The following is a 140,231-nucleotide window of genomic DNA, read 5'->3' on the forward strand; positions in this document are numbered from 1 at the left end:
GTCAGAATCTGGGATAAGTGTTCTCCCTTCAAATACAGCCTTGGGAACTCAGATGTTTAACCACTACAATGCAACCAAAATGCTGATACCCAAAAGTGAGCCTCCACTGACTCAAATTCACATAGAATGTATAAATGGTGTAAAACGGATGCAAAAAGAATTGGAACGTATAATTACCATTCTTTCTATATTCTTTCTGGATCAAAACTGTCTAGGCCAATGCTTATACAAAACATTTTGCTGCAAATGATTTGCCTTTTCTAAGAGTTTATTATTTTTTTTTTTTTTTTTTTCCTCTGTAAAATAGAGATGGAACCTCTCTGCTGCACAGAATTAGGAGTAACTTTCTGGCCTTCAAACACAAAGAAACACCATATAGCAATTATTGGACTGGATGTTCCTTTCTGTCTTCCTGTACATCAGCATGTTGACATTTCATCAGTGACATGAATTTTCCGTGTGACTTTTAGTTTTTAAACCTGCCTGCATATAACTGTTTCAAAGTTATCTACTTTCAGAATCATTATTATGCTTTAAAATGCTTGCAACTGTGAAAACCCATAGACAGATGTTTCCTAATGAACAGTGTGTGCCATGGCCAGTTGCACGTGAACAGCAGAAATGCAAACTTTTCAAAACAATACACATTTTGTGGTTGGGTTTCTCCAAACTAGTGAGTGTCCCCACCAAAAGCAGTTTCCTGTCAGAACGTAAGGGTACAGCAGCTGTTTGAGCAAAAATCCCCATCCCTGTTGCTGGGGTGGTTTTATATATCCTCAATAGATCTTTTTTTAAAACCACTCAAACTCGCACTGGGAATTCCCAAAGTATCATGCAGAAAAGGATCCTTCATTTACACTGGGTATGGGACACCACTGCAATCGTGGTGTCATTCATTCTGTATGTTAGGTTGCTGCTTTGGGAAGCTGAGTGAAGTTTCTTGCCTAGGAGTCAGGCACATTTATCAGGAGGGAAAGGCGCTTTTCTGGTCAATACTTCCTTAGCAGAGTAAGCTTGACTTTTGGAGAGTCTGCATATTTTCAAGTCCCATTAAATCAATTAGAAATATTGAGAAATACTGAGAATATTAGAAAACAATTAGAACTCAGCATTCCAGCTAACACTTTCTAAAAAAGCAAATCAACCAGAAGTGGTAATTTCAGTTTAACAGGCAAATTTTGTTAACAATTTGTGTTTGAGTCCTTTTAGGTACTTAAATGTCTTGACAACCATGCTAAGGCACATAGAAAATCAGGAGGTGATTGATGACAGCCAACATGGCTTCACTAAGGGCAAATTGTGCATGACAAATTTGGTGGCCTTCTATTATGAGGTTACAGTATTGGTGGATAAGGGAAGAGCAGCTGACATCGTCTACCTGGTCTTGTCCAAAGCATTTGACACTGTCCCGCACAACATCCTTGTCTCTAAACTGGAAAGACATGGATTTGACAGATGGACCACATGGTGGATAAGGAATTGGCTGGATGGTTGCACTCAAAGAGTTGTGGTCAATGGCTCAATGTCCAAGTGGAGGCCAGTGACGAGCGGTGTTCCTCAGGGGTCAGTACTGGTGCCAGTGCTGTTTAACGTCTTTGCTGGTGACATGGACAGTGGGATTGAGTGCACCCTCAGCAAGTTTGCTGATGATACTAAGGTGTGTGCTGTGGTGGACATGCTGGAGGGAAGGGATGCCATCCAGAGGGACCTTGACAGGCTGGAGAAGTGGGCATGTGAGAACCTCGTGAAGTTCAACAAGGCCAAGTGCAATGTCCTGCACGTGGGTCGGGGCAATCCCAAGCACAAATACAGGCTGGGCAGAGAATGGATTGAGAGCAGCCCTGAGGAAAAGAACTTGGGGGTGCTGGTTGATAAGAAGCTCACCATGAGCCAGCAACGTGCGCTGGCAGCCCAGAAAGCCAACCGTGTCCTGGGCTGCATCCAAAGCAGCGTCGCCAGCAGGTCGAGGGAGGTGATTCTGCCCCTCTACTCTGCTCTTGTGAGACCCCACCTGGAATACTGCATTCAGCTCTGGAGTCCCCAACACAAGAAGGACATGGAGCTGTTGGCACAAATCCAGAGGAGGGCCACGAGGATGATCCAAGGGCTGGTGCACCTCTGCTATAAAGACAGGCTGAGAGAGTTGGGGCTGTTCAGCCTGGAGAAGAGAAGGCTTTGGGGTGATCTTATAGCAGTCTTCCAGTACCTGCAGGGAGCCTACAAGAAAGCTGGAGAGGGACTTTTTACAAGGGGCAATGGATTTAAACTGAAACAGGGGAGATTTCGATTAGATATAAGGAAGAAATTCTTTACATTGAGCATAGTGAGGCACTGGAACAGGTTGCCCAGAGAAGCTGTGGATGCCCCATCCCTGGAAGTGTTCAAGGCCAGACTGGATGAGGCTTTGAGCAACCTGGTGTAGTGGAGGGTGTCCCTGCCCATGGCAGGGGGGTTGGAACTAGATGATCTTTGAGGTCCCTTCCAACACTAACTATTCCATGATTCTATGATTCTATGATTCTATGATTCTATCATTATTATTATAGAAAAAAACTTTAAAATCTATTTCACCCATCATTACTTACGGCCTCTGTTGTTTTTGTCTTAGCTTCTATATTTATCACAGAAGATTAACAAAGTATATTGGTATATTACAGGGGATGCTTCAGAATCAGGGATCATCAGAATTTTTCTGTTATTCATTAATTATTTTTTCTTATGGGAAAGAGGAGAAGGCAGTGTTAGGTTATGGTTGGATCCAATGATCTTCAGGGTCTCTTCCAACCTAAATGATTCTATGATTCTATGACTCTATGTTGGTACTATGATGTTCTAAAATGCCATCTGAAGACATTCCCTTAAACATACCAGAACTTTACACATTTCTTTGGATTCCAATTAGAACAGAGAGGCTTTGGAATTATTGTTTTTTTTTCGGAAGAACCAAAAGACACGTATTTCTTTGTCTTCTTTATTCTAGGCAGCACGTAATAAGGAAAACAGATTTAAAAAATAATCATTATGCTTCCAAACTTGTTTACTATGTATGTATTTGGATACATATTATTCACTTTCGTATTTTGTTTTATTACTTGCATCCCAGAACAAAGAAGGCAAAGAAACTCATGTAAATACAAGCCAAAGAAATAACGTGTGAGAGTGGGTCTGCATGCAATAATTTATATACTAACTTATTACATCGTAATACGAACCATCTAGCCAGCAGTTCCCCTGCTTCATTACACTGTGCACAGAAAAATTGAGCTTTATATCACAGATCTTGTTGTATTCATTGCCATCTGAATCGTTTGCCTCTTTCATTGTTCTGCTCATCTCAATTTAAACGCAGTTCCAATTTTGATCTGAGTACTATAAATCCAAAATAAGCCTAACAACTTCAAAGAAGTTTATTTCTGCTTTACATAGTTATAACTAAGATAGAAATCTGGCCCATAGGCACATTCATTTTATAGCAAGTTAAAACATGTACCCTTACTGTTGGCAAATCCTTAAGTTTAACAGGCATACATGTGCTGTTAGAATAGCAGCTACAGTGCTTTTTTTTTTTTTTTTTTTTTCACAACCAGAGCTATTTTTGGTTCCTTCCCCTTTGACACACATTCCTGGTAACAATGAAAGTGGCTCTTCTTAGTATAAAATGAAAGCTGACGGCTGAGCACTTTTTCTGTCAAATACATTTTCTGTTCAGATGATGATTATCATACATGGAATAGAAAGGTGAGGTCTGATTGTCCTTTTACTTACAGTAGTGTAAACCAGCAGGGATAGGGTGAGAGACGGATAGGAAAATGATTCTGATGATCTATTCATGTTTGATGCTTGGCTATCAAGAGAAGAATGCGATGCAGAAACAGGGACTGCTTGCGCCTTTGTGGGCTCTGAATGGTCCCTGTCTCTGCTTGTGGAAAGTCTGCTTGGAAGGAAAAGCAATGCACGAGGCCGTTTGCAGCTTTCCCCTCTCAAAGGGGCCAGAGCTAACACTGCAGCACATTGCATTAATGGGGTTTGCCTTGACCTAGGTGGGGATGAAAGACTTGCTGGAAAGGGCTGCTACTATTGTCCCTGTGAGCTGTCACAGTGGAGTTACAGGTTCCATCTCCCCTTTGACACGGCTGTTGCCCTTGCAGGTCAAGATGGACTTGGTATCTGTGCTCTGTCTGCGGACAGACTCTACTCCAAAGGTGGAAGGAGAAGTGGATGACCTTGTCCATCACAAATTCCTACAGAGGGCCTTTAATCTGCCTTAATTGCCAGGTGCTCTTACTGATGTAAACTACTAAGTGTCCCTGCAACTAGCTGATTTCCTCCTGGAACTCAGAGAAGGTGTTCCAACCTTTTTCAGTGTCAATCTCAGGAACTCGGGGCTCTCCTGTTTTCATATGACCTGGGCTAGCCAGCACTATTTCCTGGGATGGTTTTAGCCCTACTCCCCAGAGTTTCCAGGTGGCAGCAACAGAAGGTTCTTAGTGGAAATTCCCTGGAATATTGACTCATTTCCTCTTTTTTTCCATTAGGGTCCAGATTTTCTTACTTTCAGTGTGCATAACCAGGAATATTATTTAATTTAGCATTCCTCAGTCTAGGCAAAATGCCAGGAATTGATTTTATCAGTGGGTGGGGTGGGCAGATGGTGGCACGGCTATGGGCATTTGCCAGCAGTTGGCAATTTCATTTGTTTATTTTTCTTTAACTATGCACTCTGCCTACACATGACATTATCATAATGGGGGCAAATACCCATGGATAGCAATGAAGATCAACTTCTAAGATCTTCATTATGACAAAAGGATGTTAAACTCACAGCCTACAGTCATCTGCATGGGCTCCACGCAGGCTATTAACCCAGTTAAAGTTGGTTAAAGTATCAAACCAACTTAAGTAACTTAAGTTGGTTAAAGTATCAAACCCCTGCTCAGGAAAAGTTTCCCTTCAAGGGTAATATGAAGGCTTTAAGTTTAAGTCAGTGGGATTTAAGCATATACTTGTTTCCTGAAGTAGGACTTTGCTAAGTTTCATCCTTTCTAGCTAAGCCGCAGCATTGCTGTCTATTCTTCAGAAGGAAAATGCAACCAGAAAGTGTGTTTTCGCTGAGATTAGCTCTTGCACCCTGAGTCACTGAGTTTCCAAGAAGACTGCAACTGCATTTGCAAATGGCCAAAAATAGCGAGGACAAGGGTCCTGTTACCAGGGTTGTTGCTGGAATAAATGCTGACGCTGTGGTCACCAATGGATGAAGAAGACTTGCTGTCATCTCGTGATGTTTTGTCAAACACATAATTCAGTGTAAGAGCAGAGGTACAGTATAGTAAACAATATAAGAATAATGAATATGTTCCTGTAATAAAGACTAGACTAGTTGTAGGCAGCGAACGATGTGCAAAGTCTTATTCAGTATCAGTAAAGATCACACAGTTGGGCTTTAAATGCAGTATCTGGAAGGCAGAAAGTGCCATCTGCATCACACACTCTGCGTGTGTTAAACATTTTCCCTGTTGTGATATTGCCTGAAATTGTTTCAGTGCTTGCAAGCTTACGACACTCCAGGAGACCAAGGTGACACTCCAGCAGCACCCTTGGGAGCCAGGGTTGCCCAGAACACGGTGTGGCAGTTGCCTGGGATGCAAAGGACTGCAACTGATGCTCATTAAAATGCCATCAATACTTTTAGCAGGGCCACAAATAAGTAGTTAGCCGCTTCTATGTACCTTTTTGGAATAACACTTTCTTGTGCAAACTATGAAAACTTTAAAGGTATAAGCTTCATCCCAACCTTGAAAAGGCAGACTGTTTTGTGAACATTACACACATGACAGCCTGTGTTTGAATTTCCGAAACTTTAAGGTGCTCTTTTCTGAGTGTTGTAAGTGCTCTGATCATAATTTTCGTCATACTCCAGCCCATGAACAGTACTGTATGTAACCAACACTGTCTTGTGCAGCTGAACCTTGTGTTTTCCTCATGGTAATTAGTTTTCATTTTTAAGGGCCAAGCTTTCTGGTTAGGTTATACGTCTCGTTACAAGCTCTGTTCACGTGAATCCTATGATGCACAGCGTCATAGTCAGGTGATGCTGTTTTGCATCACTGGAGATGTTGTATAACCACAATGCCTGGCTGGCCCAGCCCTAAGACAGCAAGGTGCTTGGTCTAGAGCTCCTATGAAGCAATTTGCCATAGGAAGGGAAACCACTCTAGCTAACTGACTTAAAATTAAATATCTTGAGTCAATTAAACAACTCAAAATACTCTTTTTCGCAGAAAAAAAAGTATTTAAATATCATTTTCTCGTGGAAAGCAAAAGACTTTATGGGAACTGTATTTTCTGTTGGAAAGGCAGTGAGAGATCCTTGATCAGCTCTACTCGTTTAAGCAGTGTAGCTTTATGGGGTATTATTATTGACTCTGACAAATAAACAAATGTGTCCTTTGCTCCTTTATTGTACTTGCGGTGTCCTCCTTTCCCTTTCTCTGCTTCCACTAGTTTGCATTGGCCCTAAAATGCTGACTAGACAAATAGATCATCTAACCTCACCCATCTAGTCATTTTTTCAGCTAATTACTTTGTGCTCCCAACCCCCAAGCAATTTTTATGTAAACATGTTTCAGGAAATATGTTTCATTGGGGATAATTCCCTTGCCACCCTCAAGTTCAGGCAGGTGTTTTGTTTGTTTTTGTACAGGTTCTTATTCTCTATCATTAGCCTTTGTAAGTCATTATTTTTGTTTTAAGTGCTTTGATCTATTCACTAACTTCAAACTAGCCTAAGTAAGAGTTGACTTCTGTATGCTTTCATTGATTGATTTTCATGTTAAATTATTGATCCTAAACACAGCTTAGCTTCATTCAGCTTTTTGTCTGTGCTCAAATAAATGAGATTTCTGCCACAAATAGGACCCACAGACCTCTCTTTCCCACAAGAAGAAATACAGATCATCACACAGCAACAGCTGCCAGGTAAAACCCCAGCCTAAGTCTCACTGAGGATGCATGTCCTGCGTAGTGATCAACAGGAGAGCTCCTGCGGCTCCACAGGATGGCCAGCTGCGGCAGGTCATGCTGTGGAGGTCCAGGCGCTTCAGAATACCAAAGATGTCCAGAGTGGCAGCCCCCACTCCAAATGCAAACCTTCAGCTTGCACAAGGGGGAGGAATGAGCTCAGGTGAAGCAAATTTATGCCCAGAAATCTTCATTTTTACCTCCAACTTTTACCTTTCTAATCTTTCATCTCCAGCTGTGACTAAACTTGGTTTAACTTTGAAATAGGTGATGTTACTTGATGATTACATTGATGTATGTACTTATCATTCAGTATTCTCCAGAAGATGCAGTAGGTAAAGCTACTTTGGAACTACTCACAAGCAGTTCCAAAAATGACACAATCCTAGAGGAAAGGCAGGGCGTCTTGGTATACACGTCTTATGAAGAAGAACAGGTAAATATGCTGCCTAAAAATTTGAGTTTTCAGAGATCAAATCACATGACAAAATAGATTACAGGGCAGTAGTTTGTTGAGGGTGCCAGTGAACGTCAAGTCTTCTCTCTCGACCTGCTGAAAGCTGAGGTGATGTGTCAGACCATTTCTAAATTAATTGGAATTTTGTGTTTGATTTACTCGAAGTCCCTTTAAAAACAGAAAAAACCCACCTTTGTTTTTTAAAAACTGCTGAAGGGAAGGTGTCGAGCTAAAATATTGCCAAGTTTTATTGGTTTTAGTGAAGAATGTAAAGAAAGGATGCAAAATCACTGAGGGAAATAATAGTATCTATCTAAAGCCTTTCATCTCTACACCTGGTCTGGCCAGCTATACATAAACCTGTATCAATGCCATTATACTCTTTGTTCCTGACGTGAGCTAGGTGAGTTTTTCCTAGTTGTAAAAGAGAGACAGAGGAGAATGCTTAGGATAAGATTTCTCCATCATAACTGATATTGGTAACATCTTCATTGGACCTCACTGGGAAATCCATTAAATCCTTTGTAGAAATTCTGTTGGCTTCAGCTGGGAGAGGAGCAGAGACACTGTGAGTTTCCAAGACCCAGCTGTCAAGTACAGCGTGTAGAAAGCTATGATTTAGAATTTCCTCTCTTGGGTTTCCTGGTAGAGAGTCTAAATGCAGAGTGTGGCTTAGGGAACACACATTCTCCCCAGGGAGATAAAATAAACATGCCCAACAGTCAGAAAATAATCTGTTCTCATAGTATTTCCAGCTTGCTTTCAAACCAGCTGGGATTTCCATGCTGTGAAACTTGGATCCATACGAGAACGACTGTATACTACTCTGACCTTAATTTTACTTCCAAGCTTTAGAGTTTTGTCCACCTCAGGGAATAATGCAAAGTGGAATCAGGATGGACCTGGAGGAATAAACATACTTGTGCAACACGTTTGGCTTCGTGGTTAGGCTTTCTTGCTGCTAAACTCAGTCAGCAAGTCATTCATGGCTTTCATGGGAATTTTTGCTTCCTAGTGCAAAGATAAATAAATGCAAATATTTCTTCCTTCCCAGAAACAGAAATTATGTGGGCATGATTTGACTTGACAAGAAGAACAGTGCTGACCTGGCTGTGCCACCTGGGTCTAACGGGCTAACGCTTTAATTCACTAAGCTATCATGTCAGCTTGGCTTTCCCTTTCCAGCTGCTGTGAAGAGAGAACTACTCTTCTCCTAATTCCTTACGCCAGCCTGGTCGATGAACCCTTCTTACGAAACTTAGCAGACTCCAAGGTAGATTAGTACATACTTTGTTATCTCTGTCTTCAGGGCAGTTCAAAGATGGACGCATTTACCTTGTCTTCTATTTCTGAGTCTTGATGCTTTATACAGTGCGTCGGGGGATGTTCTGACCTTCTTGCTGTAGGGTGCAGGTGGGTCTTTTCCAACCCAGCATAACAACTGCCTTTTCAAGGCATAACAGAATGTATTGCCAACACTGTTCGTTAGTACAGGAGTAGTAGCAAGAACATTACTGTAGCTATGATGATTGACAGATACAAGAGGGTACTTGAGTGCCTGGAAGCTTTCCTGTGTCTTCTACCTACATCACACAAATTAATCTTTTCCTGCAATGTTTACTCCTGCTTGTTAGTAACCTTAGAGAAAACGTCCAAATAAATGCATCCATAGCTAGGATTTTAGTTTACTACCTTCCCTAGACTTCTGAAACTAATTAGAATTTAACTAATTATTAAATAAAGGATCCTTTTACTTTCCCCTCAACTTGCAGATCTGGAAGCAGAGTGGAAACAGACCTAGCTCTGTGTAATCTATAATATTACTTACTTTCATGATCTCTTTTTTCCCCTTGAAATCTAATTCCCTAGGGCTTACAAATCTGGGGCAAATTGGCTGATGATATTTTTCAATTATTTGTTGATGGAAAAGGGTGCAAACTGATCCATGTAACTGAATAAGTTTTAAAATAAGTCTTCTATGACATGCAAAGCCCTGCTTTGTCTTCACAAAATTAGCTTGTTCTTGTAAATAGGCAGTGCTTAAGGGAACACAGAGAATTTTTTTTAAAGTGTGTTTTATTAGTATTATAGTGTAGAGCTGTAAGGTCATAACAGCAGAAAGTTGCTTGAATTTACTCCAGACGTTGCTTAAAAAAAACGAAACTGATTTTTGGCAGATGTTTGAAAATAAAATATAGACCAAGATAAGCAAGAACTTTTGAAAATGCAACTCTCTGTTATAAACTTCTCATCAAGGTGCAAAGGCTCATTGAATTTATTTGGTGCAGTAGAGGAAAATTTGTGCCCCTATTGAGGATAGTTTCTATAAATAAGCTGAACTGTAATACCAGCCACTAGAAAATGCAACATGGGAGACAGAAAATGGCAATTCAGAGATGCTCTAATCAAACACGTACTACCCCTTCGCTGGAGGGAAGGGATGCCATCCAGAGGGACCTTGACAGGCTGGAGAGATGGGCCTGTGAGAACCTCATGAAGTTCAACAAGGCCAAGTGCAAGGTCCTGCACGTGGGTCAGGGCAATCCCAAGCACAAGTACAGGCTGGGCAGAGAATGGATTGAGAGCAGCCCTGAGGAAAAGGACTTGGGAGTGCTGGTGGATGAGAAGCTCAACATGAGCTGGCAATAGGCACTGGCAGCCCAGAAAGCAAATCGTATCCTGGGCTGTATAAAAAGGAGCGTGGCCAGCAGGTCGAGGGAGGTGATTCTGCCCCTCTACTCTGCTCTCGTGAGACCCCACCTGGAATACTGTGTTCAGCTCTGGAGTCCCCAACACAAGAAGGACATGGAGCTACTGGAACGAGTCCAGAGGAGGGCCACGAAGATGATCAGAGGGCTGGAGCACCTCTGCTATGAAGACAGGCTGAGAGAGTTGGGGCTGCTCAGCCTGGAGAAGAGAAGGCTCCGGGCTGATCTTATAGCAGCCTTCCAGTACTTAAAGGGGGCCTACAGGAAAGCTGGAGAGGGACTTTTAACAAGGGTGTGTAGTGATAGGACAAGGTGCAATGGCTTTAAACTGAAAGAGGGCAGATTTAGGTTAGATATAAGAAAGAAATTCTTTACATTGAGGGTGGTGAGGTACTGGAACAGGTTGCCCAGAGAAGTTGTGGCTGCCCCATCCCTGGCAGTGTTCAAGGCCAGGTTGGATGAGGCTTTGGGCAACCTGGTGTAGTGGAGGATTTCCCTGCCCATGGCAGGGGTGTTGGAACTAGATGATCTTTGAGGTCCCTTCCAACCCTAACCATTCTATGATTCTATGATTCTATGTTACAGAAGGAAATAAAATAAATCACGTCATACGGAGCCATACAAAACTGATCTTCACAGCTCCCACTGCCAACTGATCTCTTTGATTTAAATGAACTGTGTTGCATATATCACTGTTAAAATACTATTTTGATAAAAACTGCACAAAAGTAGAAGGTTTAGACTTAAGTTTAAAACAAGACAGCTGAATAGGATGCTAAAAATCTGGAACACTATTTATTCCATCTTTTATTGTTTTGGGTTTTTTTTAATTGTATGAAACCTATAGAGCACCTTGTTCTGGGCACTTCTGAGGTTGCCACTATCACTACTTTCCAAGTTTCCAATCTTCGCTCGAGGCTCTGACAGATGCCTTGCACTGAATCAATCTGTTTCGCCCCCACATCCCCCCACCAGTTGTCCACTGCACCTTTCTACCAGAGCTTATCTTCTCTGCTGCTGAGTTGCCGTGCAGCCTGAGCGCTTGTGTCAGGGCTGTTCCAGTGCACACAAATAAATAAGGCTTGAGCTAGGGCCGAGATGCATTTCAACATCCTAATTTAAAACATGTTACTTATATCCATCGGTGGATGGTGGCCACTTGCATGAAATAAACATGATTTCTCTTCTTCGTTCTCTTGCAGTGATGGTTGTGTTTGGATGAGGCAAGCCAGAGCCTGAAGCTTTTTTGTTTGCCAACTGAACGGAAACAGCTTCACCAACCTCCCTAGAAAACAAAGTTAGATCATGATTCAGAAAGTTCTCTGCTTCTCTTCTATACTCTACCTGAGTAGTGCTCAGGTGCTCAAAATGAACCCACATGCTTAAGCCAGGCGTGATCTTAAGCGTGCTACTGAATCAGCGGCATGGCTGTTGCTACAGCCAGAAGATGTGATCTCTGGGCCTTTCTCTGCTAGTGATTTTTGAATGACTGTGCACAAATCAGTCGACCTTTACCACTTTCTCTACTCTCTGAGACTCAGGTAATTATTTGTGAACTTCCTTGAGCTCCTCGGATGAAAGTTTATGTAAGGACAAATCAAAATACAGTATCATGGTGCAATTCAGTGAAAGGAAAATATTCCTTCTCCTTAGCTTTGCCTCATAAGGTCAACATTATATTTTTTCCTTTCCTTTTGAAACCAGATTTTCATCAAATGTCAGTGAGACCTCAAAGTGCCTTTTGCACTGATGTTTTTGAAACATCTTTTAGCAACAAAAATAAAGCTGCTGTTCTGCTGAAAGGATTGGTTTCAGCAAACGCTCCTCATGCTTGTAACATCTTGATAAAACAAATGAACAAGAGTCCTCTTTCTTCTCTGCTAAAATACATGTGACATTGTGATATACATGAGTCTTCTTTCTTCTCCACTAATATACGTGATACACATGTCCATCTCAACTTGTTGCATGAGAATTTGGCTGCTCAGCTGTATTAGGTTTGTGTGGCAGGGTTTTGGTAGTGGGGAAGGGGCTACGGGGATGGCTTCTTTGAGAAGCTGCTAGAAGTTTCCCCAGCTCAAAGTTGTACCCGCGATTGGCCAAGGCCGAGCTTGTCGGTGACAGTGGTAGCGCCTCTGTGGTAACATATTTAAGAAGGAGGAAAAACACCCCAAAACTGTAGGGAGGAACCTCTAGCGAAGAGAGGTAGAAGGCACAAGCCTCCCCTCTGGCCTTCCACACAGGTGGCTGGCTGAGCCTGGGAAGAAGGGAAATGTAGGGGGAAGGTGTTTTTGAGATTTGGGTTTATTTCTCATTATTCTACTCTGATTTGACTAGTAACAAATTAAATTGCCTTTTTTTTCGTTAAGTTGAGTTTGTTTTGCCCGTGATCATAGTTGGTGAGTGATCCCTGCCTGTCCTTGTCTCGATCCACGAGCCTTTCGTTATATTTTCTTCTTCCTGACCCACCAAGGGGGAAGGAGTGAGTGAGCGGCCATGTGGTACTTCGGCTGCCAGCTGGGGCTAAGCCTCAACATCAGTTTCCACTAATATGAGGAATTCCATGTATTTATTTGACAGTACAGATATTGATCTATGACAACACTGATGAAGCATTTTGGGAGAAAAAAATGGATAAAAGCCATTATCTTTCTATTTACACTTGGACCACATTCTGTCTTGCATCAAATGACAGTTAATTATATTTCACAGAATTGCTGAGCCCAGTATGACAAAATGACCTTTGAGAAAGAAATGGATGTAGACAAATGGCCAAAGATCATGAGAAATATCGAATTTGTATTATCTGCTTTGTCAAAAAATCAAATTCTCCTTTTAATTCTTCTCCTGATTCTTTTCCTTTCTTTCTCTGTAGAACAATTTTTTCCACACATTTCCAGAAATAAGGGATGTAATCCAAATGGCTATCTTGCTCACTCCTTATATACATGAGTGGGATCTTTCTGGGGATTAACTTTTACATTATCTCATTCCTTGGGATTTGGGGGACAAAGACCACCTATTAGGAAACATGGAAGTTCACGCTGCCAACAAGTAGATGTTGCAGGCTAACTGCCTGGGTATATATATAGGTATATATATATATCTATAGGTATTATTACTTGCCTCTTCAGTATCTGTGATTTTATTTATGTTCTTTGCTTTTCTACTCTTTGACATGTTGGGCTTGTTAGCCCCTTTCCCTAGAGTTTCTCCATTCCTCTATCACACTGTCCCTGGCAGTCAGAATACCCTCCTGCAGCGAACGCCTCTCCCTCGAGCCTCCCATTCCTTCTCTAAAACACATGAAAGTTGCAAGGCCACTACCAGCTCCAATGTACTGCTAACTGAAACTGAACAATCCTGCCGCCTTCTTTGGACATGTCCACCCTCAGGAAAACATGATTTCTCCACCGCAATGTTAGGCAGGTGCTTGCAGTTTGGTGGTTATCTTGGTCTAGTTAGAAGATGAGCTCCTTGAGGCACCGGGTTAACCTTGGGCTATTGTCTGTATCAGTCCAAGTACACCACTGGCACATAGCTCCGAGTAATAAATGTAACACCAGTCCACAAAAATCAAGAACTATTATGCTGTTAAAATCTTTCCAAGGGGCAGGATTCGAAAGTAAAGTGCTTAAGGAGTTGTGAGTCATATTGAAGGAAGAGGAATGTCAAGTTTAAAGGATTAACAACACGTATGGAGAAAATATTTAAAAAATTAGAATAAGTTCACCTGGCTCCTCAAAGTTGAGTACAGATCGAATATATATCACTTGCTCTGATTGACTTATTGGAACACTTTGGCTGCCTCAAGTTCTTTCTTTTTCCTTCCCACGGGTGTGTAAATAGCCAGATATTTGGACAAATAAAAACAGATCAATCCTTTTGCAGACTTCTGGATAAGCTAAACACATCAGAACTGCACAAGAACTGTCTAGTGAGAGATGCTGTCACTTATATAAACCTCCTAAAAAAGACCTGCCAAGCCATTGCTGAAGCCACCAAGAAGACTGAGGTGATTATTGCCACCTTCTGTTTTAAGCAAACTCTGTAGTAGTTAAAACCACCAAAGCAATACATTACTTGCAAAATAAAACCAAAATCTCAATAGATTCAGAAGCTTTTAATATCAGTTATTAGCCAGTTATCAGAAGATGAAGGAGTTAAAGGGGGAAGATCAATAGGTGGGAAATCTGTGAAGATAATTAATGAATGATAGCTAAAGAGGGATGTTTCCCGGAAGCTTCAGAGGCTCCATCTAGTTCAGATGATAAACTCCTAATAACTTGGTTATTTATCTATAACTACCTTTTGGAGTGCAGAACACTGAATCTAATTTTATTTGTACTGAAGTCAGTGAGAGATCATTCATTGATTTCTTGTACAAAACATTCTTCTGCGTCAACAGAATATCCTTACTTGAGCTTTTGAAAAACAGAGATGTACACAATGTCACAAATTGTGACAGCAAATTTCATAGTCAGTACTTAAAACTTTGATTGAGTTTCAGCAGACTATGGCAAAGAACAAGACCAATATGGGATATCTGAGATATTAGCACCAAGTGTGGGTTAGTTCATTTTAAAAGACCCAAATAAGACCATTGTTCTTTAGAAACAGTAGTGGCTTAGTATTTTAACAAGGGTCTGTATACCCTGAAGAGTTCACAAAGAAACTGCCATGAACCACGCATGTGATATCTCAAAACTGTCTGTATAAGCACAAGACCACTGCAAGTTTTAAGAAACTATGGGAAAATTAAATGCAGTGGTATGTATCCAGGGGAAGATTAATCTGAGGCCTAGTCTTATTTCTATTGGATTGAACAGCTAAATACGTCAACAAGAAGTCATTCAAAGGTTTCAAATATCCTAAAGACCTCATTCCTTCATTTCTAAGCAAATCTTCTGAAGCATGATTTTAAAAGATAAAATAATAAAGAACTCATGATGGGAAAAAAAAAAAAAAAAATCTTATCATTCTGCTGCCATAAAAAAATGGATAAATGAAATGCAAAATCCCACTAGCTCCATGAATGCATTTCTGTACTTTTTTTTTTTTTTTACAGAGATCTGTGAAAAATAGCCCTAAACTGCAGCCATTTAGAGACTTTTGTTTACTTGGCAGAGAAAAACAGTATTACTTAAACACAGAACTCTTGTTGTTGTTGTTGTTCTGCACTTTTTGTTCCTGCAGCTACACTGTTTGGAAGAGCTACCTGTTGTAAATGACATTCACAAAAAAATACATGAAATTAGAAAGAGCTGAGAATGCACTACCTGTTTTTTTTCTGAGATATTTTGTGGAGAAAAACAAATACTAAAAGTAAAATGCCCACTTGAGCCTTATCAATTTTGTAAATATTCTCAACTGCAGTGCTAAGAATTCTTTACATAAGTTGTGCCAGCTGCTTTATGGTTAAAGGCTTTACCTTTCTTCACATTGAAGCAGCAGGGAAGGAGACACATAGAGGAGGAAACTGCAATTAGGAGCAACATAATTGATCATCCAAAGACCATCTGGAAAATTCGCCTGCCGATGGACAAACTGCTGATGAAGGTTTCAGGATGCTTAACACCTAACACCCAACACTACACTATGCTCATAGAATTTATGGACTTAGGGGTAAACTATCTGGCACCAGTACTTTCTGCTTGGCCTACTGCATTACTTAAACCCATCAACTTCTATTTTCAGAATTGTTTCTTCACTTTAAGTTAGCTAAATGCATTGATCAGCTATGTTTTGCATTAGAGAGATTTTTCCTTAAGAAGTGAACAAAGCATCTCTCATTTACATTGACTGATTTTTGTGGCCGCTTATGAGGTTGAATCCTCTTAAATCACATATTAATAATATTACTGAGGTTTGTGCTTCCAGACTTACAGTGGTATAGTCAACTAAGAGAAGGTCATCTTTGGAATTTTAATAAAAGCAGCTATTGGATGACTTACCAGGAAGTGGGAATATTTTTTCACATTTATGATTTTTTCCCTTAAATGAGTCATCTCAGCTTAGCCCACAGCATTAAGGTTTGATTCCACAAAGCACTTAAACACAAATGTAACTTTAAACATATGACTAGTGGTACTGTTTCAAAAATAGCCCCATTGGTCATGCCCCTAAATTTCCAAATGCTGAAAGACCGTGTTGAATCAGCAGCTTCAGCAAAATTGGAAAACTTGCGTTGCTCTGGATTACATTTAGTTGCCTTGTTTGTTATTCTTTTTTTTTAAGCATAGGCTTTCAAAACAAGAAAACCAATGGGAAAAGCCCATGATCCAATTGACAGTAAACACAGGACATAGTGATAATATCCAAACATACAGTACTGTGAAACTGTGCCTGTTAGTAGATAATCACACACGAAGATAGAATAAGATTCAAGCCTCACCAGGCAAGTAGTTCATTTCTAAATCTATTTTGTTCAAACATATACCAGCAGCCTTAACTACATATTGAGTTACCAAACATGTAGTAGTGCAATAAAACCCCAGCAATTGATCACAATAAAGCTAGAATTTTGTCAAAAGATAGTAAAATATTGCTATATAAAAGAATTTTCCAGTACTGTAACACTGAATGAAAAGGCAGTTGTGAAGCCTTTGGGATACATATTTTATTTTTCCATTGAATTTGGCTCCTTTCAGAACATAAACAAAGGGTGCACTGTGCTGCCTGGCTCCCCCTGCTTCTTCAGGAAAAAGGTTTCTGTTTATCGCTGTTGTGTGCACCTTTCCACTTCTGGTGTTAAAATCTTGTAGCATCTTTTTCAATCATGATTAAAATTACCTTCGATTTGGTCCCATGGTACCTGAAGGTGCTCAGCTTTGAGATATCTGCCCACTCTTTCCCTCTGCAGGCAAAATAAACACCAGAGCTTAGAGAAACCCCAGTTTCTCTTTCTTCTTGAACAAATTTGAGCAAAACCTCCTTAGTGCTCCCTTGAAATCATCAGAAAATGTCTCAAATCAAGCTGTAAATTAAAGATAAATATTTCAAGATTGCTGGAAGGTCTTAAATGATCAAATCTTGCTACTGGTTGATGGGAACTTTGCATGTCAATCAGTGGAGGAGGAGTTTGTCCCACCCCTTTCCCAGCTGAACACATTTACCCTCTGGTGATCTCTCCCTGTGGGTACAGAAAGGGAGGGGAGCCACTAAGCAAGGCTGACCATAGGGGAAGTCAGTCTTTCTCTTGGACTTATTTTGAATTCTGACACTCAAATGCTTACACAGGATGTGGTATTAAAACGAGCATCTCTGAGTGGCTGGACCAATTCCCCTCTGGGTTTCTTGGAAAGGTAAGTTGTTTAGGGAAAACACAAGCGTATATCCTTACAAATAGATGTCCATATACAGCAGGGCTGTGGTGCTTTGGGAAGGCTGCATAGGAAAAATGTTTGCTGTGAGCCTGATACAAAGGCCACTGCTGCAGATGTGCTCAGTGCACCGTACCTTTCTGTGCCTTGCTCTGTTAGAGCTTCTGGTCTCTACGTCCTCCCATGACCATGAAAATCACTTCAAAATTGAAGAACAAATGCCAAAAATATACAGTGCCATAAACTAAACCAAAACCACAATAAAAAATGTAGGCCCCAAACTAATAAGTTGCAAATACAGCTCTGTCTGTGTGGGAGGGCCGGATAATTGAGGGCCGAATGAGGATTCTGAACTTGCACTGGAGCCTTGCGGTGCTCCTTCTCTTTCAAAGGAGCATGTGAGAGGTGCCAGCCTTCCAACAAAACACTAAATATTTAAAAACAACCACCCTACTCATCCGGTGGCTGAGTTTGAAAGAACAAACATCAGTCCATTGTCTGGCTTCTGCCGTCATTGTGTACACACAGAAAGCCAAAGACTCCAAATAATTTTGTGGCCTCAGGCATCAACAATAAACAATGTATATTTGAACTGTTGGCCTAATTTCTGCCCACTGAATCTCTCGCTTTCAAGCTGTTTCCATGTCTTTTTCTTTGTTATGTTCAAGTCTTTATATGCCCTGTGATCTTTTTTTGTACTGTTCTCAAGTCTTCCAGTTTCATGCTTAGGATGCTGTTACTGAGGAAGAGGTGACCAAAGTGCTCTTTTACACTAAAAGACCACTGTAGACGTGCTTCTTGCAGAAACTTGCAATTCCAGTCTGGTGAATCCTTGCCTGTTGCTACACTTTCTAATTACATTATCAAATTTTGGGGAAAAAGTCCTGAAAGCACAGGAAAAGAAACATAACTATCCTTGCAGTGGAGACAAAGAATAATTACTGAACGTGGTTTCCAAAGTTTTTTTGCCAGACTTCTGCTATGAAAATTATCATCCAGAATGGAGGCTGTAAACCTATTTTTGAAGCTCAGTTTGTTTCAAGAAGGACTGTTGTACTTCTGATAATTGCTTTAAGCTTTCTTATACGATTTATGAGGTCTTCCAACACTTGTGGTATGAACATTTGTTTGTGACTTTTATTGCTCTCAGAGCAGTCACTGATTCAAATGACAGACCTAGTCTTTGGTCTCCGCAAAGCTGTATTTTCAGAGGATGAAATGACCCCTTTTTCCTCTCCATTACTCCGAGCTCCTCTCCTCCGGGGCTCCGCTTTGCATCCCAAGCTCAACACAACCAATGAGTCAATTCGTTGCAGAAGCAAGAGTAATATACAGCCTAAAGAAGCATTATACATAACATAGTAATTTATTAAAGGAAAAAGCTTGTGATGAGTGTACAGGAAATATTTCAATGCTGCTCCTTGATGAAGGTATAAACTTCTCAGCAATGATGATAAAAAACTGTAATGTACAAAGCAAACTTTTGAGTGCGATTTATCATTTCATTTTCAAGCAGTGTTTGTACTAGCGGTACTTTGCCGGTACCAACAGCCCTTGCCGCAAGGACAAGTGCCACAGAGCTGAGGCATTTGCTTTCTCCTCAGATTACATAGGCAGCACGTGAGAAGAGCTGACCACATAAAGGCTGTAAGCCACGAAATCTAAAAAGCTTTGAAAGAACTATCCAAATCAGTCCACTAAGAAACATGCTCGGGCTAAACTGGGGAGGTGAAACTTATAGCTAGAAACAGCCCTGGGAAGCAAACCGAAATCCTGTGAGGCAGAGGAGGGAAGCTGAACTGAGATGCCCCAGAGCCTGGGTGAGGCTGTGGCTTGCCCAGCTGGTGGATGGAGCCCCAGTGTTTTCACCCAACTGGTTTGATCAGACCTACTTGAATATGCCTATTAATTCAGGATCCCCACGTGCCACAGGGAAGTGAACAAAGTTAGCACATGAACCCAGAAAAGGCCTTGGTCAAGAGAGAGTCATTGCTCTGTAGAGCTTGGCCAAGCTTGGACCAAGGGCTTGGGCAGACGTGCGCCAAGACAGCTGCAGCAGTAGTTAAAACAGCCATGTTTTAAGATATTATTGCACTCCCTCCTACCCTTGCTCTGCTCCTTCCAGCAGACTGTCACAGAACTTCCTTCTGGAAGGGGAGTGCGTGGGATCATTTTTGGAAGCTCCTCAGGTGCTCCAATCGACAGTCGGAGGTGAGGCTGTTAGTAGCTGCAAGAGGTTTGTTTGGACTTTGAACCCAAAAGTCCCCTTAAATCCCCTTAATCTGAAAACATATAAGCACATTCTTCCCACTGAATTTAACAGAATTACTCTCATGACTAAATTTAAAGCACTTCAGGATCAGAGTTTGTCTTAGTCTTGCATGAGCTGGCTGTGACAGAGCAAGGCTTTGAACCTCTTTCTTTTGAAATTGATTGGGCTGTCTTAACCACAAGACCACAGGTATTTTGTGAGGCTGCTCATTAATGTTTGCAGCATGTTTTAAGATCTGAAGATTTGAGAATGCTATAGAAGATACTACAACAGTAGCTTGCTTTCCAGCATTCTAGAGAAACTGCTGCTAAAGATAATGGGGTCTTTGATTCCTGATTAGGTTGATTTTCTTGGCTGCAGCAACCAGTTGTGATACTGCTGCCAATTCTACTTAAAACATTTAAATACATGACAACTAGTGAAAAAAAAATAAAAATCAAACCTTCTGCTGAGATTTTAGGCATTATTTTTAAGGCTAAGCAAATATTAAAATAGTTTATTTCCTTCTACTCTTTTCCCCTTCCAAAAAAAAAAGACTTCTATTTGCAAGTAAGGCTCTAGCAGGAAGAGTTAATGCACCTTTCTTACATTTTAGAGTTTGCAGATAAATTTAGGCTAGGAAGAAAAATGACTGAATTAAAATACTTGCATATCTAACATCCTTTAAAAAGAAGTAGCAAGAGGAAGGCTGCAAAAGAGAGCAAGAAATTATGTCTTCTTTTTAAGGCCTTACAGCTTTTCAAAAAGCCTGTTTCCAGCTCACCATTCCACTGCTGCATGTGCCCAGAGACCCAGATTCAGCCAGCCTGGCTTTAAATCCCTTTGGCTGTTGTTTCCTGATGTCTGAAGACTTAAATAAGAGAGGGAGGAGGAGTTAGAGTGATTTAGGCAGAACATAGGCTTCTTGAATCAGGTTCTTTACATACAATATAAAAAGGATGCTCCATGCAGGAATAGCTCTGGTTTTCCATCAGTAAATTTGTTATCTCTTAGACCTTATTTTGAGCAAATTTCCAGACAAATGTGGGACAGGGTGTGCTGGCACCATCTCTGATATATGAGAGATGGTCTTCCCTGCTTTGGCCCACATGCCCCCCTTTAGCAGGAGGAGGTTTCCACCATCTGCGTGTGGCTTTGGGGTGGTGGGGACATCCCATCTACTCTGGTGACCCTTCTCCTCTGCACGACCTGCTGTCGCAGCCTCTCTCCCCATGCTTCCTCAGCCCGGAGCAGCGTGGTGCTCACAGGGAGCCAAACTGTACTTCTGTCTCCTCCTCTGCTCTTGTACCGGGGGCTCGGCTGTGCCATGTTCGCTTCACCCGCCAGGGGTACAGCACCGCACCACACCTCACCCTCTCTGCCCCTCCCAGCATCAGGCAGGATTGGGTCCGGGTCTGCCTCTGTGTGCCTTTGACAAAGGACTGCTGGACAAACATCCGCAGCAGATGGGGCAGACACTGCTCCCGCTAATTTTGTAAAGTGCTTTCCCTGCTCTACCAGCATAACCTTCTCTTTGCTAGTGTTAAACTCCCAGCAGTTGTTTTCCATTTGGAAACATAATTCTTCTGTATCCAATCAAATTGACTGATGGATCGCATCAAGACAAATTTTTCTTCCTGTGTGCCATTTGGGCAGGGAAACAAGGACCAGGTAAAATCACCATCCTACTTCTGTATACAAAAACGCTGCCATTTGACTTTAAGTTTCTCTTTAAGCATTGATATTGGTGAGTTTTGTAATTTTACACAAATCACTTTTGTGCTCTGTTTACCTGAGACTCAGATAGTTTCATAGTCAGGTAAAGGGACCAGAGGTGGGCCAAAAAAAAAATGATAATCCAATTTCTATTAACTATAAAACATATTTATAATAAATTTATTGTTTGCAAAACAAGTTTGTGATCCTCTTCTAAAATATGCAACCTCGGCACAAGGTGCAGTGGAGGAAGTGATTTCTGTGCAGTGATTTGAGACTCACTTAATAAAATCACCTAATAGATTAAAAACTTATATGGCAATTCAGGTCCTATTTCTGCACTTTTGAAGGAAAAAAAAAACAACTCGATAAAGTTTAGAGGATTTTGCTTTGAGTAAAAACTTCAGAAGAACTTTCTTACTACTTAGCTCAGTTTAGCACAGTGTCATCACTGTACATATAGACACACATATATTTGTATGTAGACATATATATACACCTATAGCAGCAGGCAGTGGCAACTTTCACCTAACTAGGAACTTTGTGTAGGTTGTTTTAAAGTCAAATGGAAGAAAATAGGGACAATACAAGTATAGAATCCAATACAGCTCTATCTTTAGGAAATAAGTAGTGCAGGAACCTTATAATAGAAAAAAAAAAAAAGAAATCTACAAGAAGTCTGATAGAACCATTGATATATGTTAGTTTTCCTAACTTAACTTTGGTTACTGATAAATGAGCCATAACCATAGCCCTCATTATTCAAGATGTAGTGTATTATGGCCAACTGTAGATACACATAAAATTAAATTAATTTAGCAAAATCATTAGAATGACTTCACACCCTTCTTTTTATCTAACTATTTATTTCTCACTCCTTTGTACCTGGAAACATTTCAAGGCTTAGAAATCTTTCTATTAACTGGTGTTTACAATTTCTTTTTATTTCTAAAGATATTTCAATTATTTAGAAAGGAAAGAATATACCAGGGTATTTTTTACCAATGTGAGATTATTAACGTCTGAGTGGTGAGCAGATGGAAATACAGAGATTAAATTATTTGATCCAGGTCACTAAGGGAACTGGCGTGAAGACTGGTGCCAGAATTCATACCTTTCTGATGTCTTCTTTTCTTGGCAACCAGTATTTAATTTAAGGCAAGACTTTTTATATAGTTGGTCTGATTTGAAATGACTAGTTTTGTCTTACTGAAAATTTAACTCCTTTATCAAAATCATTCTGAATTCTTGACAACACTACATGAAATGACAGTACACCTTGGTCAGTCGGCTCTCTCTAGGGCACAGGAAAGGCATGGCCAGGACATTGTTATTCTGAAGTAAGTGCCCAAGCCAGGAAGACCCTCAGGCTACCCTCCTTACCCCATCCAGCTGAAAAAGACTCTCTTTGAATACATTGTATTCAAAAAAGGACTCGGCAGACCTATTTCTCTCCACAGGCTAAGCCAAGATCTCCCACACTGTCATGTATAGAAGAGATCCATCATTAACAATTCCAGTATCAAGGTGAGAAGTAGAATGTAGATTCTTGTGCAACAACAGTTTCCCATTAGTGTGAACTTTTTTAATTACATGCTTATAGAACCAAACCCAGTTCTGAACCTGACTCACTCTGACTCAGTTAATTTACCTGTTGCAATTTCCAGATGAACTCTAAATACGCACCAACCTTACCAGGAAGCTCTAAATTCTAGTCAGGTAGGGTAAAATTCTCTTGCTATTGTGCAAAAAATCCTATTGACTTCTGCGGACCATACGTGAGTAAGGTATTGCTTGGAAAATTATACATAAATCCTATTATTTCTGTAGTGACAGTAGTGGTGATGGACCATGAAACATTATGAATGACAAAAGGTCAGGGAATTACTATTCTCTAATGATCATCTGTGGACTGTCAATAGAGGCAAACTGGATTTTCTATCCATATACTGGTTTTGCTCATGATATTTTAAATTTGTCAATTTTCACAGCTTTCAACTGTGAGTATTAAATAAGTAAATCTATAAGCCTTTCACAAATCATGTGCTGAAATACAGTGCAATCTTCTTGGACAACGCTTTGCCAAACAGGACAAACAACCCTTCCACTCAAAGATACAAATTGCAATATGCTGACCCCTCTAAAAATTTTGAATCAGTAAGAAAAGTAACTTTTTGTGGCCCTGAACAGAAACCACACTTTTTAAACTTGATAAGTGACCTTTGGCTAAACACTTGTTTATTCACCCCTCTAGAGATGAGTAACAGCCGTTACCTCTCTTTGAGAAAGGGGCTTAAGACTCAAGCCTGCATCCCTGCAGGCAAGGAGCTCTGCAGCTGTGCAGAGCGGCTGCTGCTGCTCTCTGTGCAGATTCGCATTATCCAGAGGGACCTGCTGCGTAGCTCTGGTAGCTGGTAGCAAGTCTGGTAAGGGGCAGACTGCGATGCAGCAGTCGGGGGACATGAGCAGCTACATGTACAGCCGCATGATGTAAAGTGATAACCGGTCCAAAGTCACTAAATTCTACACTGTTCAATGAGTTTTGGTGAGTTCTCTCTGTACCGGCAGGTCTTTGTGCTAGATCAGCTGTTGCCTGTCCCTCTGAGGCCAGCTTAAAATTTCAGTACAATCCTTGCTGTACATCTCAGCTGCTTTGTCAGAATTGTGGTCATCTAGCTGCCACACATGACTCAGATCTAAGCTGGTGACCTGGGAGCACACAGATTGGGTATTAAAAACTACAGCCTAAGAGTCAGGGTCAGTCAGACTGTGTTTAGACAAAATGGTAAGTCCAGTGTTGAACCAAACTAGAGCCAACATAGCTGCTGAAGTGATGCTAAGCCTTTCCAATGATTCAAATATACTTTTTTTTTTTAAAGGATGAGTTTTTCCCAGCAGACTTTCTGTTATAAAGAATTGCCTGCTCTCCTTCTGCTGACCAGCTGTCAGTATAGAAACCTGAAGGTGAGAAACACTGTGTAGATCCCTCTGCCAATTTGACAGGGGTGTGGCTGTGGGTTTATGACTGTTTTGTAAATCCTTGCTGCAAGGTTATAGGAGAGTGCACGGTGCTGCATGCATGACTATGGAATGATGATCCTGGTCCACACTGAGCTGCGTGTTGCCAGACTGCCCATGTAAACCAACCTGATGTCCCTTCGAGAACCTGGTCTGCAAGGGGAAATAAAAAGAAAGAAAATAAAGCAAGCAAGAAATCAGCAATTGGTTTGAATCTCCTTCTTAAACAAAATCACTTTTATCACCGAAAAATTACAACAAATGAAAAAATGTGCACTTCTGGAGAGCTGCTAGTCTGGTCCTTGCCACAGCAACGAACTCCGGACAGGGCTGCAAGCAGGGAAAGGAAACTCATATCTTTCCTAATACTCCATACTGACACAAAACTCATAAACTAACCCACAGAACACCTGAGGACATGCAAAAGGCCAGCGTTATTTTTCGATTTGGCATAACTGGAAATCAGACAGATTTGGAGTTTTTTTAAATTTCTTTCGGCAATGAGGATTTTTTGAACAAAAATACCTTATTTTACAAACAGGACTTCTAATTGGATCATGCAAATTGACTACTAGTTAAGCTCATCTCAAATAAAGACGTGATTGAGATGATGCAATCATGAGAAAAATCGGCTCAAAAGAATGGTTGCAATCAGGGCTTGGAAAGAGTAGCACAAGTAAGCAACTCGTCTATGAATCCCTTTGAGAAACTGGAGACATGCTGCTTTCCCCAGTCAGCCCCATTTCATTTGTCCAGAGCAGGCTGTAAAGCAGTTGGTGTTGAGGGACTTAATGTAATAAAAGAACATAGAGACACTGCAATATTGTCCTCCTTAAAAAAAAAAAAAAAAATTCAGTTTGCAAATTACAAAAAATACTATCAATGCATAATGTGTTTATCAAATGGGCAATCTGCTAGCAAGTGACCAGATCTGCATGCCTTACTCTCAAAATACGGTGCTCCTCTTATCCACACCAGACACAGGGACTGGCCCAAGATGTGTGACAGAGAAGGATGGCAGCAGATGACTGTTCCAAACACCAGGAGGGAGAGACATTTGCTTTCCTGCCTGCAACCTTGGGAAGCATCTGTGTAGTTAAGACAGAAGCACTGTGACATTAACCCTTGTGAAACCATTAGGAGGGCACATAGCATGGCCCATCTGTTTATTCAGGCCTCTTCGAGGGGGTAGAGCTGCTGTTTTGTCCATCTTTAAGTGTGAGAGACACACGATTTAATGGGGAATCAAGAAACTCTTGGTTGTTGCACCAATATTAAAGCTGCGGTGAACTGCATTTTAATTTTTCAAACAGGCAGAGAGGTTAACTGTCAGGCTTAATATTTCACCTCTAAAAAGCAAATAAATAAATTAGCTATAATGAATTGATCTTATAATCAAGAACTAGAAATACACCTTCAACCACTATATAACAAAAAGAATGAGCAAATTACTAGTTTTTAGGTACACATGCAAAGAGACCTTTTTTTCACTACTGCTTCCCAAAACTAGAACTTGTGAAGTGTCGCTTCTTGACCCGGTGGCAGGGGTATGCAGCAGGGCCTGCTCTTGCCTGCCTGCAGGCAGGCAGCTGTTTGTGCTGCGGTGGGAGAGCTGGGCACTGCACATCTGGGCGCTGCACAGCTGGACACAGCACAGGCACACACAGAGCTGGCAGCCCCTGTCCCAGGGAATCTACATTTCTAGTACAGGACTAGGGATAACAGATGGCTGGAGATGGGAGCTGGTGGAAACAGTGGGGTATCAAACAGTCTGAAATCCCAGCTGCTTACCCGCTTTCTAATGTTGCCAAGTTAAAATTTCACAGTCTGATTGTCACAGCAGAGTTCACTCTGCTCTTCCTCAATGAGGAAGAGGAGCAGTGAGACTTTCATGCATGTTAAAAAAGGGCGTTGCGCTGCAATTTGTTGCTGAGCCAGATCCCCTAAGTGACATGTGCAATAAAAATAGACAGTTTCTCCACATCTCCTTGCTGCTTTGCCAATGGAAAAGTGGTTGTAACCTGAGTTATGTGTTCGGTAGCAAGGAATGGTGGAGTTCAGTATGCTGGGCACACAGTTTTGGAGGTCAGTGCTTAAATCTCTGAGTAGAGGCTGAGACTCATTAGGGGCTTACATGGGCATCAGGAGGTGGCCAGGACACAGCGACACATTTTCTCCAAGGAAAGCCAGCCTGAGGCACACTGGATGGCTTAACGAAGGTCCCAGTTGAGAGCAGGAAAACAGAAGTAATCCATTATGGTGAAACAGCCTCCACACCCATGGACTCTTTTAAGTGCAGGATTCAGAAATAAAAACCTCAAATGCCAATATTGGGAAAAGCACTGTTGGTTGAAGGCAGTCTGCAGTTGCTGCTGAAATTGCCATCCAGGCCATGACTCACGCAGAGCCACTGCTGAAGCTGGACGAAGAGCCCGGCCGCCGTTCCACCCTGTGGGCAGGTCACCACTCCTGCAGCAAGATGCCGGGTAACTCCCGAATCGCCACCTCTCTGCCTGCCAGGCCACCTCTGTCCGAACTGCATTGAGGGCAAATGTCCCATACATCCGATGCTTTTTCACTTTCCCCACCGCAGCATCACCAGACACAGCCCCTCGGCAGTGGCCATCCCTGCCTTGTGTACATGGGAATCCTGAGCCTCCAAAATATGTTTGTTTAAAAAAAAAATTGCACTAATCACTGAGTACAAATTAGGCAATGTTAATATTGACAGTAGGGATGATATGACTAGTGGCAATTCCTGTTTCTGGTAACGATTACTGTCTCTGTTCACCTGCTGCCTGGATTCTTTAAATTTTCCAGGCTGGTCTTCACATGTAGGAGAGCTAAAGCAGCACCTTGCTTTAAAGAAAAGTGGGATTTGTGTCATCGCACACTCCCAAGAGTGGTGGTTTTCAGACATGACACATTTGAGGGGTCTGGTCTCAGCTACCACACCGCTTCAGAGTGTCCTTTCTGTGCAGATTTACACCCGATGAAGTCAAAGCCAGACGTGGCTTATAGACGGTAATGAAATTCAGGCGAAGTGTCAGGTTATTTCACGGTTTTTCGACTTTCTTACTTTATGGGCTATCAGCTGGGGCGCGGGGGGGGGCGGGGCAGAGCCTGAAAGGTAATGAGTTTAAAAACATGATCCCCTAACGCCTTCCTCTTCCCTTCCCGGGAGAGGCCGCAGAAACTCCAGGAAGTCTCGGCTCAGCGCCTCAGCGGGGGCGGAGCCTCAGCGGGGGCGGGGCCCGGTGGGAGGAGCCTCGCGGAGTTGGGGGCGGCCCGGAGCGGTGCTGCCGGGATGGGCGCTTGAGAGGGGACGAGTCCGCGTCCGGAGGAGCGGGGCTGCGGTCTCCTGAGGGGGCTGGTGCTGGCGGGGTCGAGCCCGCCATGGAGCCGGTGACCAAGTGGAGCCCGAAGCAAGTGGTGGACTGGACTAAGGGTGAGAGGGTGCCGGCCCGGCCGGTTTTGCGCCGCGCGAACCTTCCGGTGTCGGGCTTGGGGGGGACCCGCCGCGGCTTCTCCCCCCGGAGCCGGGCTCCCCGGCCGGGCGGCCGCATGGCGAGCGGGGCCGGCGCCGGGCGCCTCTGTCAGCGCCGCGGCGCGACGGTGCCAGCCCCAGCTCCGAGTCCTGGCTCCGCGGCCGCCCCGCCGGCTCGGCCCCGGGACTGCCGGGACGCGGTGCCCGGCAGTGGGCGGTTTGCCGCTCCCTCCTGACTTGTCTCCTTGCCCGTTAGTGCACTTGTGCGTGCTTCGCGTTGTGCGTTTTAGGGGGTTTTATTTTGGGCTCGAGGATGGGGGTGAGGTGAGCTTTGCACTGGGCTGTGTGAGAGCAGCTGGCTCGGGGAGCCGGTGTTTGCAGTGGGGTCTCCCCAGGGCTCGATCCCCTTCTTCTGTGGTCGTGCTGGCCAGTCTGCTTGCACAGAGACAGTGAGTGTTCTCCCTCAGGCAGATACAATAAGTTAACTTCCAGCTTTTCAAGCACAAGTCGCTCTCTGGCCGAAAAAAACTTCAGTTTTGTGAGTTAAGCAAAAACTTTATAAACTGGCTCAAGTAAGCAAGAACTCTTAATCCTGCTTAACGGCGATGGGATTAAAACGCTGGGCTCCCGCTCGGAGAGTCGAATAGCGGCCCCTCCATCCGTCCGTCCATCCCTTCCTCCCACCCCTCATCCCTGGTGCGTGCGTTTGTTCCTCGCCCTCCCCCGCCTGTGGAAGCTTCCTGCTCCGCTGCGAGGTTTGGTTACGATGTTGACAGAGCTGCGGAAAGCCTCGGCCATGTGTGAAGGAGGCTTTTGGGAAGCCAGCCCCTGCGTCCAGCTCTTTGGTGGGAGAGGGAAGGTGGGGACGAAGCGGGCGCTGGGTCGTGGGCTGCGCCCGCGGGGTGCCCCGTTCCTGCCCCCTGGAATCTGCGGTGCTGGGTGTCTTCGGGCTTTTCTTCGAAGGCAGGTGGAACCTCGGTTTTGTCAAATCGGTTTGGACCCTGCGAGCGCTTTCTTAATACCCATCGTATATGGCTGTCGCAGATCCCGCTCCACAGGGAATCAATCAAAGGGGAAATAGCTATGAATTAGACGAGGGATTTAAGATTTAGGCAACGTACTTCTGTTTTCTTGTAGGACTACGTTTCAGCGTGATCATCTTTTGTTACATAAAGTGTTTTCACAGGCTTTGTTGGAGTTGGCGTGAAGTTAGGAATGCTTTCAGAGGTGAAAGCGTCCCTGGATTAGAAGCGGCACGCACTTAGAGCAGCCCTCACTCCTCCGTCTCAGCACCGTGGTGCTGATGAGGCTGCGTGTCTGTGGTCAGCACTTGGCAGTAGCTGGGTCAGGACTGAGGCAGATTTGGAAAGCAGGCTTATGTTTTCCTGTAGGGCCAGATGGATGCTCCCAGCCAGCCCTCCTGAGCATGAACGTGTGCATCAAGGGGCCGGTGCCAGTGAGGGACCGTCCAAGCAGCCTTTGTGAGAGGAGGATTCCATACAAACGTGCTGTGAAGTTATGCGTTAACATATAAATAACTTCCACAGAAAGATCTTTTTTTTTTTTTCCCCCCCCTCTCATTGGTATTGGTTTAAACAGGAGTGCATTGTTCCAATGAAATAAGCCTTTTGCTTTGGCATGTGGAATATTTGTATAATGCTTTTCCTTCATTGTGTTTTTTCTCTTGGGTGCTGAAAGTTTGTTACCTTGCCAGATTAAAGAGTAAACCTGCTAATCATTTAAAAAGGCTTTATTATACTTAAGCATGCTTGGCTTGCTTTCTTGCATAATTTATTTTACTCGCAGGTTCCTTGAGCAGGTAACTCTTTAGCTGGACCCTCAATTAGTGTTATGCAGAATAATTTGAGGGCTGGCTGTACTTGGGAGGTGGATCTTCTGACTAATGCATACACGTGTCCTTTGAAATGTGAAGGAATAAATTAAAGACTGCTGGTACTTTTGTTTCTGCTGTTGTTTTTCAGTTTCTAGGTGAGCTTTCAACCTCTTTGGTGCACAGCGTCATCTTATGTCACTGCCTGCATGACAAGACTGTAATAAAGAAACGAGATGTGGAAAATTTTTCTTTATGGTTACGCTTTCATCTCTGGACATTAACATTGAGACTTTAATAGCCGGCTAACAGCTTTATTAGCACAATGTTTCATAGTTTATTTTTAACCTGAAATGGTTATTTACTGTGTAGTTCACAACCACCAGATTTTATGTTTGACCGAAGACCAATATTCTGTGTTTTACATTATGAATATTATATTTAATTCTCAATGTTACTTTTATAAAACAAGTGATTGGAGGGGAGCTTATGCCATTTGTTTTCCTACATGTGCCATGATCATCTCTGAACTGGTCAAGCTCTGGGATAAAGTATTTGGCTGGTGATATCTGCTGCCTGTAGTTAGTACTCTGATGCCTTGGAGATGTATTCGAGAAGAATGACGTAAATAACTGGTGGGAGATGCCAGCTCTCGGTGGGCAGATTGGTTTTTCAGATAATGATGCATGCCTGTTGTACAACAATAAAAACATCTTCGAAAAATGTAGAGTATGGCAGAAATAAGTGGTCTGAATTAGTCCATTTTAATGTTCAATGTAAAACCGAGACTTTTTCTTCAGGAACCTTTTTTTTTTTTCTTTCAATCAAACACCTAAAAATTTTTTTGTTTTGTTTTTTTTTAGAAATAACTTTTTCAAATCAAAAGAAGTACGGAAACTTACCTCCGTTCGATGAAACAAACCCCAAAAAACAAAGTCCAGAAGTTAGCTGTTTGACCACTGCCAGACAGTTAGCTTATTTGCTTTTGGTGAACTTGCCTTTTTTTTTTTTTAAAGCGGCTTTTGAACTGACTTTTTTTAGCAAGGTAATTCTTGTCTTCAAGAGTTCTGTTCTGTGATGATTTTTGAGCTGTTCACTCCTAGGTAAATACTGTAAATAGCATTTATCTAGAATTTAAAATGGAACATATGAAGAATTAGTAAGCCAAACATTAATATTTTTATTTTTTTTGTAGTCAGGTCTTAAATAAAAAGTGCCCTGTTCATTGTTACCAACAATGGCTAATGCAAAATGCAGTTGCTTGTCTTCTCTTGCTAATTCAGACTAGAATGATGCTATTTTTTGTGAACAAGGGTGTTTTTTTCTGGCAGAGTGTGCTGTACTGACAGTAGTGGGCTACGTAGCTAATAAGAGTGGGTCTAGTTAAACTGGAGCTGCTGAGGAAGTGTTGCACTTTTACTCACTAGCGATTTTCTGCGTAGTTGAAAGCATTTCTCAAGCTTTGACCAAGGATACGATAACTTTTTAGCTACAGCATCAGTGTTTCAAAACTATCTGATATTTTTATAAGCACCTCCTGAATTTCTGTCTGGAAGAAGTGATGGTGTAGTTACAGGTTTCTGTTAGTGTGACACAAATTCAGATAGTATTTGGGGGCCATATTCAGCAATGGAGAGGTATTTCTTTGGGTAAGATGCTGTGTTGATTTGACTTGTGGCTGGGTTGACATGGAGTTTACGGTCTTTGATACAGCTTGCAATGTTTTGCTGACTATATTGAGATGATGTGTGGTGTTTTTTCTTTTTTCTTTGTTTTGGGTTTTTTTTTTGGTTGATCCTTGTTGGGGTATAAACATCTAGAAGGTGTTGCGATTGACCTGTGGTCTTGCTTCTGTGCAGGCTAAGATGCTTATGGGCTCAAAGTCCTCACCTGGATCTCACAGCACTCCTTTTTGTGCCTGTGAGACTGAATTCCCCTAGAGCTCCTTGCCAGGGATTCCTGGAGTTATTCAGGTTATTATGGGACAAGTGTATGGCCATGGAAATTGGAGCACATCTGCAGTGCTAACTGCTGGTGTTTGACTGCAGGCTTGTAGTTTTCTGGGGTATCCTGGGTGTGGAAACCTGAAAGAACCTGTTTAGTTCCATAGGGCTATGCACATGGAGAAATCTCCAGCACAAAAGGAACTTAATTTTACTGGCATAGCAACAGTTTGAAGGAAACAGTGATCTAACCATGTGGGGAAGCTTTCTCTGGTCCCAGAAGCCCCTGGCTACTGAAAACCCCACAGCTAAAGTCATTCCTCAAAAGATGAGAGAGGAAGGAAAGTTGCGTGTGTGATAGAGCCTCCTGTGTGAGAAACGTCACCTCATCTTAGTGAACATCGAGATGCCTCCTGCTCTTTGTTTGCTGTAGCCTGATCTGTCTCTTCCCCCTGCCCCCAGGCCTCACATACTTATGTGAGTTGTGACTTCAAGCCAAATTTTACACGGTAAAGACAGTTTGACGCGCTTGTGGTTAGATGGCTCCGTTGTTGTGAGGCTCCGTTACAATCAGGCCTTTGTTGCTGTAGCCGTAGACTCAGCGGACTGGGGATTGCGTCTGCTTTGGTCTGTGTTGCATTCCAGGTTTGGTTATTCCCTTCCTCAGTAGTTTGTGGCTGTCACTTATTCCTGCCCCTGTTATATCATGAAATACTCTGATTTCCATTCCTGGTAAAGCTTTCGGGCAACTATATTTATTTATAGGTATGCCTGGGAGAGGAGGAGAAATACGCTTATTTATTAATAGTTAGCAATTAGTCGTGAGGGTCTGGTGTTCCTTTTTTAGAGCTATCTTACTTACCCAGGGAGATTTCAACAAGGTCAGTCATGTTAACTGTGTGCTGGGAGCTGCCAACCGTAGCTGGATTTTAGGAACAATTATGGGTAATGCATAGCACTGGAGTTATTTTTTAGCCTTCCTTTTTTCTTTTTAGGCACTCTTAAGTGAAAGCTGTTGTGTTCAATTATTTGGGAAAATCTAACACTAAGGAACCCCTGGTTATTTTTGAAGACGGAGTATTTTTGCCTTCAGTGAAGAAGAATAGAGAGCTGCCTGCAACTGGGGCTGCGGAATATCTTTCCTCTGTTTACTTGGTTACATAAAAACATTTATATAGAGTATTTGTTAAATAGATCAGAAAATGACATCGAATAACTACTCTTTGCAGATCTCAGCTGAAATTCTGAATATAGCTGACCCATACTGTTTTACTAGCAAAAGGTGAATACGCTAAATATATTTGTTTATATTTATTCGTGGGTTGAAACAAAGTAAACAGTTGGATAATGAGTTCGTGCTTCTGCAGTCTTAAAATTATTCATTCGTTGTTGCTAAGATCAGTGAATGTACATGAAAAAAAAAAAACAAAGTTGGCCTCTGTGTTCATGTATTTACATCGTGTTTTCATGGGTTTTGCTGTGTTGCACTTTCTTGAGCTGCTTGTGCATTCTGTGATTTTTAGAACATTTTTTCTCCCCTGATCTTTTCGTGTTCACAGTCAGCTCTGTTTATTTGCCATTAAGTTGCTGTTCAAACTATTTTAACCAGACATCAGAAAGTCTAAAAGTTGAATACTGTCATTATAATATTTGGAAAAGCAACATTTTAAATGCTAAAATCACAAGGGGCATTAGTGAAAAGTTGATTGTAACATTTGTAGAGGAATGTGATGAAACTGACAATTTTAGGCATGCAAGATATATTTAGGTAGTACCTGAACATAGGTAGTAGTGTCAAGAGTGAAGATGCTTACTCAGTATTAACCAATTAGAGATGTAAAGTGAAATACCTATTCAGAGAAATTTCTTCTAACTGCTCAGTAGAATGCGTAGAGATTGACCAGTGGCTTGGTTGCTTTTTTCTTTGAGTGACAGGAAGTCATTTGTATCTGTTGTTGGAGACTTCTGTAGGAAAAGCCTTATTTTTGATGAAATGTGATGTGTGTGTATGTCAGGTTTTCTTTTTTGTTGTTGTTGTTATTTGTTCATTCCTTGCACTTCTGCCTGGGAGCCCATGTTTTCAGCATGTAAACCCTCTTGGCTGAGGATCCACGCCTCCCTCTATCTGTACGCTGTCTAGCGCACTGCAAGAGCTAAGGGAAGACAAAGTACAGGGCACTGGATAAAACATTATGACAAATTTCAACATTCATTTTATTGTCTTAAGTAAAAGACCCTGACAAAAGGCTGTTATCCAACACATGCTACTAAATGAATTGCAGTTTTGAGTGATGTATGCATACAGCCTGTCAGCAAGTATTCAAAAGTATGTGGGGTTTTTTTTTGGGTGGTGTTTGTTCTTTGCTTTTGATTTCTTAAATCTAAACTTCTGGATTGCCTGGTTTAAGTCATGGTTTAACAGCTGAGCTCCTTCCAGGCATGTCAAATGGGCAACTAGTGACAGGGACTGCAGAAGAGGTGTCGAGACTGCTCAGTTTTCAGTTTGCTGCATCGTTTCGGAACAAGATTTTCACTTACAGAGAAGCTTCACACAGAAAGTATTTTAATGAATAAGTCCAAACAGTGCCTCTGTGAATTAAGTGGAAAAAGTTGATTACCATTGCGTTTTTTTCCATAAAACTGATGATGTTGGTCTGTGAAGACAGGCTGAGAGAGTTGGGGTTTTTCAGCCTGGAGAGTGGAGACTCTGGGGAGACTTTCTAGCATCATTCCAGTACCTAAAGAGGGCCTGCAAGAAAGCTGGAGAGGGGCTTTGGACAAGGGTGTGTAGTGATAGGACAAGGGGGTAACAGCTTCAAACTGAAAGAGGGTAGATTTTGATTAGAGATAAGGAAGAAATTCTTCACTGTGAGGGTGGTGAGGCACTGGAACCGGTTGCCCAGAGAAGCTGTGGATGCCCCATCCCTGGAGGTCTTCAAGGCCAGGTTGGATGAGGCTTTGAGCAACCTGATCTGGTAGAGGGTGTCTCTGCCCATGGCAGGGGGATTGGAACTGGATGATCTTTAAGGTCCCTCCCAACCCAAACTATTATCCAATTCTAATTTGTGCCGTGCATTTTCCTAACAATGTCACACAGTCAGGTCCCACCTCCCTAGAGGAATGGTGTTACCACGGTGTCTCCTTGCTCCATCTTCCACATACCACTGATAAATAAGTCATGTGAAAAGGAGGAGGTAATGAGGTACTGATATTTTCAAGGCCAACTTAGAGAGAGGAAAGGAAGGGTGAACAGGAGTTAATGAAGCTGGGGCTTCTATAGCAATCTCTCACGTATTCATGGTAGTTCTTCAGGACCCAGCTTCTTGTGGTTGTGGGATTACTCACAGATTTTAGTGTGTTTGTCCACAGGGCTGCAGTAAGAGATAGGAAATTCAAGTAAAAATGCTGTTTGACTGTGCATCTCCATCTGATGTTAGGCAGGGTATACAGTCTTTTTTTCATTGGACTCTCATTACCAGAGTGAGGTGACTTTGGAGTCTGAGGCTCTTTCTCGCATCCCTGGGCCACGCTTCCTTTGCATGAGGAGATTGCCTGCAGGTTGCCATATGCCTGCCCCCATCTTTTCAGAGTACAAGCAATAACATTTCACAGCTTGGAGGATCTGCGGGAGGTACCCTGAATCAGCCTGATCTGTTTCGCTGGCTTTAAACATTCATTACCTACTGAAATAGATATTTAGGATATTATGAAATGTAGCTAATTTTCATCAAACGTCACACGTGCTGGACAGAACCAAGCCATCTGTGTTTGATTTGGTGGGATCAAATCACTGACCTCTGTAACTTTGGCCTACAGACGCGTGTTCAGTATCTGGCTGAATTATGTTATAATATTGCATCAGTGCTGAGTTCATGCAGTTTCTCGTATGTGCTTCTCTGATACTCTGTTACATGAAGACAGTTCTTTGTTACTGTAGTGACAAAATCTCTTTAGTTTTTTGAACTGTTTCTTATACTAGTAGGTAGGTGTAGGTAAGCAGCACGTCTGGTGTGCTGTTGCAATCAAAGTTCTGTGGCATAAGTGTGATCTTATCTTGCTCCTTGATCAAAGGAAAGAACTCCATTTAAAACTTAATTGGTGCTCATCAAGGGCTAAGGCTTCTGCTAAAGCAAGTGTTGGTACACACTTCTAGCTTAGTGATCCTGATGTCTCTTGCGTGTAGGAAATGAATGTTGCTTAGGTTGCCATCCTTTTATCATTAATATTGTTCCTTATCTGAGAGACTTGCGTTGCTGGAATGAAGTTTGCTGGGTGAATGCTTTATGAAGAGCTCTTTCATGTGCCCGTTTTGTCATTGAATAAGATATCTTGTCTGATACAGATGCTTTCCTCACCAGAACAGAAGGGAAGGGCTCAAGCTCCTTTAGATATAGTATGAGTCTAGTGGGCCAGTGAGGCAGACTGGTAAAGGGCTTCTGTTGGGCTTTCTAGCTGTTGTAGCTTCTAAAAGACCCTTATCTAATAAGAGAGGACTTCTGCCTTCTGTTGTGATATTACTGCTACTGCCAGTTCCAAAGATGCTTCTGAGCTGCAGGTCTTGGCAGGACTTTTTCCCTCCCGCTGAACTAGCATTGTGAAAGAGCTGTGTCCTTGCTGTGCTGGCCAAAAGGCAACCCTTTGGTGACAGGTGGACATGTGAATAGAATTATAAAAATCTCCCAGTCATTGGGACAGCAGTATCAGAACTTCAGTGCCTTGAAAATTTAATTTTGAGTTGGCTGCTGTCCCACTACTGCAGGAGGCAGAATGCTGTACCTGTGCAGGTACTTTAGCGCTGCGCTGCTGAGAAGAAGTATGCTTGGCTGTGGGAGTGGGGAGGGAGAAGGGAACAATAATGGATGAAGTTATTATTCCCCCCCCACCCCCCATGTAAGACTTCCCCTGAGGAAGGAGGGCTATGAGAACAAGTTCAGACATGCCTGAAGAATGTGGACTGAAAAACATGTGCATGGACCAGGGGATGGAGCTGTGCCCAGAGAGCCTCATAGAACAAAGATGGGAATCTGGTGACATGCAGATACCTACTCTGACATGAGTGATTCTTTTTTTTTTTTTCTTTTGTTTTTCTCCTCCAATAGTTCTAATGGTAATGCGTATTCACTGCTTCACTCGCCCATCCTTTGCGAGGTGCAGAGTTCTTGCTGTTTGTTTTGTTAGCTTCACCGAACAGAATTTTAAAAGGATTATGGCAAAATGAAAAACTTCTTAATTGTTGGCATTCCTAACACAAGCTGTAATGGAAACTGTAGAAGAAAGTGGAGACAGAAGATAAATATGCTATAAACTCTGTGTGCTTGTATTTTTTTTTTTCTTCAAAATTTATAGCATTCCATGTAGTATTTGGTCTTAGACTGTAGTCACCAGACAGTGTAATATTACACCTCTTGTGAAATATAATCCCTGTGTAAACATAAAAGCATCGTAGTTATTTCCTTGTATTTAACAACAGTCCTTAATCTTTTATCTAACTATACATACTTCATGCTATTTCTATTTTTATGATTGCTCTTATGATAGTTTCATGCTTTTTAAATGTTTTGCTGCTTACTACTGTATTAGAGTATGTGGACCAGACTGATGCTGGCTGGAAGGATTCTGACTAGTTGTGGTACTTTTATTCAGATTTTAAAATTATCGAGAGAAGATGACTGGAGTAGAGTCTTGAGAAATAAAGTCTCTGGGGGCTAATGAAGTGTTCGCTTGTGCCTTGTGCAATTCTTATCTTGATCTAACCTTAACGCATCATTATCATGGTGTCCCTGGTACTTTGCAGTCTTTATTTTATTCTTTCAGCACCCTCTCAGTAGGAATTTGCTGTTATTTTCATTTTAAAGGTAGGGAGTGAACAATTCGGGGTGTGCCTACCTTACACCTTGCAGGTCCAACTAACCTGAAGTGGGTTATCTATGTAGTAGAAACATCATTAGCATGATTGTCTTGGCTGTTTTCATCTCCTAATGCTGTTGCATTGCCTATAAAATCCTGAAACGTTTGTTTGGGCTACTTCAGGTGTCCGTTTATGGCTCTGCGTTGTGGAACATATGGCGAAAGAAAGTGATTTGCCTCTGGTCATGCAGTGGGTGGCATTCAAATCAGGATTAAGACATGATTAATTTAGATGTCTATACTCCTGTTACAGTCACTGGAGCCTAGAGAGTGGCTCAGCAGATCTTGTGCTCTGTGTCTGTTTCAGGGTGAGCTGAATCATGCTCTGGGCTCGATCAAGTACGGAGTAGGTTTCCGTTGAGTATCCTGGGAGTTTAAGCATGTCGATCTCCAACTGGCTTCATCCCATGATGTCTGCAGCAGAGGAAGGAAACTTGCAGGCCTTGGTTGAACACCGTAGATACTGAATCCTCCTTCATTCTCCATTGATCACCTGAGAACTGCCAGGGTGCAGGAAGTCACAACTACAAATGAGGAAGCATGCTCATTTGAAAATTATATGTCCACTTGCTGAAGAAAATAGAGCACGGCTGCACTTAGGGTTGTGGGAGTACTACTTAGTGAGGAGGCATCTGACGTACAAAAGAGTTGTTGAATGTAATCAGTGTGATCTCTATATGGGAGAGCTGTAATTATACCTTGTGCTGTTCAGCATCTGATGAAATATTTGAACACAGAGTTCTTAAAATGTTGCATGTGAGAGTAATAACTGATCCAAGTTGATCATAACTGACCTCTTCTGTCCTTCCTACTTTGTCTAGCTCCAGTGCAGTATCTTTAATCGATGACCTACCTTGTAAAGCTACGTAGAACGGTGAGCAGTGCCACAAGTTATTGCATGAAAAGGCAGCATCTAACAATTGTAATTGAATTGAGGTAGCTGATACTTTTTAGATCTTTGTGGTATAATTAGAAACACTTGAGAGCAGCCTTCTGGTACTTTTGGATTCTATTTACAGCAAAAACCTCCTATCTTATGGTGCTAGCCATGATGGGAAACCAGTTGGAAAATGATGTTTTCCATTGATGTTACTGGAAGTAAGCCTTTGGTGAAGTAGCTAGTCTTAAATATTTTGGTTGGGGAGCTGTTTAATATTTTATCTTTTTAGACCACATCATAGTGCCTAGATTCCAAGCTATTGAGCATCTTTGGTGTATAAAATTGTCTCTTGAAACAAGGCACTTGACAATTGGACACTGGGATGTGGCCATAGTACCACTAGCAACACTGTATGCCAGCTTTTAGTGTAGTAAGATTAGTACTGGCTCCTCAGGGCAGTATACTTGGAGAGGAGTTCCAGCTCCCAGTAGAGTCAGTCCCGTGCTAGGCATGCCTGGAGACTTTTGTTGAGCTGTCATTCACAGAAGTGCTCATTTCCCAGATTGCCAGCCTGTATGCACACTTACAGGTTTTGGCCAAAATTAACGTGGCTTGGTTGCTGCAGGATACTGAATGGGCTCTGTGGTTTCTAACCTATGTATAGTTGAGCATAATGCATGTGACCTTATTGTCCAGTGTCAGCCTCAATTTTGCAAGGATTAAGACTGTGTTGAAATGATAGTTGGAAACTTAGTTAATTATCTCATGTGGCTTCAGAGTTATATTTTGCTCTTTAATATTCCCCTCTGTCATTGGATGTTCTCAAAAATCTGTTACCTTTTGAAAACTGTTTTTCTATTAAGATTTAAACTCTTTCCGTTCCAACTGCAGCATCACTCTAGCAGCTTTGTTAGCCATAAATGTGAGGGCCCTCTCTAGAGATGCTTCTGGCACCTAGGAATCATGTACTCCCTGGAAGCTGCACCAATAAAGTTGTATTCTGTAACAGATCTTTCAAAAAAACCCCACCAACAACAAAACAAAAACAAACCACCAACCAAAAAAACTGTCAAAATACTAACCCCAAACCCCCACAAAATACCAACCCCAAAAAACCCCCAATTTAGATGAAATGCTGTGAGAAAGAAGCAAGTAGCCATTTGACTTCTCTACAAATACCATCATGATTCTTTACTCTGCCTTAAAAGTATCAGGAAGACTTGTTTGAAGCTTCAGCAGAGGGTCAGAAATACCTTGTCACCACCTTACTAAGAGGGTGGAATATCTGCTCATGCTCTTGCCTCGTCATAATCACAAAAAATATTGTATGAGGATGTCAGATGGAGTGGCTGAGGTAGATGCAGGGCTCTTTCCTGCCCTCCTCCGCTCCACTTTACATCGGGGAAGGAGGTAGGACTCCTGGTCCAGTTAGTGGTATATTTGACTTGCGAATGATTCAGACAGAGCCCTCAATTAGCTCTGCCACCATTGATCTTAGATGCCTTTGGCTCTCTTACAGTTACATCTTACAGTTGGGGTGTTGCACTTGAACTCTGGTGAGGTCTCTGCTCTTTTAGGAAGTAGCATCATCACTGCACACCTAACTAAGGCTGAAAGATGATGTGGAGTAATAAAAATGTGTCAGGCAGCTAATTGTTTGAAGCAATTGCTTTAGATGTTTAAAGCAATTATAAAAATATGGGGAAGCTGAGAGATTTGGTGATTGACTGCTCAATTGATATATCTTGCTTTTTGACACAGTCTATTCAAAGGAAGCTGAGATGCTTCAGCGATATTCTTTAAAATGCCTATTGTACTGGGTGCCTCAAGGCAGGTCTCTCCTGTCACTGGGACAACGTTATAGGCATGTTTTGCTGCTGCAAAGTGGTTTTTTTTCTTTTGTGTGTGTGATTTTTTTCTTTTTTTTTTTTTTCTGTCTAGCTAGGTGTGCTAACCGTATCAGTCTTCCCCCCCCCCCCTCTGCTGCTGCCTTTATTGCTTCAAATGCATGTTGGCTGCCTTTGCTCTCAGATCTTTGTGGCTGAGCCTTTTTCTAACCTTGCTCTGCACATCTTCCATCAGCCATTGCTGGGATCCCAACAGCTACTTTACTTTTCCGATCCTTTTTGCATTGCTGCAGAGCTCTCCTGAAATCTGTCATCAACCTTCTCAGCCCTTTGCAGGTGAAGGGCGATGGCTAGCCCAGTGAAGTGGTCTCCTGTCCAGAGAGGTGGAGTGTCATTCCTTGTCTTATGTGCTTCTCTGTTTCAAGCTCCCTTTGGATATTGGTTGGGATTTTTGTTCTTTCGTCTTGAGGTTCCTTGTGTGTCCTGGCTCATGGCAGGGACTCTGGTGTGCTATATGAAATAATATAAACGATAACTTTTAGGAAGCTAGAATTCCTGAAGTAAGCGTTGTGAGGATTTTTAACATGAAGTAATGTATACATCCAAGTAATGACAGTGTCTCCTAGGAGAATCCAATAGTGACTCCTGGGGATCTGTCCGTGATGGAAAGAGATGTGCACCATCAGCATTTTTCTGTTCATGTCATTCAGCTTGCTATGACATATTAATGTGATTAGCAGGTGCTGATGGCTGGTGATTCTCATGTGCCTGTGCTTATGCCTCCTTGGTGACCGTGAGATTGTAAGGTGCTAGTCATAAATGTTTCATAACACTGTAGGAGGCTGTAATCTAAAAGGCTGGCTACCTGGCAGCCACATCAGCTGTTGCCTTACAGCAAACTGCTCCCTGACTAGCTCATGGGTGTAACAGTAATCACAGTGTTCCGAAGGGTGCATACAGAAAGGAGAGGCAGGTGTGAGTGATGGACCTTGCTGCAATCAGCCAAAACAGTTCCACATGGAGGTGCGAGAAGGTGGCCAAACCAAATTAAAGGGATCACCCCATTTCTTCCCGGGAGCCAGGAGGCAGTCAGTTTTGCAATATTCCCTCTTGTTTCCACTGTGGGAACAGGCATCAGAGTGTTAATTACCAGAGTTCAAGAAAAGGAGCTCTTGTGACTAATGAACTACTCCTTCAACCACAAAACCCTTGCAACTTCTCAAAGGCAAGCTCTAGATGGCAGGTTTGAGATGAAGGCCCTGGGGCGGGGGGTTGTGTGCCCGATGAACCACGTAAAGCTGTCGGGCACTTCACGCGCTAGAGACACAAACACGTAACGTAGAGTTACTGCTTTTAGAAAATGAAAAGACTTTTGGGCTTGACCTGGTGAAGGATAGTATTTATTTTTAGGGCCAGCAGAGGCCTTTTTTGTACTCGATAAGGAGTGCAAAAGTTACTCTTACTGCAAAGATGTTGACCTATTTTCCCCGTGGAAGGGGCCCAACCTATTAAAGTTGACAAGCCGTGGAGGCAGCCACCTTAGGAAGTATGCTTCAAAGGGGACAGGGCTTTTGTGTTACTTATAGTCAGTGTATAATTACTGTGATTAGTAATACTGTGTGTGATTGAATTCTGTTCGCATACTTATTTCCATTTCATTCCTTTCGGGGGGGGGTGGTTTATCCATGATGTTATGAAGAAATTGTTAGAGTAGTAAACCAGATGGGCAGAGGCTTGGTGATGGGATGTATGGGTGTGTGGAAGTCCAGCTCTGGTTAAAGTGGGCTGAAGTTTTTATTTTCGTCTCCGAGGGGAATGGGTTGGTTGTTTTTTAAGATGGCTTGTTACTTTGCCAGGGAGTTTTGCTATGTAGTTTTCCCTAAAGGCTTCCATTGCTGGAGGTTTCAGCATGGAGAGGGAGGGTGTGGCTGGATGGGGGGTCTGGCCTGTCCCCTCTGTTCCAAAGCTCCCCTGACTGGCCACTTCTCCTTCTAGGAAGAGGATGTGAGCTGTTGCTGTCTGCTCTGGTCAGCAAGTAAATGCATGGTTTTGGTTTCTATGGCTTTCATTCCAGCATCTTTCACCAGGATTAGTGTGTGTGCGTGAGAGGGGGAAACAGTAGTTGAAACATAGTGCCTGCAGATCAAGAGGCTGATGACAGTTTTATATCTATTAGAATCAAAAACGTAGGAGTTAAAAGAAATGTCTTTTTTTCTTGTGAGAGGGATGGCATGTCATGTCTAGAGAGAATAACTTGGGGACTTCTATGTTACCCTGTTTTTTATATGCTCATAATTCTTTTCCGTGGATTGCTTGCTTTTGAGATATTGCTATTTCTGTCAATTTGAAATAAAGACTAAGATAGGAAAATAATGTAAAAAAAATTGTATGTGCATTGTAGCTGGAGCAGTGTGACTGTTGAAAGGTCAGTTAAATGGCCTCTGTTGGGTGAATTTCTCAAATGGAATCTTTCAATAGTAATTTTTCCTCATCTTTTCTCTTGTGGCTGTTTCCCTGGTATTTTCCTGTTACTTGATCTTCTTTCCTGGGTGGTATTTTGTCACGTTGGTGTTACTTGGGTAGGAGCAACCTCACTGTCTTCTGACTGTTTTATAACAGTTTTCAGAGGATTTGGGACTTTTTTCTCCAGTAAAGAAGGTGCTTATAGAAGTGACATAGAGCAGAAAATGTTTTGATGAATTGCATTAGTCCTTGGGTGGAGAGCCCACATTCTTTTCTGGCTGATGGTAAGTAGAAGACAGGAGTGCCTGGTAGCCTCTGTGGTGATAGTTTGAAAATAAGTTGGTACTTCACAGCTTTCCCCTTACAGATCTCCATTACCTATGGAGAAAGCACCGCAGGAGTTGGTGGGTTTGCTGGAAGTTTTGGTACAGAGCACATGGGCACGGTGCCATCCTCTCAGTAGCAGTCTTGCTTTGGCAAGCATTCTTGGTTTGGGAATGTGAAGCCAAGTCTGCACAAAGAAGGAATATCTGTGTGAGAGACACTTTTGCTGCTGTTTCAATAACTTTTAAAAATCACTCATGCCTTTAGTTTAGAAAAGAAACCCTCCTTTCCCTCTCCACCCCTTACCTTCCCCCACTGTTCCCCACCCTCTGTAAGACCTAATGATTAACTTGGGTGTAAATAAGGCCACTACAGTGCCTGTAAGTGAAGAACAAAGATGAAGAATGATCAAACAGACTTCCATGAATCACTGCCTTAGAAGTCCATCGCTGTACAGTTAACACATAGGAGTATTCTCAGGGGTTGAAGAGGATCCACTGGTTGCATTTTCTCTCTCCCCTTATAATGTAGAACGCTGAAGTATTACTTCTGAATTTACGTTTCCAAATACCTCCTTGGGCACAGTGAGCAGTTTCTCATGATTTGAAAGTTTGAAAATTTGATCACTAGCTGGAAATTGCTGCACAGTACTAACCGTGCAGCAGATGAACTTGCAGAAGTCCAAGCTCTAGCTTGAAGAGGGTATTTGACCTCTTCAGTTTGGAAATAAGGCTCTGTAATACTAGAGATAAAATGTACATCCAGGAGAGAGGCTGCTCAGGCAACTCTCAAGTTGTCGAAACAAACAAATAACTGTATATGAATAAAACTTAACGATATTTCTGGATCAAATGTAGTATCTTTTGCTTAGTGGGCAAGCTGCTACTCCTGTTTCCATACCTTTCAGTTTTATACAGTCTCTATACCTATCAGATGGCACTTTGACAAAAATGGTGCAACTTTTAAAGATGGGAAAGGGAGAGGGGGCAGAGGAAAAAAAATTGTAATTTTTGAAGGAATTTTGAAACCTTTTACATATTTTTGAATTAATAGCTCTAAGTCTATTCTGTGGTCAAGGTGATTCTAACTCTTTCGAAAGATCAGGAGAAGAAAAGAGCATATAATATTTCAGTTTTACTGTGGAAAATTATGGTGAAGACAAGGTAAGTATTTGTTAGAAGAAAGTGGCTACGTTTCTTCCAAATCTGTATTTCAAGGACCAGCAAGGCTTTGAGAATTTTACAGTGCTTGTGAAATATAACTTGATTCTTCTTTCTACCCTGTTCTTCTCTTCAAGTATGTTAGTCACGGAGCTACATAAGGCACTCAGTTTCACATGAAACCTTCCATTTACTGCTTCTCATTATTTTGACTCCTCGTACTGATTTGCAAAAAACACTGAAATTTGTAATAGCTGGTAGTGGACAGCATAAAACCTCTGAGCACCAACAGGATGCTTCATTATTATTTTTTTTTTAAAAAAACACAACTTAATACTACTCGAAAGGTAAATAGAAGAGCAGCAAGTAGAAGAAAAATGAGAAGTGAATGTCTAGATGACACTAGGAATAGAAATTGAGGAGGAGAGCATATTGAATTTAAAAAAACAGGTGCAAAAATGATTGCACCCACTGTTTTTACGACAGTATTTGCATCCTTTTGTTTCTAGCCTGTTTTCTGCCTGTTTCAGAGACTTCTGGATTGAGTTAGTTTTTTGTGATTAACTACTGTGTTAAGAATAAGTGCAGTCTTCCCTCCCCTGCTCTTACAGTTTCTCTTGCATGTCTTCATGACCCAGGCTAGGGACGTTATATTGAAGAGTTTTGTCTGTATGGTTTTACTGTTAATACATCTCTTATGTCGTTAGTGTCCAATTAAGTAGCCATATCCTTGTGATTTTGTGCTTGGGGTAGCTAAAGGAGGGTCTACATTCAGGAAACTGCGGTGTCCTCTGAGTCATCAACGTAAGTGTACAAGAAATATCTGAGGAGTTTGCTTATTTATTTATTTTATAAAAAGAGCAACCAAGAAGAGTGAGGAAGAGCAACTGGATTTGATGTGAAGCAGGAATGCAAACCTGTCATAGTGGTACGAAGGCTAATAGGTGACATTTTGATCACTGCTTTTAAAACAGCAGCAGAATTGTAGGTTATTTTTGGTGCTTAACGTAACGTTACCGGTTCAGGATCAGGGCCTCATTGTAAAAGATTGCATGCAATCTCTGACATACACACACGTACACACGTAGTGCGCTCCCCAAGGACTAAATTGTGTCAAACATTAAGAATGCAAACCATTTAGGGGATTTTCATCCCTTCACGCATCTGTTTTGCAAGTACAGAACTGGAAGCCTTAAGGGGAGATTGTCCACTTGATACTCTTTTAGAAGTAGGGCTGTTAAATGGTTAGTTTATCACTTTCACAAATGTTAATTATTTAGTCTTATTTAAAATCCAATTTAGAGAGTCCTCCCCTTTGGTTAGTGTACAGCTGTAGACGTGGATGATCTGAAGCTTGATGTAACTGAAGTTGGGAGCAGTAGTATTTGGGATGAGGGAGAAGTATGGTCCTTACAAGGTGGATCAGCCGGTGGGTTAATAGACATTTTCTGCATGGGTGACTTGTCAGCTTTTACAAGATATGCCTGTTTTTGCCTCTTGCAGGGGCTGCTGTTCTCTAACAGTTCCTGTCCTTTCAGCTGTTGGATTTGCACTTAACTGAGACAGGCGTAGGAATAGCGATTTTTTTTTTTTTATTCATTATTGATTAGATTGTTTTGTATGAAAGCCAACCCTAATTTAAAAAGTCAACATACAAAAAAAAAATTATGCTAAAACAAGCTTTGAAAGTAACATTGTTCTCTCTTTAAAAAGAGCGGATAATGGCATAGGAAAAACTCATTATGAGGAAAAATTGACTCTGCATAAGAAATCAGTGAAGCCATGCAGACAAAGAGAATTGTTAAATGCATGAAAATAATGAACTGAAGCATTACTTCGAAGTGTCAGTGGGCAAAAGGTGATATAGGTGGAAATATAGGTGGCTGTATTTTACTGAGGTTAACTCTCTGTGAAGGAGAAACATTTCCTTGTTCAGACAGCTTTGAATTTTTGACACCTTCAGGTTTTGTGTTGTGATGGTGCTGATGTAAACTGCATATTACCGTGAACGCATTCACAGTAAAATTGAAATTACAAGACTTTATAAGAGGAATGGCTCATTAAGTTGCCCAGGAGTGCTCCCATGTCTGATGCTGTTGTGAAAATTGTTTTTAAATTTGCTTGTGAATTACTTTTAAGTATAGTAATAACGACATTGGGTGAGCTGGAAAAGTACAGTGGTAGGGAACTGCCCCTTGGTAAGTTTAACTTCATATGTCTGCTTCTTGGAAAACTGGAGCGAGGACACATCTTGAAGGATGGGGTGAAACCTGCTGAAGGACATACCCCTTGATAAGACGTGAAATGTTGCTTCACTCAAGTGATATTATACAAAATAACTGATGGCAGTAACATCTGGGTCCATGAAGACCAGTCTGAGCAGGAACCTGGGTCACTGGTGTGACACAGCATAGCTAGTTTTGAACACTTAGGCAGTAAGTATTCTTGGTGTGTCTTGAGTATTTTGTATCTGGGGATATGGTGAGAAGTGTCATGCAGGAGAGACTTTATTGTTGTTCTGTCAAGTATCAACAGTGCAGAGACCCTCTCTGCATCCTATCTTCTCCTTCTCCTCCCCCTTGATCAAAATACTTAGCTGACAATGCTGTTTGCCTCTCTGTACCTTGTAGGAGCATGTAATAACATGCTAGGCTAGCTGTGCAACCCTCCATCTCACACCACACTGTGCTACTCACTGTCCCCTGCATTTTGTGACATTCACTGCCTCTTGTCCAACATGCCGTCAGTCATTAAAGTGGCTTTTTACATTCCTTAAGTCCATGGTGCTGAATACGGTTCTGCAACATCTCTCTGGTTCCTCCTATATGGCGCCTGTGTAGTGTATTTCCCAAAACCTGTGCCTTGCATGGTGTCATTCATTACCAGGCTGTGCACTAGTGTCTTGGGGATGGTGCATGTGGGTCCACAACACAGAGTTTGTCCAGCCTGCTGTTCTCTGTCTTTCTCTGGTGCACCAGCCTGCCTTCCCAAAGATGCTCAGGCACAGCCAGAGTGCTCAATGGGGCCACTCCTCACCTCTAGTTTGGCCCTCTGTCACCACTTCTGCTGTGGATAGGATATGGAAGGTTTTCTGGCAAGGCAGTGAGAGTGTGGTGCAGGTGAGAAAGAAGGGGATCAGGCATGTTGGAGGAAGGAGTGGAATGGATGATGGGAAGAATTAGACTAGTGAGGTGGTCTTCAGCCATACAACATGACTTACAGACTGTGTCCTAGTTCCGTAATTTCCACAGCTTCCAGAGTTTTTTTGCCTCTGAGGACCTAAATGATTCTATATTTCTGCTGTGGATTAAGCTACAATATGTATTTTGCTAGAACAATAAAATGAAATTAAATTGTTTCCATTTGAAAAACAAACAAACAAACTGGTTCCCGTAATCTTGTGGATGACTCCACAGCTAGCGATGAGACTATTTTAGGTTCAGTGCTATTATACTTCTGTAAGCGAAATGGTAAAGTATTTGAAAGGCTTGTTTTGAGTAAAAGTTCTCCTCTAAAACATGCATGTTAGAATAGTGGTGTAAAAAGAAACCACCCAACAAATTCAGCATGGTTATGTGAGCTGGAAAATTCTGGGAAATGTATTTCTCTGTGGTTGCATTGATTTTTAGTGAAAACATCTGTATCTGTTAGTAGCAGAAATACAATTTCTTTGGAGCTGTTAGTGAGTGTGAGGAAGTGCACCTCTCTGTAAGTGGAGTCTGCAGCCGGTCCAGTGCGGAGTGGCGTGGGGGGTCTCATCAAGGCAGGTCTCTGGCAGATGAGCTCTGCTGAGCATAGCTGTGCTGCTTTCTGCTGTTTATCCTCCCTCCCCTTGTAACTTTTTGCCCTTGTCCTCCGCAGTAATTCCACAGCAAAGCTGGCAAACCAGATTGTGTCCTCCTGCATCTTTTCCCAATTTACAGCTCGTTGTACTAGCTAAAGCTGCTGCTGATGTTGAGCTTGTAAAGGTCGTGTTGCAGTGGCTGAGGCACAGGCATCCGTGCAGCTTGCCTTCTCCTGTGGAAATGTTGATGTTAAGTGGCTGGGACAAATCCATCTCCGGGCAGCTTTAACTCAGTTTTGGTTAAAAGTGAGTTGGCAGTAATCAGCTAGACATCTTTTTGTGCCATCTGGGATCTGATGAAGTGAATCTTCTGAAGTCACATTGTCCTCCTGCGTATAGCCTCCTTACTGAGTGAGTCAGGGTGTTGGACCAGCCTGAAGATGAAATGGCAATTAGTCTCCTACCTCAGTTCTTGTTGCCACCTAGCTGTGGAAGAGGCAAATGCTGTGGTATGGCGGGTGGTTTACTTCTGAGATAGTCATCTCATGTCCTGTACAGAAGAGGACAGGTAGTGAAGTAGATTGATTCCCTATAAAGCCTAGCATTGCACACAGGAAGGGATGAAGGTCTTGTTTGTAGCTTCTTCTCAATTGCAGCTTTCAGTGACTGGATACCACTCTGCTTTCATTCCTGCCAAAACCCTGCTGCGCCCAGGCAAAGCTGTTGTGTGCATCAATAGAATGAAAATTAATTTTTCATTGAGAGAGAAAAACAGACCTACCTTGACTACAGAAGTTGCAAATTTCTGTTTGAGTGTAATTTAAGACGTATTGGCCAGCATGTCTTAAAGTGTACTTAGTATGAAGAAAAAGCAAACCGGAAACAGTCTGTAGTGGGGTGAGAAAAAGGAATGCTGGAATTGTCTGTTTTTCTCCAGTTCTTTCTTTTGATTTTACAACTTGCTTCTGTTTCCTGCTGGGGAAAGACTTAGTAGTTCTTTGAACCCATGTGCATTGGGAAACAAATTCTGAGGATCCAAGAAGAGTAAGGTTTTCAAGCCCAGGGTAGAACAGAGTCCCCACATTTAAACTTTGCTGAAAGTTTCATGGTCAAGAGTTTTGACACAATGTGTGAGGATCATGCTTTATGTCACTGGTAGCCTGTAGGACACATTCACGTATCCTGATGTACATGGAACAGTTCTACACTCACTGCTTGAGTGGAATTAATGAAGCCACTCGAAGTAAGTAACTAACTTCTGTTGATGCCTTTCGATTAGTCATGGACATCAGTTGCAAGGAACAAAAAAAGATAGAAGAGAATTTTCTAGGACGTAGGAAGGAGCTGGCAGTGATTTTAGACCTTTTAAATCCTATTGCATTTCTCTCTCACCACAGCCATTTAGTTGTCTTTCTTGCCTCCCCTATGCATGCTTGTGACTTGAAAGTCACACTGAGTCATTATTCTTTTACCATGCTAAAAGCTTTGTATTTGCTGACACTGTCAATCACATCTTCACCAGCAAAATTGTTTTATTAGGGGTTGTAATGAACACTAGAATATGTTCACTGGACACGATGGCTGTTGAAAGAGTTTGAATTAATTAGTTCAAGGACAATCTTTTTTTATTAACAATTAAAGCGAATTTTCCTGCTATTGCAGTAGTCTACTACAGTATGCAGTGCCAAGATCTGTGGGTTTAAAATTGTTTTTGAGGTGTGGGGGATAAGTTGATTGCTAGATATAATCATAAAAAATTAGGGTGAAAAGTAAAATAGTAATATCTGGGTCATACTTGCTGGAAGTGTTTCTGTCGGTGGAGAGGCATTCTAAACCCATTTAAATTGCAGCTATTTTAAATGCAATCGACTGACAAATAGCCACACCTTTGTACATATTAGTATATTGGGCAAAGAGATGTTTCCTTGTTTCAGTTTGGAGTTTATAGTAGTTCTTAGGTGCTACTTGAGCAATAAATATTGATTAAATAAAGGTGCCTCATTACAGCTACAATATACTGCCGTTTTGTTTGGTTCCTGTTGCCTTGCGCATGCTGCAGTATACCTAGGGGATGAATGCGAGTTGCCTCTTGCCACAAGTAGGATATTGTTCTTACTGTGAAGTTGGGGAGTATGTTGTCAGCAGTGTCCCTGAAGACATCTCATGGTGTTGGCTAGGAAGCTATTTGGGCTCGTCTGCCCAGGGCAGGTGTGTTCTCTGTTTTAACATATATTGCATGCATTAGCTGAACGCTGGCTCTCATTGCATGTTTTGTTGAAAGTTAGAGTGCCAGGTCTATCTGCAGAGAACATATGGATATGCTCTGCTTCCATCTCATTTATTTAGTTTGCCAAACAAAATCTGTTAAAGCACAGAAAGGTTGCTTTTGCCAAGTGTAGCTGGTCAGTGAGTGATGCAGTTGATTCTTGAAAGAGAAAAACAAATCATAGTGTTGCATTGTGTGAAGTTACTTCATCGCATGGAGCTTAATCCTTGATCCAGACAGAGAATGTACACCAAAGTCGGCAGGAAAAAATGACGTGCATGAGTTTTCTTCTTTGTTTTCATCCTCCATCTTTCTCTGGTCAGCAGTCCTGTTCTGGTGGTGGCTGGGATTAGTGAAGAGTTACAGCTGAAATGCTGCCAGCAAGATATTGTGCTGCCAGATGTTTGAGGTCTTGAATATGAGTCCTTGTTTGTGGTTCCTATTCTTCCTTCTTGGAAACTCATTTTCCTAAGATGAGTGTTTGGGGTGGCACTGCAGAGTCTGGCTGCCTGGGGCTGAGTGGTAAGTCCTGAACAAGGGTATCTCTCGTCTCTTCCTTCTTCTTTCCAGGTGAGTCAAAATTTCAACCCTAGAAGCCAAATGATACTTAATGGCCTAATGTTCAGAGGTGGAGTCACTCATGTTCTCTCAGGAAAGTGGGTGATGTTAGCGAGTGTGGTGGCAGCAAAGCCCCACTAGGTTATGGCCTAGTACATGCAGTTGTGCACAGATGTTCAGTCCAGCTCTGCTGGTGAAAAACACAACTACATGCATATTCTGACCCACCTGCCTTCAAATGGGTAGGAATGGAATACAATAGATTTGTTTGGTTCTGTTTCCTGATGTACTCTACTTTTTCGTGTCAAGAGGGAGTACCCTGTCAAATTGAAAAAGGCTTTAATTTCTTTCTCTCTGTGGTTGTGGCACAGCGGTCTCTTTTTTTCAGTGTAGTAAAGCATGATTTGCCTATGTCTTCATGCTTGTATCTTTTATATAGAGAGATTTTTCTGGTTAAACCTGTATTTCATTATGCTGTGTCCTGGTTTTTTTTCCTCCTTTTTTTTTTTTCAGAAATGTGGCATGCCAGAAAAATTCACTTTTCAATTTCTAGAGCATTACGCTTTAATTTTGCCTTTAATTTGAAGCTTTAAAGCTGTGTCATAATAAGAAACTCCCTATGGAAAATAGTAGAAATAGGTTTCTCTTCCCCCACCTCAATTTTTTTCATCAGTTCTCTGAAAAACAGCTATTAAAAGAAAGAAAATTCTGCTTTGAATTTTAGCTGAAATTCTTTTGGAATTAAATATCATTAACTTTTCTTTATTATAGCATTGCTTTTATCTCAGTTTATTGCATGCTACCTTTCACTCATGGCACATGTATTTTTGCAGTCCTAATGCAAATTCACTCATTGTCAACTGAAGGTGCAATTTCTGAATTTATTCACTCTTGCAATTTCCCACTCACTGTTAGTGTCTCAAGCTGGATTACAACTTGTGAGAGCAGCTGTGGGATTCACTGTAATCTATTTCCTAGTATTACTAGGGTCTATTTTTGTTGTGGTGGTTTGTGGTTTTTTGTTGTGTTTTTCTTTTTTTTTTATCAGTCTGTAAAAGCTTTGGGTGTATCTTTGGCTTAAATTGATATCACAATTCAGTATTAGTGTTTAGCCTTTTCCTCCACTTCCCCCCTCCCCCCTGCCCCCCAACCGTCCCACCTTCTGTTTCTCTGTGTAGAGTTTTTGCATTTTTGGGAAAATCTGGTGTCGCTATTAAAGTAAATACTAACCAATACTAGCTTTTATTAGTGAAGAGATAACACTGTTCTTAAGTCTTAGGATAACAGTAATTAGAAGGAAGCTGCCATCTACCTTTGGTGCTGTGTATGGCACAGCTGTGGAAGGCCTGTGTCCTGTGCCGTCTAGCTCAGTATCCCATCCTGAATGTTTGCCTAAAAGGGATGCATTAAAAAGGTTCATAGGAAAGATGACATATTGTGTGTTTCCTTCTGTAGGCTTCCTCAAGCCTTCAGCCATTTCTGTTTAAGTTTTTGAGTCAGACATGACTTCTGTGGCATTTTCTTTCATGAACCTGTTCAACTTCTCCTGAACCCGTATGGATGTTGAACATTCATTGCATACTGTTGTGTGAAGAATCACTCTTTTATTGCTTGTTTGGACCTGTTACATGCTAGCTTCATTGGCTCTCCCTAATTCTGGTATTGGAAGAAATGAAATATCATCAGTGTTCTTTCCATTTTTCTGTGCCGCTTCTGGCTTTATGGGTCTTTATTGTGTCCTTCCTCTCTCTACAATATTTTCTTCTGTAAAGACTCTTCTCTTACTTCATGTCTGCTTAGTTTCCTGAAATTTTTTTGTGAGGGAAATCTGAGTGGATTTTCTGGCTTTTGTAGAGAGAGGTCTAGCTTTGCAAACCTGCTGGAGTTCTTGGAAGGGTTCAACGAGTGTAGCAAGGACAAAGGCTATTTTGACTCTTCCTTGATATACTTCATGATTTAACCAGTGAAGTGTTGAAGCTTATAGTTGTCCTCAAATTTACAGTCTGGAGCATAATAATAGGTACTGCTGGAATGGTCTCAATCAATGGCTTTGTGGGGAAGACTGGTAAAAAGTGTAGCACGGTTGAAGGCCTGCCAGTCTGAGATTGCATCTATATGGAGTGACTAAAGGTTAAACACAGTCTCCATAGCCGTTCTTGTCAGGATGGTTTACAACCCAAATTTACCCACCAGTTCTTTTATTACAAGGCTAAGCTTATAATTTTACATTCAAAAGAAGCTAAGGGATTTATGGATGGATTGGAATGGAATGAATGGATTTATTTTGAGGTAGTGTGAACTCGTGTGTATGTAGTCTGTTTTTCCAGTCTAAATACGTTAGTTGGAAATACTGAAAATAAGAACATGTTGCAAAAGGCTTTCTGTGCAACTGCCAGTCAGGGTGGATTACAGAGGGGACAGTAACGCATTCATTATCAAAGCTGAAGGCTTTGCCCTTTGCCTGCGTCCTGCTGTGACCTTCATGAGTGCTGTTTTCTGTGTCCCTCTGGTAGGCAGTGGCAAGCAATTTGTCTGGTCCCACCCCTGCATGAAGCTGGGGGACAGACAAGAAACTTCTGTACCATTCTGGCTGTTCTAGGCACTGCTTGTCCTCAGCAAAGTTAGACCTAATGCCTGGTGAGGCATTAGGCCGTGCCTGCTTGGTTAGGATGCAGATGATTAAACGGAAATCATAGAATTAAAGAATGGTTTGAGTTGGAAGCGATGTTAAAGATCATCTAGTTCCAACATCCCTGCCATGGGCAGGGACACCTTTTGCTAGATCAGGTTGCTCAATACCTCATCCAACCTGGCCTTGAACATGTCCAGGGATGGCGCATCTACCACTCCTCTGGGCAACCTGTTCCAGTGCCTCACCACCCTCACAGTGAAGAATTTCTTTCTTATATCTAACTGAAATCTCCCCTCTCTCAGTTTAAAGCCATTGCCCCTTGTCCTATCACTACGTACCTTTGTAAAAAGTCCCTCTCCAGCTCTCTTGTAGGCCCCCTTCAGGTACTGGAAGGCTGCTAGAAGGTCTCCCTGGAGCCTTCTCTTCTCCAGGCTGAACAACCCCAACTCTCTCAGCCTGTCTTCATAAGAGAGGTGTGCCAGCCCTTGGATCATCTTTATGGCCTCCTCTGGACCCGCTCCAACACGTCCATGCCCAGGTTGTGGGCCCCAGAGCTGAATGCAGTATTCCAGGTAGGGTCTCTGCTGAGAGCAGAGTAGAGGTGCAGAATCCCCTCCCTTGACCTGCTGGCCATGCTTCTTTGGATGCAGCCTAGGATAGAGTTGGCTTTCTATCTAGGCTGCCAGCGTACCTTGCTGGTTCATCAATCAACACCCCCAAGTCCTTCTCCTCAGGTCTGCTCTCAATCCATTGTTCACCTAGCCTGTATTTGTGCTTGGGATTGCCATGACCAAGTGCAAGGTTCTGCACATGGGCCTTGTTGAACTTCATGAGGTTTGCATGGGCCCACCTCTCAAACCTGTCAAAAAGTCCCTCTGGATGGCATTCCTTCCCTCTAGTGTGTTGACAACACCACACAGCTTGGTGTCATCAACAAACTTACTGAGGGTGCACTTGATCCCACTGTCCATGTTGCCAACAAAGACGTTTAACAGTGCCAGCCCCAATACTGATTGCTGAGGAGTGCCACTTGTTGCTGGTCTCCACTTGGACCTAGAGGTGTTGACTGCAACTCTTTGAGTATGACCATCCAGCCAATTCTTTATCCACTGAGCGGTCTGTCCGTCAAATCCCTTTCTCTCCAATTTAGAGACAAAGGTGTCACGTGGGACAGTGTCAAATGCCACCAAATTTGTGAGGCATGGTTTGCCCTTAGTGAAGCCATGTCTTTTTTTCTATGTGCCTTAGCATACTTTCCAGGGTGATCTGCTCCACAATCTTGCCAGGCACAGAGGTGAGAGTGACTGGTCTGTAGTTCCTTTTCCTTTTTTCCCTTTTTAAAAATGGTGGTTATGTTTCCCCTTTTGTGGAAGAGTTGCTTACAATTGTCTACATGATGAGAACTTATTTTATAAACGAACTGCTTTATTCAGGAGACGTTTTTTGATGCTGATAATAAACAGCTGTTGCTGTTCAATTCTGGTGTGTGTTTTTGTTTATTTTTAGTGACTGATACTTCAGATGGTGGCAGTGTTATGAGTGACTGTAACTACTTGGATTAAAAAAATTGATCAAGGAAGTTTTTATCTGTGTTCACTAGACAGTAATTCAAAGATCTCTTGAAGGCTTTTATTTTTTCTTGGCAAAGTAAGGCCTTTGAGCTTTTTTTCTGGCCCCTATAAGTGATTTGCACCAAATGGTAACTAAACATTTTGTTTTGAAAACTTATAGAACGATAAATGCTAAAACAATCAGGCATGTGGGTCCTAGAAAGTAATTTCATACCTAGGCTTAAATTATTACTGAATGAAGTTTCTACTGACTGCTCTACATTTATTTTTATCATCCTTTTAAAGAACCTTGAATTTCTTTGTTAGTCATCCCTGGATATGTTTGTCTGTAATATTGCAGGAGAAGAATGGCATGCGTGATGTTACAGTGGAACAACCTTCCCACTGTATCAAACAATTCTATATTAAAGAAAACTTGTTTTCTTTCTCCTTGAACTTTTCAGTTTGTTCCTTTTCACCCTGTACCTGTCTTACTGAGCTGCTTCAGCTTTTCACAGCTGTCTTGTGGACCATTTTTCCCTACTTTCATCCACCTTCTCAGGTGCTGGTTCGCCTGCTTATGAAGTAATTTTCTCTTTCTAGTGTTGCTTTGCTGCCTTGAGTCCCTCCTGCTTTTTCATTTATTAATTTCTTCCAGTCCTGGAAATAGATGGAGGAAATGAAGGGAGGAAGCTATCACAATAACAGTTATAAAATGATGTGGAATGTAAATGATAATATAATGACATGTACCATGGAGTATGACAAAGATTCTCCCAGAACTGATGATCTTTCAAAGCTTGGGAGGATAGATCAAAGTTGGTGTGTGCAAGGAGTCTTTGGAGACTAGAAGTGGCAAATAGATAGACTCTAAAGGGGAGACCAGAAGAAGAGTGACTTTGTTAGGTGGGAAGATCAGATTCTTACAACATTTGAATGTGTGTTTCTTAAGGTGATGAGACAAAGAAGACTTTGGCCGTCCCAACTAGCCAGCTACCCAAGGTCTAAGAGAGTCCCTTGGCCGGCTGAGGGTTGTAGCTGAGCCTTAGTGCTACTCAGAGACACCAAGTGCTGCCAGTTTGTTAACGAGTCACCCAACAGAGAAGAAACTGAGTTCATTATAATAAGGCGATATTTCCTTGAGACAGTGAGCAACACTCCCCATGGTGGTGCTGTGTGAAGGAGTAGGTCTTACAAGTTCTTCCTCTGTTCATTGGCTTGTTCTCCCACTTCCTTGTGTCAGCTTTGGCATTTTATGAGCTATCCTGAGAATCTGTTCAAGTTCTGGAACTAACAGAAGATGATCCCCATCACCTTCCAGTTCCCTCTCCCTGTTCCTTCTTCAGTTTCTTGCCTTATCTCCTCTTCCCTGCTTCCTTCTCTGCCATGTTGGACTAACTAGACTCTGGTCTCACAAGAGAAGAGAGTGAGAAAGAGTGGGATGGTGGGAGGAAAGGAGAGGTGGCGAGTCGGCTGGTTTTGGACGCGTGGCTGTAATACGTTAATTAACTGTTTTTATTGCTTTACCAAATAATTTAACTACCATAATGTTCAGCACAGAGGTTGAGCAAAAAACGTGAAACTACTTAATGACTACTTGTAAAACACGAGTCTCTTGTACTTTGGGAGTCAGGTAAGTCATTGCTGAATGGCTGACATCTATCAACAGTAGAAATGTTAATTCTCTCTGAATAGTAAACTAATAGTTACGGCTTAGACCCAAGCCTCCCCCTTAGCCCCCTCAAAGTTGTTGTTTTCCCCTCAATTCTTATTCAAAATAACTTTCTTAGTCTTGGAAACAGGCTGAGATTGGTATCAGTGCAAATCTGTAAGTGTAAGCCCTGTCCCACTGTCTTTGCATGAATGCAAGGTATTGAATGTCTTCTGGGGTGCTTTGTGTGGTGGTGGAAGGTTATTTTAGACGGAAAAGTCTAGACAGTTCTTAGGATCTTTTGCACATCTCTACACCTGCCAAAATTTGGGAGGAAGTTTTGTTCAAGTTACACTGAAGTTCCTCAGAAGGGTTTTCACGATACGAATAACACTAACTGGTCTCTCTCCCTTCCCAAAAAAATCACTGCTACTATTGTTGTAAAACTTGGGTAACTTTCTGCAGTTGTTAGTTCTAACAGTTATGTAAGTAGGAAGGATGTTATCTTTTGTGCATGGTTTTGATGTATGTGCAGGGAATAATATATAAAAATTTCTCACATGCAATTGAGACGCATGGTTTTTAAATACACTTTGAGAATAAAATGAATAGATTAGACTTCAGAAGGGCTCTTAAATGGGTGAAGGAGATAAATATAGATGTCTTCCAATGTCTAGAGTCTTGAATTTTTTTTTTTCAAAAATAGAGAAAACTATTTTCTTGCTTGATCTTGCTAATATTGCACTGTTGAAAATGATCTGGCATGTAAGAAAATGTCTTTCTGAGTAGTACAGGTTGCTTTTTACAGTTTTTAATTCATTCAAGTTTCTCAAAAATATCCAAACTTTGCTAAAGAGCAATTCCAAGTCTACATGAGGCTCTGAAGTTCATGGAGAAAATTACACGGAAAGAACAGAGATATTTGGAAGAAGCTAAAAATGAGCAGTTCATTTAGATTACCACTGGCATTTGACTGTTGTCTTTTTAAACTTTACATAAATATTATTTAGCTTATTTTATTGAACTGATTTATGAGTCCTTTTTTGTCTCTAAGAGGGAAAGGAGAAGGGAGCATAGGAATTTTTTGGTTTGCATATGATGTTTAAACATTTCATTCATATGATGGAAAATGAAACAATAGGCTATAAATGCGTTTGCAATCTTAATTAAAATGTTTAAGACTTTTCCATATGTTTCTTAGTAAAAATAATAACAACACTAATGTTAGTAAGCTCATCTTAAACCATTAGTGAATGCTTGCCATGAGTGTGTGGGTCTCTCTTCACTTCCTGCTTTGCATAGTTTTGGTCATTTAATCTTAAATAAATTTCTAGCTGAGTGACTGTGCCTCTGTTAAATGTTTTGAATTTACATTTGTGTGATTTTTGTAATTTTACTTTACAAAATACAGCCTTATTGTATGATCATACAAGTATTGTTTTTAAGGAGTCTTATTAAAAAATTATTTTAGAGGTAGCTGTTCAAGTTGTAATACACCTTCAAGAACAGGCAAGCATGAACTAAAAATAAATAAAAAAAAATCACAGGCAAGCTGAAAGCCATAGTTGTGTTTCTTGGTGGGGGTTATATATGTTTGTGAGTCGTATTTTAGCACAGAATGAGGATCTAGAAAGTTGAGTCAACACACAGAAAGGATAGTAGGCAAATGTAAGACTGTGTGCAAGAAACTTGAAAGTTAAAAAATCTTTGCATGCTGAATAAAGTATTTTGTTTGAGGTGTTTGTGCAATTTGTGATGGAAACTATGGGCTTATGATGGCAAATGATGGGAAAGAGTGGTCTGCAAGACAGCATTAAAAATTTGGAATGCCAAATATGCGCACTGTATGTCAGCATCGGTTGAGAATTTGTTTTGAAAAAATAAATTGTTAAACAATGAAGGCCAGATCTTTTTATTATTTTTCCTGGGAAGAGAGTTTGTATAGCCTAAGGGAGAATTTGGTGCCTGTGGGAAAGAGAGCACTGGGCTCAGTTTTCAAAATTTATGCGGCCTTGCCAAGACAGATGGGAAGAAACAAGAGTGCACCCCAAACAACTGTAGCCCTGGGAGACTCCGCTCATCCTACATGTGGGCTTTCCCATTCATAATTACGCTTGAAAATCAAGCTGTGTGCACTCGTAGCTCTGCACGTGGCGCAGTCAGGCTCGTTCAGCCGGGCTTTGATGTACTGCCGTGACGGAACTTGCCCCAGCTGTGCGAAGGGGGCGACTGCCATGTCGCAGGGTGTCTGTCTGTCCTTACTACTTTTTGAGCGAGTGCTACAAAGACAGGTGGTGTGTGAGGAGAGTCCGTCATCTACAGATCCGCTGTGACCAGGCAGTGACTGCTCGTGCCGCTGTCACGAAGCGAACATGTTTCAGGTGACACCTAGGAAACCCCCCATTGTGATTTGTCTCCAATGTTTTCTTGGCAGTAGCGTGTGCGGGGAGTGCTTGTTTTCCAGGCTGCTGCTGTGGCTCGTGAGAGGAACCGAGCACTGGTCTGCTGGCTCTCGTTTCCTTGTAGTTCAGGATGCTGTTCGTGTTTCTCATCTGCAGCATCCGACATCCTGTCCATCTCAACGGCTTCATTTGGAGCCAGCCGAGTGGATAAACATCCTTTATACAGCTAAAGGTTCAGTTTTTTAAAACTGAGTGGTCAAACAATGTAGCTCTTGTGGATGCTACAAAGTAAATGTAAATTCTGTAATCTGATTTTTTTTTCTCCTGTCAGCTGTTTTCAGTGAATGTGATGTATTTCTGCAAAACAGATCTAATTGAATCTGTTCCTTTTCTTCTGGCTAATATGTTGAAGTGGAACACAGCATCATCTTTGAAATGACATATACAACCAAATATTTTCCCCAGATTGTTGCTGCATACAGGATCTTTAAGAACACAGGAAATAAGTGGAATACGTAAGAAGACAGATTAACACACAAAGCTTAGTTAAATAAATAAAAACCAGAAATCCTTTCTCTATTCAGTGGGGGGAAAATGATGTAGAAAATGAGATCATAGAAACACAATTTAAAGTGAGGATATTTGGGATGAAATACTCTAAACTACATACTTCTATACTTCATAGATACAAAAGTGAATTAGATTTCTTATTGGTTTGTGCCGTTAATCCTTAGTGAGGCGAAGGAATGTCTGATTCAGGATGCTGCAGGGTCTCATAAATCAAGGGAATAATGAGACTTGAGCCAAATGTAATTTTGATTGCTTTGCCTTTGATTGTTCCATTTTCTTGTCATCATTCATTCAGTCCTTTTATGTAAAAGTAGATGAGTAGCTGTGGGGTTTTGTGCCTTTGTTTGCTTGTTTAACTAGACTTTGGGCAAGATCTTTGTTCTTGTCTTGCCTTGTATATTTTTTTTTTTGGACACTTTTTTTTTGTTGTTGTTGCTTTGGCTGCCGTTCAGGGTTTTGGGTTACCCTGATAGCTGAATATAGCTTTGCTTATGCAGACACCAAAGGGACATCCTTATCTGCTGAGCTTCATCCACAAGGAGCAGATGGGTCATGCATTGACTTAGGCGACCCAAAAATCCGCACAACCTGTGTGCTCTGTTTCTACGCCCCTGTGCTACAGCTTAAGTTGCACTGCAAGTTTCTTTCATAGTTTGCCATCACATATTGTATGAACTTGCAATTTGTGCCTCTTGCAGGGTTTGTTTGTTTGTTTGTTTTGTTGAGTGGTTTTTTTTTTTTTTGAGTTGTGGGGAGTTTGGGGTTTGGTGGGTTTTTTCTTTTTTTCTTTTTTTTTTTTTTAGTTGGGGGAAGGGTAAGGAAAGACAAATCTGTACTCTCATCCCCTTTTCTCCTTTTCTCTCTTCTGTGTTTCGGTAGGCCTGGACGATTGCCTGCAGCAGTATGTCCATAAATTTGAACGGGAGAAGATAAATGGTGAACAGCTGCTACAGATTTCTCACCAGGACCTTGAAGAATTGGGTATCTCACGGATCGGACACCAGGAACTGGTTCTAGAGGCTGTGGATCTCCTGTGTGCACTGGTTAGTTAAGTGGCGAACAATAACGCAAAGAATTTCTTGAAGTGCTTTTGGGTGAATAACTAAAGCGAGTCTAATCAAACCAGAATACCTGTGTCCCTTGCTTTCTGTTACACATCACAGTAAAAGAAAACAGTAAGAATTTGTTTAATTCTCTCAAGCTTTGTGTTCTCTTTTTCCTGACAAGATTTCCTTTCCTAAGTCGTTTGGTTGCGCTTCTAAAGAAAGAAGTTATCTGAGTAGCACTGTTAGATCTTGTGGCCGCTGTTAGTGAACCAGGTGATTAAAATTGCTACTGAGTGAATTTGTCGTATAAGATAGAAATCATACTGTTGAAATGACAGCTGCTAATGGTTCCTTACATCAATTGAAATGGAGTTTGAGTGATTCTGCAGTCTACCTACAAAGTGAAGAAAACGTTCTTGAAATGAGGGATGTTTTGATAACTCAGTTACAGTCACGTTCAACTCTCATTGGATTCGGAACTCAAGCTATTTCTCTATCTTACTCCTGCTATATAATAACTGCACAGATACTTTTAAAACAAACACAATCTGAAAAGAATAAATATATTTAAGATTGCTTTGCTAGCGCAGGCTTTATTTAAAAGCTGTAGTTTGGACACAGTCTTGAAGATGTTTTTGATGTAACACAGCAAATGAGTGCCAGAGGTATGTATGATTACATCAGGGAGAAGGGTGGGAAAGGCTGCCTGATGATTCCTTGGCCAGCACTGACCCGCCTGCCCTTCATTAGGCAGAGCTTGTGGCACCAAGCATACTCTTCTGAAAATGGCGAGTCTTTATTGCCTGCATGATACATGCTTTATTTGCTGCAGAGAGTTGCTACAGGGATCATTCGTACTCCATAACCAGAAACAAATCGGGTAGTCTATACTGAAAGAAGTGTATTTCATGAAATCACTTCATACAGTCTGAAATATTTCCCAAAGAGTTGGTCTTATATTTGAAAAACGTTTATTTCCTCTTCAGTATCTATCAAAAATTTGTAACATATTACTTAAAAAATCTCATAGAAGAATGGAATTAGCCTGAAATGCAGTTCATGTTGTGGGAAGGGGTAATCTGTCCAGTGAGTGAAGAGGTCTGGTGAGTTAGTAAATGTATGATGTGCTGTATACAGTCATGACTGAAGTAAGGAATGTGGCAGCCCCCAAAGGCACTTTTTTCTTCTTTTTAAAATATTAGAATAAAATGAACAAAGCTGGATGACCGCCAGAACCTAAAGCTGTGTTTTATCTCCTACAATTTCCTTCTAATTTCCTTTGTAGACAAAAGTTTTGACCTCAGACTCATTTCTGGAAATCCTTTGTGAAATGCAGCTCAAGTTAATGCATTAGACAGAGTTCACATATTGCAGTTGAAATGTCCTTGTTGCCTTTTAAGAGCTGGAGGAAGAATTCCCATATTTTAGGTATGCCCTTTGTCACCTTCTTGATGTCCCTTCCCTTGAGTTTTTGGGATTGTTGTATAAAATCACCATTGATTTTGTTCCTGAGGACATGGTGTGTTTTAAGTTCTAGTGACAGCCAATTTTTTTTTTTTTATTTTGCTGTCTCTTCTTTTTGTATGAGAGAATAAAGGTTTCCCCATTCCACCTGTATGAGTTCTTTGAAAGTGGGTCTGTATATTGATATAATTCAGTGGATGGTTTCTTTTTTTGTGTATGTGTATATATGGTGACGTTTCCCTAACTTCTGGAGCCTTGAATTAAAAAGAAAAGGAACTATCTTGAGGATTTTTTTTTTTTCCTCTCTTCCTCCCCTGCCCTCATTCCCACTATGCTTTTAGCTCACACTGTGGAAATGTGGCATTGTCTGGGCCAGCCTGAGGTCATGCTTTGAAAGTTGTTCTTGAGGGGAGCAAGGAAGGGCTGAGAGGGGGTTTTGGTCGTTTCCCAGTCCTGGAGTTCTCAAGAAGAATTTTCCTTTTTGTAGTTTCACCTTGGCAGTTTTCTGGCTGAGCTTCCTTCAGATCAGTGCTTTGGTTTCCTCATGCTGCAGGAACACTTGCAGCTCTAAAGGCAGTGAAGCAGCTGTCTTTGAAGCATCTTTCTTCTGCAGTAATTCTCTTCAAGCATTGACCATACAGACCTTTTTTCCAGCCTCAGTAGATCAGTCATAAAAACACAGTGTGGAGATAGTCTGTTCCTTGAGGACACCTTCCCCCCTGACCCAGGTTTTATAGGGATAGAGCCCTCTTTGGCAGCTACACTGCCAAGCTGAAAACATGTCTTCAAGTTATGGTGTTTGCTGCCACAGTAAGTGAACTCTAGAACCAGTATAGCTGAAAGAGAAATGACTGCATCTTTCTCAGCCGCTTTGGTGATGAGGCCGCATTTCCTCATCTCCTGTGATGCACAGTGGCCACATGTGCGACAAAGCTGCAGCTCAGCAGGAGAGAGTGTGGATAGGGATAAGAAGTGAAGGTTTCCTGTGAGCACACATTTCTCTTGCTCTCCAGATGGTCTAATAGACTTTTCTGAACAGGTGTTGAAGACAGACTTAAGGAATTTAGGGGACAGGTCAAAGAAACTGAATCTCCCAGAGGGGAAAAGAACATCAACTTGAGTGCCTCCATCTTTTCATCAACAACTGTATTTGCCTGGGGGAGAAAAGGGATGAGAGGAAGACATTTCTTAGTTGACTGAAGTATTTGGTGGATGGAGGAAGAAACATACATAAATATGCTTTATAAACCCATGCAAAACCACAAAAGCCGGGGCAGGGGTCCAGAAAATAAGCTTTCTTGGCCAAATAATTGGGACAGAAAGCATATAGAGTGGTGGTGAAAACTGAATGCTTACTTATCGTTCCCTAATGGGTAGACTTGCTTGTTTGGGTTTAATATAAAACAATGCAAGCATTAATGGGAAACTATATGCAAATATTTTCACTTTTAATGTGTTCTTTGGATTAGATTTCTGAATCTTGAACTACACTGTATGATAGGAGAGTTTGGAAGCAAAAACACAGCTGATTTTTCTTGAAGTTACAGTGTAGAGATACTGGTTTTAAGCAATCTTAAAACAAAACCAAAAACAAACCCACCACAAAAACAAACCAAAAACCAAACCGCAAAATGAAAATAACATAGTTTTTAGCATTGTGCCTTTGATAATTTCACTGGTAGTAATGTTCTGCCAGCATACTTGCAGTGCAGCAAAATATAACATCATAACATAAAATAGAACTTGTATACTTGAAGATGCATCCTTTGTGGCTAATCCTTGTCAAAAGCACCACATCTATGCACCACCTCATAAGGTTTTAGCTTTCTAGGTGTCTCAGCTTAAGCTTAGTGCTGTTTATTAGGAAATTTGGGACTCTAGCGAATTCTTTAGGATGCATTTTTGTTAAGAGAGAGCAAGAATAGGTGACTGTGACAGTACCTTGTGTTAACTCTAGTGTTTACGTAGGCATGCAGTGAGTTGGATCAGCTTTTGAACAGGCATTCAGTCTGGTTTTATTTTGTACTTTTTTTTTTCTCCACAGCTGGTTTTCAGTTGGATCAGCCAGCAGATCCAGCTGATTGCACTGCAGCAGGTGAACATGGCTGTGAAGGGACAGGCGGTGCTGCCCCTGGGCGGCCCAAGTCAGCTCTGACACAACCGCTGCGCTCTTTTGACTTCGGTTAGCCATGCTTTTTCTTTTTTTCTTTTAATTTCACGTTAGCTGTCTGACCTTGAGCAGTTATTTGGTCAGTGCACTTTTTCTCATGAAGCGCGATGGAGTTGGGAAAGAGCGCGCTCTCGCGCACGTGTGTGTGCCTGCCGCCTCTCGCCCCGGCTCTGCCTGCGGCTCCACAGGTTAATGAGGAACAACCTGGGAGTGTTTGACGTGGGCTGCTCTTGACCGCTGGCTTCAACCTGTGTTTTGATGGAAGCAACTTCGATGTTTTAAATCGGGAGCAATAGGAAACCGTACCATGTTTTTTGGTTCATAGGCAACAGCGAAAACCTTTTTGGTTGCTTAAATAATAACCTGTTAAATATTAGGGCCTCAGTTCTGTAGAAGTATTTCAAGAAAGCCTGCCAAGCCTTGCACTTCGACTGCGTCGCTGCTAAGGCTGTTTGCTGTGCTGCCACGCTATCGACATTCCTATCTGTCCTGAATTGGGGCTACAGCTCCATGACAAGTTAGATTAATCCAAGTCAGCTGCCACCTCCACCCCCTCCCTGTCCTCCGAGTGATCTTTTGTGCTTGCACTCGCCTGACCCGGAGGTGAGCTACTTCAGGATGCTAATCCAGCTGAGAGCACACTACAGTAAAAAAGGGAATAGATTTTTTTTGAATGGTTTAGTTTCCCAAACCAGCCGTCCCAATGGACTGGACACTGCAAGAAAAATAGCAGAAGTAAGTGGTTGTCTGTGAGGTGATCAAGGTACTGTCAGCTTGGATAGAAGCGTTGCTGTGTCTGGCGAAGGGGCATAATGTTTTCTGTGTATTAGAGCAAACAAGCGAGGAGACTGGTTTGCCTCTGGAGCAGAGGTGGTTTCGGTCATGATGACCCTTCGTTCTGAGGAAGTTCATCCCTCGGGGCTGATCCGTAGTTAGAGAATTCCGTTGCCTGTACTGGAGAGCTGCATGCTTCCTGTTGTGCTGGATAGGCATAGCGCTTAGCCAGGGCTTTTCCTAGAGCACAAACCGCTGGTTTAGATATCTCAGGTGCGCGCTGTCGGGTCTCTGGGGGAAGCCATAAGAAAGCTTAGTACGCAGATACTGGAGAGCTTGGCTGTGATGTGCTCTTGATAGGCTGTTGGGGAGACCAGTTGCAGTTACAAGCTGGAGCCCCTGTGTCTCCAGAGGCAACACCTGTGTTGAAGTCCACCTCAAAAGTGAGGACTGCTTGATAGAATTATTTAAAAACTAGCTAACCTGGAAAAGTCACACTGGACTGACTCACTGTATAAATAAGAATAAGATGAAAGAGGTGTGATAATGAGCATGTGAATATTTTGGGGCCAAAGCTGAAATCTGGCCTGGTGTATTAACATGTGTCCTCTTAAGTGCTGGGGCCATCTCTAATCAGACACTCACATACGGTAGGTACAATTTCTGCACCCGAATGACAGAAAGAAAGACCTGGAGATAGCTAAATATATGAAGACTCTCTCAAGTTCTGACCAGAATGTTTAGGTGGTTATACCACTATGGAAAAAAAAAAACCTTTTGTGTTTTATATCCCTTTACAGAAGGAGAAGGGTCAGTGTCCTCTAATTCCCCTGTTAAAGGGGGGGATTTCTGGCACATGGCCACTTTCAAATTCTTGTGATCATGGGAACTTATTTCACATCCAGACCTGCTGGTGAAAAAGTATTCCTCTAAAAATAGACTAATACTCATGTCCTGTGAGGAGGAGAAAACTAACAGCAAGAAATATATATGAATGGTGCTCAAGTGTGGTGTGCTTTTTTTGTTGTTGTTGTTGGTTTTGTTTTTGTTTTTTTTTTTTTTTTAAATTAAAAGATACTTATACACATGACAGTGTATAAGTACCTTAACACTGTTTAGTGATCCAAATCTTTCCCTCTCTGTGATCCTGGAAAATTTAAGGATATCCTTTGCTGTTGCAACAGTGGCATTTTTTCAATTGGATATATCCTCTCAATCCCTACTCCTGGCTGCACTTTAAGGGTACTTCCTTGCCAAGAGCCCTCAGGGAGAGGAGGGATGTACTGGTGTAACTTACACCCACTGGGATCTTATCCATAGGATATGGTAGGTGTTTTAAAGATAGCTGAGTACCTGAAACCTCTCCTTGTACTGGTGGGTTTCTTTGGGGCAAAGGTTCTGTTTTGTCTTTTGCAGATGACTTAATCTTAGATATTCCAGCCTGTTTTATGGATGCTTGACTGTGGAAAGAACGGAGCTGCAGTGTGCCCTGGCAGCAAAGCAGCCAGCAGCATCCTGGCCTACTTTAATGGGAGCATGACCAGGAGAAGGACGGAAGTGATTGTAGCCCTTTCCTTGGCACTCGTTAGTCTACATATTCTGTCCCCAAGTACAGGAAAGATGTGGACGAACCAGAGTAAGCTCAGTGGAGGGCTACCAGGTTGGTCAGGGCTGGAGGACTCACTCATGGGGAGAGGCTGAGGGACTGGGACTCCTTAAGCCTGGGGAAGAGGTGGCTTCAGGGATGCCTGATATCAGATCCCCAGCACCTGCCATGGGGGGGACACAGTTGGCAGGATGACAGAGCTGTGCTCTTCATGGTGGTGTGGCGGGAGGATGAGAGACTATGGGCAGAAGTTGAAGGAAGAGGTTCAGGCTGGGCTTCAGGAAGCACTTTCTCACCCCAAGGGCAGGCAGATGGTGGATCTGGTTGTCCAGAAAGGTTGTGCAGTCTCTGTCCTTGGAGATTTACAAGACCTGAATAAGCTGGTCTAAGCTAACAACGGAGCCTGGTGTGAGCAGGAGGTTGGACTGAGAATCTGCAGCAGCAAAAGAATTGAGAAAGGCAGTTTAGTTCCATTTATTTATTTATTTATCTTTTTTTTTTTTTTTGAGTGGGTTTGGTGGGTTTTTGTTTGCTTGGTACTTGGTGGTTGGTTGGTGGGATTTTTTTGTTGTGTTGAGATTTTTTGTTTTTTTTTTTTTTTTTTGTTCATTTTTATTTTCAAGTAAAGTAGGAATTTTCACTCTAAAAGAGCCAAGCATTGCCTGCAACGTAACTTTCAGAAGATGCCTACAGAGATTTTTGCAAGGTGGGGTAACTCAAAAGCAAAGATACTCAGCAAACATATTGCTCTATAATTCTTACGTTTGCACACTGACAGCAAAAAGAAAATCTTGATTACAAAGTTGAGTTGCCTTCAGAACAGATATAGTATAGCACTTCTGACCTGTTTGCAATGAGTTGATCAATGTGTTGCTTGAAACAATTGAGTTTTAATCTTATGGAGCATGGTTTGGTTGTGTTTGAATTTATAAAGTTGAAGTTACAGGCAGGACTTACAGATTTTTTAAAATTTTTTTTTAGGCTTCAAAAATTTTTATAAAGATACCGTTGAATGAAAAATACTATGTCTAAGAATGGTTTTAATTACTATATATAGTGTTAATGCAGTCCTCAAACTTGCAAATAATTGCACTGCTGTAATCAAGGAGCAGTTACTGAAAACGCGCGATCTAAATATTTAATTCAGCTTTTGATTATGAAACTACATTTGCTTCCCGTTGATGTTTTTATCTCTTGCCAGATTAAACTTATCTTTAGTTGTGAATGAAATGTTACTTTAGTGTTCATGTACCACAGCACAGAAAACATTTTAAGAAAAACATTTGCCTTCCTTTAACAAAAACAACACAATCCTCTTACTCCGACTACATTTTAAAGGTAAATGACATCTGATAGGACATTGGGACTTCGTTCTGATTGTAAAATGTCCTCAAATCTCATTAATCTCAGAAACTGAGAGAGTTTGGCACCCACAAAAGTATTCTTTAGTGGTTGTAGTGTAGAACAAATCTTTGAAGACATTTTTGCCAAAAACCAGAAAATAAAAAAAAAAAAGGGCAAATCCTCAGACCTTTCATCCCATATAAGTTTATAACTTGTGCTGTAATAAATAGGAAGACTCAACAGGGAGATTTATCAGGCTTAATATATTCATTGCAGAACTATGGCCTTGAAACAGACAATATGAAGAACCTGGTTCTCAAGTTGCGAGCATCATCCAACAATCTGCAGAATTACATCAGCAGCCGTAGGAAAAGTTCAAATTATGACGGAAATACTTCTCGCAAGCCCCCCAATGAATTCCTTACTTCTGTGGTAGAGCTTATTGGTGCTGCTAAAGCCTTGCTTGCGTGGTTGGACAGGTAAGAATAAAATCTTTATATTTTAATTTACTGCTGTAATGAATTGCTTCTCCTTGTAGGGCAATTTCTAGATGCATGAGTATAAAGATCTTGATCTCCCTCACCCCTTTTTTTGGTGTTGCCAGAAGGCCTCTAGTAGACAAATTTAATTTAGGGTATCTACTCTTGCTCTTCCACTCTTGCTAAAACCAGTGAAACTGTTAACATTGCATCCAAACTGGTACTTATAAAAGTAGGAGTCTTCCTGTTCAGGTCAGTTTCTCATACATGTGACTTCCTCTTCTCCTCTTCCTGCCTTCAAAATTATTTGTCATTAGCATGTCCCTTTCTAAAAGAATTTTTAATGTTCTGCTGAAATCGTGGCCTTAGCTCTGTGATTTGAAAACTGAGCAGTAGGAGAGACTCTCTCTCTGCTTTTTTTTTGTGTTTTTTTTTTTAATTTGCTTGTTTTGTTGTTTTCTTTTCTTTTTTTTTTTTTTTTTTTTTTTTTAAATTCTCTCTCTTTAATTCTTTTTTTCCTGGCAAGAACCAGAGTTGTTTTGTGACAGCTGCAGCGGAAGCAAATAAGCAACAGAGCCGGTTGGATGCTGGCAGGAATGCTGTCCATGATAACAGATGAATGTAAATTCTCAAGCTCATTGCAAGCTTTCCTGAGAGGGAAGGTTAAGAGCAGAGCTGCACAGGGACCGATAGCCAGAAGGGTTTTCATCCTTCGACATCCCTGCTCTCCAGCAAGAAGCCAGTTCTATGTCCAGGCAACGATGTGAACAGCTTGTGCCTCTCACCTGGTCATCTCCTCTCACCCTATTGCTGGCAGTTTGCCCTAAATTTCTTCTGCAGCTCGCCGTCAGCAAGATGGCTGGGTTGTCCATTTCCAAACCTGCTGGGGTTGCTTCTGAACCCCCTTCTGGCCCTTCCACCTCAGACCCTCCAGACAGCTGAGACACTATAAGCTCTAAAGCTTCCTTACCTATAATGATCCTTTTCTAAGATTAAGCCTCACTGCACCTGTGTGTAAAATGTGAAAATCTTTTTTTCTTCTTGTAGAGAGGTTTTTTTTCTTCCAGTCAGAGTTTAGTAGTCAAAGACTTGGAAGGTGGAAATCTACTCACTGGCAAACCCAAGAGTGTGATTTTTTTTTTTTTTTTTTTTTTTTACAACACAGTCAGCATGATCTGACTGGAGCATGAGCTGAGAGAACTGTAGTTTGGAAAATTGACTTTCTTCTGGTTTTGCTCTCTGAACTTGTTTACCACAGGGCTAGACATTCATCAGTTTTGGCACAAGGATGGAATGAGACTATGCAGCATGGAATATTTATATTGTAAAACTGTGTCCTCACACTTGTGTGGAGGTTAGAGTTACAACTCTCGCTCTCACATGCTCTTCCTCACTGACAGGTAGGATGGGAGAAGACTGGTCCGTCCCTTTGATTTAAGAGGAACTTTCTCTTGTTGCAGGACCCCATTTACAGGTATTGCTGACTTTTCATCAATGAAGAACAGAATCATTCAGCTCTGCTTGGATCTCACTACTACTGTTCAGAAGGTCAGCTGATTTCTTTTCCTCTTTGCTTTCCAAAGGGAAGGAAGGGGGAGTGTTTGGGGAAGTAATGTGCTTGCTGTGTGCAGAGTGCTAATTGGAAGGCAAATCTGGAAATGAGAGCTTAGTTCAAACTTTGAAGGTCCATGAAGGTCAGTTTCTGTTGTCCATTTTGCTGAGTTGAATGTTTTTTTTCCCCATTTAATTTCCAGTTTTGCTGTTGCTGGCTGTATCTTAAGTGACTGTGGTTTAAAGGCTACTCATGTTTCCCTGAGCTTTAATGGAGAGAGAGTTGGTTTTTGAAATAGTTGGTTTGCTGCATTTGAAGATTTTTAAGTTCCAAACAATGTGTGGAAAAACAGTTATTAGTGCTAACTCTAAACAAAAATATGACTCCATTGGTTGTTATACCGATGCTTGCAGACTCCTTAGGTCTTGTCCCAGACAGAGTGTTTGACCCATCAGATGGGAAATGCTGCATGTAACGGAACGAGCTGCCACCTTTATGATACAAATCCCATTAGCCAGGCTGCTTCTGCTCATAACGTGAGACCACAGTGTTTTGTTTTGAAACTTTCCATTTATTGGCTGTGTGATGAGCACTTGTGTTGGTAACAGCTAAAAGAACACGTAACAACTGGGGCAGTCTTGGCAAACGATGTCATTTTACTCTCTGAATAGTACTACATGTCTTTGAAACCATTCTGACGGTGTGCCACGGCTTTGGCTGCGAAACACGATGGCAGGCTTCAGCTCCTGCCCAACTTGCTTGTAGCCATTAATCCGTGGCTGTATGCTGTCTGAACTCTGAAGAGCCCTGTCCTGTGACATGAGTGATTCTCTCCCTGTTTTAGAGGGATGATGTCAAAGGGCAGAAACATCCTGTGAGTTGTCAAGCTATGATGACACCCAGTTATATCAGTTGGATTGTTCTGAAAGGATAGTGTCTGGATACTATAAGTTCATAAGGCACAGAAGTTTGGTGCCTCATTGCTGCTGAATGCCCTTCTTGTTTGGGTGCTGCGTGTGCAATTGCAGAAAGTTAGTGATTTACAGCTACAGATTTAGAGATTGTGAAGTCAAACAGTAAGCGTTTCTAGCAGCAGATGGTGTTCACCCAAGAGTGCTACAGGAACTGAGATATGAGATTACTGAACTTTATTAATAAAACTGCTAAAAATGTTGTCTAATCTATCAGTTAAATCAGCCTTTGCTGGCAGGGAAATGGGAGTTGGCGAATATAACCTTAGCCTTTTAAAAAATGTCAGAGTACTTCTCTGCCAATTTGATGTGAGCTATAATGAAGAATGGGGTTGGTGCATATGAGAAAAAGCATTAATGGGGGAAGAGTCAATGCTGTTTTGTACTAGAACACTGCAGATACATTAGAAGGGTCTGAAGGAGTCCACTAAGGTGGAAGAGAGATACAACTGAAAAATCTTTAGGTGAGTTTTTAGACTTCAAAAGTATTTCTTCTTAGAGAATAGAGTGTAGGAATAAATGGTTGGTTGTCATAGTGGAGAACAGACCAGTGCAGTTCTTGTGGAGTTAATGCTGCTCTGCATAATCTTAAATGATGTGCAAAAGTGGGTAAATAATAAAGCAAGATGGGAATGCAGTAAGATTCCATTTGACTTTAATGACAGCTGTATAGATACAAGGAACAGAGTTTACTCCGCTGTTTCTTAAAAGTTTTATGACAAACTTTAAGGTTAAAATAATAATCAGTGTAAATAGAAATGAAGAAGAGCAGAAGGACTTTGCAATCTTGAGCAACTGGGCTGCATGATGATAGGTGACATTGACTATTGATTCATGGAGATACATTTAGCAGAGAAAAATTATGCCGATGCACAACGATGGAGTCTAAACTTTGTAGTTGTGTTCAGGAAAGATCCTGAAGCTTTTGGTGACAATGTAAGTGTGACCTCAGTCCTTGGCAGTCATTACAACAGTGAACAGTGTGTTAAGATTTAGTATGAAAACATGAAAGAGAACATAGCTGAGCTGTTTTATATATGCCTGGTATGCCCATATCTGGAGGATTGTGTGGTTATTTTGGTCTGTTCTGTATTTAAAAGCACAGAATAGAGCTAGGAAGGAACAGAAGAAGTCTTGATGATGATTAGAAGTATGGAACAGCTTCAGTTCACAGCTCCTGGATGCATCTCTCAGACACTGTGTGGTAGTCATGGAGGTTGAGATGTCAATGGCAAATATCTTGGAATTTAAGCTTGTTTAAATGCTTGGGGTTTGTTTTTTTTTTCTCCTTTATAGATATTGTAAATCTTGTTTCATTACTTACTTGCTATTTTAACTATTTAATCTGAGAATCTAATACCATTCTCTAGTTCAGTTGTTCTTGCGGAAAACAATGGCTACTTCTGTAGTCTGTTACATGAACTTGTTTCAGTTAAAAGACTTTTGTACCTGGGCTGTGTAAATAATGCTTTGTATGCAGTCCTCTGGCCTGCAAGAATGTCATTGATATCATATTTTTAAAATTCACTTTTTGTGCTATTTTTAACAATATGCTTTAGATGCATTTTGATGCTTGGGACAGAGGAGTGCCTCAGTCGGGGTTTATCGGTGTAAGGCAAGCTTGTGTGCCTGGCCTTCTGAAAGTCTAGTTCTATTGTGCAGCGTTCTGCTTTTCCAGAATAATCTGCTGCTGTAATTGAATCCCATGTTCTCTTAGTTTTCAAGGTTTGTTATTGCTTTCCACCAGGGCCAGAAAATAGTTGCTTAACAGTACATTTGACCCCTACTGGGTGAAACTAATCTGATTAATCCCTGCAGCATGAATAACTCTATTTCAGTTTGAGGTTCAAGTGGCAGTTCTGCAGCATTTTCAGAGATGATGCGTTTACATATTTATTGCTTAACGTAGGGCTTCTGTTCTTGTTTTTAGGACTGCACTGTGGCTGACATGGAAGATAAAGTTCAGATTGTAGTAAGTACATGTTTCTGTTGAAACTCAGCTGCCTTCATTCACATTTATTTCGTCGGCTTCTATGCGGACTGTACTGACAACAGCTTTCAATCCCACACATACAAGCATATCGTGCAAGTAAACATTATTACGGGCTATTTTGTGAATATTCTTTGCTGTGGAGGAAATAAATGAAATTTGAACAGACAGGTAGTGTATATTATGTAATAGCACGGAGTCAAGTATTCCTTGAAGTTTCATTGCACAGCTATTTTTTTCAAGAGAATTTAAACCTCAGATTTTCAAGGGAGGGTTAGTATTCTGGAATGGTCATAGGCTAAATAAGCCAATTATGCCTGTGATGTACATTTAGTGCCTTAATAAGCAGACATTATGCCTTATTAAGCTGCTTCATGTAAAAGAGCTGTCCTGCCACAGAACTCAAGTTCTGTCTCTGATTGTACTTGAGCTTGAAAGAGCTGAGTTTTCAGAGTTGTTGGAAGCAGCCTTGTGACCAAAGGAGGAGAGTAATGGAATGCTTTTTATATTTTGTAACAGTTAATCATCACTTCCTGCTTTTGACATAAACCAGGCTGTGCTCTTTGATAAGGTCTTCCGCTAGCTCATAGATGCTTAGGAATTTAGTAGCGCAATAACTAAAAATAAATTTGTCTCTAAATAATGAGACCACGTAAAAGGGAGTTTTTTTGCATCTTTCTTTTTCCATTTGTGCACACCCACTCTGGAAGTAGGTATTGTTGTTTGGAGTTCCCTTGTTTGAGCAGTTCCTCGCATTCACACTTGAACATTGTTTTGATGTATTTTATTGCTGCTCTATAAATCTGATGTAAAACAAAACAGAACAAAAACCATTTGGAACTATTGTTTCCAGGGACCATTGTAATCCAAACCAATGTCTTCCTACAAGACAACTCCCCTGGCCCTGTAATTACGTATGCCTACTTTGAAGGTGAAAGGTGGCTTACCTTGCTGGTTCCTGGACTGTGTATCACTAACTACTGTGCTATGTGCTAATCCTTCCTCCCCTCTCCTTGAAGCTTTGTAACCTACTTTGAATTTCAGCATGGCTTCAGTTAGTGTCAAGACTCAGAACACACTGTGGGTGTTAGTGAAATTTGTGAGTGTAGGGACAGCACAATTTTTTTTGACTATGATTTTTTTTTTCCTTCTGATTAATTAGCTATTCTGCTAGTCAAAAGTTCTAAAAGACAAAGCCATTCTGCCTCTGACTTTAGTGACACCTACACACACACACACAGAAGGTCAGAATTCGCCTTTATTTATAATGTTGGCTTAGGATCAGTTATGTTTTGGTCAAAAGGAAATATGAACCTTGCCTGCATAAGCATTCCAGAAGAGGTCAGCTCAGAGGCACAGTGGAGATAAGTTATGCTGAAACATTTAAGTGCTAGATGTCCTACCTTACACTGTAAAGCTTTGTGCAGATAAGTCAGTGGCCAGTATCTCTTTTTTTAATGACACACAGACGATTTTGTTCTCACAGCAGAAATAAAGAGCAACATGAAAAACTGTCGATTGGTACCACAAAGAATCATCAAAATATTTTAATGGGTTGTATTTTGGTTAAAGCAAACAAACCCCAACCTTTTTTTTTTGCTATGTTTTTTGTATTCTGTGTGGGTTTTTTTTGTGGTGTGTTTTTTTTTTTTTAAATGGAGGATGTGTTGGCATCTGTCAGTGATGATAAGGTGGCACTAATGGAAACAGGTAGTCTGTACTAGATTACAGTAAGAAGATAGACATGCTGTAGAATAGATCTGTACAAGTGAATCTTCTGTTTTGGTGATTCTTAACTATGCTTTTTTAGTGGACCAAGTTTGAGAACTCATTTCCTTTCTGTTTTTGAAAACTGAAAGAGGAAGAAGTCAGGAGAGAAATTTTGTAACTGTTTTTTTGTATGTTCTCATTGTAGGCAAAAACTTTAAATGGTATTTGTGATAAAGCCATCCGGTCAACTACAGATCCATTGATGAGCCAATGTGCGTGTCTGGAGGAGGTTCATTTAACAAACATTAAACCTGGGGAAGGCCTGGTAAGAACTGATTCTGGAGTGTCCTGATGTTCCCTGTGTTTAATAGGTAGTCTGGTGAGCCACTGCGTGTGTGTGTGTGTCTAGCAGGGTATTTCAAAACCATAAATATGCTGTGGGGAGAAGAAAGAGGCATTGGGAAGAACTCTGAAAGTTGATTGTCAGGTAGTGTGTTGGAGTGGCTGCTGGAGATGGTAGGCATGTTACTAGGTTTGATTCCAAGTGTAGTTTTGGATGGTGAAGTATTGCAGATTTGTGTCTTAACCAGGACATTGGAGAGTTTACAGATGCTTGTGAAAGCAGTCATTTTATTTTTGCAGATTACCTCAACCAACTGTTTTCTGGGGATAGGGCAGAGGGCATTTATCAGAGTGATGAGAAATGGCGTTTGTGTTTTTTGAAAGACATGTTTTTACGTGTGTTTATAGCAAGATTGTGAAGAATATGAGGATTTTTGAGGTTTGCTGTTAACTAGAATATAAAAAATCCTTTTAAATGTTCAGTGGCCATGTAACATTACTGACTTTAGTTTGTTCAGTGGATACTACTTAGCTGAGTGCTGGGAAACTGCGTTTGAAATCTTGGTGGATTTTCTGGCTGGAGAACAAACGTGTTAGAATGAGTTGGAGGGAATTTAAATTCTCAAGTGCATTTGTATTCCCCACCCTGGGCCCTGAAGGCAGAAGAGATGAACATTATTAGAGGAAGCTTTACAGTCTTACTGTGTTATATAGTTTTACCTAGGCCACTGGATTTGGCAGAATCAGTCATGCATTCTTGAATTTATGGGGACCTCTTTGTTAATGCATAAGCTACAACAAAGAGTCAGCCTAGCTTGGACTAAGTAAGAAACGAAGAAGGTAGGTGCACATGATTGGATACCGACAGGCAAACTGGGAAGGGAATTGCCCGAAGAGAAAGGAGGAAAAAATATTGTATTTTTCCTGGTACTTCTAAGCAAGTGTGGTAACTTCAGGCAGATAAGCTGCCTATGACACCTGAATAACATCCAGTTCTGTACAGCTCGGCGTGAGTGGTTCTAACAGACGTAGGTAGGAAAAGTAGAGATGTATTTGTTCATAAATGATGAAACCAATATACTGATCACCTCTTTTGGGGAAATCTAGGCAATTATTAGTTAATAGCCTGTTGGAGATTTTTAATTTGGTGCTCATATGGTCAACACCCACTTCATCTGTGTTTGCCCTTGCATTCACACTCAGCATTAGCATATACAGCCACAAATACTTGGTTCTGCCAGAGCTTTTATTACTTATGGCAGCACTGTGGTCACAAGGCAGTCTGTATATTGACTTGCCAAGAGAAATTGTAGAAGAACATGTAGGCAATATTTGTAGCCCACTTGTGTAAGTGTACTTTGTATGGAGAGAGCTGGCAGCCATCTGGTAAAAGCTGTAATTCTCTGGTGCAGACAGGGCAGTAAGGAAAAAAGTTTTGTTCAAGGCCAAAGACCGACAAGGCAGCAAAACCAGCAGTGTCTGGTATTACCAACCAGACAGTGTTTCTAAATTGCATTCCATGTATTAGTTTTTTTAAGTCATTATAAGTATTATAATTAATTACAGTAAAAATGATCTGTAAAGAGGTTTAGAATGTTGTAATATTAGACCACACACTTTTGTAGGGAAAACGTGTGAATTGTTAAATGTTTTTAATAATGTTTTGAGTCTGTTGCCAACAGTTGTTTAATCAGATAAGTTACGTGGTTTTTTGCCTTTAAACTTTTTTTTTCATTTTCTGCTTACATTTAGGGAATGTACATCAAATCAACTTATGATGGATTACATGTAATTACTGGAACTACAGAAAACGTAAGTGAAGTAAACGTAGATTAACTCAGGCTATCTGACAGTAGCTTTGATCGAGTTCATTTGACTTTTTTAACTACTTTTTCCTGGTGTACATCTGACTTTCATGATATTACTGCTTAAATACTGTGTGATTCATCATTTGTTTATCCACAATTTGTAAATATTTTGTGTCTGCATGTTTCACTGTTAGTCTAATTAAACCAGCTTCTGCAAGTACATGAGTTAGTTCAAGCGCTTGATGTTCAAATAATTGCTTTAATAAGTTACTGTATCTGCTGTTCTGAGTGTTTATGGTATCTTGCTTAACAAAGTCTTGAACGTATTTGCTCTCTGCTGGCAAAGGCAATCTCCCCTAATGGAAACGTTTAGATGGTAGTGTGCTAAATTCAGAAATGAGTAATGAAATCAATGAGCTGTCCAGTGACAAAATTACCTTGCAAAGTAGAAATACTGTGGAAAAGCAAGACTTCAAGAGTGGTCCGCTGGAAGGAAATGGTTGGCATGATAGGCCACTGTATTTTTTTTTTTTTTTTTTTCCCCTGCAGATGGTTACTTGTTTTAGTCCTACATTGTGAGTTCTCTGCAGCTGAGACTTCATTAAAGGCTTCTGGGCAGTCATTGCAGTGGACCTCTGGCCAGCAGCTGAGGCTGGCAGGTGATACTGTGATGTTGTCAGACATGCCACTCTACAGGACCAGTGGCTGAAAGAAAAAAATGAAAGAAAAAAGAGTGGAGGAACTTGGCTTTTGCAGTGATGCTTTTTTTTTTTTTTTTTTGTGAATAGGAAAGACTCAGTGGTTCTAGTTGTACCTCTGCCAAGTCCAGGAGGCAGGGAGGAATGGGTGGAAATCTGTGCTTGCAGTTCAGAGTGAAAACTGAAAGCTTACTGAAAGCTTTTATGGCTTTTATGCTATTGCCCTGATATAACTCTGTATAGGGTCTGAAACAAGGGCAGAGGCCACTTTGACAGCAATTTCAACATCCGATAAATATGAAAGATGTAACGTTGACTGCTGCCAAGCTCCCTGTGCGTATAGATTTTACTTTGGAGGCCAGGAGTTGGGCTATATTGCTTCTGTAGCTTTGAGTGTTGACCTAAACTTCCACTTTTTAATGAACACAAGTTCTTCCTTTGGGAGAGTTCTTTCTTTTGGAGCAACAAAGCTTAAGAAGTAACAGAGAGCTGCAAACAGCTAGTATCTTTCTGGTGGCATAGGATCAGGCTGGATCTTAGCTCAATTTTCTTGATAGGTTTGGAATGGTATTTCAGTAGCTATCCCCAGAAGCCAGTGTGTTGGAATGCAGTGGAACTGCACCCCCGAATTTAACAGTACTGTACATTAGAAGGACTGAGAAAGTCCATGCATTTGATACCAGTCATCCAAGAGTTGAATTCCTGAGTTGTGCTGTCCTACTTGTGAATTCCTGAGTCACGTTGGCCTAGATCTAAACTTTGCTCTTTCCTCTGTTCTCACAATGCAATTGCAGTGTCTGCTGTGCTAGCTGGCACTTGTTGTAGGAGTCCTCTGTGCAAGGGTCCCCTGCCCTCCTCCAGACGAGCTTTTGATCGCTCAAAGGACAGCTTGAAATGAGCTTTGTTTTTCACAAGTTTGACTTTGGCCCAGCGTTTTGTCATGATCTCAGTTGACTCATATATACGCAGCCTTCCATGGAGGCATTTCCTCTCAGAGGAAGACAGAAGACAATGAAGAAATGGGGTTACTCATGATAGCTGGAACCTCCCACAAATTACCCCATGTTGTCTTCCCTTGTTGCATTGTTTATTCCTACAGTTCCTTTTAATAAAAAAGTTACTTGAGCTCCAACGGTGTGATGACAAGGAGAAGGGAGTCCTTGATTCAAGTGCTTAGTTCTGGAGTTGCTAGGAAGAGCTGGCCTTCTGCTACGTGGTTACTCATGGGGTGGGGGGAATGAGAGGAGAAGTTGTTCCGTGACCGGAGTGCAATACACCAAAGTACTACTTCAGGCCGATCAGAGTTGGTGTGTTAGTGCAGCGAGGCTATTTTTAATAACTGCAGCGATAGTTGGTACATGGCACCAACTGCAGATAAATCTAAATAAATATTGACACATTTAGCTGTTCCTGGCTAATGGCTCCCCAGAGCTTGGTGTTTGTTCCAAGAAAATTGTCTTTTAAGGTGTATTATTATTATTAGATAGGTACTTGAAAAATACCTGTCTAAGCACACTTGATATGTGCAAGCATATGTTTTATCTGTTGACCTTGATAATGCAGGCAGATAATTTCACATTAAAGTTGGTAGCTCTTATTTTCATAAGGAAACAAAGAGAAAATGAAATGGGTCTGTTTTGTGAGTTGAAGGGGTTTTGGTCCTTTGTTCTGTACGTTCAAAATCTTTATCTTTTTAAAAAAAAAATCAATACACATTTACTTGAAAGCTAAGTTTAAGATAGTTGCTGTGTTAGGACAGAAAATCATAGGTTGAATTCGTTTGCGTTTTCCAAGTCATCAACGGCTGTAATAGCACAGCGATCTAGCTGTGTGAAAATTTTCAGCAACGCTCTTCATTGTAGACACAACCTTTGACTTAGCTTGGTGAGGGTCATTATGAGAAGGGAGAAAACCTGCTGAAGCACGTGCCTCTTGTTTTCCTCTTTGTAGTCCCCTGCTGATCGGTCTCAGAAGATTCATGCTGGTGATGAAGTGATCCAGGTTAATCGTCAGACTGTGGTTAGTAACAAACAGCCTTACCCAGTCTTCCCTGATGCTTGCTCTTAAGCTTGCACACCACGGGTTCGGAATGGATGGGGTCAGGAGACCGCTCTAGTGTTTTCCTGTTGAAATCTTTGAGGCTTTTTAACATTTTGCTTTCAAGACAAATTTTACTTAAAATTAATTCTTTGTGATATTTTGATGAAATAAATGTGCAGTATTTTTTGATTAAGTGCTTTATGCACCGTATTAAAAGATTTCATGTTGTATTTAAGGCCTGCTTTAAAATGCATTGTTACAATCTACTGGAATGCAGATAAGCCTGCTTTTAAAAAAACCCAAGTATTTATCAAATCATTTGCATCTGGAAACTTTGATGAAAAGATTATGTTTTTATTTAGCACAGGTAGGCAATGCCTTTCAATGTGAGAAATGCTTAATTTGAGCACATTCATGCATCCTTTTAGGACTGGAGCTGTGGTATGAAGAGCATTGCTCGATACCTCAGTGTTTAATTTACAGTTTAAGTAGAGGTCTTTGAAACAAAACAAAGATGATCCTTCCAAAAAAGGAGCTTTCCAATTTTTTTTCTTCATTCTGGCTTTTTTGGGTATCTTTTCTCTCCTTAGGTTCATGTTAAAATGGACAGTTTCATAGAATCATAGAATGGTTTGGGTTGGAAGGGACCTCAAAGATCATTTAGTTCGAACCCCCCCTGCCATGGGCAGGGAAACCCTCCACTACACCAGGTTGCCCAAAGCCTCACCCAACCTGGCCTTAAGTTTGATTTGGGGGATTTGCTTTTTTCTTGTTTGATCACTTTCAGAAAAGCAATACCAAATAAAAGATGTCTTTATTCTTTTCCAGGTTGGATGGCAACTGAAAAATCTGGTAGCAAAGTTGCGAGAGAATCCTGCTGGAGTTAGGCTGCTGCTTAAGAAACGTCCTACTGGCTCTTTCCATTTCACTCCTGCTCCACTAAAGAACCTGCGCTGGAAACCACCCTTGGTGCAGGTGAGAGGCTTTGGCTCAGCTGTAACATTGAGATGGGAATGCCTTGGTTACAACTTAAAAAAGAAAAATACCAGAAACGCTCCCAGGTACTCATGTTTAAGTATAGGTCACAGAGGGTTAGGTGAAATGGCTGTCCTCTTCTGGTTCCTAGATGAAAGGGAAAAATGTTCTTGCAGTTTTTTTTTTTTCTTAACTCAGATAATGTCCTCTTGATACACAAAAGGAACTAGGTGTGTTGAGCATTTTAATCAGTCGGCATGCCACTGGGAGAACTTACCTGAGGCAAAACTGCTGAAACTGCTGATACGTATGGAATTCATCAGCATGGAGTAACAAATGCTTCCTTCATTTATCAGAGTAATAAGTTTTTGCCAAAATAGCTTAGATTAGTGCGTGTATTTGTCCTCTTTTTAGTCTGGTGAAGGGTGGGAAATAGTGAGTGTTTTTCAAGAAGTTATTTAAACTACATGTTTAAATAAGATTTGATTGTTGAGCATTTCACAGATTGGGTAATGAGCAGACAGAGAAAGTGCAGTTAATAACTTAAGTAACCATGTTGAAGAGTGACATGTAGTAGGAAACTTAGAGCTTACAGGAGGAAATAACCTACTTGAATCTAAACTGATTACATGAAATATAGAAAACCAGGGAGAGTTCCCACTCCTACTCCTGTTCTGACAGAAGTCTCTCTACATTTGTGAGGATAATTTATCAACCTGCAGCATTTTGGGGGAATGGGTGATTGGAGAAGCCTGTTGACAGTTCTGGGCTCCAATGTACTGACTGGTAAAAGGCAGGTGCTTGTGCAGAGGTGCCATTAACTGAGTAGCCTGGAAAAATCCTTGACGAAAAGGGGAGAGTGCAGTCCTCTTGCCTGACAAAGGTGAAAGGGTCCTTCAAGCCTTTACTCTCTGAGACAGACAGGAACCTGGCAAGATGCTGGGAACACAGAAGTGAGCCACAAAGAACAAAATGGCAAACTTACTCAGATCAGCAATACCAAACATATTTTTCCTTTGCTTCTCTCACCGTAGTTATATCACTTGATGCAATTTGTGGTGAACTTTACCATGTTCCTGCCTGTGCCCCAGGCACTGGACTGTATGGAATAAGGCTAGCGTGAGCTGGCTTTGTAAATGTTGCAGATCGTATCTGTATTCAGCAAATTGCATTCTTCTAATGGATCTAAAAATAGAAGGGGTTTTGTCTCTGTTGCTTTTTCTGTCTATGGAATTTGCAGGACAAATAGAACTGGAAAGAGAAAATATTCTTAAGCAATGTATTACCTGTGATAGGATATCTGTAGGAGGGACTGCAAAGCTAGCCAAAACTGTGAGTGGAGGAAAATGTAAATGCTAAGAGTTTTTAGCATGTTGATTAAGCATGGAAGTCGTTCCTTAGGGAAGGAAATGGTAGTATTCATTATTGAATTCTATTTTTGTGAATCATAAATTAATGCTCAGGTGTTTAATAGCTGTGTAACATTTCAGACCAGTCCTCCGCCAACTTCAACCCAGTCATCAGAAAGCACCATGGATATCTCACTGAAAAAAGAGAAGCCAGCCATTTTGGATCTGTACATACCACCTCCACCAGCTGTTCCATATTCTCCTCGGTATGCAAATAAACATGCACTACTGAACAAAAAACTCCTTTATTATGCTTGTTTCTGAGCTGGCTTGCTGTTAGAGCTCTGTGCACGTTAGCTTGAGGAAATTGCAGATCTAACAAGCTTTCTTCTAGTTGCCTAAATACGTAAGATTGCTTAACTTATGCTTAAATGCATAAACTACCAGGATTTTAATAGACTTTATTATTAGAAGATTATTTTGTGCCACATAGATCAGACTTGTTCCCAAAACATGAACGGATATTGTTGTTGGTTTTGTTGTGGGGTTATGTTTTTGATTTTGTTTAAATCCAACTGTACATAGAAAGAAGTCATTTTTGTCTGTAACTTTTTCCACTATTATTTTTGTTGTGTTTTTTTTTTTTTTTAATAAGTTAAGTAACTGTTGTGGAAGTTAGGATAGAAAAGAACTTGTTTTAAATTGTTAACTTTTAAGCTGTATAAAACAGGAATGTTCTCACTGAAGGGAAGGGAGAAGTTCATTCAACTTTATTTTTTTTCCCTTGTGGTGTAAGCTATAAAAATGCAGACCTGTGTACATAAAAGGAGGGGAGGAGGGGTGTGGGGGAAGAGTATGGTATGGCTAGCTTTTGTTTGTTCTCAAGTCCATGTTGATTGTGCCAGAACCCTGCCAGCTGACCTGGGAAGGTGATTTTCAGGCAAGGCATACTTTCTGGCCTGACACTTTGGGTTACGTAGAGCCCAGCACAGAAACTCTGACCTTTTGCAGCAGGACAGCCTGCCTCCTGTCGTGTAAGGCCTGATACACAGACAGCGAATTGTGTTACTGCAGTCTTCAGGGCAGTACCGGGGTGAGGTGAGAAGGTTTCTCCAATATGGGGTCTCTCTACTGAAGTTGGACCCACCTTGACCTGCTGTCTCCTTGTTTTTATGTTTATGCGTGCTCAGTTCTTACGACTTTTTTTTTTTGGTAAGAAATGATAATGAAATTTCTTGACATAAAAACAAGTGTGTAGATTTAACAGCTGAGTTTAGAATACCTTAGTCTTTTCTTTGAGTTGTTTCATTTCAAGCACATTGGTGAATTATTTGCATGTGCTCAGTTTATCTATCTCTTTTTTCCTAAAAAGTCACAAAATCATATCTAGCTTCAGATGCCTTTAGACCTGAATCTCTGACAAGCAAAGAAGTAGCAATATGAGCTATAAAACTTTTCATGGATGATGTGTGGAAAAGGGAAGGCTTCTTAAATTTGTCTTTTAAAGAAAGCAAATGTGGGCAGCTGTGGCAGCCAGGAAGAGGAGAAGGGGCAGTTCTCTTGCCTTCTTGTTTGGCTGTTTAATTTCACCTCTGCATATTTGGATCTTTTCTTGAAGCTGTGGTGCCTTTGTGTGGGTGTTTCTCCTCCTGTCCCGCTGCCCTCCATCATCCTGTTGTCTTCCCTTCCTGGCCTGCACCTTCTCTGGCCCCTATTGGGGATGCAGAGAGTGGTGGCTGGTTTCCCTCCCCATGGCATAGTTTCCACATGGTGATGTTGTAGGAGAGTTCTCCGCATACATACAGTTATCGTGTAACACTGTGCAATTTTTGGTCTCTGAATCTGCATAAAAAGCTCCCTCCCAGTCACTGAGCTCTAGCATTGTTCTTGATGGAGAACTGGAAAAAGTGGGATGTGCTGGCTGGGGGGCTGTTGTGAATACTGGGGTATGTATATGCTTAGACAGTCAGCTGTGCATTTTTATGCCTGACTTGACTGATGGTTGCTTCAAGTAATGAGATTATAGCATGCACAGGGAAGTGGAAAAAATAACCCCAGACAAATCTTAACTTGGAGGGAAGCTTTTGGGTTGGAAGGGACCTCAAAGATCATAATTTTCTTCCAAAAGTACTCACAAGGACTAGTTCTAAAAATGACTGTTCCTGGCCTTTGGAATAAAGGATTGCTCTGGGAGGAGAGTTCCTGCAGAAATTGCTCAAAATCATATGTGTATACACTGTGAATTTATTACTGAAACTCTCAAGGGGGTCTCACTTTTGAATGGAGAGAGAAGGTGATGAATATCTTGTGGCAGTTATTGGGCTCTTAGAGTGACTGAAAAGCATAGTCCCTCGCATGGAGGCAATAGGTGTTGCCCTTACACAGAGATGGATAAATCTATGTATGCACTCCTCTGTCACAACTGTGTACTGAACAGGCAGGAGCTTTGATATCCTCAGGGCAAAAAGGTCTCATTTCTCAAAAGCTTTTTCAGTAGTGGTACCTCTAAACTTCTCTGTGTTAAATTACTGGCTCATTAAGGGTGAATTAGCATGAAGGGGATAGCTTTCTTTTCTCCTTGTTAAATATGTTTATAATGAAGTCTTCCATCACCTGACTTGTTTTTTTTTTTTCCCAGCTTATTTGCAGCACAATGCCACTTGTCAGGAGCATGACTCGTGGCTAGAGGTACCTTTCAAACCCACTCATGTCTGTAGTGTGAAACTCTTTTAAGCTACTAACTGAAGTGAAATGTCCTTTCAGAGATGAAAAGGGGAGTTTTGTATATGGAGGAGGCAACAAACTCAGTCAGCCACTACCTGGGTCCAAGGGCGCCGAGTCTCCCAATTCTTTTCTGGATCAGGAGAGTCGAAGGCGAAGGTTTACTATTGCTGATTCAGATCAGTTGCCTGGGTATCCCATAGAAGCAAATATCCTGCCAGCCAAGATGAGAGAAAAAACGCAGTCCTATGGTGAGTTCATTCCTCTTTTGTTATTGCTGTTATGATAAACGCTTTGGTCAGTTTGAAATAACTTGCGTTAGAAAACTGCTCGTTAGACTTCATGGATATTAAGGGCAGCCTGTGCAAATTCTGAATGAAATTCCACATCCGAAATAATTTTACTTAAATGCTGTTACTTCTTTAATGAACGTCATTCAGCTAAGCTTTACTATTATGGTTGGCTATTTCCATGAGTGTTTTGGTTATAACTTTGGGTCATTATGACCACTTGCTGTAAATGAGCAAGAGTGTGGCTGTTCAATCTCAGTGCATTGCTTTCTTGTATTTCACCAGTCCAAGTATCTTGAAATATTTTTTTCCTCTGATTTTTAACTGCTTATTGCTCTATCTCTCCCTTTGCTCAATTGTGAAAAGTATCAATTTAAAAACTGGTTTCCAAATTTAGTGTAATTCCTCGTAACCTTCTCTGTTGCCTTCAGGAAAACCTCGTCCTTTGTCAATGCCTGCTGATGGGAGCTGGATAGGAGCTGCAGAACCTTTCTCCAGGCCACGAGCACCAGGGAGAAAAGGCAAGGGTTTAGGTCTTGTCTCTCTTTCTCTTCTCTTCCTTTCCAAAATTTCCTTGCGGTGAACTGGATGGAGGTATCTGATTTAGGAATAAAGGAGTAGTGTTTATGTGTTGCTGAACCGATCCAAGATGATGATTGTTGGTTTTAGCAGGAATGCCAGATGGTAGTTGTGAAATTTATGAGGCTTTTCAGTGCTGGGACTCAAACTTTTGTTGTTCCATCTGAGAATTCTTTTGAGTGTTAAAAGTAGGCTAGAATGACTAGGCTAGATCTGTACTTGTCTCTTTAGAGCACAGGTTTACCATTTTGCTCTTATACACTGCGCCTTCCCTGTTGTATTTAATATTGATTATAAAACTGCCTGTTTAGCTCACTGTGGAGGCTGTTGTAGAAGCAAGCTTGTTCTCAAAAGTAAAATGTAGGGCCTTCTAGGACTTACTTTTTGCTGTGACTTCTGTTAGAAAACAACATATTCTCCAGATGTCACAGAATGGGAGCAAGACAGAAGCTGATAATGTTGCATTAGGTTCGGTCGCTTTTTTTAATTCCCCATCCGCCCCTCTCTCCTTCCTTCCTTTTGCATCCAAAAAGCTATGAGTCCTGTTAGAGTGGGAAATAAAAAAGGGTGACTATTCAGTTTATTTTTGCAATCAGTTATGAAAGCTGATTTTAGAGAAAATAGAATCAGAATTCTATGATTTTAATGGAAAAATAGAAGCGGATAACAAGAAGCGGCAACCTGGATGTATATTAGAAAAGGGCTAAGTAACAAGTCTAACTGAACGATCACCAGGTGGCAGGGCTGGTTTTTGTGTGCATGATTTTTTGTTTGGTTTTGCTTTTGGTTTTGTGTTGGCTTTTTTTAACACTTGAAAGGTACTTAAGTGCTGCAGGCTTGTATGTAAGCTGTATTGGGTCAGAACAAAGGCCTGTCTAGCCCAGTAGGATGTCTCTAGCAGTATCCATGGTCAGGTGTCTAGGGAAGAGTGAAAACAGAAAGCATCAAAAATTGATCAGCAAAACCAGACAGTGTTTATATCTTTATCTGCAAAATTAATTTCTGTTGTCTACTGTAGTATTTGTAGTTTTAAAGTTAGGCATGAGTTATTTTCAGGTAAACATCGATTCAGCTCTGGTCTGTTGGCATTTTGAATGACACGTTACGAGAAGGTTTGTTAGGTTTTGCTTATGATTATGATTCGCATGAAGGTAGTCTGTACTGGCAGTTTTGGGGTATGCGAATCTGGAGTTTAACAGTCAAATGGTATCCTGTCTGTGTGTGAATTTCTTTTGTTGTTCTGTGTGTTGCTTAAAAAAAAATAATAAAGATGCAAAAAGCCATAGATCTATCGACAGCTGCTTATGTTCAGATGTGTTATGAAAGATAACCAAAGTCTGGGTAATTTGAAATGTAACTAGAATCTTTTATAAAAATAGAAAACATGAATGGAGGGTTTTGAAGTCAGCAATAATTAGTTTTCCTCCTCCTGTTTGCACAGGTGAAGATGTCCTCTGCAGGTACTTCAGTAATGAAAGAATACCCCCAATCATTGAAGAAAGCCCCTCCACACAACACCCCCTCTCAAGGCCAGTGTCTGACAAGCAGTTAGTGAGAGGAACGGATTATATTCGAGGCAGCAGGTGTTTTATGAATACAGACCTCCACAACAGTGCAACAATTCCTTTTCAAGAGGAAGGTGCTAAAAAATCCTCTATTACATCGTCCACAAAATCTTCCTCCGCAGAGCCCTCGCTGCTGGTCAGTTGGATCACGAGACTGAAATTGTTGACTCATTGACTATTGTTCACAGGACTGTTACCAAGTGCCTTTGCTCATCGGTCAGACTTCTCTACTTTTCAGCTTAACTGATGCATAGTGACTAATGCGGTGTTCTTTGGAGAATCTTACATTTTTCCTTTTTGTTTGTAATTTTCAGTGGAGCAGAGAGTTTCATAGTGCAAGGAGGGAAGAGAGATAAAGACCAAGTTCCTCTTTCAGGCCAAAAGCTGAGGGCATTTATTCCCCTGGAAATGAGTAAAATTTCCGTGATGTAGAGGCCGTTCGTGACCTGAAATATGCATAATGACTCAGAGGAAATAATTGCATTACTGTAAAGTCCAGTGGCACTTCAGTTGTCTGAATGCTCAGAGGCTAGTGTGACTGACAGGGTGTCAGAGTATGTAGAGCTCAGCACAAGTTGTGTAACTCTCCTGACCAGGAAAGATAAGCAGGGAAATAATGGTTTCATGCAACTCAGTGATGCTGTTGCAAGTACTGCATGAGGTCAGCCTTGTGAGGAAGAAGTAGCGTTGCTGTTCTTTCTCTGATATCCAGAGATCTTAGGAAGTCTTAGGAAGAGAGTTCTCTTATTCAGAAAACTTAGGAAGTTGAACTAATTTAAATATAAATCAATCCAACGTGATATATAATCCATTTTATTGAAATCACAGTAGAAATAAAGAGTGCTGAAGAACTACAGTGCTCATCTGTAAAGATATATGGATTGCTACAACATGCCAAGGAAATGCATCTGTACAGGTGGTAAAAGAATGTATATTTTTTTCCTTAATTGTTTAAGAATGATTTGCTGTTAACCAAAGTAAGCTTTTAAAGACAGTCCTGTTGGACTTATGAGAACTTTTACAGTGGTTCAGTTTTTGAATGGTGTGTTGTTTTTATGAAAAATACGTGCTATGATACATTACAATTGTAAGACATCTTGCTATTTTCTATATAGCTTGAATTTTTCCCCCTCCGGAATTTTAAAGTAGCATTGGGTATTTTGGGAGGAAAATAAAACTTGTTTAACGAAAGAAAAGATATTAAAGAGGTATTGTTTAAAACTGAATGTACATAAGATTGTTAGTATGCAAACAGTTGTGTTTAATTTAAATGTTAAATATAGTTGTATATATTTTTTTACACTTAAACAGATACAATTTGTACCGTCTTGTCTGTGGTACTGGACACAGATTAGTCAAATGAAAAGAAAAAAGAAGTCTCTTGTATTCCCTGCTAATTTTAAGACTAACTATTTTCATAGATCATACGTTGCCAACAGCCTTTACTCCTTTGGTCTTGCTGAAAAGAAGAATTTCTATTTTATTATTGATGGGGAAAAAAGAGTGCTAGTTTGCACTTTGGACTGGGGCAGAAATTGTATGTGATAATACCATAACTCTGGTTGTGAAGGTGTGACTCTTCTGCAGCAACAAGCTTATGAAGTTGTGCTGCAGGTATGCAGGGACAGGGTGTTAAATTTGGTTATCGATTACGTTCTGTTGTGACTCACTGGTCATTTAGGTGGGGGCTGGTTTGGACCCTTGTGATCAAAGCAGATTACAATGTGTCTGTTTTCTGGCACTCTTCTCTCTCCCACCCCAAGATGGCAGTCTGTACTAGAGATGTGGTCAAATGCAGCTGCAGTGCAGTTGAACCCTGGAGCAGTTTGGTCCTGCCTCCAAGAAGAAAGCTGAAACTGCCATGTTGTAGGCACTGTGGTGTAGTATAGTCCAGCCCCAAACTGACTGAACTGTTTTAAATTAAATCACAGTTACTGAGCTAGATTAAAGCCAGAGATGCTGTCTAAACAAGACTTTAACTTGGAACTTTTGCTCATCTTTAATGTCCTGTTTTTCGTGGTTTAAAAATGAATGGGGAAGCATCATGCATATTGATGTGGAAGAAACTATGGATGTACTCGGTCTCTTTGGTTTGCACCTGGGCATGCTTTTAAGACACTGAAAAGTTTGCTTCCTTTGTTCAGTTAGGTTTTCTTGAAGTTTGATCTGCAAGTAGTGAAATAAGCTTCCTCTAATTTAACAGGTAGCTTTAAATCACTGCAGCTATGAGGAAAGAGGAATTTGTAAGCATTAGGCAGAATGAAACTTTCAAAATCTGCCTTCTTGCCTACAAGCTAACCCTCCCCCCAAAAAAAACCCCCAAAAACCAAACAGCCAACCCAACCAACCAATGTCCTCTCCATGTTTATCCTCTCCATGCTCTAGTGTCCTAACAATGGTGACTTAAGGTACTGAATTTTACCTTTCGTCAGTCAGTCAAAAGGATGTCCAGTAGCTGATTGTCCAGGGAAGGGGTTGCCTGACTCGTATGAACAGGGGAAACAAGTATTTTTCTGGAAATTACCAGGAGTGTTATTGCAATTTCTCAGAATCACAGAATGGTTGAGTTTGGAAGGGATTTCTGGAGGTCATCTAGTCCGACCCTGCTGCTCAGGCAGTGCCAGTTGTCCAGGAACATGTCTATAGAGTTTTTTAATATTTCCAAGGATGGAAACTGCACAACCTCCCTGGGCAACCTGTGCCAGTACCCAGTCACCCTCACAGTAAAAAAGTATTTCCTCATGTTCAGAGGGATCCTCCTGTGTTTCAGTTTGTGCTCATTGCCTCTGGTTCTGTCTCTGGGCACCACTGAAAAAAGCCTGGCTCCATCTTCCTTGCACCTTCCCTTCAGGCATTTAATACAAGTTGACAAGATCCTGATGAGCCTTCTCTTCTCCAAGCTGAACCAACTCTCTGAGAGTCCCAGCTCTCTCAGTTTTTCCTCAAAGGAGAGGTGCTCCAGTCCCTTCATCATCTTGGTGTCTCTTTGTTGGAGATTCTGCAGTAGGTCCATGTCTGTCTTGTACTGGGAAGCCCAGATCTGGACATAGTACCCCAGGTGTGTGGTTTCATGAGTACTGAATAGAGGGAAAGGATCACTTCTCTCAACTTGCTGGCAGAACTTTGTCTAGTGCAGCTGAGTTTCCACTGTAAATTAGCCAAGATCGTTGAAAACATTCATTCATGGTTTCTCAATCAAAAAGCCAAATAACATTGGCTTTTTTGCCCCTCTTGAGCTTTATCCATCATTTGCAGATGACACCAAGTTGGGCAGGAGTGTTGATCAGCTTGAAGGTAGGAACGCTCTACCAGAGGGATACAGACAGGCTGGATAGATGGGCTGAGGCCCAATTGTATGAGATTCAACAAGGCTAAGGGCCAGGTCCTGCACTTAGATCTCAAAAACCCTGTGGAATGCTATAGGCTTGGGGAAGAGTGAATGGAAAGCCGCCTGGTGGAAAAGGACCTAGTGATGTTAGTTGACAGGCAGATGAATATGAGCTGGCAGTGTGGCCAGGAAGGCCAACAGCATTGTGGCTTGTATCAGAAATAGTGTGGCCAGCAGGACTAGGGAAGTGATTGTCCCCCTGTACTCAGCACTGGTGAGGCCACACCTCAAATACTGTGTTCAGTTTTGGGCTCCTTGCTACAAGACAGACATTGAATTGCTGGAATGTGTCCAAAGAAGGGCAATGAAGCTGGTAAAGGGTTTAGAGCACAAGCCTTATGAGGGAGCTGGGTTTGTTTAGCCTGGAAAAAAGGAGGCTGAGGGGAGGCCTTATCACTTTCTACAACTACCTGAAAGGAGGTTGTAGTGAGCTGAGTGTCAGTCTCTTTTCCGAAGTAACAAGTGATAGGACGAGGAAACAACCTCAAGTTGACCAGAGGAGGTTTAGATTGGATCTTAGGAACAATTTCTTCACCAAAAGGTTTATCAAGCATTAGAACAGGCTGCCCAGGGAAGTGGTGGAGTCACCATCCCTGGAGGTATTTAAAAGACTTACAGATGTGGTGCTAACAGACATGGTTTAGTGGTGGACTTGACAGTGTTAGGTTAATGGTTGGACTCAAAGATTTTAAAGGCCTTATCCAACCTAAATGGTTCTCTGATTCTTGATGGACTTTTGGCCATTGTAGTATATGTATGCAGAATAAGTATAGCAGAACACGATATATCTGTTTTTGTTGCAAAAGCCGTATGCTTACTGCTGTGAACTTACTGTGTGCTCAAGTAAGCTACCTTGGTTTCTTGATACTCTTGTCTGCAAGTACTGTTTACTGTGTTGTAAACCTTGTTATGTAATGTATGATGTGTAGGAGTCTTTCTCTGGGAAGCTGACATTTTATTGGCCTTGGCAGACAGGTGGTTTTTCCCCCCTTTCTTTGATTATCAGATGGAAAAGCTCCAATAGCTGTTCTCGATAGTAATAGATAGGCTATTTTGAGTTGCAGTGTGAATTGTAGATATTGGACGCATGTGCTCTTCCCCTGTCTCTCTACCTCTCGTGACTTCTTAATGCAGTGACTTCGCTTATGGAAACATGCAGTTTAACACAGTGACCTAAAATGTGGCCATATCTCTGTTTTTTTGAAACATGAGGACATAAGTGCAATTGAAAGACTTGTGAGAGCAGACTCTACTCTTTCTAATATCTATAAACTAGAGCTTTTTGCTTTTTATGCTGGTAAAATTGATTACCAAAAAGCAAATGCATCAAGAAAACTTAACAATAAAGTAGATAGCTGTAACTTCAAGCACTTGATAAGGTGAATTAAACACCAAACTCCTTTTCCCTTTGCCTGTATAGCTCTCTAACATGTGTAATTTGATCTTCTTCCAAATGTCTGCATCTTTTTAAAGACCTGATCTGATCTTGCTACATAGATTAAGGTATTGGCTGCAAGAATCTCCTCAAATATAAATTTTATCAACTGTTGTTGGGCTTAATGGTTATCATCATTCACTCTAGAAATCTTGATTCAAGGTGCAAATGAGTTTTAATTGACCCATTTTGTCCCTTTTCCTTAGAGAAAGGAAGGAAAAGAAAATTATCTATGAGAGACACATATTCAAAAATTATGTCAGATTCAAGGGGAAGTAACAGTCCCCTCTCTTCCTGCATGGAGCAGGGAGGAGGTCTGAAGAACTTGGGGAAGGCTGTAAATCCATAGCCACCTGCAGCCCAGGAATTTCAAGGGAGGACTACTGCTCCATAGCCCTCCTCTGATCAAGATTATTCTTAACCAGTATGGCTAGCCCTAGGAGAAGGAGCCTCACTTATCTCTTTGAGGACTTTCTGGCAGCTGCTTTGCCTATGCGTATGTCGTACCAAAGCTTCTCTCCTCCATCCTGTGAAGCCTCTTGCTATGTGAAGAGGTTGTATGTGGCTCTGAGACAACTGCTAAGCAAGGATGTTTCTTGGCTCAGGTATGCACAAATTACGTCCAAATGATCTCTCTACCAAAGAAGGAAGCATGGACTTGTTTCCTTTCCTTTATATTTGTTACAAAACATTAATAATACTAGAAAGATCTCTCCAAGAGAACTGATGGAGTAGATGGTAGTAGTCAGGCTCTGATCTGGAGAAAGGCTCTGTGTTGCCTAACAAACAAACGTGCTGCTGCTGCTGGATGATAATGTAATTGGTTGAATAAGCTGCTGCAGATGTGTAGTGGTAGCTAATAAAGTCCTACATCTTGTTTCAAAGAAACAATGAAGTCCCTCACTGCGTGAACACCAAATGAGAGGGGAAAATAACAAGTACCAGTGTAGGAGGAGAAATGAAGTTGCAAGGAGCTGGTAGGAAGCAGATCTTTAAGAGCAGCTTTTGCACTGTTCTGTGAGAAGCACTTGGACTTTAGATGATCTGCTTCCCTATATGACCTCTGTTTCCTAGCAAGGAATAGAGATTAAAAACTCTAGCTTTGTCTATGTCTGTGCACAATGTGTAATATTAACCAGCTGATGTTTAGCAACTAGCAACATGGCACAGATCATTTACCTCTATCATTACTGTTTGGGAGAAATGCTGCTCTTGGTTTGGGAAAATGGTTTAAAATGCAGGAAAGAAACCCATAGCAGTGCATGTTACAGTATTCCTGACTGTGGCTATTTTTCTTCTTTACAGTAACAACTTCTGTTAGAAGTTCTAGTGCATGGAGAAGTGTTAAAAAGAATTGTATGAAAAAAGTTGAATTTTTGCATTTTAATCTCATTTAGAGAGGGCAAAATCTGTTCTATGTTTGGGGAATAATTTCTCCTACCCGTCCCTTCTGCTATTCCTCTTTGTACTATATTAATTGAAAAACAAAGGGAAACATCTGAAAAGTCTGAACTCCCAAAGACTAGTGCACTTTCTTTGTCCAAGAGGTTAAATTTGAAACATGTTGATCATTTAACTTCTTGCTGTGTATAGTGAATATAGAATCATAGAATGGTTAGGGTTGGAAGGGATCTCAAAGATGATCTAGTTTCAACCCCCCTGCTATGGGCAGGGACACCTTCCACTACACCAGGTTGCTCAAAGCCTCATCCAACCTGGCCTTGAACACTTCCAGGGATGGGGCAGACACAACTTCTCTGGGCAACCTGTTCCACTGCCTCACCACCCTCAATGTAAAAAATTTCTTCCTTACATCTAATCGAAATCTCCCCTCTCTCAGTTTAAAAGCCATTGCCCTGTGTCCTGTCACTACATGCCCTTGTCCAAAGCCCCTCTCCAGCTTTCTTGTATCCCCTTTAGGTACTGGAAGGCTGCTAGAAGATCTCCCCAGAGCCTTCTCTTCTCCAGGCTGAACAACCCCAACTCTCTCAGCCCGTCTCCAGAGGAGAGGTGCTTCAGCCCTCGCATCATCTTCATGGCCTCCTCTGGACTCGCTCCAACAGCTCCATGTCCTTCTGGTGTTGAGGAACCCAGAGCTGAACGCAGCACTGCAGGGGGGGTCTCATGAGAGCAGAGTAGAGGGGCCGAATCCTCTCCCTCGACCTGCTGCCCACGCTGCTTTGGATGCAGCCCAGGATACAGTTGGCTTTCTGGGCTGCCAGCGCGCATTGCTGGCTCATGTTGAGCTTCTCATCCACCAGCACTCCCAAGTCCTTTTCCTCTGTGCTGCTCTCAATCCATTAAAGGGTACTCCATTAAAGGTAGTATATAGAGGATATTCTATAGTTTGGGGATAAAAACCAACCAACCAACCAACCAAACACAGATCTAGGAATAAATCCCGGACAGTATCTTTCTGGCTTAATCTGAGAAAAATGTAGGTAACAAGTTAGAAACTGCTATTATGCAGAAACTTGGCTCGTCTCTTGGTATTGAAGGTACGTGTGTCTTTTATAATGAAAACTATGCCTAAATTGACTTCCCTAATGAGTACAACACACGTATCCAGATATCTTGCCATGGTGCAGTACTGCACTATACTCTGAATACTCTGTCACGGTGGCAAAACAACACAGTTAATTGGAGAAGACTTGTAAAACCCACAAAAATGAAAAAGAATGTTTGGTACTCTTGCATGTATGTATAGTGAGGTTTCAGGGACGTGCACTTACAGAAGTACTGAGCAGGCTTCTATTTTAGTCTGTAGGGTATTTGCAAGCCAATACCTTGCGTGTTCCCTTACATAACCATTGCGAGAAAATACTGTTCTAGATGGTAATATGCAAGAGGAAATAAGATATAAAAATGAATACTACTAATGGCTTGTAGAGACAGAGTTCAGGGCAATTTTTCAAGCAATGTGTTTCCTCTAATATTATAGATAGTTAAATTAATCAGTGTTTGAATTCTGGATGACCGACAGAGTACTATACTAATTTTATACTAATCAAGGAATTGATAACCTTTTCTTCCTTCTAAGCAGGGCTTGTTTTAAAAATGGCATACTCCATAAACTGAGTGCTCATTGAACAGAAAGAGGGAAAAATAATAAAAATATAAAACTTAGCCACATCAACAGATGGTGAAGACTAGCTCTATAGTTGGAGAAGATAAAGAATTTTCTTTTTACAGAAATATTTTTTTGTCCAAATCTTATGTTCTGTTTTATTATGTTGCCAACAAGCAGTCTTCACAAACTGCTCTATACCTGCAGCCACATCCTGAATAGACCAAATTAAACCCCTTATCAAGCTTTAACTTGAGACCTTGATGACAAATTCAGCTCAAACCGTTTTTGCGGGTTTTACTTCATTGGGAGATTTTCTGCATTCATCAGTCAATTTTTGGAATCTCTTATGCATGATCTGAGTAGAAAGACTCTTGTGTGCATGTGTTCTCAGAACTGCCTTTGCCAGCAGGATTGATATCTTGGAGGAGATTGTGTGTTGGGTTGTGCTTGTGGTTTCTGCACTTAAATACTTCTTTCCCTGACTTCCCCTGCATGTCCTAGTGGACCATCTTGGAGTGTGAGTTAGAAATGCCCATGCCCAATTGGAAAGAAGTGTTGGGTCCTTTGGAGTGAACTGACTTTGTCCTGCTGTACAACTCTGGCTTCTTTTTTCTCTTTAGTCTGAGTTTTCCTTTGCACATGCTGTGGTTGTGGAGCACGTGCTCTTTGTGGCCATCACATAGAGATGTTTTTGTCATCTTGCAGGCTGTAAGGTTTTGTAATGGGCAAGAGCTCTCAAGAAAGCCATCGACTTGAACAAAAATGTAGGAAGAGCACTCCGAAAAGACTCTGTTTGGAGAATTAAGAAAGGGGGGCTGGGCTAAGCTGTGTTGTGTCGAACACTGTTTCAGCTGTGTAGCAGTAACTCCACAGAGTAAACAACCCACGCCAAGTGCTATGTGCTCATTTGTTTCAACGGCTACATTTGTGTGGTGCTGGAGTGTGAAACAAGAGCAGTCACTCAAAGTAGTTATATATAGTTCCATATATACATTCGCACAGTACTTGAACTGTAAGATGCATGACAAAACCAGTCAAGAGCTGCTGTCAATATATAACTTCACCAAATTCCACTGCCTACGCTGCTGCGGCATCAGTTTAAAATAGTAATCCCTCTTTATCCTGTTGCCCACATAATGCGAACTCAGCTCTCTGGCAAGTGCATAACCATCCGTTTTGCCTTCCTTTGTGATAGTCGGTAACTGCTGGTGAGATTGTGTCATTCTCACGGTGCCTCACACAGTGATCCAAAAGCTTGGTTAGTTTGGGTTACTCTGAACTCAGTCCAGAAGTGGAAAGTGAAATTTAAAAACAATGTTGCTGGGCCAATGTCACTTAAAGTTGAGATTTTTTTTTTTTTTATACATACTAAATATGAAACAGGCAGGAGTTGTCTGTTGCATATACTTTGCCAGGAGGAAGAAAAATGAGGATTACATATTTGGTGGAGGAAAAAACCCCAGACCTTTGGGTGTCCTCCAGTTCCTGACAGTGGAAGAAATGTGTTTGTTTTAGCATGACATAGAATGTATGTAAACATGTCTTTTTAAATCTCCCTGTGTGGCCACCTCAGTTGTTCAGGATGATGTAAGCCACTGACTTTCCCCCTGAAGTGGTTATGGAGTTAACCCAATATATTTTTGGGGAAGAGGGCAAAGATAGTTTTTTTTTTTTTTTTTTAGGTGATTACATGATTTGTTAACTCAGTAAGGAGATGGAGGAATTAACCATAAAACAAATGCTGGACAGTGCTGATTTGCAGGGACAACCTTTGGGTTCAATTTGTGACTGTGATTTCTGTTTGTTTCCTGGGCCCTGCTGAGGATAAAAGTTCACTCTGCATGGTGGCAGCCAGGTAGCAACCAAAGAATCAGAGGACAACCAATTCCCCTTTACAGTGCCACTTTCAGCAAAGTGGATTAGTTGCTGTTTGTTATTTTTTCTTTTCCTTTTTTTTTTTTCTTCTGTAAGCATAGAGTAGGACCTGTTGGAATGGACACATGGAGCAAACCCGATGAAGCAGCTGACTGTGCTTGCTGCCACGTGTTTTAGTGTACGCTGGGAGTGCCTTTGCAGGTAAATGAGCCTCGGATCCTCTTGACCTGCACTTAGAGGCTTTTTTGTTTGGGAAATATTTGCTGAGAGCCATAGAAAATGCTACAGTCTAAGCTGATAATGTGTATTTGTTTTTTCCAAGTAATTGCAGGCTTCAGTGCTACTTATTAAGGTGTTTACCTCTTCCATCCCCCATTAGCTGTTTCCAGTGCAAATGCTTCTAATGAAATCCTCACATATTTACAGTGAAAATGTTAATAACGCCAAGTTGTCACAAATAGGCCATAAAGTTTTATCTGTAAACTATAAAACAAACAAACAAAAAAACCCAAACCTCACAAAACACAACAAACAGCACTTTTTCTACCTTATGAATAATAACTTCATGAATGATAATAATAATGAAACTAAGGATTTTCACCCAGGTGAAACGATCAGCCAAACTTTAGTGACTGCATCCTGGGTGATTTATTTGATTTTTATTACATGATAGTATGAAGCAAGGGCAGTAGTTCAGGTATTGTTGATTCTTCTGGAGCAACTGTGGTTAAATTTGTCTCCACAGAACTTGAACAAAGGTTTTCTTAAGCATATGCAGCTCTAGCTGAGACTATCTTCCCCAAGCCCACTGAATGTATCATTGAACACCCAGAAGTCTTTAGTATTTTCTGACACAGCTCTTGACCATTTGTTTCTGGTGGGAATTCTGGTATAAGTTGCTATAAGTGAGTAGGATGAGAACAAAATAAATGATCTCCAAAATGAATTATTTCCTTTTCCCTACTTCCGTCTTTCTCTCTGACCTTCTCCTCCCTACATTAAGGCCAAGGGACTTTCCAGGAATTTCTTGTGCAAACAAACAGCTATAAAGCTTTTAATATTTATAGCATAATCTGGTTTGTTTTGTTGTCCGAGATAGTTTTGGCCAGAGCCTTCCAGTAAAAATAGTGCTGCCGGCAAGACAGTATTTCCAAGCTCTTTAATCGCATAAGAATTCCTCTCTGCTAAGTAAACTGTCAGCTTAGACTCTGCTTTGAAGCTGCTTAGACCACCCCAAGCAGTCCTTGGCCCTTTAGCTCCAAACACGTCAGCTTCTCATCATTGGGGAGAAGGAAAGGTCTGCTTTTTCTCCTCACTTTGCATTTGTAACTCTGGATTTGCAGGTCCTGTTGGAGAGAGGTGTGTGGACCTCCTGTCCTCTCCTGCCTGCCCCTCTCCTCTCTGTGCTTTTGCTTGGCAGGATGGAGGGATGAAGGTGAGGAGTGCAGCACCCAAAACAGCAGTCCTTCTCTCTTCCTCCTCCTGCCTCAGAGCTGAGTGATGGGCCTCTGGTTCAGCTCTCAAAATACTAATTTGTAAAGTTTTTGGTTGCAGAAGAGATGAGTAATTGTTCAGGTATTTTTAAGAAGTAATAAATGCAAAGACAGGAGGTACAAACATTCAGGATGGAGAGCACTGGAAGGCTTGCCAGGGATGCTGCCAATGAAGCAGCAGGCTACTGGTGAGCTCCGTGGCCCTCTTTTCTGCTGTCAAGCAGAGGCTGCTCTGTGGCTTTTTTTCCGGGGATGGGCTGGATTTTTACTAACAGAATCCACACCAACAGCTTCCTACTGCCCCATGGTTCCTTTCTCCCTCAGTGTGGCTTTTTCATGAGCTGGGAGCCAGGTGAAGCTCAGTCCTGTGTGCAGGGAGAGAGGGAAGAAGCTGGTGTGGTACACTGGGTGCGTGGTGTCCTGTGTTGAACCACCTGTGCTTGATCGCAGTGACTGTGGTCTCAGTGAGCTGCAGGTCAGAACTAGATCACGAGTATGGCTGAATAGCAAATGAATCTGGGAATAGAAAAACTAAAAATAAAAGGCTAATGTGATAGATGTGAGTTATTCTTTGATTTGCAAAGTTTGCTTTCCTGTGGAAGTGCAGCATCAGTTTGGAGGGATGATGTGTCCAGCGGCACAGTGTTAACACAGAGGTAATGCGAGAGAGCCGTTATTTAAAAAAACAAAAAAGTTTTGGCGTCGTACGAGGTCCTCGTAGGGCATGGGCACAGTTCGCCTGGTTCTGTATAGATGGGCCTTTACAGATGCGAAGGGGACAACAGAGCTGGAGTTGCCTGGGAGAGCCCGTGTGGCACTGGGGCAGGCGCCGGGGGTGCTCACGTGTGGGAGAGCCTGGCTGCCAGGGATGCTTGTGGCTTGGTGCTGACCGGAGCTTGCTGTTGTGCTCGAGATGGACACGGTCTGTGTGGGGGATCTAGCAGGATGTGGAAGAGGCTCAGGTTTCAGTATCATGACTCGTTTTCTCAGTGGTTGACCAAAGACAAAGAGGGGGAGTGAGACGGGAAGCCCTGATGAGAAGTACTCCTGTTGCTATCAAGAAATGGCAGGGAATGAAAAAACCATCACCAGAAATTTGAAATTCAAAAAACCTAAACCACCCCCAATAACCAAAGCACGACATCTACACCTGACTCCTGCAGATATGGATTTTTCGTTGAGCTTCCAGTGAAGTACTGGACGCGTTTTCAAAATGCGGAAGATTTCAGGCACCCTCTGGTCTCACACAGCGTGTGCTGCTTTATGTAGTGATCAAAGGCATCTTGGCGAGGGCAGGTGAGTCTGACAGTGTTGACTTGGGGCAGGAGCTGCAAGGTGAGAGTTGCACCTGACTGTTTTGACACAAGCTCTTTGGATTGGGCATACATAACATGTCTACATTTTAAAATGAAGTGAAAGTCAGTTATAAAAACACAAAAACAACCAAAAGCCATTAGTGGAAGAAGAAGTGCTGCCAAAGCATGGTTCTCTGGTTGCTTTCTAGTGCTCTTGCCTACCTTGCTCCCCTAAGATAAAAATCCTATGTCGTGCCCTAATGGAAAGGGGCACACTAGGTGACCCCAAAGGCTTCCTTCTGTTGATCAAAGCATCAGACCAAGCAACGTTGCTGCTATGTTTTTTTAGATCTTGAGCAACTTCCAGTGATGACCAGCCTATTCCGTCTGTTTCCACCTTCTCCCTTTGCCCAAGCAAGGTGGCCTGTGGTGGCACGGGTGCTGCTGCTCGTGCATTTGGGCACCAGTTGTGTGCTCCTCTAGATGGCTCCAGTTTGGCTGCCCTCGCTGAGCACCTTGGGCAGGTTCTGCGCTGTCACACTTGTGTGCCTGCAGAAGGCAGTGTTGGGTTCGACATGCTTGTGCTGCCTTTGTTCTCTAGGATAAATAAGCATTTCTCCTGCTAAGTAAAGAGGGCTTGTCTGGCAAGAGGCTCTGTCCAAGGCAGCGCTAGGTCTGATTTTTCTTTTTACTTTATGTGTCAAATCTGTTTGGTTTATTAGAGCCATTTCTGATTTATGGCTGCAGGGGTGAAATGAAAATAGGATCTTGTTGATGAAGAGGATTCTAGTGAATGTTTGAACAAACAAGAAAAGGCCAAGGAAATTAGAGAAGTAAAACCAGGCACTATTTCTTAATCTTTGAGCAGTGCTAAACCGAAAATACACCAAGTAAACATGTATGTGTCTTGCATTTGTGTGGTGTTTTTTTTTTTCTCCGTCTGCTGTCTGGAAACTTTAATATTAATTCTCCTGGAAGTTTCTAGACAATGAGAATATCTTGAACTTTCGAAACGCGCTGCAGGTAACTTTGTAGGACATTTACCATCAAGCTGCTGCTTATTGTGCTGTTGTATCCGGGAGAGCAGGCTGCTTGCAACATCTGTCTTTTCTGTTCCTTCCCAGCCCTCCCACTCTAAAACCAATTCACGTCGCATCAGGTGGCTTTCAAAATGATGAGCTCGTCACTAGATCCTCTTTTGACTGCCCTGTTTGGTGCAACTTTTGAGAACAATAGAGAATGGATTTTTAAAGGCCGGAGATACTGCAGTATATAAGCACAGGTATATCTAATTATTAATAGGTTTGAGAACTGGAGCTGTTGTAAGGTAATAGATACACTGCTGCTTTTTAGATGAAAAGTTGTTCTTCAAATAGAAATTGTGTTGATACGTACTTGGACTATTAATTGCGCGCTTGATTCAGAAATGCACAAAGCACCATTTGTGTGCAACTTCAGTAAAGTTCACGTGGAAAAGCTGAATCATCCAAGCCATCTGAATGATGCACACGATTTGGTGGTTGCTTTCTTCAGCAGGCAGCTGGTGATCTCTCTTCCTGTATTCGGGGCGGAGGGGGGAAAGAAAAGGAAGACGGGAAGGAGTCTCCGAGGGGGGGGAGCCCTCTTGGTTCATATGTGCAAACTTTATGATTTTCCTGAGAGATCTCTAGATTTTTTGGTAAGTTAAAACTACATTCACGGAATTGAAGAGGCGATAGACATTACAAGTAGGTTATAAAGCATTTTTATTTTAAAGTAATAATGCTTTCTACGCTTTTCAGGCATGATTTGCTTAGTTGTAAGTTATATTTCAAGCAGTGCTTCATGGGGAGGACATGGGAGTTGTGCTAGGGCTGGGGATCCTTCAGATGGCGTGGCTTCTGTCTCCTGCTCCCCTCTCAAAATCAGGTGAACTGTGAGATTTGGTGCCTCTCAGCCACCAGCCGGAAAATGGTAACTCAGCTTACCTCTTGTGGTGCCTATTTTGTTAACTTAATACTTAATTTACGTATTTACTTACCTAAGCTCAATGGTAGCGAAGGGCTGTTTAATGCTGGAAAAACTCCCAACTAAGGGTGAAAGGGTTGGAGGAGAAGCACAAACACTACAGAGCTACATCTTTAGTTTACCACATATAGGATGTGTCTAGTTTTCTGTGGGATATTTTGTTTACATTGACATTGGCAAACAAATTAACTGTTTATTATGCTATATCCCTTTATTACAATCTGCCTTATCTATTTAGATCGTAAGGTTTTTGGTGTTGTGTTTTGGTTCTTTTTTTTTTTTTTTGTAGCAAGCCATGTCTTACAGTTGTAACTTCCTCAGTATGCTGGATTGGTGATTTAATTGGCCTCTAGGCACTTTCATACTAAATGGTAATAATACAGTTCGAAAGGCCTAAAGAGCAACAGAATGAAAAAAGCAATGTGAAGAAGCTTTGCTCAGAGATCTTCTCGTTGGCTCAGTTTTTCTTTTCTTTTTTTCCCAAACACAACCAGCAGGCATTCAGATATTCGTTTGAGTCTATACCAGAGTCTGTGACTGTGTCAATATGAATAATAATCTGCCTGGGAAATGGTGGTAAATTGCTTGTATTTCTAACCAACACAAACAGAAAAAAGGGTCGGGGCTCTTGTTCTCAGCAGGTTCTTCAAGAGAGTGTCTCATTGACTGTGCTAGAGGAGCCCTTCCATTCCTTTTGGTGACTCATTTTAGGGCTGGCAGTGCCTGTCACATAACCTGAAGTAGTCACCACACCAGGTAGTGAGGGGGCAACGGCCCTCTTGTAGGGTTCTTTGCTTAGAAAACATTGGCCTTTGATGAAATAATAAATAAAATGATATAGCATAGTCTTAAGAAGTGATTGAATCGGTGTCATAAGAACAAACATGATAGATTTATATAAGAAATTTGTAGGGCAGATTTTTATAGGACAAGAAACAGTAGGCTAAATTACAGCATGGAGCTTGAAGCTGATGGAAAAACCTGATGTCAAGGAGAGTTAAGCACTGGTTTAGGCTGCCGAAGGAAGCTGGGGCACCTCCATTATTTGATGTCTTTAAGAACAGGTTAGGCAGCCTCTGTCGGGAATAGCCTAAGTTGATCCTGCTGAGAGAGACAGACTTAATGATCTCTTGATGTCTCTTTCCAATCTGATGAATCTGCAGAGATGCAAGTAGGATGTCTATAATTGCATCCTGGTAGAGTTCATCAAGTGCTTTCAGGTTGTTCTGGATAAAAGCCACCATACACCCTTCATATCACTATAACCGTAGTGAAATTTTGAGGTTTAAAGGAGCCTGAAGCAATTGAGTGAATGCATGAGAAGATTCATTTCAGTGGCACCATACAGGAAAAAAGGACAGAGAGCACAAAATCAATACTTCTGCAGTTTTCTAGTAATCTAGAATAAAATCATTATCTTCAGCAATTACCATTGTCATTCCTTCAGTCGAGGCACTCGCAAAACATTGGAAAAATACAGCTATTTATTTTGAAGAACTATGAGTTTTTTCCCCTTAAGAAAAGGAAAGTATTAGGGATGGTGCTACCCTTCAGAGTCTTCAAGGGAAAGTATATTGATAGCTCTAAAAGGTATTTTAGTCTTTGAAAATAAAAACAGCAGATGTAAAAATCTACTGTTTTATACTGCTTCCTTTGATACAATAGAGTTAAAAGACCTTCGCTGCTCCCCTTCCTCCCCCCATCCTTTTCCTATTGTAATCATTAATTTTTAAAAAGGAAAATAACTTGTGGACTGGCATGGTAGCTCAGTGCTTACAGAAGCTGTGAAGCAAAAAAGTATTCACCCTCATCTTATTTCAAGCAATGGGTGGCCCAGGGATAAGAGTTTGTGGGTAGACACAGTGATGACATTATACTGAGAAATTAACTTCCCATCCAGTGAAAGTCATCAGTGGCCAGAGCTTCCAGAAAGCATAACCAGATGCCCTGAATATTTTGGCATGCAAGTCTGTAGAAAGCTCCAGAGAGGAGGAAGTGAAAGAACGGTGGCAAGTCTCTTGCAAGCAATGTTAGAGATGAGGGACTTCATTTGCACATGAGTACAACAGCCTTCTTCAGCAACAAAGCATTGCAGGATGTCGGAGACACCATGTCTTTTCTACCACTCAAAGAACTGAGCCATCTGCTTTTCCATGTCATCACTGAACACTGTCTTTATCTCTTCTATGGACTATTCATTCCTTCCATAAGTAACACATATGCTTCTTCAGGCCTGTCACTATTACTCTCGATACGATTCAATGCACATGTAAAGGCAGTAGTTATTTTGGGAAGCAATAGCTGAGTCTGTGCATCAGATTCCAAGATATGTTCTTGGGCAAGTCTTCAGATAATCAGTTTATATGCAATTAAAGTGCTTTGAAGATATAAAGTGCCGTGTTACTGATAAATACTGATTAGTCATGCAAATAAATGGAAATATTTTAATTAGGGCAATTTCAACATGACTTGTACTGTGGAAAAGAGCCTATATAAACATATTAAATAGGTAATTTATTAGTGGGAACAACCTATGATTAAGGGCATTGTGTTGTGGGGTTTTTTTTGGGGAGGGAGGGGAGTAACATACATAGCAAAGTAGCAATGCAAGAGAATAACAATCTGATAAGCTACAAACCAATACTAATAACCTCAGTTTTTCAAAGCATGCAGAAAGCTACAAATGAGGTATTTGTCTGTCTCTTCGTCTCCGCTTGAGCCGCAGTATAACTCTGAGTAGGCTGGGGATGCTCAGATATGTACGACCTGAAATGTGGCAGCTTTGCCATCTGGTCGCTATTTGAGTCTACCTGCATTCTGCTATAGTAGTTTTGTTCTAGGATTTGCCATCACTTTTCTGCCAGGACCCTTCTTTCTTGAGAAGTCTTTTTTTTTTTTTTTTTGGGTGATCTGCCAGCAGCCTGACTGGGAGCAGCAAGTGGCTGGAACATTTGCCACGAGGCCTTCTGGTGTTATGTAGGAGAAGCGTGTCAAATGTTGCTAGGCCATTTTGTATCTACTTCCTAGTCACTTTTGCATGTGTATACAATTATGTGTAAGGTAAGTAGAGGTGGAGGGCCAGGATCAAGGTATTGTCTTATGCTGTACATGTTCAGGAAGGCTTCAAAGAGTTAGAGCCGGATCTTTCACGTTCTTGAATGTGGTTGCACCCTACGCTTTTGCTGCCTTTGGAAAGCAGGATCAGGTACCTCTGTGATGGCGAACAGAGCAGAATATCAGACTATTGTTATGTGTGTGTTTATCACCTTCAACAGTATATCTGGCAATGTAAATGATGAATATTTGATGGCTGCGGGAATACATTAATGAAATTATTCCTTGTCTTTTTGTTTTCAGTGCCAGGACTTGTTTATAGTAGAGTGCCCCAAAGTTCAATTAACCTCCAGTTAAAAATCAGGAGAAGCAACAGTTTACCTCATGGTAAACACTGTGTAGTGCCTCAATTTACTGTCTGCCAGTTAGTCACCGCACTCACAGTCTATTTAATTTATGAATAAAATGCAAAGGTTTAATGTAAAGTGAATCTTCCAGTCTGGCTTCCCAGTTTCGGTGGAATTTGCCTGAGCTTTAGATGAGTGCATTTACATGCATGTAAATACATATCTGTGGGTATACGTGTATATACCCATGTATTTTTGAATCCTGCCTGAATAAAGTCTGTAATCTTTATCAGAGATGGAACTACAGGACTTGTCAGCTCTGTCTTTCAGAGTCACTCTTTCACCTTTGCTGCAACCTTTCCCAAAGACCTTAGACTTCTAAACTACAGTCAAAGCACACTGGTCTGCCGGTTGTCACATTTCTTTGACTCCACAGCAAGTGCCCTTACCTAGAAAGGGGGTAAAACCAGGCTCAAGTGAAAGCATTCGTGATGCAGCTTGTGTGTAACTTGCGACTTTGTGCCTATAAGAGAGAGGCATATTTCTCTTGCTCTTTTTTTTTTCTTTAAATTAAGAATATACAACGTAAAATTTTCCAGTCACTGATGTTGTGATGCCTACTGAGTAGGTATTTTTTTTATGGCAGTCTACACAAAGTTCTGTGCAAAAAGTCTCGTTAATCATTGCTATTCTCTTTCTAACATGAGTTACACTCCAAGTGCAACTGTGTCTGTCTGCCTTTAAAAGGAGGTCAAATTGACATTTGGAGTTGTGCTTTGAAAAAACTGCTGTGACTTCATGACCTTTCTAAAACTGGTATTCTCTGCCTTTTAAATAGGGACTTTCAGTTGAAGGAATTTACAACAGATTTTCCTCTCAATCCTTCACGCTTAGATCCTGGCTTCGTTCCAGATCGTACAAACTAGATTTGTAATTGCCTTATTTACAAGGTAGGGTTTCCCTCCCCTTGTTTGCTTAACTTGACAGATTGTAGACTATCAGGCGCCACTTAACCTTTTTTTTTAAAAAATGTTTTATTTCAATTCCTTTTGTCTTAAATCTCCATTTATTCTCTCAAGAAACCCTCATCAGAATGAATAGAAAAAGTGATCTGTTCTGGATTAAATTTATAATACCAAAGACTATGTCAAATTGTGAGTTTACCAGAATAGAAGAAACTAGATTAAAGTTGTTCTCAGTTTTATTAGTAGAGAATTTGACTTAAAAATTCCTGTTTTATTTCTCCTGTGAATTTGCAGATTTGGATAAAATTTGGATAAAACAGTGATCTGAATTTCCATTCCAAGCTTAAAACAAGACTCAAACATGATAAATGTTTTGGGGAACAAAATCCTCACCCCAAATGGCTTCTAGCTTGAGCCGGTGGGTTATTTATTTATTTTTACCTTCGGTCTCTGCCTCTTTGGTATCTGAATGGCATGAGGAGCCTGAAGCACAGCTGGGAGGGACACACAGCCAGCTCAGGGACACTCGTCGAGAATACTTGTGCATTCAGGATATGCTCAAGCCTTTCTCTCCCAAATGTGCCACCATGTGCCCTTCTGCCTCCTTGCTGCCCAAAACAGCTCCTCGTCAATTCCTTCTTCCCAGTGACTCTACCAGCAGGTTCTGGGCCCAGCATTTTCTTTAGAAAGGGATAGTTGATGAGTGAGAGAGTGTGTAATCCAGAGTCCGTTTTGGGACTAAGAAAACTCCTGAGTGGGACGATTGTCCTCCCAGTGTCTGTGGTTTTCCACTGGACTCCTCCCACTGCAGGTAAGGGCTGCAGCAGCACCAGGTCCTGCTCACGAGGGTGGAGGAGGAATGATGCTTTCTCTTTGCCGTGGTAGGGACTGGATCATGGCTGGAGGAGCCGGGATGTCTGTCTGATTATCTTGTTGTGCCGGGAGCACTGGGTGTTGCTGGAGATCCCTGAGGAGGATCGTAGATTAGAGCAAAGAGGAGGACACCCTGCACCAAAGTATGTTTGATGTCTGCAGAGTGCATCCATGCAGCACTGTCATCTCGCGAGGTGAAAGCGGGTGCAGTGGTACCACCACTGAACCTCGCACTTTCTCGCTCCTCCGAGACTGGCACCAAGTGACTTCCCAGCACCGTGGCCTGAGGTACTCATGCCTGTGGCACTGGTCAGGAGGTCTGCCTGAGAAAAATTTTTCTCTTGGGTGCGATACTCTCTGGTGCTTGTCTGCTGAAGCCTTCTCACCCTGCCCCCTTCACAGAGCACACGAGGACATGACAGGTACAGTGGGGGAGATCTGGTGTTTTTCTGCAAACTGCAGCATCTCGCGTCGGTAACCCTGGCAGACCCTCCATCAGTCCCTGCTGGTTTTGGCCGAGATGGGAACTTCTGTGTGAGTGTGCAGACAGTGACTACCAAAATGTGTATTATTTATACAGTATATTCTCATATAACTTGCCATAGATTTATTTCAAAAGGATCTTTGCAAAAGGCTTATCTGGAATTTCTGACATTTTGTTGCTGTGTTATTTAACATTTTTTCAAATATCACTGTGTGAGCAGATGGGGTTTGCAGCCTGACTGGTTGGGCAGTCAGGCTTTTATCTGTATGACTCTGCTGTAGGAGAGCACAACAGAAACTCTTCAGCTCGCTGGGCTACTGAGGAGTTGTCAGCAGTGACTAGTGCTGGTTGGATTTTTCTGGTCCGCTCAGCCCTCTCTCTTGTTTTATCTCAAATAGATTGTGGAAATATTCTGAATCGTACAAATTGACTTGTTTGTGACAGCGTGACAAGCAGCTTATGCGCAACAGCCTGTTGTACGAGTCTTTCGGAAAGTGTTTGCTTCCGTGGTTTCCTGTTTGTTATTCGTGGTGTTTGACTGCCTGGACAAGCTGTGTGGGTCTCTTTGCTCCCTGAAAAACTTTTGCAGAGAAAGATGTTTTTTTGTCCTTGGTGGATAAATATGGGTATTCATACAAAGCACAGACTGTCCAGTCATGCACATGAATAAAAATCCATTTAAGATAACGATGATGAAAAAGCAGCATAACGTAAGTTGAATAGATTGTCTTCTGTAAATCCAGATAATAGTGAGGTCTGTAGAATCGGCTTAATTTAGGCCGTGGCCCTGCAAGCATTTATCAGTGTGTGAATACATTTATGTAGCGCTATTGACTTCCTGACGACTGCTTGAGTTTATAAGATTAGTCCAAAAGCTGTGGAATACCCAGAGTAATTTTGTTAAATCTCATCTATTTTAATATGTTTGCGTCTTCAGGCTGTGGTCATGTGTGTTTCATAGGCAGGGGAAGGCTATCCTAGAGGTGAATAGATGTTAACTGGGAAATTGCAAGTTGTGAGCGTGGGTCACAGGGCTGCTGCAGCCTGCCTGCTTCTTGCGTCTCAGCGGTAGGAAAAGGAAGGTCATGGTAGAGAAAGAAATGTTTAACTCTCATGTTTAAAAGTCTTATGAGAGTGAACACTTTCAAAACTGTGAGGCAATCATGAACTATCCATGGCTTTTTATATTTCCTGTTTGGGGTCAACAGGGTGACTCCCATTTGATAGAGCATGTAGCTTATTGCAAGTTTCGGATGTGATACTTATGAAGAAATACCTTTAGGTTTGCCATCATAAATAAAAACAACTTGTTTGGCCTCATCCACAAGCTAAAACAACCAAAGAGAAAGAGCTTTGGAGCTAAATGACTGTTTAAAACTAGTCTGGTAGACAAGATTGAATTTATTAGATTGCCACTCCCCCCACCCCCCTCCCCGAAGAAAAGAGATTTAAAGCATGTATATGTTAAACATGATGACAACAAAAGTTGATAGTAATTTATAACTATACTCCTTTTTGATAGATTGAAGATCTATAAGCTGTGGTCTCTCAGTAGACACTGAGTGGGAGAACGATGCTTGCTCCTGCACCGTCGCTGTTGTTGAACTGACGGAAATGTTAAAGTCCAGATGCCTCTTTAGAGGATAGTCTCATGCTTTATCATGTACATGTGTATTATCAGAATTAATGTTTGAATTGATTCCATGCCAGTAAAAAGTAATGTATAGCTGAGTGGTAATGGAAACCTGGATACAGTGAATAACAAGAGAAGAACTTGAAGGGAAAGAATGAGAACAGGAAGTCTAATCTTCAGCTTTTCTATATATAGAAAACACCTCAAGGGTAAGCACATACTGTTTTGTATAAATAAATTTAAAATGTGTTTTGTAGGCACATATTTTCAATGTGTTGTCATGATCAGAAACACATGTAGACTCTGAAAAATTATGTGAAGCATGCAGAGCCCTTGCCCATGCACATAAGTAAAAGCTATGTGCAGTGTATACGTGTGTAAATATTTAGCTGGAGGAACAGCCACATGAGAACTACTTTAGAACAATCCTCAAGTCAGGAAGCCACAAATTATAGGTCTGAAATTTACCACACTGGCATGTCTACATAAATAAAACCAACTGGAAAGATAGGAGGGAGAAAAAATGCGTTTACAAATAGTATGAGATTAGAGAAGACAAAAAATTCTAAACCCTTTTCTTAACTCTAATCAGAATGCAGGATGATTATTACAGGCAGGAGCTTGCAGACTTCAGCCAAACAACTTCCCGGCTCCGAGTTTTTGAGTCTTGATTTTAATTTACCTGTATGCATACAATCAAGGCTTTAAACATAGTCATTATTCTGACAGGGGCCAAGAGGAGGCATGGTTGGATTTGTTTTTCCCCTTTCCAGGAACACTGCCATCATCCTACTCCCTCTTTATCTTTGTCAGCTCTTTGGGATGGGATGATGTCATCATCTTTATCTACCTAGTATCTACCATGATGAGGCCTTGATCCTGACCAAGGGTGTTGGCTGTTTCATGAATGCTGAATTGGGAAGCAGCAATAGAAAACCTGAATTTCTATTGCAGACGGCCACACTCCGGCTAGAGTAAATGCAACTAATACTTGTAAAATGACCGAGACAACTGCTAGTTGTCACAAGGCCTTATGCAGACATTGGTACGTCAGTCCTCTTCCAGTCTTCCCACCCTTAGCCTGTGCCAGAGCAAACTCTCAGAGCTTCCCTCCCCACTTGATTGTCACACTTGCAACTTGAACTCAGCTGCAGCTGCACTGCTGGAGGCTTGAAAAAGTAACTGTTCCGAATGACTGATTGCTTCTCAGATCCAGGTGTTTCTGGAGCTGGAGGAAGGACTGCAGGTAAAATTCAATCCTTTGACCTGGAGAGCAGGAAAAGGGGATGTTGCTAGGTCTGAAGAGAGAAAGCAAAGCAACTGTGTATGTTTGTCTGGAGTTGTCTTTTCCTTCTGTTTCTCTGAAGAGAATCGCTGAGCAGGGGTGTAATTGTGTCTGATGTGGAGCATCCCCACGTGGTAGAGGAAGTCCAGCGCTCGCCTCCTCTCTTGGTTGAGTTTGGGAGGTCTGTAGCATGCCTGGTGAGAATGTAGCAAGGATCACTGCTCTTCATGCAGACTTCTTGGGGCTTCGTCCACGTCCTTGGCTTCACCAGCTTGGAGGATGTAAGGAGGAGAAGGGAAAACATTATGTAAGTTGGGGAAACTCCCCTATTATCTAGCAACATCTGAAACTTTTAAATGGAGGTGGAGGGGGGAAGCAAGCATTTTCTTGAGACAGTCTGTTGTGAAACTGGAATTGGACACACAGGTTCAGCTCAGTCACCTGCCTTCTCTATAAAGGAAGTATGAGGAGTTTATTCTGGAAGTGCCTGGAAGCTGGAAGCTTGCTGTAGGGAACTCTCTTGCTCCAGAAGAAGAAGCAGTGGGTTTAGAAAGTTTAATTCTATCCTCAGGCTCTGCTATCAGAGATTGTAAGTGGACACTACATAGAACCCTAAGGAAAACTACTGTCAAGAATGAATCGGTGTTGATGTTACTACGTGGCAGCTCCTGGGAACTGGAGCCCTGGTAGCACCTGGACCACAGATGTTTCTGTGAGAGGATGCTTCCTGTTCTAGCACTAAGACCTGATGTCGTGGGTTAGGCTGAACCTCCCCACACAGCCGGTCACTCCCCCTCCCCCACCCCGAGGAATGAGGGAGAGAATTAAAGGATTAACGGGAAACCCGTGGGTTGAGATAAGAACAATTTAATACAGATGATTTAATACACAGGGTAGATGCTCACCACCCCCTCTTATCCGCAGCCCGTCTCGTCCTGAAGCTGCAATCCCGGACGAACGCGAGGCCCCGAAATAGAGAGGGGCAGAGAGAGAGAGAGAGAGTACTCCGAGAGTGGGAGTACTGGGAGAGAGAGAAAAAGGAAAGCAATAGAGCAAAAGCGCAGCAAGCGCAAAAGAGCAAAAGCGGCGAAAGAGCCAAAGCACAAAAGCCCTTCTCTCCGGCTGACCCTCACTTTTATACTGGGCATGACGCTGCGTGATATGGAATATTAATTGGCCAGTTTGGCCCTCAATCTTAAGTTCCACCACAAATCACAAGGGGAATCGTGTCCCCCTTGTCCCAACTATGCTCCCCCCTTATCCCTCCGTGCTTCTGCACTCTGGCACACTGAAAAGTCCTTGGAGTTTCACTCCAACCACAAACATCAGCATGCTATCAGCATTCTTTTCAGAGCGAGCCTCTGAGTAAAACCAAAACACGGAGCTCTTCTAGCTGCTTAGAAGAAGAGCTAACCCGGTCCCAGCTAAAACCAGGACACCTGACTTCTGTGTCACTGTAGCTATGGTGTTGTCATCAGCTTTATTAACTTAAAATCATGAGAGTCTTGTCAGCAATTAGCAGTCTCTGCATCTTTTTAGTTCCCCTGGTTGAAAGGTTAACTGGCTGCTATTAATGAGGTAGACTGATCTTGATTGGTGTATAATAACAAATACTTGTTTTGGGTGGTACCTGAGGACTTCAGTCCCCACAGCTGAGGAGCTGAAGTTCCCTACAACATTTAGTGGATATATGTCTGCTCTTCACAACACATCCATCTACAGGAGAGAAGAGCCGTTACTTTCATTGGGTGTTTTGGGGAACTGAGACAGAGGTAAGCCAAGTTTGCTCAGCACTGCAAAGCAAATGTGGGAATGGAAAGCCCTTGAATAGTAAACTAGTGCTCTTCTACAGCTGGGCATCTTCCCTACTGCCAGTCTCTTAACTATTCAGTGGCTGTGGATCATTCAGTAGTTTGTGGTAGTAGTCCCTACCAGTTATTTAGTCCTTAAAATGACCTTTGCTTGATGGAGTTCCTGTGCCTGCAGAGAATTCATCAGAATTGTATTTGAGGAAGAACACTGAGAAATTAAGACTATAGATTAGCACTGAGAAAGACATCCAGCTGGATATTTCTCTGTCCAGATCGAGGTTTAATTTTCTGTGAAGATTTTTCTGAAGTCACCACTTTGATCTGTTTGGGGTGGTTCCACCTTCTTTTTGCAGTAACAGAAATGGCCAGAGTTTAACTCTTATTTCTGTTTAGTTTTCCTGGATTAGAAAGCGCCCAGTTCTCCTTTACTGGAGGAGGGGGAAGGAAATGGTTTGAGCTGTGGTACAGAAAAGTTGTGTCAAGAGAGGCTCAAGGTTTGTGGTTTGTAATATTTCCACTGCCCGCTCCGTTGCCCGCGTATAGAGCGTGGTCTCTCTGGGGACAAGATATGTGTGCTGTTGTCACCTTCTGCAGCAAAACGCTGAGTAGACAGCAGCAGGAGGGGGAGTCTCTGCTGGGTTGTAATCATTGGAACAAAGCTGTTATCTTCTACAGGTTTTGGTAGAGTCAGATTTATACATGGTACTTCTTTCAGATTCTCTTCCTACATATTTCACGAAAGCTTTTTAGCTGTATGTAATGTTCCTTTTGAATTTCCCTATATGTGATGGGGCAGGATTGAGAAAAGACACTTAAATATTTAATCTGACTGCCATTCATGGCATTAAAAATTAGTTATAACTAGTGCTTTCTTGAATACCTTGTATAACTAATCTCTAATATTAGTTTTACACAACTGAATACTGTTCCAGCATAACCAGCTTCTACTATGCTTCAGTTAGGTAGAGCTGATGGAGTTGTACACAGAAACTAGATGTCTTATTAGACTCTCCTTGTCTCAGAGCATAAGCGGTCCAAGGAAGCCTCCCACTGAAACCTGAGGTCTCCACAGGGCAAGCTCTGGATGTGAACCTAGGTTCCTGCTTACCTCTCTGCTGGAGGAGGTCACTCCACCAGCTGTCACATTCTACTGTTTAAACCAGGGCTTCATCCAGCTGCAACACAGTGGCTGGACCAGGAATTGTGATGCTGATACAATCTTCGACGGTCCAATGAGTGTTTAATAGTTAAATGCTCTACGGCTGGTGGAGGCTGGGTCATACGCTGGTTCAAATTTTTTATGTAGGGTTAGACTATAGAAGAACCTTGAACTGCTTCAGTTGAGTGTTTCTGGCAGACAGCCTAAGGGATGGGATAGAGAAGCTTTTGTAAATACACTGCTGTACAAATGTATGATTAATGTTTGCACGCATATGTAGTATTTATTAAACAAGTAGCATTGCAGAAGAGGCGAGCAGCTGTTCTGCATATGGCTGGGCCATGGTGCTGCTTTCCAGCAGAGCGCAGCCCCTGCCCTCTCCTGCCAGGAGCAGCTATCCGGTGCCTTCTCCTGCCAGAGACCATGCGCCCCAGAGCTCATTGGTGGCAGCAGCACCCTGCAGCCTAGTGCAGCCTTCCTGACTGCCTGGGGCTGTGTTGCGGCTGCAGGGGTGAGCAGTGTCCCCCCAAGCCCTGGCTATGGGGTGAAATTGTTGTTAGTTTTATTCTTATTAATCTTCCAGCTCAGGATTTCTGAGAAAGTGGACATCAGCATTTCATCTATAGAGATTTTCCTTCTGAGGGTGGACAAATGCTCTCAATTATAAAGATTGTTTAGTAGGAAGTGCTCATTGAGAAGAAAGAAAACATCCTGGATAAAATTTTAATTCCAGATGTCAGCAACAAAAGAGAAGGTGGTTAGGGGGAATGCCAAAGAAAGCATTGCATCTCTCATCTTCATTAGGTTAAACAAGTGTAGCTCCATTACTGTTGATACCATAAATTACTCCTTCCTCAAATGATTAATAAGGCAAACCATAAGATAAGAGTTTTCAGGTGAGCTTGAGCAATGCACAGTAACCTGGTGTTAGACATAAGAACCAGTTTTCAGTAGGAACCACTGTGATTTCAAGTTCCGCATCAGTCTGGTAGTTAAAAAACAAAATAATGTAACTTTAAAAGGTGGACCTAAATAATCACAGAATCATAGAATGGCATAGTCTGGAAGGAACCTTAGAGATCATCCAATCCAACCTCCCTGTCACGGGCAGGGATGCCTCTCAACTAGATCAGGCTACTCAAGGCTCCGTCCAACCTGGCCTTGAACACCTCCAGGGAGGGGGCATCCACAACCTCTCTGGGCAATCTATTCCAAAGTCTCACCACTCTCGTACTGAAGAATTTCTTCCTAAGATCTAATCTAAATCTGTTCTCCTTCAACTTAAACCCATTTCCCCTTGTCCTATCAGTGGACACTCTTGTAAAAAGTCCCTCCCCAGCCTTTCTGTAGGTTCCCTTCAGGTATTTGAAGGCAGCTATTAGGTCCCCCCAAAGTCTTCTCTTTTCAAGGCTGAACAATCCCAGCTCCTGTAACCTGTCCTCCTAGCAGAGGCGCTCCAGCCCCTGGATCATCTTTGTGGCCCTCCTCTGAACATGCTCCAACAAATCTATGTTTCTCTTATGGTGGGGACACCAGAACTGGACGCAGTATTCGAGGTGGGGTCTCACGAGAGCAGAGTAAAGGGGTAGAATCACCTCTCTTGACCTACTGACCACGCTTCTCTTGATACATCCCAGGATGCGGCTGACCTTCTGGGCCGTATGAGCGCGTTGCCGGCTCATGTTGAGCTTCCCATCTATAAACACCCCCAAATCCTTCTCTTCAGGGCTACTCTCAACCCACTCTGTGCCCAGTTTGTATTTGTGCCTAGGATTGGCCTGACACACAACTTGGTGTCATCGGCAGGCTTACTGAGGATGCACTCAATGGCGTCATCCATGTCACTGACAAAGATGTTGAACAGCACTGGACCCAGAACAGACCCCTGAGGAACACCGCTTGACACTGGTCTCCATGTAGATATTGAACCATTGACCACAACTCTTTGAATGTGACCATCCAGCCAGTTCTTTATCCACTGAGTGGTCCATCTGTCAAATCCGTGTCTCTCCATTTTAGAAACAAGGATGTCACGTGGGACAGTGAGAACCTGAGTTGAGAGAAAAATAAGCGAAGCAGCTAAAAAGATAAACTGTTTGCAATGACATCAAGACTGCCTAAATGTGCCGTTACTAGAAGCTAAAAGTAAATGTTTATCACCTGTCAAGGAAGATTTAAAAATTAACAACAATAAAGTGAATGTGTAAACAGTGAATTACAAGAGTCTATCAGAAATAAAAAGATGTTTTTCAAAAAACGGAAATCACATTCAATAGAGTAAAATGGAAAAGACCATAAGTTCTTGCAAATAGCTGTTAGTCTTTTTGGTTGCTAAAGTTGTAAAAAATGAGGGACACTGAAATCCTTTCAGATCATTAGAAACAGAAAGCAGAGAAAGATTTTGATAAAGTTTGAGTTGTAAAAGAAGTGGGAAAAGATGACAAGACCATAAGAAACAGTGTTAAATGAGTCCTTGTACTAAATGTTTCTAGAGGAAAGCCTTTTTCTGTGAAAGAAATCTAAGGAGCTGTCTCAAACTGAAATACTCTAAGGATACCTTTTAAAACAAGTAAATAATAAAGCCTGATAGGTCTCCAACCTTTGGCAACTGGCAGTATTGATGCAGAATTCTAAAACAACTGGGAAAAGGAAATGCTAAATTGTATACTATGATATGTAATTTATCAGCTGAATTAGTTACAGGACACCAAACGAACAGAAAATGGCAAATTACTAACCAGATGGATTCACCAAGTGTCAAGTGAAGGTAATCCTAACTTTGGGGTTTCTGGGGTAAAGATAATCTTTTTCACAAACCCAGAGTTTTTTAGATTATTGAGCAAACCTGAAACGAAGGTGCATCCAGTTGATAGAGGATGTGGTGCCGTAGGTGGGTCAATTCAGATCAGGAGTACACTTCTGAAGCAAATCTCCAGATTATCCCCACTTACCTTGCTGAGTTCACACAGTGGACTGATCTCACATTATACAAAATGAGTACAATATTAAACCAGATGTGTTCCAGGAGTGCACTACTAATCAGTCTGTGAGACTAGACTATGGCTACTCATTTGCAACACTTGTGTGCGTGTCAGATACTTGGCACCACCTATTTTGCTCTACGAATTCATTCTTGTTGGCCCACTGCACTACTTGTCCAGGTTCGTATCAGTGCAGTGGACTTGGATTTCCAGAAATCTTTTGGCAGGTCTATTGCCAAAGGCTTGTGACAGCTAAGTAGCTATGGGTCTTTTGTGGGTTAGCAAATAATTAAAAGATGGGAAGTGAAGGTCAGAAACAAGGTACGGAAAAGGAGAACTAGCATTTCAGCACATTGGGGCTTCTCATCTTGAAAAAGAGCATTGAGAAGTAATGCAATAATGGTCTGCCGGCTAAAGCAGTTACAGGGTGGCAGTGAATACTCATTTTTTTAATAGGAAAATTAATATGCACCATTTATTAAAAAAAAAACAACAAAGATTAAAAAAAACAAACCAGCACCAAAAAGCCCCAAACAAACAAACAAAAAACCCAACAAACCTGACAGTAAATTCGAGCAAAAAGAAAGTACTTTTCCACACACCACACAATTCCGTTGTGGGAGTTGGTGCAGATTTTGTTTTGCTGAATGAAAAGTTTACAGAAGGAGGGGCTTTTGAGAGTTGTTGCATACAACGAAGCTGTGTAAATCTTCCTCCAGATGTGCCCAGACTTTGGAATGGCAGAAGTCCCCATGGAGGCCTCACTTGACATTGTCTCCATTCCTGTGCTCTCTGTTTTGCTATCTGCTATTGGTCATTGCCAGAGATAGAGTCTGGGATTACCTTTACTCTGATTCTGTTCAGAGCATTAAATAAAAATTTCACTTTTACTTTTTTTTTTTCTCAAACCTGACATGTAAGGAATTCAGAAAAAAAAAAATCTATGAGATTGATTTTCTTCAGCTTGTTATTGAAGGTACCAGTGCTTCACCTCTGTATCCCCTTGGGACACCCATATTATCCATGCTTCCTTTTATATAGTAGCCTTGGGCCCATGCACTCCAGAAAGTGTCAGGGATAAAATCTACACAAGTATTTCCTACTTGAACAGCATTGCATTACCTTGCAATGGCCGAGGAAGCTTGTTTTAATTCTGGAGATCCTGCTGGTGCTGTGAAGACTTGCCCAGGGCCTCTCAGTCTTGTGCACCAGTTGTAACCTCTCTTCCTGGTGGGATGCAGGGTAGGCAGAGGGGGGCTTTGTCAAGGACTAAGACAAGCAAGAATGCCCATAGGGTACTTTGGTATTTTTCTGACTGTGGGGAGCACCAGGGTCGTTACAGCTGTGGTTACAACTGTTGTTGCAGGCTGTACCACAGGAAGGGAACTGTTTTAAAGTGATGACACTGGGGAAAACATGTAGAGCTCCTTAGTGAGCTGAAATTGGAAGACCAGGTGGGTGGGTGTCCTGGCAAGCACAAACTGCCTGAGAGGTTATGGAGAGCTCTTCAAAAGATATTGAGCTCTTCTAAGTTACAAAGTTCCTTTGAACTCTTCAGCAAAGAACTGGTGCGGGTTCTTGGAGAAGAGGTGTGTGGCAAAGCAAGAATCTGTACCATTGGATTGTCTAATCACATCTTCTTTCTTGCCTTCCCACTTCCCCTGTTTCACTCTTTCCGTAACCATTCACTTTTGTTCCCCTTTGTCTCCTTTTTGGATAGACAAGGAATTCCTATGCAACAGGAACTTAAAACATTTGTTGAAGTGCTGTTATGCCCAAACCCTTGCATGATGAGTTATTTGGGTCTCAGCAGCTGTTTATAGCAGTGGAACAACTCTGTAGGAGTAGTGGTGGAGTGGAGGAGCTCTGAGCCCTGCTTGAAGTGTTGGAGGACGGCATGTGACAATGCCACTGAGTCACGCTGTCCATGGGGATGGTGAGCAGTGGAAGGGCTCTTCATCTGCTTCATTTCCAACGGCCTGAATCTTGCTGCTTTCAGAGGAGTTTTGCTCAAAGACTGGTCATTTCCAGTATAAAAGGAAAATAAATTTCTGTTAGTTGGGGATGAGCTTGAAAATTAGAGTTGATGATACCATAGATAACATTGTCTTTTTAATCAAGAAATATTCGGAAGGCTTTTCTGAGAACTGGTTAAGCAGTTGCTCCCTTATGACAAAGCAGCAACCAGTGAGATGTCCTCAGTGTGCCTGTATGGGAAGGTTTCAGTGCTTTTAAAGAGAATTGCTGTCATTGGCAAAGTAAAAGTGTCGATAGAGGTGTCACACAAGTTCTTAGGGTTTTGTTTGTTTTTGTTTAATCAGAGTACAATCTAATCCTAACGTTTTCACTTTCCTCATCTGTACAATAGGCTTAGATGAGCTGTCTTCCTTAACATGTTCAGAGATGTCCAGACTTAAGTCTTTACCAAGGTGAAGTGCCCTGTTGAGGCACATGTGAACCTAGAAGAAAAATGACTTGGTAAAAAAGGAACAGCGAGTCTCAAATACATTTCTTGAAGCCTAGTGCTTAGGTACTACCACAGGAGCCTATTCAAAATAGAGAGAGATATTTTAACCACTAGACCACGATGACTCAAACATTTACTGAGACGTATCACAAAACGCTTTTATTCCCTTCTTTTGCCTTGTTATGACTGACTGTTGATGATGAAAAATGCAAATAAGCTGGGGGAGTGGAGAAAGGGTAAAAATCATAACTGGGCAGAAAGAGTGACTGGGGAGCATCCTTCACCCTCCTCATCCTGGTAGGCCCGTTGCTGTGCTGGGGACAAGCACTGTGGGGGAGGAAGAGAGAGAAAGAGGAAGCAGCGATCACAGACGCTTTGCAACCTCAGCAGAAAATAGTGATCAGAAACAAACACGCAGCTGATGCTGGTGCTCTTTCTGATGAACGTGTCAGCATTGCTGCATGACACCCTTTGCTCCTTGGAGGTGTGGGAGCTCAGCAGTCATCTTCCCTCAGCCCAACAACGAGCATGAAGGAAATAAGCTGGGAGGGAATTTGATTTGGGGAAATTCAACTAATCCAAACAAATACAGGTGATGTGTATATACCCGATCATAGTATCATTTGAAAAGCCACTACTTGATGAATAGATGTGCAAACAAAAAGACCATGGTATGTCAGCCTTTTCTTACTGATGTTTCAAAAATTGACCTTTTGCAAGTTAAAGATTTTTGAAGGCAGTGATCAGGCTCTGCATTTCAGATGGCTGTATCGTGACAGTATTTGAATTTAAATGCAGCTCAAGGGACCCAAAAGTATGACTGAATTCAATGCATCCTCAGTGACTGATATACAAAGTGATTAAAGTTTATTGATGAATTGTTGAATTTGATGACACAAAGTCAATGGCTGCATCGTTTTTTTTATCTATCTTACAGCTGGAATGGGACTTCACTTTCTTAGATTCTTTACAAGTGATTAGATGGGCTAGCCTTAGGAAGCTTAGAGTACAAATCTAGAGTTATTTGAAAAAATAAACTTGAGATGTTAAAATAAGAATTTTTTTTTTCAGAAGACTTTCAAATTCTTTAAAATATTTTCATTTTCAAGGAATATACTATATTTTTTTTCTTTTTAATTTTAGCTTTTGCAAAAATGACCCTGTGTTTGGAATAGAAATGGTTGAGCAAGACTGCAAAATGTGTGTGTGTGGTGTTGGTTTATTTTTCCTTTTTAACTATTTTTTTTTCTTCTCAAGAAAAGCGTTACATCCAGCAACTACTCTCTTCTCAAATATTTTTTAAAATATTAAATAGCTCTATAAAGGTCATATTCCTTTTTCTGTCTGTGGAAAAACATGCTTTAAACCTTTTAAGTTTGCATAACTTGGCAGAACAGCTGAAATGTATGAATGAAGGAGAAGGATGTGTTGGTTAGTGAGAAAATAAGACTTCTAAAGGAGTGTATTTTTGAAGGTGTATAGTCTCAGTTCATTACCATAGCCCTACCAGTGATATTTTGTGGTTGGATTTCAGCATAGATTTTTACAGATATGCGCAAGTACACAGGTTCTCCTAAACTTGTGCTTTTATTCATACATACTCTGCTCTTGGAAAATACATGTATCTTTCTACTTCTGGGAAGGCTTTTAAATATCTTCACTGCAAGTTTGTGGATGATCTGCTAGTCAGAAGTAGGTTTGGATCTAACAGGGAATGACAGGCTCATTGCACCATCCAGTCTGGAGGGGAGCTCAGGAGGTCTCAGTCCAACCTCCTGCTCAGCGGTGAGCTCAGACCAGCTCAGTCAGGGCTTTATCCTGCTGAGGGTGGAAAACCTCTAAGGACAGACTGAACAAACTCTCTGAGAGACCGGTCCCACTGCCCTCATGGGGAAAGAGGTTTTCTTTGTACCCAGTCTGAAGCTCTCCTGTTTCTTCTTACATCTGTTGTGTCTCATCCTCTGCCATGAGCCACAGGGAAGAGCCTATCTGTTGACCCTCTCATAGGCAGTGAGGGCTGCGGTTAGATGGCCTCTGAAGCTGTCCCTTCTCCAAGCTGGAAATGCCTCAGTCCCTCAGCTTTTCCTCGCAGAGTTAGTGCACCAGCTCTAACCATCTTGGTGTCCCTTGCTGAGCTTTTTCCGTTTTGTCACCATCTTTCCTATATTGGGGGAGTCCCAAGCTGGATACAGTGTTTAGATGTGTTTCCAACCAAGTAAAGGGGATAATTATGTCCCTGGCTATGCTCCCATCAATATAGCCCAGGATGCTACTAGCCTCCTTGCAAGCCCACCACACTCCCAGTGTACCTGTAACACCCAGTTCCTGTCACAGGGTTAGTGATGAAATTGTCCATGTGGATATTTACAATGGGAAGCTGTTGCAGGGTCTCTGTCAGGTCAATACATTTTGAACATGTACAGTCACAACAAGCAGCGGTAGTGTTAATATGACTGGAACTGCTGAAGGCTTCTTATTAGAGATGAAAGGAAAGCAGAGGCATAAGGTTGTACAAAAAATGACTTTGAAGCAGAGAGTGGGATTTAGGATTCTGTACATATGTAAAACTCCTTGATTATTATAGTGCTGCAATAAAACCAGTGTCTAATGTTTAACTTTGGCAACCATTTGTTTTCAAGACATTTCAGCAATTTTATGGTCACTTTGAAGATATTCTGTTTTTCTTTTCTGATAATGCTGTCATTATAAAGATAGCTAATATATTGCCTTCCTGTGGAACATTTAATCTGAGGAACTCCAACTATTCTTAGAGGTGTTAATTAGCAAGTTTTCATAACATTCCTCCAATGCAGATAATTACTTTATACCTCCTTTAGAAGTGAGAAGGTAAAGCTGTGGAAGCGATCGGTTCAAAGTCAAGTGGTGAGTGAGTGCCAGAGTAGAGGCTGGAGCCTCCGAGTGCTTGTTCCCTGCTCAAAGGCTGCCAGTCCCATGTCATCCATCAGCATTTTATTCTCAAAGTCTCACACTGGGATTTAGCCAAGTGGTAGAGGTAAACATACAGCTGATTTCCTCCTCTTTGATTTTGCAAATAATGCTCCTACAAGGTTGACTTGATCTGAGGGAGAGAGAAATACAAAATTGAAGTATTGTGTATAAAACCCTGTGGATACTAAAAGGCTAGAAGCAGAAATTTTCCAGCTACTGCAGCATCCTGTGAAAGTTCTTTCCCCCATGCAGGCTAGCTGAGAAACAGTTTGAGGTTTTTGTAAACTAAGACTTTATCTTGCACCTGTAGCTTGTTATGCAGTCTTGTGTATGGCACACTGGGAAAGTTGTTTTGAAATGGGTGTTGTAGCATTTAGCCAATCACTCTGGGAGGTGGATGGTCAAGCGGTCAATTGCCTTGGCCATCCTTGTGAACCATGTTATATATATATACGGATTTGTAATTAATAAACGGCTGACGATGCTGCTGCTGCCGCTGCTGATACTGCTGCTGCTGCTCCTGCTGTTGGCGTTGGTATTTTCTCCTGCACCTGAATTCTGTGTCATTCTTCTCTCCGTCCCCGGCACGGCTGTGACAAAACCCCACCGTTCTCTCAACACTAGAGTGTTCAAGGGCTGGTTAGTGCTCTCGGTTTCAAATTCACTTCATCGTGTGAAACAAGTTAAAATAGAAAAGAAACCCTACAGAGGAAGCTGTAACATCTTTACTGCTTAGAAGGAAAATTTCATGGTAGTGGGAGTTGGTAGCTTTCAATCATAAATGTTAAATGCCAGTGGCAACTGGTTTGCATGTAGCAGATGGATATGGCAAATATGAATCATACTGGTTGACAGAGACTCATCTCATCCCACTTGTGGTCTCTGCAGCCTGTGGCAGAAATAACGCGACCAATAGGGTTTGTTGGTAAGTGATATGTAATCTGCTTTCACAGTGGCTTTCCCATACCTTTTGGTACATTCATCGGTTACTCAGGTGGCTGAATAGGCAAAGGAAGGCTCAAATGATGACTTACCTTCCTGTCTGGTAAGAAACAAATATCAGTGCAGACACAGAGTTTAATGGGATTCCATTGCAAATAAGCTGCAAACTGGGACACTTTTTTTCTGATTCCTGTGACAACTGCTACTCGGCTCAGGGAGAAATAACAGATGCTATGTCTTGAATTTTCAACCAGATGAGTTTTCCCCTGTGAAATGCCTAGATCCAGTGGATTTGAAATCTGTCGTAGGAACACAATGCAAAAGTAGTTTAACCTTACTGCTTTCACCAAGCCTTACTCTTCTCATCTCTGTGAGCTGCCCTCATGTTCGTGGTATATACAATTTTGGTTATTTTGTTTCCACAATCCTTTTCTTCCTCACAGGGAGCTTGCCAGATAAATGGGAATTGGGAATTTATAAATTTCTGTGGTTTCACCTCCCTCAACTTTTCTTGTGTCCTTGTAGCCTTGTTGGCAAGCTGTCAAGGACTTGAAAGTCCCTTCAGAAATCTCTCGTCTGCTCCAGCCTAACCCACCCTCCTGGATGGAAGCCTAGTGATTTCTACAACATGTATTTGCACTATTAAATGCACCATTTTTTAACTCTTTGCATTACTCATCCTACTGAAATTTTTATTCCTGTGGTGTGGAGCATCTACTTCAAAAGTTAATGAAGGTCTCTTTGTCACTGCGGTGGCCATAAGAAGCTAGTAAAACTGAGGGAATAATTTTCTTATGCTATGAAATTTGCAATGTATATTTCAACCTATTGTTCCTTATTTATTGCTCTCTGCACACCATGAATCACTATTTGCTCTGTTCACAGAGTAATATTTTCAATTCTAGACCAACTTCCAGACTCGTTTCACTTTGGCAGTAAGCTCCAAATACTGTGCTCAAACCCACTTCCTTCTGTCCCTTTTGTTTATCTCCTTTAATTGTTTGTTCCTTCCCTTTTTGTTTTATATGACTGAGAAAGAGTTGTGTTTTCCCTATACAAGTCATAATTTTAAATATTTATGCTGAATCCCTTATCAGTTATGCCATGCTACAGAACATTGTTTGTATTAAAATCCTTCTTCCTACAAGAGCTTTTTTGTTCCCTGGCAATTCTTGATCGTTCTTCTCAGTCTTTGTTACTTAGTCTTACAGAATTCTTTCTATTGTTTGTTGGTGATGGCTATTTTACATAATATTCCACATGAAACTGCCACTGATTTAAACAAAAACATTCTTAAATCCATTATATTATTCACCATTCCCTTCCTTGTTTGTCTGAACGTTTTGTTCTGTTTTGACCACAGCTGAACATTAGGCAGAAGCTGCCTTTGAACGTGTTGTACACCTCCTCTTTTAAGGGTTGTATTTTGAGGTTTTTTTTTCAGCAACAGAGCTATTGAGTTAATCAGTTGAGTATTTTCCACTTCAAATGTTGTTAATGGAAATTTAACAACAAAGGTGAATATACTTACCTCTGTCTCACTGTGTATCTTCAAATGATACATAGGAGAGAAGTCTTTACAGACATCACCTTAGCTATGGGTTGGAAAAGTGGAAAATGACTCTCTTGGTAAAGGGGGGAAAAAACCAACTGGAAAGCAACATAAAAAAGTTTTAGTGTATTGTGAAGGATATACGAGTGCTTCCCAACACTGATGTGAAGTACCACGTACATGCAGTGTAAATACCAATCACTGAAGTGTGATGCATTGAGTTACATAGTCAATAGCTAAGTGAATACTTAAAGGTGAAAAAGTAAAGTTAAATAAAAAAAGTGTGCAGCCATAATGGAAACTTTCCTCAGATTCATCTGTTTGAGAGTGATTTCTGTCTTGATTAGCAATGGTTGAGGATGTGGCTGTTCTCTCCTGCCTACAGTGGCACCAACTCTAAGGTGGATGGGCTATGAGTGCGCAGTACTGGCATGCTCCCCTCCCACAAAAGTTTCATCATAGCAAAATATCTTCTTCTGGGTGCACTGAGGTACTTAAAACTTTGTATGTTGCTCAGCATGAACAAGGCTTTCAAGTTACTCCCCATAGACTGACAAGAGTCATCTGTTTTCTACATTGTTATGCTTCTGCCAAGACTACTCGAAAGCCTTATAATTACAGCAATTGGCATTAATGGCATCAGCAAGGCCCAAATTAAATTTCTTCTGGGTGTCCTACAGGTGGCACTGTAATTTCAGCGTCATGAATAGTAAAGCATTCAGATATCTGGATGTCTCCTTTATCTGCCTTTGGACCCTGGAGTTTCCCTGCCACAGCAGAGGGAGATCTGAGGAAATGCTGGAGAATCCCTTAGTAGCAGTATTCCTCTGTCCTGCTTTGAAGAAACTGATCTGTAAAATTCCAGTGAGTCAAAAAAGAAAAACTCACTTCAAAGCATGCAATGATCTGCCTTGTTTTTAGCAATGCTTGTCGCTTTGAAGAAGGATGAGATCTGAGTGCATGCTCTGTCTTTTCTAATGTGATATGTGCAATAAGTAGAGTTGTGTAGAAAGAGCAATAATGACTATTTAGATATTTGTGCTATAGTTAGATATTTATTCATTCTTGAAGTCTGTATACCTGTGGCTGAAACTGTTGAACACATAAGCCAGACGTGTACCCAAAACTGCAAGGCCTTGATTTTTATTTTTGTTTCTTCCCAAGCCTAGTGAAAATGTAACTTACAGAAGCATACATCTCAGGTTTTGAATAGGGCTATTAATTTTGGCTTGCCATTGTGTCGGGTAATAAAAAATAAAAAACAGGAAATAAAGATTGTTGATTTGAAATTGTTAGACCCATGTGCTATTCTGCAGACTTTGCTGTCAGCCCCATCCCTGCTTGAATAATGTTTCCTGGGACATACCTAGCAGGTGACCCAGAAAAACCAAACCGGTAAGGCTTCATGCCCCATTGTTCCTTTTGTCCCCAGGGCTCCCCAACCTCGTCGTGGCTGGGCTGGGACTGCCCTGAGCTCTCCCGCACCTCGGGGTGCAGGGTTGGGTCCTGGAAGGGCCCCTGGGAGGCTGATGCTGGAGGGGTGCTTTAGGGAATAGGTTAGCGACAGGGACTGCACTGAGGATTGAGTAGTGTGGTTTGTTATTGGGCACACATAATATGCCTTCTCCTGTCTCCCACAGTGCAGTCTGAGCCTCTTCCCAGAAGTACTTGATAACACAGCTTTTAAATTATTCCCATTTGTGAAACAAAAATTAAAAATCCCTGGCTATCTGGGAATATTTCTAAACATTTTTTTCAGTCCTGTCCCCTACCCCATTTCCAGCTAGCTTGGTTCTAGTATGAACAGTCCTGGCAGGCATGGCTTTTAGCACTTGCTTTGATACCTGGCTACGTAGCCATGACTTGTAAAAGAGACACCAGCTTCCTCTTGGGCAACTTCAGCATTGCAGCCAATTTCTGTAAGAGTTTCCTCTCTGCTTCACGAGGTGTGGGAATTGACGGGACAAGTGTGGTTGTTCGTCAGAATTCCTTGGTGGTAAGGCTGTGACTTATTTCTTTCCTCAAAAGTGAAAAATGTTCATTGTTTCTGTCTAATGACATCTATTTTCTCTTCTTTTTTTTTTTTTTTAAATGTTTTTTGCTGCTAAGAAACAATGCTTACTTGGTACAATAAAGGAAGTTCATGCTGTTGAATTACCTCTTTTTTTAAGGGCTGTGTAAAAGATCTTATGCTTCTCTTTCTTCCCCTTCCCCCCTCCTTTTGGTTCAAAAATTGCAAATAGATTATTTAAAAATAATGAAAACATTAGAAATAATAGAGTTTGTAGAGCGAGGACAAGTGACAACAGGTATGTGAATGATTCTTACTTTTAAAAAGTTTAATTTGGTCATGTTTTAAGATCCACCAAAGGACAGGGTGAGCATCTAGTCATGACTGTTTCATGTAAACTGGATATTTGTGAAGAGAAGTGTGTAATATGGAAATGAAGGCAATTCATTTCCTAGAGAAAACTGTGCAAATCTAGTATTGTGTAAAGCGCATTTAAAGTGCAACATGCAAGTAGACTGTAATGTGCTGTGGTGACAACACTGAGCAGATTGATTTCTGGTTTTAGTGTGAAAAGGATTTTAGAATACATTGATTTTAATGTTTTTCTCATAGACATGAAATCGTACGAGTAAAGACACAGCAAGAGTGCTGTGGAAATGAGCTTACCCATACCGTGAACGAAAGGACAGCTGGAACTAATGTCTCCTGTCATTTGCACTGAAACAAAAAAGCGTTGACTGAGTCTCTGAACTCAAGTTTTCCTCAAGAAAACGTGCCTCTGGTGAAAGCTGAGATTAAAAGCTTGTTTAATCATTCACTTACCCACCTGCTTCCAGCAAGTCCTTTTGTGGGTGCAGAGTAATATCTTTCTTTACTGGACTTGATTATATTAATCGGAGTTCTTGGAAGGTCTATTATCCCTGCTTAGGAACTGCTGTTCAGTTCAGCAGGATTTTCCTGTCTGCCAGCTATGCCAATGTTTAATGGTTTGTGACAACTCATAAAGGACAGAGAAACTGCTCAATAACTTTTCATGAAATGGCCTTTCTGTACCTTCGTCCATGGTGAAAGTCTCACACTTTCTAGAGGTGAAAAGTGCCTCTCCAGTAAGGAGGGACCCCCACCGTGCCCCTCGCTTGGCTTTGGATCTGGTGACCCAGCTGCATGCAATCTGATCAGCCCTGCAGCATGGTGGAGGCTGCATGCCTCGGGTCAGGGCTGCTGAAGCTCTCTCCTTTCAAAACGCTGCATGGCTTTGACTTGGTCCAGCGTGCTGCCTCACTGCTGCCCTGAGATAGCCATCTGCTTCTGGGAGCAGAGAGAGTGGGTCCTCCCACACTGAGTTCCAACACCTGCTTTCTGTTGGAAAGTCATACGGATTCCATGGGCAGGAAAGTGCACATTAAAATGTATACTGCCTGCAAAAGCGTGCTTCACAACAGCATCTGTACCAGAGCCAGGAGGAAACAGGGTGATGGAAAGCTCAGTTTCACTCTATGAATGGCAAGAGCCGTTAATGCCAGGCTGCTAATGTTCACTTGAACTTTTTGTGCAAGCTGCTTCCTACTTGTCCCCATGTACTCTGGGAGACCTGATTTCTTGCGGGACTGTCCGGGGCCCAGAAAGCAGCATTTTCATTTCACTTTTTTGAGTGTTTCCTTGAGTGGGTGCAGCAGCCGAGTGCTGCATGCTCGGCACGGCATGCTCTCCATCAGTGACTGCGTAGTCCCTGCAAGCTGGCTAGAGAAGGCATCAACTGAGCGTGGGCTGAAGAGCTTCCACAGTTGTTAAGGTGCTCTCAGTTTTGTCCTTGTTAGTTCCAGGTGTTTCCCCTTGCCCTCTAAATCCATCCCTTCCACACTCCCACGTGATCCAGCTAAACTAATAGTGATTTGGTTGTGAGAGAGTAGAACAAGGACTGGTTTGGATTAAGACGCAGTGGTAGGACACTGTACAGCCAACAGTATTGTGCACTTGATGAAATGGTATGGATGTGCAGCCTGCTGCTAATCATCTTGTCATGTGGACGTCCTAGCAGATTCTTAGTTGGTGGTGGATCCTGAGGTAGGAGCAGTAACTGAGAGGGAGGACTGTGTTGCCAAATGGCATGTTGAGTAGTTTCACTATTTTGTGCAAGGAACTGTTTTCAAGGGATTACTCAACCACCTGTTAACACATCTAGTACTAGTTATGGGCTAATGTAGCTAATACTGTTTATGGGCCTGGAGAAAGTGTGCTGCCTGATGTGTCACTTACTGCTAATTAAATCCTGCTGAGTGTGGTTACACTATCACTAATCAGGCAGACGGGCACTGAGGTAATGTTGCATGCAAAACTCTACCCATTACCCCTTTGTGCATCTTGGGTTCCCTCTCAGCTGAAACAGAGCCACGTTTCTGTCTCTTAAGGATTTTTTTCTGAAGAGAAATACATGCAGTTAAAGGCATAGCTCATTAAAGTGCCTATGTGTGTGCGCCTTAGTAACATACAATTCTAAAAATATTTCCTTTCTGCAGTCTCCTCTACCCTCTAATTGTTCACTTATCTTTCCTATCATCAAGTTACAGGCTGGCTGCCCTCCAGTGTCTGCTTCTTTTGCTTTTGCTATGGGGCATCTCTGGCATAAGTCCCCCAAATAGACTGAATTCCTCTGCCACGACAAGTGTGTCTGTCCTCCTTTAGCTCTATTCCCTGCCTCTGGCTTAGCTGAGTCACGCTTTCTCTGTGCACACGCTTTCAGTTGTCCCCATGTTCTTGTCTCTTTCCTCTCCAAACAGGTCTTGCTGATTGTTTCCAAGGGAGGTGGGAATCAACATAATGACGCGGCCTTGCCTCACCTACTACTACTTTAACTGATGCTTCTCCTGCAGATATGGTTTCCTCATTTGGGTAGAGCTCATCTTTCTTTGGCTTCCTTGCCTTGCTTTTCCCCAGAATCTCCTCTAGTCTTTCTTCCTCTTCTCAGCTATTACATTTTATTTCTTCTACTAAATACAATCTACCAACAAAAATCTCTATTCTCTGCCATTATTTTATACTGACACCTTTGATTTTATCTGAAAATATCTTCTTAAAATCTTTCTGTCCATGATTTTGTCTGCCAGTGATTCTCTACCTGTTTTCTGAGACATACATACAAATTGCTTTTCAGAAAGTCCTGGTATACGCCAAAATACTGTCTACTAAAAGATCGTGTCCTCTGATCCATTTTTCCTTTGCACTTCATGCTTAAGTAATTTTATTCACAAACATCAAGATGGCTTCTCCTCCTATGAAGGACAGATCTACTCTGTAACACAGAGTTGACTTTTTTTGACCAAATGTAGAGTCTGGCCTGTCTCTGATATGTCATGGCTCACCTTTTGGTTGGATCCAGCATGATCACCTTCTCCTCTTCCTAAATCATCCTTGCTCATTACTGACAATGACATTACGGTTTAAGTGCCTTCTTCAATTTTCTGTCATCGTTTCCAGGCTATGTTTAAATTTTGCACACACTTTCAAATGTCTCCTCTCCCCATACATGGAAATAAACTGTCATCCAAGTTGTCATTATCTCATGTCACATTCAAAATCTCCTGTTTTGTTGCCTTGACAAAAGTAATTTCACCACCTCATACCAATTCAGAAACTCTCTGCAAGGATGATTTTCTCACTCTGCTTTGTTGAATTTCCCGGCCTATTTATTTACACTTCTGGGCAGCATCAAACTGCTGAGCCTTAACTCTCATTTTGAATTTGCTGGGATCACTCCCTCCCTGGAATTCCTGTCTTAGTTTTACAAACATTTGAAAACATTATACCTCATTATTTTTCAAAGTCACTTGCTATGGCACTAACACAAACCTTGATGATGTCTGTCTTCAGGCATGCTGAGGTCCAACATATGATCCTGATGACTCTTGTCTCACTGTTATCTTGGACTCCATCTGATTCCTGCCTGTATTATCCTGTTGTATCTATCTCAAACCGGAAGCTGCCAGAAGCAGAGTTACCTTCTCTTTCCTGTTCCTATGCACGGTCTATTATAATGGAGAGAAACATATTGCAATCCCTATTGCTAATACTTCAGAAAAGTTTCTTCAACGGTATTTTGGGTGGTAATGCTGTAAATCACTTTACATAGTTCTCTGCTTTGTTACATTGTCTAACTGCTTTGTTATCCTCATTCCTTCTTGCAAGGTCTCAGGAGAACTAATGTGCTTTTTCTTTGGTGCATCCAAGTCTATAAGTTTCTTTCAGGAACAGCTTCTGGGTACAAGCACCATCAAAATACCGTACCAGCTGAGTCATATTAATTGTGCTTATTTTCTCTTAATCTAAAGCAAATGCAACTGCGAGGCAATTCAGTTTAGCTTAAATCTCTTTCATAGTTAATATGTCTCAGCTGAGACATAGTAACTTGCTTGTGTGTCTGAGCTTTCTGTTACTCCCCAATACAGTCTTTAAATGATTTGTGTGGATCTTGCAAAGTGCAAGAAGAATGGAGATGATGTCAAATAGTCAGATTTTTCTCAGAAAGCAACAGTGTGAAGATGTTTGTAGTAAGTAGGAAACAGCACTTCCCAAATTTGTTGTTGAACGTTGAACATCTCTTCAGTTAAGAGCAAAATAGGAAATTGGAAGAGGAGGAAAGAGGGGGAGTGGAATGGGGAGACAGAAATTATTATTATTACTTATTATGTACTAGCAATTTAGTGCACTGGAGGGGTTCTTTTCAGGTGTAATTTTTGTCTTGTGTCTCTGTCTAGAGCCTTGTGGGTTGTACCCAAGTGCGCTACCGGTGCACTTAAAACATTTTTCCTCCTGCTGAGATGAAGATTGAAGCTCTACTCCAAAGTGCTGCATAGTACATGCCATTGCAGGGGTAAGCAAGATCCTCCAGCAGTTTTCTGTCTTCTGGATGTGCTCTCTGTGCCCAGCATAAATCATGTTTCCAGTAAATATGTTATGGAGATACAATCCTAGAAACACAGTGAATCACAGCAGCATAACCTCAGTTTTGGGTTCCTGCAACTACAGAAGAGACATCTTGGTCTGGTATTGGTTAATTGCCGAGTCCATAGGGCTTTCTCCAGTTCCTCCACTTTGATTTCTGATGAGATATATTTTCAGGTGGTAGTTGCATCCTACCCTGTTTGTCTCCTGATGGAAACCTTTGGACAGCTTCAGAGGCAGCTGCTCAGCATGCTTAATTATTTTGCTCCTACTTTTGGGCCATAATACTGCTTTATACTATATCACATGATATTATATTTGGGTCCTATATTGCTGACTGCAGATGTGCAAGGACATCAGCTGCTCAGTTGAAGTTCATATCTTTTGTCCACTGCTGCTTTCTCCTTTCACTTTTAATGAAGTGACACACTAAGAACATATTGGTTGCACACACAAAACATTATGAAATGTGCTGAAACTTGACTGACATCCAGTTTGAACAGCTGTTCAACCTTCTGACCTGACTTATAAAGTCCTACGGAGTTTCAGCCTTGGCTACATTGAATTCAACATTTTAATATTCTTTTATTCTAATATTGTGCTTAGCTCACCTTCTTCTGCTAAGAATTGAGGCTTAACCTCTGGAGTGGCAGGCATTTAAAAAAAAAAAAAAAAAAACAAACAACAAACATTTGGAAAGTGAGTCCTCTGGTGTAGTTTGATTTTCTTGTTTGGAGTAGCTTGTTTTTTTTTTTGTTGTTGTTTCTCATGATCTCAACAAATCACAGATTGATAGTCAGAAATACATCTGCTTCACGAGAAGTGGGTTTTTTTTGTGCCAAACTTCTTAGGAATTTAAGTGCATTTCATATTGTTGCTCAATTGTATGTAAGTTAGAAAATTGACATTGAAGGACTATAATAGAATTTGAAACAAATATTTTTAAATCAGGACATAATGAACTTTAGACATGATATTGTGATTCGATTCCACTTAAAGTTTCTGTCATCCTATGCTGGGGTATAGGTTTCAGAAAAAAAAAAAAAGCAAGAAGTAATGAAAAAAAGGCAATAATATTGTGACACTATAAAACGGAAAAAAAATTGTGACTTTTGATGTCATAAGCTGTATTTTACCAAACTTTTTCCCTTAGATTCCACCATATTATGACTTTCCCAACACTTTCTATAAAATTATGTCTGTTTCTTTCCTTTTTATTTGAAGGATAGTTTCTTTCTGTTCTCTGTTTTTCTTCTAAACGAATCCCCAACTGTTTATGTTCTTTTATATTTGGATAAGTGTTTTCCAGTATAAAGTACCTCCATTTTTAAACTTAATTCTCATACAAATATTTTTCAAATTTTACATAACGAGGTGGGTGTCGGCCTCTTTTCTCAAGTAACAAGCAATAGGACAAGAGGAAATGTCCTCAGGTTGTGCCAGGGGAGGTTTAGATTGGATATCAAGAAAAATTTCTTTACCAAAAGGGTTGTCAAGAATTGGAACAGGCTGCCTAGAGAAGTAGTCGAGTCACCATCCTTGGAGATATTTTTAAAATGTGTAGATGTGGGGCTTAGGGACAAAGTTTAGTGTTGGGCTTGGCAATGTTAAGCTAACAGTTGGACTTGGTTATCTTGAAGGTCTTTTCCAACCTAAAGGATTCTATGATTCTAAGAAAATCTGGATCTTCAGAGAAAACCTGGAAATTATTCCTGTGAAATAACAAGTTCAGTTTTTAGTTTTATGAAGTAATTTCACCATATTACCTTCTCCTTTAGAAAAATGCCCACTGCTTTCCTTTCATATCTTACTACAATGAAGGAAACCCCAGAGAAAAGGAGTAATTAAAAGTGTTCATTTCTGTAAGATTCAAGAAGCAAGTGTCTGATGTAGTCAGATCTGCATTTGCAGGAGTAGCAAATAGTCATCTTTAATGATTTATTTCTATGTGCAGATGTTCTGGCGAAGGCTATAGTGTTTAAGAAACAAGAGTCATAGTAAATCCTGAATGCCTAGAGACGCTGATGGCGGCAGAAAAATATTGCAGCAATCGTTTGCAACCAGTAATGTTTTTTTTTTCTAAGTCTTATTTGAGCTCTCAGGGTCAACCAGCTTGTTATGCTACCCATCTTGGACAAGACCCCTTTTTTTACACTGGTGGGAGGCTATCTTCTAGCAGAAATTTTTTACTACACTCTTTCTGCATGGTGTAGCAGACTTTCGTCTCTTGCTCATTGCAAACGTAAATCAAAGTAAAGATGGCTGGTAGCAATTTGAACAGATAATGAGAATTAATGTGATTAAAAGAAAATCAAATCTCCTGTTGAAATAGTCTACAAGCAGGGAAGCCACTGATGATTAAACTAGATTCCCAGGGCAAAGTGTTTCTAGGAACACTTCTCATCATATCTTTGAGCTTTTATCTTAGAGGTGATTTTTTTGTCTCTCAGCACTCCATATCTGGTCTAGCTCAGATGTACTAAAAGCACTGAGCTCCCAGTCACCTGCCCAGCTTGCTGGTTTGTCTGTCCTGGACCTTGAAGAAACTCCATGTTATATACTAGCATGTAGACCTGGATGTTGAATTGAGGAATGGGTGCTGGTTAAATTTATTTGGAGGAGCTCTGATGCAAGCAGTCCAGTTTTCTCCATTCTTTTGTTCCTGGGGAAATGCTTTTCACCCATGGGGGAAAAGAATCACACAGAATCACAGAATGTTAGGGATTGGAAGGGACCTCAAAGGATCGTCTAGTCCAATCTCCCTGCCTGATCAGGACCACCTAGATCAGATCACACAAGAACACATCCAGGTGGGTTTTGAACATCTCCAGAGAAGGAGACTTCACAACCTTTCTGGGCAGCCTGTTCCAGTGTTCTGTTACTCTTACTGGGAAGAAGTTCTTCCTCGTGTTTAAGCAGAACTGCCTATGTTCCAGCTTATATCCATTTCCCCTTGTCCTGTCATTGGATGACAGTGAGAAGAGCCTGGCTCCATCCTTATGACAGTCACCCTTTACGTATTTATAAACATTAATGAGGTCCCCCCTCAGTCTTCTCTTCGCCAAGCTAAAGAGACCCAGCTGCCTCAGCCTTTCCTCATAAGGCAGATGCTCCACTCCCTTAATCATCTTTGTGGCCCTGCACTGGACTCTTTCAAGCAGTTCCTTGTCCTTTTTGAACTGAGGGGCCCAGAACTGGACACAATATTCCAGATGTGGCCTCACCAGGGCAGAGTAGAGGGGGAGGAGAACCTCCCTCCACCTACTAACCACACCCGTTCTAATACACCCCAGGATGCCATTGGCCTTCTTGGCCACAAGGGCACATTGCTGGCTCATGGTCATCCTGCTGTCCACCAGGACCCCCAGGTCCCTTTCCCCTGTGCTGTTCCCCAACAGTTCTGTCCCCAACTTGTACTGGTACATGGGGTTGTTCTTACCCAAATGCAAGACTCTATACTTGCCCTTGTTGTATTTCATTAAATTTCTCCCTGCCCAACTCTCCAGCCTGTCCAGGTCCACCTGCAAATCTCTGTGATTGACCACACCATGTTGTAGTGCAGGAGCAGTTTCACCGTTCCCTGGTGCAAGCTGCCAGGGCAGTTTGCCATAGCTATACCTTGCCTCATTGAGATTGTTCAATTGTAGAGGTGATGTTTGAATACGGTGTATGTACTTTGTGTACTGTGAAGGATGAAAGAAAGATAAACTCTTCAATGCTCCTGATCTTTTAATGAAGAACCAAAGACGACTCTCCAGACTTCTGTTTCTTGTGAACTTTGTGAACATGGAGTGGAAGTCTTTGATTGAAGAAGTAGCAAGTCCCCCAGCTATTTCTTCCTTACCTCATTCTCCTAATCATCAACATAACAATTTTGCTTTACTTTTAAAAATCTCTTCTCTTGACATTTCTCTAGAAGTGTGAATGCTGGCCTTTTGTATAGTGCTGTTGATATAACGAACATTGCCTGGGTGGAAGAAAGGAGGAGAGGATTCACATCTAAGCTTCAGAGCTTAGTGCAAACAGTAGCAACTTTTTTGTGGCCTTTTGTTCTCAAATACAGAAGCTAAAAGTGTGCTCCTGTTATCCTGCTGTATTGCCTTGTAGTTGTGGCCAATTGTAACAGGACTGAATGTCCTTGTTGCATATCTCATCAGGGCAGCAGCTTGGGAAATATTGCCCAGGTAACTAGTTTTTTGGACGTAACAGAAAATTCCATACAAGATGCTCTGGAGAGCAACGGTAAAAATAGAAAGGACTGGTCAGCTTCTACTCTAGTTTTGGTTCCATTGCCTTAAATCAAATTGTTGCTGCCCACTAGATGCCTCCAGCAATGTGTGGATGGAGGCTGAGCCCCTCTGGGCAGTGGGAGGCCTTTACCTGCCCAGGGGGCTCCTGCTGCCGAGGTGGGTTTTCATCCCAGTGGGCACTGGAGAGGAAATAGTAAAAATTCTCCAAAAGGAAAATGCCACTCTGTGCTGAGAGAAAGGCCCCAAAGGCAGTTTGTCCTTAAAATGGCACGGGCAGAGCTAGAAGCTAAGTAAGGTGTGCCAGGTAGCCTCCCCGTATCAGCTCTATGTGAAAGAAAAAAAAGCCATGCATAAAAAGAAAACAAAACAAGGAATTCCTTTGCTACTTCCCATCGGCAGGCAGGTGTTCAGCCATCTCCAAGAAAGCAGGGTTCCATCACACATAACAGTTACTCAAAAAGATAAAGCACCATAACTCCAAATGTCCCCCCTTCCTCCTTTTTCCCCCCAACTTGATATGCTCAGCATGATGTCATATGGTATGGAATATTCCTCTGGTCATTTGGGGTCAGCTGTCCCAGCTGTGCCCCCTCCCAGCTTCTTGTGCACCCCCAGCCTTCTTGCTGGTGGGGTGGGGTGAGAAGTAGAAAATGCCTTGCCTCTCTGCAAGCACTGCTTAGCAATAATGGAAACATCCCTGTGTTATCAACACTGTTTCCAGCTCAAATTCAAGACATAGCACCATACTAGTTACTATGAAGAAAACTAACTCTATCCCAGCCAAAACCAGCATACCTGGCCCTCTCCCAAACGGAATCAGAAGGCGTCTTTTGAATTGCTTTTGTGGGAATTGAATCACTTCAAATGCATTTGGAAATAAGGTTATAACGAATGGCGTTATAATATGACAAATGCAATTTCTTGCTGCTAGGCCTGTGATAAAACCTTTTGGCTTTTCAAAGGGTAATTTTTATTTATCAAGCTTAAATAAACAAGCTCATCTGCAATTAGAAACATGAAGTCTAATTCGTGTTAGATGGGTGGGACACAACTTAACCAGGGTGGGATGGTCTGTGAACCTCTGTGAAAAGTGCTTCAATGCTGTTAGTCATTGCCCCGTGGCAAAGCACCAGCTTAATATCCGGCTATCCTGGTGAGCCAGTAAATGACAGAAAATCTGCAGATCAAGAAACTCCTTGTACAAGTAAGACAGTCGATTTAGATAATTGACCATTTAAGTAACTGACTAGATCTGATTAATTAGTAGCTAATGGTAAGGTTCTGTCAGATTAAACTGATCTCTAGTAACCCAAAGGACATTTATGAGCTTACAATCACTGTGATTATTTTTCCCTTGCATTGTTGCGAGAACCCCAGTTAGAGGTAGTGTGATAATTTAGGACTATTATGCAAGGCTGTCTCCTTGACACAGGACAGTGCTTCAAGCGCTGCTGTAATTTAGGGCAATGCTATTCCTAATGCCTGGTAAGTGAGATATGTGATTAGGTAATCATTGATTTTTTTCGGGAAATTTTTGTAGCACTATCACTAGTTTCATATCGCCTGTCAATTCATTGCCCATTGAAGTGCGGACTGTTGCAGGCAGTCAAATAAACAGAAAACAAGCAGAGAGGTTAAAGCTGGTGACTGGTGTGAGAAATGTAAACAGAAGCTTATTTTCCAGGTTGTCTTACAGCCCTGACTTAGTGCCTGGTAAAGCAGAATATTTTTTTTTAGTGGTCTGTGTCAATGCCGTCTGAACAGGAACTGAGCTACGCACATTTTGGGTGCTTCTGCAACACAAATAGTTTGAGTCATGTTACATATCTCAAATATTTTGCTCAGAAGCAGGAAGGCATATGCCCACTCTGGATGTTATCTGAGGGATGCCTGGAAGGCATGTCTGGCAGGCTTATACCAATATCATTGCAGATTGACATGCTCTCTGTAGCTCGTAACTGGTAGGAGACAGTATAAAGCCTTGTGGATTTTGACTTCCACAAGAATATTACTAATGAATTAAGATTGCATTTTGCAATTAGAATCATTATAACCTCAGTGTTTTTTTTCCCTTTTTTTTCCACCCTTAACATTGCCTTTGATCTTTAACAGAGATATTTCTATTTATTTCAGAAGAGATGATGTAGTCAAATGGAAATGATTGCAAGATATTTCTGAAAAATCACTTGCTGTGTTTCCACATTCATTGCATCAGCTATTACTCATGTACCTACTTGTTTATTGCTCTTGAAAGAGCAGGGGTGAAGTGGGACTAAAAACCATGCAAACTAATATTTATAGTTCAGTTGTGGAATCAAAATAAATAACACTCAAAAAACTTGAATTAGAAATCTTTTAGCTGAAATCACTTTTGATGTATTCAATTCAGATTGAAATGAAATGAGTTGTTTTGGGCACCTTTAAGAAAAGCCAAAGAAACTTAGGTATGGTTTACAAACTGATAACATAAATCCATGTCCTTTGCTGTTGTCCGTTAGATCTGTTATATTTTATACTCCATGAAGTAAGAGGTTCAAGATTTTTTTCTCCTTTATAAAGTCATTTGAAGTAGGAAAAGTTTCACTATGCCTTGTTTTATTTTCTCTCTTTGGTTCGTTCCACTGCGCAATTTTAGTGAATTGAATATTCATCTCAGCAGACTGCAATCCTGGTGCACTTTTTCCATGCGGGTGCCTTAATTTGTAGGCTGGAGGGTTTCCCTCTCCTTCTGTGCCCAGATCTTATCTTGTTGCAAATGGAGGCTTAGGAATAGGGCTAGAATCCCACATCCTCACCTTGGTGCTTAGGATACACCTTTAGGGGTGAGGATCCTGCTTCAAATTCAATGTCCACCTAAGTCAGGACAAGGATATGGACATGGGTGTCTCTAGTCTGTAATATAGCGCCCTGAGTGCCATGAAATGAGGTGGTCTGGGCCAAGTCTTCTCCTGCTGCAGCTGTTCCAGTTAGGAATAGGGACACTCTCCTGGTAGTATGAACTCAAGAGTTTGTCTCCTACTAACTTCTCCCTGGCTAGCCAAGTGCCTGAGCTCAGGTGTAGCTTTTGCCCTCAGCACGCTACTGAGCTGCCGTGATATGACCACCTACTATTACACAGAAGACATGTGAGGGGCACAGCTCAGCAGGGGATGCTAACTGCAGCCTGTGGGAGGGCAATATTGAGGGGTGGGGAGCTATGGTTCCCAGAGACAGCCCCTTCAGATTCATGCTGGACAGATTATTCACCTTCAGTAAGGTGGTATAGACTAGCTCTACTTGAGCAGCTGTATTTATCCATCTCCTTCTCCTAATTCACCTGCCTGTTTATAAAAGATAGATGTCTTTCACACAGTGCACCTACAGAAAATTGAAAGGCAACACTTATTTTACTGTAGTGCAGAGATAAACAGGTTATGCCCTTCTAAAATGTTGGTTTTGCAACAGTCGAGTACACTTGAGTGGACATAAAAATCTTAGTGCTGTTTCACAGTGTAAATAATCTCAGTCAAGTTGAGTTTACTTAGGAGAAATAAGCTCAGGTTATGTGTATAAGAATTATCCCTGCAGTGAACGTTTGATTTGATTTTTTTTTTTTAATACCTTTCTTTACACAAGGAATAATAAATTATAACTAGAATAAGACAGAAGTCAATGCTGCTTTTGAAAATTGGATACCGGCTCAAAGATTGCTTATCCAGTTTCTGGAAAGTATACAAAAGTTTGAGTTAAAGTCACTGAGAAGGTTCTGCTGAAATCCATTTGAACTCCTTTGGCACAAAGCACACAGACGGAAACGTTTCCTTGCCAGTTAACTAATGCTTCTCCTCTTGCTCCTGGTACCATGGCTGATTCAAATCTGTGCAGTTCATATAATTACACCCCACCCTACCCAAACCCAAAGTGCACATGAAGTGAAGAAATGACAGGAAAAAGGCCACATGTCACAATAATTACTATAATTTGATCTGTTATTCCTTTGCTTTCTGGCTCGGTATTTGAGGCTTGATGTTAATTTGCTTGTATAACTAAAGGTGTTTCCTCTGCTTGTTTATACTAGCTATGATTTCTAAACATCCTTGAAATTATTTGCCATAACATCTCTCCTCGTCTTGATATTACCTCAATTTGAGCCACTTATAGAAAGTGCTTCTTTCTGGTTTTGAATAGAAACAGTTGCAAGCCAGAAAAACGCGTATTTGTTTGCCTTTCTATTTTTGGTTTGAAATTGCTGGAAGCCAGTAAGTAGGGTTCTGTTTTAAGATTTTTATTTTCAAACTAAAACAAATATTATGTATGAGGATTGGCACATATATTGAATTACTGGTTTTAGTAACAGGACAAAGTTCTTGTTAGAAATTCTTCTGAAGTGTGGCTCTATTTCTGAAAATCCTTTCTTGCCCACTTCAACAGAGTCTTCTATCCTCTCCCAGTTCACTGAATGATTCTTTCATGCACAGAGTGGTGAGTTTTATAGGAACTTCGCTGGCACTAAAAAGTGTATGTTTTCCTTCATTTCATACACTGCACTGATTCTTTCATAATCTGTGCATTCCATCAACCAAAGGAAAATCACGTAGGGAGTTGACTATTGTTTATGTATACCAAATGAAATCACCTGAACTGCCACCTAAATAGATAACTACTAACTTTGTGGATCTTTGGAAAATAAACCCTAGTGTCAGTTGTTGAACTGCACAGAATGGAAAATTGCGGTTCATTGTAAAATGGGTAGTCCAGTATGAGATCCCAT

At 41.5% G+C, this 140,231-nt stretch overlaps 1 protein-coding gene across 1 annotated transcript; it reads left to right on the top strand.

The window, feature by feature from the left end:
* Positions 1-27,885: 27,885 nt before the first annotated feature.
* Positions 27,886-87,392, top strand: CNKSR3 (CNKSR family member 3). Its single transcript, XM_086625073.1, has 13 exons — positions 27,886-27,937; positions 60,624-60,787; positions 68,425-68,627; positions 70,088-70,175; positions 73,081-73,122; positions 75,056-75,175; positions 76,945-77,004; positions 79,649-79,717; positions 80,567-80,713; positions 82,204-82,328; positions 84,826-85,034; positions 85,505-85,600; positions 87,100-87,392. The coding sequence occupies exons 1-13, from the start codon at positions 27,886-27,888 to the stop codon at positions 87,390-87,392; spliced, it is 1,668 nt and encodes a 555-aa protein (XP_086481199.1).
* The last annotated feature ends 52,839 nt before the right edge of the window (positions 87,393-140,231 follow it).

This window comes from Tauraco erythrolophus, chromosome 2 (assembly GCF_009769465.1).
Source record: "Tauraco erythrolophus isolate bTauEry1 chromosome 2, bTauEry1.pri, whole genome shotgun sequence".
Lineage (NCBI taxonomy): Eukaryota > Metazoa > Chordata > Aves > Musophagiformes > Musophagidae > Tauraco > Tauraco erythrolophus.

Excerpts from the sequence above, each read along its gene's own strand:
- CNKSR3 (XM_086625073.1), top strand. The coding sequence starts at position 27,886 with ATGGAGCCGGTGACCAAGTGGAGCCCGAAGCAAGTGGTGGACTGGACT. Across the intron at positions 60,788-68,424 it reads TGGATCTCCTGTGTGCACTG|AACTATGGCCTTGAAACAGA; the intron begins GTTAGTTAAGTG and ends TATTCATTGCAG. Across the intron at positions 80,714-82,203 it reads GGAAACCACCCTTGGTGCAG|ACCAGTCCTCCGCCAACTTC; the intron begins GTGAGAGGCTTT and ends GTAACATTTCAG.